The 127,489-nt window shown below is 46.0% G+C and overlaps 2 protein-coding genes and 1 long non-coding RNA gene across 5 annotated transcripts; 1 reads left to right on the plus strand and 2 right to left on the minus strand.

Moving 5' to 3' along the window:
• Window positions 1–11,911: 11,911 nt before the first annotated feature.
• LOC135388435 (xaa-Arg dipeptidase-like) lies at window positions 11,912–101,404 on the minus strand. 2 transcript variants are annotated; one of them, XM_064617998.1, is made up of 7 exons: window positions 101,247–101,404; window positions 67,626–67,871; window positions 62,185–62,342; window positions 39,762–39,911; window positions 21,603–21,744; window positions 21,027–21,269; window positions 11,912–12,495 (listed from the first exon to the last, which is right to left on the minus strand). In XM_064617998.1, the coding sequence occupies exons 2-7, from the start codon at window positions 67,849–67,851 to the stop codon at window positions 12,203–12,205; spliced, it is 1,212 nt and encodes a 403-aa protein (XP_064474068.1). In that variant the 5' UTR covers window positions 67,852–67,871; window positions 101,247–101,404; the 3' UTR covers window positions 11,912–12,202. The 2 variants fall into 2 exon arrangements, with proteins under 2 accessions (XP_064474068.1, XP_064474069.1); XM_064617999.1 differs by having other exon boundaries at window positions 67,626–67,887.
• LOC135388436 (uncharacterized) lies at window positions 45,575–47,121 on the minus strand. The gene is made up of 3 exons (XR_010421375.1): window positions 46,899–47,121; window positions 46,224–46,339; window positions 45,575–45,638 (listed from the first exon to the last, which is right to left on the minus strand). It is a non-coding gene; the product is annotated as an uncharacterized LOC135388436 (long non-coding RNA).
• LOC135388434 (uncharacterized) lies at window positions 79,288–89,573 on the plus strand. Of its 2 annotated transcripts, none has more exons than XM_064617997.1 (3): window positions 79,288–79,433; window positions 82,838–83,262; window positions 83,631–89,573. In XM_064617997.1, the coding sequence occupies exon 3, from the start codon at window positions 83,738–83,740 to the stop codon at window positions 86,735–86,737; it is 3,000 nt and encodes a 999-aa protein (XP_064474067.1). In that variant the 5' UTR covers window positions 79,288–79,433; window positions 82,838–83,262; window positions 83,631–83,737; the 3' UTR covers window positions 86,738–89,573. The 2 variants fall into 2 exon arrangements, with proteins under 2 accessions (XP_064474067.1, XP_064474066.1); XM_064617996.1 differs by having other exon boundaries at window positions 82,838–82,902; window positions 82,970–89,573.
• Window positions 101,405–127,489: the final 26,085 nt, after the last annotated feature.

The following is a 127,489-nucleotide window of genomic DNA, read 5'->3' on the forward strand; positions in this document are numbered from 1 at the left end:
TACAGCTGTCGCGCGTGGAAAAACACGTATCGTCTGCATCGAATAGGAATCACCCTGTTTATGTACTGTTTGCGTATACCATTTAATTCTGCAAGCAAATATGCGAGCACTAAAAAATGACACGCAGAATAAATTGCCTCCCTTCTTCTTTTTCCTCACGAAAAAAAAAAAAGGGGGGAGAAAGAAAGATCAGTTGGCAAATAGCAGTAAAACCGCCGTTCATCGAATGTGAGAACCTGGGTGTACAGCGACTAATTCGCTCATAGAGGTGAGCGCATGTACCCGCAGATAGTCCCGCAGTTTTTCGATTCATCCTGCGCACAATCCTAAACGCGCTTTGGAAATCGAAATCCCTTGCGCAAGTATCGTCAAAGCGAAAACAATTTTTTTACATCACTATATCTCCACTGAACCAATTTACTACGTCCTTGCTTACTCATGGACTGGATCATACAGTACAGGACAAATCAGGGAAGAAGCAAAAACGAAACTGAAAGCCATCGCGAAAACGTAATACTCTAAACCGAATAAGAAACTTGGCTGAAACGCGTCATCATTTTCCATAAAACGTTGTTCTGAACGTGACTGTCTAAAAAGAAGCCTCTAAAACGAGGCTTGTTAAACCGGCGGGCTCCGGACAGACCTTGCATCGCTTGTTTCTTTTTGAACAATTGTCCCAATATAATTACGGGTACCTATATAGTGCCTAATGCTTCAGTAATAACTGTGAGAATACGTATTTCGAAAAGGCATAAGGAAGCATATGGGAGTATTCGACCCCATTTCTTCCGATACCTATTTAGTGCAGGCTCACTTGATTTTTCATGTTTACTGGACAACTACTAGTGAAGCTTATTTGTGATTGTGCAGCTGAGTTGTACGGCTGTAAGCTTAACCTCGACTGTCTCTAGCCAGTACCTTATCCTACGGTTTGGTTCGGGAGGGGATGGGCAGAGGGCGGGACCCTCATCCCTATGCGAAGTCTCCATCGACCCTCTCAGAAAATAACTTATGGGTCATACTAAAATCTCTTTCCTGAAACAAGGGAAAGGGTGCAGGCTGATCCATGAAGAAGACAGAGAGACACGGATACAGAAGACGACACACGTGGGTACTCAGACACAGAAATAATTTCTTGAACTAGAGAGAACTGATGTTCTGAGGCTGGAACAACATAGAAAGGACAAACACATACAAAGCAATCCAGAAGATGTGGGTCCGAGTCCTACAGCTGGCTAAACTTTTCAGTGACTTTCATCTTTCTCTCGGTCTTCTTCATGGCTCTCACTTGAACCTCGACCCCTATCTCGACCATTGGATAACTCAATTTCTTTCCAAGCTTTCGTTCTCAGTCTCATGTAACCATCACATATCTTCAACTGTGCCCATCCTTTCGGGAGTGCAACAGGACTCAGTTCTTGGTTCCCTCCTATTTCTTATATATTTTATAACGACCTTTCTTAGGGTATATCATCCACTGTCAGACTATTCGCTGATGACTGCGTTGTCTACAGGGAAAATTACCATGGTGCTGATTGAGTACAGCAACAACAACAGCTTTATTTTGAGGGGACGGGAGCATCATCGCCAGGGGCAATGCTCTGCCTCATTGCTCGTTGGGCAGTAGAAGAAAGAAAACAACACGAATCCAGAATCGCAAAGGGAGGTGGTGAAAAATCGAGGGTCAATGGTTGCAGCAGCTTTACATATCAATTGCGGACGCAACCTAGGTGGAAATTTTTTTGCAAGTGGAACAACGTGCAAGTGCTGTATAAAAAGATTCACAGATTCCCACTTTGGAGAACCATGCAGAAAGCCTGAGCTTGCACACTCTCAAGAAGGAACGTACGGGCTGAAGAGCTGACAAATTTGGTTGTCAGCACTTGGGCCATCGCACGTTCGTCCTTCTTGAGTGTGCTGCAAAGCTCAGAGTTATTCCTTCAGGACCTTTCCACCAGTGGCCTGCGCGCATCTGGCATTGCCGACATGCACCTGAAGCAGAAAATACGTAGAGGCTCAGGAAAATTCAGCAAACCAGTAACGATATTAGGAAGGGAGCCGCCGATGTGTCAAGCAAAGACTTCCTGACCAACCCATCACGTTCAGCACCGAACACCTCTTTGCGCTTTTAGTTGGGCTCGATGAAAAGTTTGGCTAAGGCTGCTCGGCGTCATGAATACATTCAGGGACAGACGCTACAAAGCATCAAACGCCTGAGAACGTTCAAGGATCTATGAATGGTGGCTATTTTCAGGAAAACCGGGCAGCGAGATCAGTTTCGCTACGGTGAACTACTGCTCTCCGCTGCGTTGCATCAAAGGGACTCATAACTAGCGCCCTCTAAACCAGGCCCAAAAATATTGCTCAAACGAACCGGCCTTTCCTCTGAGTGTAGAGCATATGGTTATGGAGACATCGACATCAGCTGTTTCTTGTGTTATTTGTTATTTGAAGCATATGCGTGGGGATGTGTGATTTACAGTAACTGTAAACCGTCAGAAGCAAAATTGCTGGTGGTGCATTTATAGCTGAACCTGACAGCCAAGATCGCAGTGAATATACACAGTTTCATCGTGGCCGTATGGGTATTTAATGCTTGGATGTGTCTCTGTGTGTATACGTGTGGTAGCTTTGCAACACCGGTATGTGGAGAGAGTTTGATATAGCAACCTAAACGTATAGATAAAAAGTAAACTGCATACAGTTAACACCGCGAGGGAGAACGTAAGACAGCCAATGACCCAATGCTGATGACATCTGCGGGGTAGGTGGTTTGGGGACCGTATCTAAAACCTGTTTCTTTTTTTCTTTCTCTCGGAACCTGTAACAGAGTCGGTGGCACACCCACCAGTTATCCACGGGAGATCTTTGAAGGCTAAATGCATACTGATGAGGTCATGTATGCGGATTCATGTACCCATCAATGGGCTAAGGGGTTACGTGCATAGAAGCGCGCGTGCGCGAATGTGCATAAGGATACTCCCTTTGTATGTGAACCAAAAAAGAACAGGTGACTGTCTTTGTGTTATTCACTTCCAGGAAGCTGTGGGGATATACAGGTGGAAATTTTTGTACCAAACATAGGGTATTTGAAGCATCAGCAACTGCTACTATGATGCCCATAATGCCTCTTCCATATGTATTCCTTTCCTCTCCATGCATTTCTTTCTTTGTTGTATTCCTTCCGTCTGATGGCTCATACTAAAATCTCTCTCCTGAACCTCGACCCGTATGTCAACCATTGGATAACTCAACTTCTTTTCAAGCTTTCGTTCTCAGTCTCAAGTAACCATCACATGTCTTCAACTGTTCCTGTCCTTTCGGGAGTGCCACAGGGCTCAGTTCTTCGTTCCCTCCTATTTCTTACATATATTAACGACCTTCCTTCAGGCATATCATCCATGTCAGACTATTCGCTGATGATTGCGTTGTCTACAGGGAAATCAATTATCCTGCTGACCAACTATCCTTACAAAGCGACCTTGCCCCAATTCATTGTTGGTGTGACGAGTGGCAAATGCCCCTGAATACATCTAAGTGCTGCATCATGTCACTTTCTCGCCGACGTGCCTCCTGTCTTTCTCCTCTCTGCTACGCAATTAACAATAAAGCATTCATCCGAGCAGATTCCTACAAATACTTGGCGTTCATCTCTCTTCTAACTTAACTTGAAACGAACACATTAATCACATCATGTCCAATGCTTCTCGCTCCGTGGGCTTTGTCAGACGCACTCTAAGATTGGCCCCTGCTCATCTCAAACTTCTAACTTTCACCACCCTGGTACGAAGCAAGTCGAGTACGCATCCGCAATATGGGACCCTCCCTAAAACTATCTCTGTGAAACCATTGAAGCCATTGAAAATTGCCTTGCCCGCTTCATTGTCAATGACTACTCTTCCACTACCTCCGTTTCCACATTAAAAATAATTCTCAACCTTGAGCCACTCGAACATCGTCGTGGTTTTGTCAGATTAACCCTCTTCCATAGATTTTTTTACACCTTGCCTTCTCAACAATCACCCATCACTTGCCCGAGTGTCATTTTCCCTCGCTTCAATCACACTAACAACGTCACTCGGTTGCACTGTATTATTAACGCATTCTCTAAACCATTTTTTTTGCACCACTACCATTGAGTGGAACAACCTCCGATCATCATTCACAACTATTGACGACCATGCAGTTTTCCGTAGCTCCCTTTCTTCACCCGCAATACCAGCGTTAGTTTTTTTTTTCCCTCTTGCTTACCCGTTGGTGTTTGCTTTGATTTCTTATTTCTCCGTGTCTTTACCTTGTCAGTGTACCAGGCCACGCAGTCCCAATGTACTGATGTTCCCACCCACATGTAACGTTCCCAGCCCCATGGTTTTATGGTTTTTAAATAAATAAATAGTTAGTGAAGATAGCAGCAGCATTTTTCACAGGCTCTACATTTTAGGGTGTTTTTAGATGGCTGTTAATAAACTGGAGCTTCCTCAACGTCAAGGTATGGTTAGGACTCTTTGGTGTTTCTTTTTTCATGAACAGTGGCTGTGGGATTCATTTCTTGTTAAGTGCCATGTCAGTGCCATGAACGAGAAGAGTTGTGCAGAATGTCAGAAAATATCATATTCTGGATGGAACTCCCCATTCATCATCTGAAAATAAAGTTGTTCCTTTTTGATGTGCAGTTGCGTTAATGTGATCTACTCGGGTGCAAGTGAATATGAACATTCACTGGTAGCTTTGCCATATATATATATATAATATCCGGGAGATTACGTTCCCTATATTAGGGCACACACTCAACATCTTTTAGAGAAATATGGAGCTACTAGATTGCATAAATATCAAATCTGCCCATGGTATAACACAACATGAAAAAATTAGAAAGAGTTGCAGGTTAATGTGAAAAACTTTCCTCCCAGTGCACTTAACTAAATGAACATGATCCCCAACAACAAGATAACTATGGTCTTGAAACACAGCTGTACACACATTAAACACCCTCTTTGATGATCACCTGCACCTACTATATTGAAACATGCCATCTACAACATGGTCACATCAATTTTAAAAAGTTGTTTTCATTACGTGATGTTGTGAATACTTGAAGCCATTATGTCTTCAATTTAATGCATGTTCCTTTGTCTTTAGCAGTGTCAAACTCGCCATCCGCAGCCAGTGAAGCTGTTCTGGTGTACGTGGGACTACACCAAGGCTTCTGTTACAGACTTTTTCCCTTTTAATCAGTGTATGCTTTTATAGCAGGAAGGTATTTCCATAACTGTCAAATAACAAAGATAACAAAATAAAATTTGTAATTAATTCCGTTCTGTAGCCATAAGTCTTCTTTGCAACAGAACACACAAATATGTGAGCATATAGAGACTTCAAGGCATACGTAAAATGGGAAGTATGTCTTGTTTGAATAGTATGTAGTATTTTTTGAATAGTTCGGCTGCTGCTGCATGCAAATCTGCATCTCTCAGTCAGCTGGACTCATGCAGTTTCACTTTGTCAGAACTGCTTGGTCCATGGCCAAATCAAGCCCACAACGCTCTGTGCTAAAAGCACTTCTAAACTCCTTGGACACCGTAGTACGTCAGCCCTTACTCTGAGGTAATTCATTATTGAATTTCATCACATTACCACAAAGGGGTAGGACATCAACCCTGGCATTGAAACTCTCCAATCATTAAAAATGGCAAAAATTCCGTTGCAGGGAAACACTCAAAAGACAGCATAAGACGCAGACGCTTTATTTTCCAACTTTAGTCACTCATATCTCCAACTAGCAAGTCATCATTAAAATAAAGTTGTTGCTCATGGGGATGTTCGGTTTGTATCGGGGGTGCTGTGAAGGCACACCCTAACATTTCACTCTTGCTGGTCACAGAAAATAATGCTACCTGATCAATACTTCACAATGAAGAAAGCAATGTCATAGTTTCCACTAGTCCTTGAAACCCTTGACTACACTGAAAATAACTTTTTGAAGGCTATGAAAACTGTAATTTTCCCACAGTCCCTGAAAACCTTTGAATTTGCATATTTTTCTTATTCCCACGGATTTGCAGTGCAAACTCTACATCTCCGACATGTGAACGATGACTCGAAAACACAAGAATTAGCGCTCATTGTAATAACAACAACTTCATTGCGAAATGATGAATGGGGAGTTTCATCGCCAAGGGCGATACTCTACCCCATTGCTGGTGGTGATGCAGGGAATGAAATAATGAGCCCCTTCACAATAAGGATCGAAGTCCCATAGTATCCAGAAAGGTGAAGAGAACTTTGAGGGCACAGCGTTGCTAGGCTGGATGTGGCCGGGGACCAAACAATTTTGAGAGAGAGAGGGGAGGGGGGGCAAGTGTCCAGCTAGTGACTAGACCTGGAGAGTGTGGTTCAGGAAGCTTGGTAGTGTGGGCAATGAAGAAGAATGTGCTCGAGATCTTCAACACCATCGCAGTGACAGCATTGGGGAGAGTCAACTTGTCTCAGGCGGTAACACCACTGCGCTGTAAAAGCAACATCGAGGCACATTCGATGAACTACTGCGGCATCTTGACGAGAGGTATGTTGAGGCATGCGGAAAGCGAGCGCTGGATCAACTCTGCTCAGCATGACTGGGGGAAGAATGTCAGCTGTCCATCGGCGGGAAGCCAGGGAGGTCACGAGGCATCAAAGTACGGAACGACAATCTCCTCTCAGCAGCGCAATACGCGTCCGTCTCGGAGACGAGAGAGCTGCTTCTGCCACACTGTCAGCCAGTTCATTCCCTTCGACACCGCAGTGGGCTGGAACCCATTGGAAAACCAGCCTCTATATTTATAAAATCAACGATGTGCAGCATAAAGAAAGGTATGGCATAGAGTTCCGCAGCTGTGGATGAGCTCATTCTAATAAGAATGAGTAGTGGAAACAAGAAGTATGACGAATAAATGACACCCTTCATTGTATTAATTTGCTTCCTTTCTTTCCTATGATCTTTAACATTAAGAGATCCTCAATCATCGATGAAAGATGAAAGACTCTGAAAAGGTTAGCCAGCTGTAGGACTCGAACCCACATCTTCCGGATTACCGGTCCAGGGCTCTACCAATTGAGCTAAGTTAACACGCCTCCCCAGCGACTTCCAGGGTGCGTCATCTGAAGGGACAAACCAGTCACTCTGTCTCACTCATCCTCCTTTCACTCTTACATTTTTGCTCACTCATACACACATTCATACAGCGGGGTCGACGCAAGCGGCAACTGTTGAACTTGAGACAACTGATGTTCTGAGGCTGGAACAACATAGAAGTATGTATGTATTTGTCCCTTCTATGTTGTTCCAGCCTCAGAACATCAGTTGTCTCATCCTCAATCATGTTTGTGATCACTATTTATGCTAGGGACCCCTGGCAAGGGGTATTAGATAATGAAGAGGACTGGAAAGGTGCGGTACCAGCTACTTCATTGAATGCAGCACCAGTGGCGTAGCCACGGGGGGGCCAGGGGGGGCTCGAGCCCCCCCTACCTGCCACGGACCGACCCACACAAATCGTGCAAATCCGAGAACATAATATATGTGTGTGTGTGTGGGGGGGGGGCACCAGTGTGACTATCGCGAAAGTTCTTGCAGTTCATGGCGTCTATCTAAGAAGCACTCTTGAATGGTTTTCAAAGTATGAGCTTTTCAAAATACTTCCAATCTCGTGACGCCACCTCATTGGTCACGACAGCCTATACATTTAATCGTACTGTGAACGTCTAAATGAACTATTTTCGTTAATTTTTTCAATCTACAGTTTGCAGTGTGCACAAGTATGTGTGTGTTGTCGACACAGGGTCAGCGGGGGGGGGGGAGTATCCGTATCGAGCCCCCCCTACCTTGGACGTCTGGCTACGCCACTGTGCAGCACTCCCCATGCACCTATTCTGTCGTGTGATGACTCTAGCTTATAAATATTTTTGTGAAATACGGATGGCCATAATACTTAGACCCCTGGCAGAACGACGGTTGAGCCTTGAAAGGTCCTTGAAACACACTTGAATTGTTTATCCAAAATTGTTTGGGAACTGCATTTTCTTCTGAGTAATATTTATCTGACTTGCGGAAGAACATGTGGAAACTAGGTCTGTACTTTTATGCACTGTGCACAGCCTTCTTCTGATGCCCTTGTATGTTACAAAAACTCAGTCTGCAAAATAGAAAGCCTCATTATTCAGCTCATAACTCCTCAGCTAAATGGTTTCTTCAGCGGCGTAGAAAGTACAACGTGACAAGCAGATGGGTGATTCCAAATCACTGACTCAGGTGAAATCCTCCACCCTCTACATTGTACATGCATAGGTTTTTTAAAACAAACTGTGCCATGGTATATGGAATTTGAGACGTTTTATGACGTGTTTGGAGATGAATGATGAAAGGCTGATGAGGCTTTATATGTATTTGTCCTTTCTATGTGTTCCAGTCTCAGAACGCCAATTGACATCATGTTTTGAGAGTCCCGTTGTAATTTTTCTCAACTCTATTTTGTAATCAAACTTTTCTACACTAGTTATTATGCCATAACCTTCACACTGTATTGGTCTGTAGTTACTGTCAACAACAGGTCTGTATCACCTTGTGCCATATAGAACTAATGCATAAGTAACATAGATGATCCGTATGAGCTTGTAGGAGTGTGCATGAGTTTGTGGGATGCCATCTTCACTACATTCCACATACCTATAATTCAGACATAGTTCACATAACTTTAATAAATAAATTACCCGCAGCGACAACATCTCGGCGACAGACATGGCTCTTACACGGATGATGAAGTCAACGTAATTTCTTGGAGATGCGAGGATATGCAGTGACGGTAAAAATGGATGCAACGCGACGTAAACCAAACTGTACACCACTCCTAGAATGAACACATGGCACTGCTTTGACAGCGACAAAGCAATACCCCAATACATATATTTTAACTCAAGAGCAGCAAAATAAAATACGCGCAGTACTAATCAACACAAGCAGTCAACCGTAGCACGTCGAAATATGAGAGCCGTCGAAAAGGCTAGGCAACACAGGTTTCCTCTTGTCTGGTTAATCCTTAACTTAAAAACCCGAGACTAGGCGACAAACCAAACGACAAACGACAATACATGAAACGTATTCGATTAACACGTGGCTCAGGTGCCATACACGCCCACAGAAAACAGTTCGCACTAAGTAGGCGCGCTCAAGGCACGAGAGATCGAAGGGTTCCGCGACTTGACACTAGGACTGGAACTCCTGCAAAGTCTGCAGCCAGTTGTCGTGCATGGGGCCGGCCGTTCCGTTCGAATAAAACGCCAATGAGCTTGAGAAAGGAGGCACTACGTAGAGGCAGGATTACATTAGAAGCGCTGCCGCCGAGCAGCATTAATTTTGTTGTGTCCTGATTCAATCTGCCACTTCTGCACCCCTGATCTATACAAATAAGTCTTACTCAGTATTCTTGTAATTAAACAGGTATGACCTCGTATATAGCTCCCCCTACACTCCGCATGGTGAAGGTATTACATTTACATGTGGCCAAGAATGCATTACATATGGTTGTAGAGGTCTTGAGCTTGATGGTCCCTTTTGCACTCCATAACATAACACAAGTGAGAAACACAGAGCCGAACACGAGTAAAGAAGGCCGGCATTGGGGATGATAAACAAGTGTCAAAGAAAAAGGCTGAAATAAGGCACGTGCCGTCGGGAAAGGGATTGGTTGTCCCTGATCAGTTCACCGACCGTCACACAATTTATTCGAAATATTGACGTAGAGTTTGCCATCATTTATATGGGTGATATGTGACATTTAGGGGCTGCCGTTTTGGAACACTTTATTTTTCACAAAGGGGTATACATATTTCATGTCAAGGAAATTTATTTTGAGGTAACTTCACCTCAGAGCTACAAAGCAAAACACAAAGCAGCAAAAGCATACTTTTCGTCACAAAGTACTGAGGGGAGTGCAGCTTTCAACCACGAATTTAGTAAACGTATTAGTTATAAGTAGTTCTTGGGTTCAGAACTCTTTCTTTGTCTCATCCTCCATCATTTGGGAGACTCTTAGATGTTCCTCTATTTTTTTAAGAAACATAGACATACATTAGAAAAGCAAAATTATATAAAGCTTTGAACGTTCAGCGCATACAGCATATATCATGCGCTATGCAGGAAATCAGCAGTAATTAATGCATGATGTACCTGTACATAAATATAGATCTGGTACAGTATATCTCAACCGGATTTACGCGAGCGTTTCCTGAGGTTCAGCGGACAGGATACTATTCAACACAGCGAGTGCAGCTACCGCCTACATGGCGGGATCGCTGTCGGACAGCCTCATTATCTGACTATGATCGACGTTTTTTCCTTGGCATTAGGCTCGAGATCGTAGGATGAGGTTTCCGTGGTAGAGCCAGCAGCTGTGGTCTTCATCGGTTGGCTCCACTCGCAACGGCTCCCGACAATTTCGCCTCACCACTTTTTTACTCTTGTGTTTCGAAAGGGGTACATGCACAGTCGGAGATACTTCGGAGTTACACTCCTGCGCACATGAACTTGGGACTTACAAGCATCAGTGGCAAACTACAATGCGCTATCTGCGGGGAAGTATCGTGAAATAATAGACCTCTTTCTGTTTGTAGAGAAATGACGTCATAGTGTTCGACAGCTCCGCCAATTTGGTAGATTTCAACTACGCTGGAAGCTAGGGGCGAACAAGGTCGTGCCCGAAAGCCACGGTCTTGAGGGGATTACGATGGTCCCTGAAAGGAACGCGACCTTCGGTCCTACTTTTCTTTCAATAGGAGGCAGCGAACAAGTGCCCATCCGTGGAACCCAGCCCTCCCCTTCCGATTTGTTTCCGTTTCTGTCTGTCTACCAACATCATGATGACGTTTCTCGGGAGATCTATTGAATGAATCCGGTGAACTGTAAAGCGGCGTCTTGCAACAAAGCAATAAAGAATTAAATAAGTTATAACTAACTCCGTAGTTAAGTAATCAGTCGCACAGAAAAACAATTTGCTACTTGTACGACAGGAAGTTAGCCTCACCTGTTTCTATACGCTGTAACCCCAGTGTAATAGGTTCCTTGAGGTCGTGCTGGCACGATCATGGGTTCCCCCGAACAACATAAGTTGAGAGCCACAGGTATAGAAAATTCGTTTTACTGTTTCGTGTGGCAGAGATTTCCATAAAGATTACCGTGGTCAACTGCAATCGATGCGATGAAGAAAAGCAAGCACCTCTCTCTCTCACACACTATTTCAAGAACATCCTGAGGCGTCGACATGTGTTTCCGCTGACGCCGCCGCGACTAATGGTGATGAGAGCGCTGCAGTTGCAGTGTCGATAACGACGTCGGCGAGATTTTAGCGGTGGTACTGCCCCTTGCATGCCTAATAATGTTGATGAGTAATTGAACTATTTTTATAATCAAACTATTTAAAGCGTATTCGTGTACTGCTTCGTGGAAAAAGTTAGAAGGCTTACAATCGCAAACTCTAATGAATATCCTCTAGACCAAGGGAGTGTTTTAAGATGCAGAAAAAATGAAAACTTTCTGTGAGTCTTTTCTTTTTAATTGTAAGGAGCCGAGGTGATTTAGTACTGTATTAAAGATGAAGCCATGTACCCCTTTCCTGCTGCAAATCGGGTAGCAGTCAGCGTAAGTGAGTGCTTGCGAGTCTGACCATGTTCGACTAAGCGTCCCCTGACTACTCTGTGCGTTCTCATGCTACACTCCTAAAAATGAACTTCACCGCATAGCACGCTCCTAGCCAAACATAATCGCAAATGATATCGTTATCTGCCCTGGTTCGTTAAAAACGGGAGGCGTACGCCTTTTTTGTGACAATTATGAACCGCATAAGTGTCACAAAAAAGGCGTACGCCTCCCGTTTTTAACAAATCAGGGCAGATAACGATATCATTCGAGATAATGGTTGGCTAGGAACGTGTTATGAGGTGAAGATCATTTTTAAGAGTGTACGCATAACAACATCGTGCGATTTTCCGTACTGTGATTGAAAACAATTTGAACATCTGATTATCTTCGTGAAAAAAGAAAACAGCGTACAAAGCCCAGCCGCGAACACAAACTCTTCCACATCGTCATGCGACGCTACTTCCCATTAGTCTGACGCGATATGATACCTCGCTACACTAGCCACACAAACAGACGCAGTTCAGTGATCAATGTTCACACATCCCTATCTACGGAGTTCTGAAATTCTGTTCTAGCCTCCTCCAGCAGCTTCGTGTCTCGCATCACCCGAATAGCCGTGAGTGCGAGCGCCTTGGCCACCGTTCTTGTCAAGGGCTGAGACTCATCCGCTCCAGCGGCCTGCTGGAAGTCCCTGGTGTGGTTACCACCGACCGAGTTGAGCCTGAAAGTCGGATGGATGCAGGGAACGGTGTGCGATACGTTACCCGCATCGGTAGATGCTCCCGTGGTTAGAAGAAGGCCAGGATCAGGGTCTTCGAAGCTTACACCTGCGGGGACATTGAACGCTGTTTCAGAGTACAAAATGTAGTTATTAAAAACAATGACGTCTTATGTCTATTGAATAAATTCTTCCAAAGGTATTTAAATCACCTACAGCTTGTATACGCAGTAATGTCCAGCATGCAGTAATATATTGCAGTGTACTGCGATACTGAACGTCAGCGGGCTGCCTCTTACGCTCACTGTGGAAATGCCAGGCGCACTTCCGTGCGCCTTTTGTCTGCAGTTTCTGCAATAGTATTTCTGCAATGAGCGTATTCTTCCAGCTATTATCGGAGCTAATTCTAAGCATTCTAATTGTAGCTGTTTTCTTCTTTCAGATCCGATTAACACCGCGAGGCGACTGTGGCTATGAGTGCGGTGTGCAGATGCTGGCAGAGGACAGGGGTGGGAGAGGGAGGTCTCGTATACCTTCTAGTCTGACCTCGTTTGGAGCAGTTGAATTCGCGTTCTAACTGCTACCACGATCGGACAGACAGCAATAGGGAGGCAAACATGCCTGTGGGAAGTCGCATATACAGGGTGTTTTTTTTATTTTTATTCGTCACATATTCTTTTAAAACGTTGTGAGAGCAGTATTGATACTGTTCCTGCAGGTGTGTTACAATGCCAAGTGGGCATTCTCTTGAAGAGAATATGTAAGTAATAGATGTCTAATTACCTAAATTTCATTCACGAAGATTTTTGAAAGACAGGAAAGCTTTCAACGACGATTGTCTCGCATTCTGCTGCCTCGCTTACGCCCAAAACTCAGAAATCCTTTTGCCCAAAAGCGTTGCCGTCACCCACACTGTTAAGTGCAGCTCCGCTGCTGTTCCGAAAGTATGAAGACGTTGTGATATTCAGAACCGTGGTCCCAAGTTCAATCATAAACGCACATTGCTTTCCAAATTTCCATACTCCTTCGTGAGAAATTTGAGAAAAACTACCGGGCGGCGGTTCCACTTGTGACGTCATACTTGGAACTGCGCGGATTGGATAGCCACACCTAGCCAGCTCTGCCTGGCAACCAGTTTGTGTTTACACTCCGTCATGGCCGCTGTATCGTGCTGAAATAGCTGTCACGAGCTATCAGGGACCACCGCACCGTTTTATCACGTTTCTTATAAGAAATACTTCGTCTTCGAGCACGTACTCGTTCTCGTTCTCAATAGCTTTGGTGGTGCTTTCTGCACGCGCAGCAAGTCCGCGCATAGTGCGCTGCCAAAGCTATTGAGAATGCGTACGAGTACGTCACACGTTAGGTGTTAGTCTTGTTTTGGTAGCATGAAGCACAGTGCGGGCACAGAATGTCCGCTCACGACGGCCGTCGTTGCACAACGAGGCCATCCTATAAGGCTTGTTAAAGAAGACCGGCAAAACTATCTTTGAGGCTATTAACGACAGCAATATCACGGAACACACCCAAAACATTCACCTTCGCCCATAGATCTCCGCCATCGCATCGACGATTTGGCTTTAGCCAAGCCACGAGTGTGGCTAAGCCAGGACGAAGCCGGGATTGGTCAGGGTTTGCCGACCACAGGACCGCCGTGCCAGGGAAATTTAAAAAATTGTTTTCTTAAAAACTACAAACAAATGGGTGAAAATTTTTCACATGTATGCTCCCCGTGCGGAAACGAACGCACAGCCCAAGCATAGCTCCATTCTGTCGCAGTCGAAAATCGGCGGAGCTGAGCTTTAAAACAGAACTTCAGCACACAGCACGCTCCTAGCCAATAATCATTCCTGATGATATCAGTCCCTGTCCCGATTTGTTGAAAATGGAAGAAGGCTCCATATCTTGGACACATTATGCATGTTCCAGATAGGCGCCTCCCCATATTTTGGTCAAATGTGGTCTGACCGACCTTACGTGTCTTTGGCGTTGACGCTTCGACGAACTGTGGTGTTGGCAGCTTGGGAAGGTCTAGAATCCTTATATGCTGCTGCGAAGTATTTCTTGATGTGTTGACATCACGGCTAGGGTTCGATATAAGGCCACAGAATTCGTTGAGAGGTACTCGGGGATGAGCTCCAGGCAGTAATCGCACGTCGCTGTCTCAGTCTCAATTTAGTCATCATGTATGATAGCTGCGATTTGATGACCCACATCAGTGAGCAGGGATGACTTAGTGAGGTGAGTTTGAAACTGATTTCTGTCCTGGATGGAGCTGTTCGTCGAAGTGATGTCATTATGATATTCATCATCTTCTGGGAGGTATCCGGGTTCGAATCCCGGTGCCAGCTGTGCTGCCTGGGGGTTTTCTTGAGTTTTCCTCAGACGCTTTCAGACATATGTCGGCACAGTTTCCTTAGAAGTCGGTCCAGGACGCCCATTGCCCCAGGGCGTCAGTCGTGACGTTGCCCACCACTGTGAGGCCGACAACGGCGAGTCCTTTCACCATCACCACCATCATCGTCTGAACGCATGAACGAATAGGAGAACGTAGCGTCTGGAGTTGTTCCATGTTAATGAAAGTTCCAGTTAATAAATTAGTCGTGTTCCTGCAGTTGTTTCGTCGTAGATAGGGAACGCGAGGCCTCCGTCCCGCAGCTATATTGCAAGCTCGTACTCGGCCAGCTCTGCCAGGAAAACGTGGTACAAGCGGAGCCAGGTGGCCCTTGATTTAGAGGATGACGCAAAGAGCACCAGATCACCTATAGCTACAATGCGGGATGAAGTGCACTGTAGACGATGAGCTGAAGCCAGGTGCACAATGTACTCGCACTGCCATTTAGACCATAAATCGTCCAAGATGGAGCATCTAGCAAATGAGATCGACTACCGGGGGCTTTTCGATTCTGTGCCTATTTCTGTGTCTGTGTCTCTCGATTTTTCGCGAAAGCCCTCATTAACGAATTTTAGTTCATGTAGGTAGTCATGAATGAGGTGAACGGACCCATTCACCACAATAGTGCCACAGGCTACTCATTGCGTGCAGTGTTGCAGAAGGACACTCACTTACTTAGTGTCATTGTAGACATTGAACATTCGACATTTTTATAGTGTGCAATGCCTTGTGGTTGGGGGCTGTATGTGGTAGCGCTGGTGTATGATAGTGCTGGAAGAAGGAGGAAGAGAAGCTGCCGGGACAGTTCCTTGCAGGTGCTACTTGAGGAAATGTGCAGCTCAAGCTCCAGCTAAAGCATCGCTACCGCATCTTCCGGTCGTCCTCCGTCGGTGGAGCCATCCATCGGACACGGATCCAGCCTCTGCGGTACCCGGTCTGGTTGGGGGACGTCCCTGGCATCCCATAACATCCAGGCAGTAAAATCACGCTCTAAACACTCGTTTGTGCTTACGCCCCAATGTTTCCCACCCTGCTCCCCACACCAGGGGTGGGCCAGCTGATTTCAGGAAGAAAAAAAAAGATCCATAGGGAAAGAAAATCCACTAGCGGATCTTGAGGAGGGAAATATATGCTGGAGAAACTGTCTTCAGCCAATGTTGATGGCAGTCTTGACATTTGCAACGGAGTGTGGTTCGACAATAACTTCTCACCTGGAACGGGATCAGTCGCTACCAACCAAACGTTTGATGGCGGTCGAGGTCCCATGCATTGGCGCCACACCAATTTTCTTGGCGGTGTCAGTGCAGCAAATACGTTTGCCGAATAAGTCATACCAGTTGATACATGATTCAGATACCCTTTGCCAACATTCTGTTGAAGCCTAACCAGTCTATGTCTGGTGGATGCTGTCCATCCCGTTTGAAACCATTAAAAATAACCTTTCAAAAGTAAACGCGTAAGTACCCACTGTTAGAATATACGCCTAGAAAATCTCCCAGAATATACGCCTAGAAATCAACGCACAAAAAGAATCGCCGAAATATCCCCGTTTAAATAAAAACGCTAAGGAATCCACCGTTAAGAATATATCGTTAAAAATAAACCGTTTCAGAATCCCCCCAAATCCACCCTATTGTTGCTATAATGGGGGGTCCCCGAAATCCACCATTAAGAATAAACGTTTAAGAATAAAACATTCAAGAATAATCTGCTTGAATAATCTGCTTAAATAATACACGGTTAAAAATATATCTCCTAAAATAAACCGCTTACTATCCCCGCTTAGAGATCACCGTTTAATAATCCACCATTAAAAATAAACTGTTTCAAAATCCCCTCACCATCTAGCACGGAGGCGGACTGATTGCAATTTACGCCGGGTTATATCATATGTTATGTTAGGTTAGTTTAGTTTGGTTTCGGTTAGTTTGGGATAGTTTAGGCTAGTTTGGTCCTGTGAGGTTAGGTTAAGCCCCTTGCTTGTAGTTCACCTTGATTTGGGCCATACCACATGACTCTAACAACTGTAGGGTGGATTTGGGGGGATTCTGAAACGATTTATTTTTAACGTATATTCTTAACCGTGGATTCCTTAGCGTTTATTTTTAAACGTATATTCTGGGAGATATATTTTTAACAGTGGGTACTTACGCGTTTATTTTTGAAAGATTATTTTTAATGGTTTCCAACGGGGCCTAACCGAGTCCAAAATAAACTAACCTAACATAACCTGATCTAACCCGGCGCAAATTGCAATCGGTCCGCCTCCGTGCTACTAGACTAAACTATCCCAAACTAACCGAGTCCAAAATAAACTAACCTAACATAACCTGATCTAACCTCGCGCAAACTGCAATCAGTCCGCCTCCGTGCTAGATGGTGAGGGGATTTTGAAACAGTTTATTTTTAATGGTGAATTCTTAAACGGTGATCTCTAAGCGGGGACAGTAAGCGGTTTATTTTAGGAGAGGTATTTTTAATCGCGTATTTTTTAAGCGGATTATTCTTGAATGTTTTATTCTTAAGCGTTTATTCTTAATGGTGGATTTCGGGGACCCCCGTCCAGCGTGCAGTAGATCAGAATACTGGACGTTTTGTTGCCACGTCATGAGGGTTTTCTTCGCCCCTGTCATTCGAGGTTAGAATATCGGTGTCGTTGTTCCACGGTACGCTGGGACCTGCAGAAGCTATTGGGTGGTCATGGTTATCGGTGTTCGGTATCGAGATTCTGCAATAGTTTGACGTCATCCGGTGGGGGGTACTGTTCGCGGTCTGCTTTCTTTTCACTACAGATGTCAGTGTTGTTGAAATTCACATCATAATGCATCGAGTCGTTTTGCATTATCTTGTAGTGTTTGACTTACATGCAGTGCTTCGTTGCGGTCGCAGTAGGCTTTGTGCATGCTGTTTCCGGAAGAGTAGGGACGTTGTAGTGCGTTAGCGTCGATTGATGTGTCCGCCGGATCATTCAGTGGTTTCGGCCGCTGAGTAACTTGTGTCTCTGGATGTTCGATCACGGTAGTGTGTGTGGAAATATTCTGACGCCACACGGTCATAGCTGCGGAGTAAGCACTATTCGTTCTTGTAGCCGCCGCATCTGACCTCCCGAATATCTTTTCTTGGAACGTTCTAGTTTCAACTCGATGTTGGTATTCCCCTTGCTGCATGTATTCGCCTTCAAATTCATCTTCGGTAGGTAGGAGCTCCATCTGCTTGTCAATTTCTGTTAACATGGCATGAAGACTTGTGAGACGCTCCAGACGCTCTTCAAATTTCCACAGCTCCTGTTTATCGCCGTTTATGCATCGTTTGATGTCATTTAGCACGGATGATACCTGTGAGCGCAGAACCTTTCTCTTGATTAGAAGTCGAGGTTTCTCCATGTTAGTGAAAAGCTTCGGTCGTCTGTCGCTCAATGTGCTGCAGACTTCCTTTCCGATCCAGTCAGTTCGATGTATCCTGGTTTGTTGAAGACAAGACAGGACAGTGAGAGGGGTGAGCTGTTTACTGGTAAGAAGGGAACCATAAGGGAATGACCTGAGAATATGGGATCGCGGGAGAGGGGGTCTGGAACGTCGTCGTATTCGTTAACGCGGAGCGTGGAAATAGTCAACAGCCTCCAGCCAACCCAGCGCATCCGCAACGAGCTCTTCAAGGCCTCATCACATTCTTAGCAGCAAAAGGGATCCTGCGTGAACTCTGAACATTCAACAGCATTCACCATCTTCTCCCCGTCAACCAATGGATAGGGTGTCGCCTCAGCACAAAACATCCCACTACATCATCATCACTTAAGTATTCGTTGTTGTTGTCGTTCCTTATTTCATGAATTCTTCACAATCGATAGCTTTAGAATAAGCAAATAATAATAATAAGTAATAATACCCTTAATATGTAAACTGCAAGGAAGATTTTATAAAAAAATATGTCGCTAATACTGCCAACCAGCCATCTGCTGGTTCCCTGTCCGAATGACAATCCGTGAGGTCAGTCGAAGCAATCCCGATCACCCGGTACTTCGCGAGCTTCTGGATCAAAACTGCAGCCATCAAAGACATATGGGGCGAATTCAAGAATACCGGGCCTCGAACCACGAACATGGTAGAAGGCCGGCACAACGGCCTACTGAGTAGAATAGACAGGCGGCACCCTAGTTTGGCAGAGCAGTTGCAGTGGCTCCAAACCTCGCAGCATGCCACTCCGAATCAGAGGCTTGATCCCCTCGCCATAGGAAGACCACAATGCCCAAGCGTGCTTCGGAGGAATAGACTGTTGCCTTCCGATCCGAGATGAACAGATTAGCAACGTATGTAGCGGGGGGGGGGGGGGGGATCGGGTTGTATATTTTCTCAATAACTCGAGTGTAATCGGGTTGAGCTGAATCTGATTCAACCCAGGTCTCGTGGAATCTGATTGAATCAGGTGTAATTCCTCGATTTCCTCGGCATAATACACGTGACACATCAGTAGACACACACAGAGAATATTTAGTTCATGGATCTAAGACACTGCAGTGTCTTTGTTTGGCGTGGCAGTTTGGGGTGTTGGACAGGTTGCGCCTTTCAACCCGTGTGGGATTCCACGGACGGATTCCCGCAAGTTCTGTGATATAGTTGTGACTAATTTCGATCGGCCTGGTCCAGCGGTCTTCGTGGAAATATCGGGTTAAACTTCATACAAACTCACAGTATGATTCCAAGCGGCACAATGTACTGAAAGTCGAGTGCAATGGGTGGATAGGTAGGTGGAAGGCCTTGAACAGACCCGTCAAGCTGAAGAACACTGACAAGACACATACCGTCCACCCCCATTGCACTCGACTTTCAGTACATTGTTCTGCTTGGGGATACGATGATTCGCTCATTAAGCATTCTTTCTGATCAGATGCGCACGTTAGCGCTTCCTCGCTTGGATTCCCTTTCCCTATTGATCTTTTTGCAGGATCTTCTTTCCCTATGGATGTTCCTTCCGTATCGATCTTCTTTCTCATTTGGATCTCTTTTCCCTTAGGATATTTTCTCTTTGTCACGTGACCCCGTTGGATGTTCTTTCCCGATGGGTGTTTTTCCCGTTCGATCCTTCTTTCACAAGCGGGCCAGCTCACCGTGATGTGAACGGGTCCATTCACCACAATGCAGTTGTTACATACGAGTACTAGAGAGGAGGTGTGCATGGTGGTACAACTCAACTGCGCAAGCGATATCGAAGCTCCTCTCATAGCTTGTTTGTAAAAATCTGTAACAAATAAAAAATACCGTACATATCCCTGCCCTCCTGTCATTAAAGGTATCCTAAGGTAACTGCTGTCAGCACCGCTGTCGCCGTGCAACCTCCCGCGCTGCAAAACATGAAAACACGTTCAAAAGCACTGCGAGCAATTACACCCACTCTGCTAACCGCGCATTCACACGCACAAGCTCCAATGTCATATACTGCATAGAATGTGGCGACTGTTCTACGTATACAACGCCGAACACTTTCGGTAAGTTCTAGAAACCGTGTTCAGATGCACTCGTGACAGACATGACAGACGTGACAGGGAATCTTATCTCATATACAAGTTCAACGCCATTCACCCGTTCGGTATTAACTAATCAGAGGGCACGTAGAAACACTTCTCAAATAAAATATGCCTAGAACTTTTTCGTCCTACTATTCTATCCCTTAATCATCTGTCGTTGGTTTCAGGTAAGGGCATAAATACAATTTTAATTATTTAAATATAAACACAAAATACTTTGTGAAAAAGGTATTTAAATACTCTTTATAAATATACCCTTCATAAAGATAGGTTCGCAATCGTTGCATTCACGCAAGTGCGCGACAAGTTCGCTTGAAATGTGGTTCATTGTCGCGCACTTGTGTGAATGGAACGAATATGAACCTATCTTTTCTCAAACTGAAGTACTGTGTAAAGAAAATTACTTATGGCGTAGATTAATTAGGGAATCTTTGGAGATAGCTACACGTGGCAATTGCGTCAGCAACCCATCTTTTCTGCCCATTCCTCTTCTCCGGAGATTTTTGTGTATTTAAGCCTTGGGTGCCATTAACATTTTGTGCTGTGTCTGAGCAATTGTTGTCTGTTATTTTTTCCCTGTTTCGGGTCTTCACGTCGTCAGTATCAACCAGATCTAGTCTGCGCCCTTTCACTATTATCGGGTCATGAGACCACCTTCTGTGCCAACCCAGAATCGAATCTGTGTCTGTTCGGACCAGGAAAAGTCTAATAGAAATATACTTACCCATCTGTTCTGCGTATCCCTGAAACACTTGAACCAGACTGATATTGTTTATCATGTGCTTGTACGTGGTTCCTCTCTCTATTTGCACGCTGCATCCTGTGGCACCGCCGGCTGAGTGAAAGCATGATTCTACTTTGGTCCGTAGAATATCCAGCTCATCCATGTTGGGAGCGCGCAGGTGGTACTTGAGCTCGCTTTCTTCGGGTATGATGTTGGGATACTTGCCAGCTCGGATAAACACGCCTGTATGAAGAAAGAGTTTCTAACATTAGACCAAGAGCGGCGCAGATGTTGCCCTAGTCCAGACGTGAGCACAACAAAAACTCGTGACAGACTCCTTCGTTTGTTCCAGACCAGTTGTAGCTAGCCTAACGCCTTCAGTCACCAGTCTTAACAATTCAAGCTACACATGAGCTAGTTAACGGTCTGTGAACGGCAACACTCACAACAAGGCGACACCGTCCAATGTTCACCACACGCCATTCCACCAGACACGTGTGTATGCATCACTTCTTAAAGGCTTCATTAGTCACGATGCAAATCAAACGAATGATCTTCTTGCAGAAACAGACTTACCACTCACTCTCCACGTGGGCTTCAGTTGCTGCCTGAGCAGAGAGATGTTCATATAAGCGATGACAGCAGCGTCCAGAGCGTTCACTCCGTCCCAGGGAGACGCACTCGCGTGTGCTGTCCTCCCGACGAATCTCACCGTCAACTGAAATAGTGAGCATGTTGGTCATAAACTACTATGATAGAGGGGTTAGAGAGTTCATCGTGGGCACATTTATCACGGTCTTCTAGAACAGCAAAAGACACTAAGCTGAGCGCTTTAAAGTGCATGACGGAAAGTAACTGTTCTGAGGCTGGAACATACAAGGCACAACCCAACACGAGCCGCAACACGCTTCGGAACATGAACAGTTGAAATATGGCAGACATCCCGCCGCTGTCTTGCTTTTTCAACGACTACCGTGTTTCAGTTGGTTAATGTGCAGTTCCGTCGATAATTCATTGCTACAGATTCCATTCCAAATAATATGGTGTGCTTATAATTACAGAATTGCTCCTTTTGGGTTTTGAACAGAGGATAATATATTATCCTCTGTTCAAAACCCAAAATGCGAGCAATCTGGACTGGTCCCGCAATGGGTCCAGTTGAATCTGGACTGGTTCCAGTTGGATGTTTGATGGCCCCGCTATGGTTCCAGTTGAATGTGGATGGTCCCAGCTGGATTCCCAAGTGGGGTGGCTGGTTCCGCTTTGGTGACATCAGTGGTATCACTCTGGTCTCAGATGGTTTCAGAAGTTCTAGCTGGAGCCTGACAGGTACCGTTTCGTTCCCAGAGTGGCCAATTATTTCTCACTTGAGATTCCAAGCTCGGTGGCTTCCCGGCTTCCCCCTTTGAGATTTCATCTTGTCCACACTTGCCATGGGCTCTCTGGCTTACACTTCGCAAAATAAACTTCGAGAATAAACTCCTCAAAATAAATCACGAAAGAATCCACGGTATAAAGTTAAAGCCGCAAAAGTCAACGTCTGCGATATAAACGCTTCAGATTCAAACTTTCAAAATAAATCGTCTCTGATTGGTCGACAGGCACGACAGCCCCAGAGAAGCGAAGGCTTTTGGCTCCCGCGTCTCAAAATAGTTCCCCCGCAGGGGCTCTTTGCGGTGGGCTGGGAACGAGAGTGCCGAGTCTGGCCGAATCGCTTGCTGCATTTTTCGTCGGCTATCAGGATTCTGTCGACATTGCAGTTAGTGCTAGTGCTTTGTTCTGCTGCTCGCCTGTCACATTCGAGTATGTCCAACTCTGAATTAGTGTCGTAAGCCACCAAATCAGTTCCGGTGTTGGTTCCAGCTATGGTGGACACCTGCCATATTGTGAACATTGTCGCGGACATCACCATTCCCCTACAGGGCTGCCTTTGTTGTGCAATCGGAGAGTTGGAAAATGACGATCGACGAAAAAGCCAGATACTGGTACATTGTGGATGTGTTGTATTTGTCCGTCTGTGTGTGTTACAGACTCAGAACCGTGGAATCCTGAAATCGGAACCTGCCTGTGTACTTTCCTGCGTGTTGTTTTTCTTGGGAGCCTGCGTTCTGATAAATGCAGGAAACTGGTACTAGAGAGACTCTCGAAATGCCTTTTTGCAAATAAGCTGCGTACGAATACGAAGAAACTGTTTGTTTGTTTCCAAGAAATAAACTATTTTCGTTCTGATGAATAACTGAAGTCAGCAAAGGTGCCTTCATTTTTTGTAACAAGCAGACTGTAATATCGATGTGTAATGGCATAAGACTCTAATTTCAGGAACATCCACATTGATTCACGCACCTTCCTAGACAACAATATGCCATGCGATAGCTGCAAGGGGTATATCTATACATAATACTTCAAGCACTTTGTTCTCACTGGTCGTTGAATACTCTGGAATCTAAGAATGTCATTTTCAAGGTGTAAAAACCATGAAATTTTCTCACAGACGTTCAAAAAATATTTGCATATTTTTATTCGCGCGGATCTGCAGTGTAAATTCTGCTTATCTGATGTCGGAACCGTGTCTCGAAACCAAGAGCAATACGTAACTGAAATCAGAAGTGTGAGAAATGAACGGCACCCTCTATTGTATTTGCCTTTCTTTCTCTCCTATGACCTTCACATTCAGAAATCCCCAAGTACGTTTATTAACAGATCACTCTTTATCCTAAGCGCCCACGCCAAAAAGAGGTATAAAATTAACGGTACCAGCTACGTCATTGTATGCAACGGTACCCTTGCACCTATGTTTACAGCTTATAACTATTTATTTATTTATTTATTGGTATTTTTATGGTGCCCATGAACAGCAGTTGCCTAGGTGATGGTGCACCCCAAATACGAACACAGTCAACAACATAATAGAAACTAGTAAAGGTAATAGTGGTACGTCTAAAAATGGGAAAATACTCAAGTACTGAAATACAGGTTCTGAGACAGAGGTAAATGTGCACTCACAACGTATCAAAGTCAACAGAAAATCACACTAGAGTTGCAATTGTAAAGATGAAAGATTTAAAGTTCGCAAAAATGTCCAAATCGCACTCACGAGAGATATTATTAAAATTAGCCATAACAAGTGAAGTGATAAAGGACAGCTACCACAATGCCTATCGACATGAAATGCGTGTGAATATTTAAGCATCTTAGCTGGGGCGTTAAAATGGACGAGGGAGAGAAGTGCTGGGCAATCAAATCTAGAATGGATTACATTATATAGAAAAACAAAATCGTGACACCTACGACGAAGTGACAATGTTCTAAGTTTAAGGTTATTAAGCAAATGGTAATAATCGTAGTACGTGCTGATTCCGACGTACCTATCGTAAAATATTCGAATGAAACGCCGCTGAACATTTTCGATCATTTGCTGTCGTGAGGCATTAACTGGGTTCCATGAAACAGAGGCAAATTCGAAGTGAGGTATTACGAGAGTGTGGTATAGGCGGAGAAAACAAGATGGATTCGAAAATGGCTTCGTAATACGCGCAATGGGGCCGAGCTTTCTCATGGCATCAGATGTTATCTTTTCCACGTGTGAATTAAAAGACAAAGATGAATACAAAAAGACACCGAGGTCGTGAGCAACACTTTCCGCCTTACTGCCGAAGATTGAAGGGTGTACGTGTAATCACACCTTTTAGCTTTTTTTGTAAAATATATCGTAATTGTTTTAGCTGCATTCAGCGTAAGCAAGTTGTCTGCAGATCACTGGTGTACAGCAGTAATGTCATCTTGGAGGAGAGAACAATCATTTATACAGGAGATCTCACGGTAAACTTTCAGATCATCTGCGTATTGAAGAAGGTAAGAGTGCTTAACACAGGCGGATAGGTCATTCACAAAAATGTTAAACGACAAAGGACCGAGATTTGAGCCCTGCGGCACGCCTGACAAAGATCGGTATGGATTAGAATAGTGACCGCCTGTACGCACATAGTTTAGCCTCATACAAAGGTAAGATGCAAACCATGAGCAAACTGTATCAGATATGCCGTAATGTGACATTTTACTCAGGAGCAGCATGTGAGCGATTGAGTCAAATGCCTTCGAAAAGTCAAAATAGACTGAATCAACCTGCGAAGACCGTGACAACATTCGTCCTATGTGGCTGAGGTAGGTGACAAGATTAGTCTCCACTGACCTGCCAGAAGTAAAACCATGTTGGGATTCTACCAGTAATGGTTTAAAAAACGAGGAAAGGTTATTATGTACTATTTTTTCAAAGACCTTCGAAAGACAAGGGAGTAATGCGATGGGTCTGTAATTAGAGGCAGATGTAGTTGAACCAGATTTGTGTACGGGTACAATAACAGAGTTCATCCACAAAGACGGAAATACACCTAACTTCAGGGATTTGTTAAACACAGTAGTCAGAATTGGCGCTAACACTGGCGCACAGCCTTTAACAATAAAATTCGCGATGTTATCGAAGCCACAAGTTTTAGATGACTTTAGTCCGTTTATAGCATGGAGAACTTCATCTTCAGAAATTGTGATGTTTAAAAGCGTGAGTGACGTCACAGACAAGTTTGATGTAGGAGGGATAGATGTGCCGGAGCTAACATTGCCACTATGGCAAGGCATGGGATTACCGAAATAATCAGCAAATATATTGGCAATCTCAGTTAAGTTAGCTATAGAGGTGTCAATGTCATTCACGTCTGTGACAGATGACCAGTTTGTTTCAGAAAAATGTTGGTACAACTGCAGATATTGGCCGCGACTGTAAGCATAGCCTTCTTTGATTTCAACCTTACTTCGCTTCATTAGCAGAGGAGAAACAACTATGAAAGGTGCATGATATTTGTCAATACACACAAGGGGGTTATCAGCACTTTGTAAGGTATCCACATAAAAGTTACTAATTACTAAATCAAGTGTGTTCAAAGCCGAGTTCCTGAGTCTATTAGACTGTACTAGACCAAAGAAGTCCAGGAAGTCGAAAAGAATTGATGCTTTTAATCTTAACTCACCGTAGGTATTACTGTAGTCCTGGACAGACCAATCTATGTTTGGAAGATTAAAATCACCGTACAATAGAAAGTGGGAGTTAAATATTGAGTTGCAGGAAGCAACCATGTCTAAAAATGAGCGGAAATATTGGGGATCACAGCGTGGCTGGAAATAACAATTACCAACAATGAGGTGCTCATTGTTCCGAAGGGGTATGTCAACCCAAACAGACTCATGACCGTTTTCAAGGTCGCATCTGCGGAACGCGGGAAGAGATATGTGAACTGCGATAAGGACTCCGCCACCAAGTTGTAAACCTGAAGCGACGTAATCCCTATCGTGGCGGAAAACACGATATTCATTTTGGAAATAATCAGAGTCAAGGAAATATCTGTGTAACCAGGTTTCCGCGATACATATAATATCATAATGAGATGATAACAAGTTTACAGAGAATTCCCGTTGTTTCGTTCGCAGTCCCCTGGCATTTTGATAATAAATTGAGATATGTCTGGCTCATCCGGAGACCGCATTGTCGGCAGCTACGCTTGGTGGCACACCCGTAGCAGGAATTTTACCACGGAATGCACGAAATAAACTTCCTTCCGGCCAAACTTCTTGGTTGTTAATCAACTGGCAGGGTTCGTCACAATGCAGAATGAGGAGTAAGAATCGTGACGTGTTTGGAGCTTTATACAATGAAATGACTTATTTTGCAGTACCTCACGTACTACGATGGATATTTCATCAGTTGTAGTGTTAGTGTCCAATCTGGAGACGAACAAAGCCCTTTCTTGTGTACGTGCAGTGGCAAGCTTCAAGGTAGATGATTTAGAGGTGCCCATAGATGCTGGTGGCCGCTTTTTGCGGTACTCCACAACAGTGAAACCGTCGTCGTCCGTGTTATGGTCAGAGGTAGATACTGGATCACCTGAACCAGCCGTATGTTTCTTGGAGGGATTGGTGATCATACCTGTACTCCCTGCAGGTGTCGTCACAAGCGTGGCCTGCTTGTCTTTGGCATGTCCAGTGCTAGTGGCCGTACTTAGAAGCGTAGGACCTGTTGATGTGGTACCGGAATTGTTCTTGCGAAGTACTGCAGTAGAGGTATCCTGTTGACGAGGTTGAAATGTCGGTCGAAGCCGAAGGCTGTCTAGACGGTCAATAATTTCGGCCTTCGTCTTAGCAAGTTCGCTGCGTAGAAAGTGATTGTCCTTCTCGAGTGAGCAGACCGTTTTTAACCATTAGGCATTCTCAGCTTTAAGTTCGGTGACCTCACGCACAAAGAAATCAATTTTCCCAACAAGGAGAGCGAATCGTTCTTCAGATATGGTAACAGAATCTTTAACATCAGGCATAGAATCTGTAGATTCATCGAGTTTACCTTCTTCATCCATAGCAGTTGAAGTTCCAAGGTAAGGAGAAGTGTTGGAAGGTGTGGGGGCGTTGCAACAGATTGATCGCTGAAAGGTCGTTTGGTGCAACTACTGCATTTATACAGGCAAGCCCCATCTTTCCAAAGCAGGTCATAATCCGAGGGAGCGATATTGATGCATGGAAACGCCGACCACAAGGCCCAGAACACGCGAGCCTTTGCTGACGGCCGAAGATCGAGACGGAGCACACACCACACACGTCAGTATGCGGCACCATCTTGAAAAATGATGTGTGGCGAAATATTGTGCTGAAATATGAAATGGCTATCAAACTTGCATCCTGCGCAACATTCCATTAAACGTGCTCGTTGCAGTTCTGCAGCGTTGTTTCTCCCTCACGTTCAAGTGAAAATGCAAACAAGAATGCTCTGAGACTTACTGTCACACAACCATATTTTGGGGCCATGTCCTCGCGCTAAACGAGCGTGCTATCGAAACCTGCAGCGGCAGTGTTTGTTGCGGCAGCGGCCGATGTTGCATTTAGCACCGAGCCTCTATCTCCAATAATTAAACGAGTCCTAATTGGTACATCGACTTCGGATGTAGAACGTTATAACTGCGAAGAAAAAAAAAAGATTCCTCCAAAAATAAAAAATCTGTCTATGGACACGCTATATGTACTTGCGCCTATTGTAAATTAACCAGTGGTTGTTGAAAATATACTGTTATTTGTTTTTAATATGAAGTACGGCCCACATTTTCTTTTTGTTTAGCTATGGCAGTGTGAGCTCCGACTAGGCAATTCTTCCTGTTTGTCCTCGATGTGGTCACCTACATGTTACATTACAAGGAAGCTAGCTGGCACTACAATATCCAAACAGGTGACTTAATAAGAACAAAATGAGATAGCAGAGTGAATAACCACCACCTTTATTGGCTTATCTTGCTTGGTTGATGGCGATCGAAGGTGGCATATTTCGCGCCTCACCATTTTTTTATGGTTTCGTTCCAGCCAAAAGCAGAAGCCATACAGTGAGCAACAGGGCGTAATAAAAGTACAGCATGAAAAGAAGAAAATTGCTAACATTTGCCTTGATAAGCATGACTTTGGCACAAATGCTTTAAGCCGTGATAAAGGGCGTTACGACTATATTGGCAGTACAATTTAAAAGGTTGGCTTCTATAGGGCTACATTGCTGCCCCCTATTGAGTGCAGATATCCTGATGCCTGCACAGCTGTGAGCTGTTCTTCGGGTGAAAGAAAGCTTGAAGACTGTGCGCACGTTGTGGCTCACTGCCAAATACATACGGTTGAAGAAGAAATTACTGGACATAAAGCACAGTGAGGCATGCTCCACCCAGGCCACAAGGAGGTACTATTACTTTGAGCCACCTTCTGTTCATGTAGCAGAAACACCTATTTCCACTGAAAGGAAGACTGTGGGCCTTCATTTTTTCTATTGTGGGAGAAGGGCACACGGTATCATAATAAATGGTTTCCAAAAGCTGTTACGTCGCATTCTGACATGATCCGAGCCAATATGGTCAGCTGATGCACTACGATCTACAGAAAACACTTGCACAGAGCAGAATGCAAATGCGGTGATAGTTTTTCCCGTTCAGGAAAACACATGCCAGCAGATTTTGAACATGGTATGGGAGAGGGTCTGTCCTTGAAATGATGAGATTTGTTCAGATGATGAGATTTGTTTGAGAGGCGACTTCAAGTATGCGAAAACAATCATAAATGTTGACAAAGCTGTTATGAAGCAGCGACTGCAACTAATCTGTAGAACTGGGCAGAACAGTAGAATGCAAAATTTGTTCAAACTGTGATATAGCATCATACAGATGGGATATGAATGAGCTGACGAGACATTTTTCTTGCATAAGAACAAATACACCTGTAGGTTCTCGAAATGGAAAAGCAAAGTGATGATTTTCGCAGCAGACAGCCACAAAGCATCATTTTTTGCTTTTTGCTTCCTAGACGACCTCAACTGACGAACAAGCTGCAGCACAGTATGGTGACGACTTGTTTTTTTTTTGTTTTTTTTGCCTTGAAAGAAAAATACACCTGTAGATTTTCAGTGTGTTACAGGAGAGGGCCGGTTCTACAAATAGGGCAAGATTTCTTTTAGATGGCCTATATGTGAATATACTATCATCAAAAATTCATTCTTTTTTTTTTTTGGAAGTGATTGAATGAAAAAAAAATAAAAAAAGTAATTTTTTGCAAGTGGCTGATATTCTAGAACGCTTGGTAAAACAATGATTATAGATCAGTTTGATATTTTTATGTGGAGCTGATCTCCATACAGCAGTTTACAAGAATAACTAATATGGGGCTCCTTCAACAATGCTAATTTGCTGGAAATGTGTCGTCAACTTGACCCCAAATGTGCTCTGTTCTTGAGTTCTCACCACGTCACCAGATTTATTCTTGTTCTATATGCCCTTCGGGATGGTAAACCCACGTTTCCCCTCTAACACCAGACAAGGAAAGCGCAGAAATGATGTATATGTAAATGCCAGAAGGAAGCTCGTAACGGACAACTTTTTGACATTTCGGCAGTTTAATGCGCCCCCATTGTTCAAAAAAACGAAATGATGAGAAAAAACGTTCACATTATATATATGCATTCTCAAAAAAATGCACGCAATTTTTTTCAGTCCTATTTAAGAGAGTCAAGCTACACCTCTGGCTGGTTTTGTCTGGATTGGCCCAGATTGACAGTTAACAAGCAGATGTATGTCGACTTTGAAAAGAAGAAGGAAAAAATATTTTAAAGTGCCTCACTCTGAGTATTCTATGGCCAGCTACATTAATTTACTACATTTTATAGCTTCCTTCTTGACAGGAGTTCTTTATTATGCTAAAATGATTTCATTGCCAAAATCTACGGGAATGACCGTCGTCACATTAAAAAAGTTTCAACTGTATACCAAGTAATAACAAACATGTGATTACCTTTTCTGCAACCCAGATGTGAATTACATTGTTGAATTGCAGGCTTCAGTGAAAAATCGTTACTGCTCGTGACGTAACATGTGATGCCACTGTCTTGCACCCCATGTTATTCAATGAGCAGTTAAAGGGACTATGAAATTATTTTTTTTCTCGCTTTCATCAGAAAGAAAACCTTTTTTCGAGTCTAGAACCAAAATTTTACCTTCATCATGCGAGGAGTATTCTCGGGAGCGAATTTAAACGGAGCGGCGAAGGGAGGACAGCTGGCGCCGCGCCGTGGCGTATGCGTTCATGGCGTATCATCGCGTTCAAGGATCCCGCGTATGCGTTCATCGGGAGTGGAAATCTCCATGACGCCAGCTTCCGCAGGCGCCCACAGCTCCCCATAGAGCCCATAGTTTGAGATAATTCAGGCAACACTGGACATACGACCAATGAAAATGCGTCGTGATGCCTAGCAGCCAGGCAATCAGCAACCTCTCCCTTTGGCTCGCCTTTCGGCCGGCCCTGGCTACCATTTACCTCTACTGGTTTTCATACCTGGCGCCCGTTATTCCAAAATAACTAAGACATTTTTGATAGGCCAAATACATATTTATTGATACAACGTATAGACTCAAATGTTTGACTCATATATTCACCGTGCGTACAGGACGTTTCGTTCGTTGAATAGACTGCAACCAAACCAAGTTCGAACTTGCAAAGCACACACGCAGACTACTTCTGGAGGCGAGCGAAGGCCACGAGTGCGTGCGTTTCACAGATGAGCATCATCTTCTCATACTGGCGATGCACCGAAGGTCACACAGTCACGGGAAATACTTGTGTGGTTACGAACGTGTGTGACGTTCGTCTCTTCTTAGTCACTGTATCTGAAAATGCGACAGCGCTCGAAAATGTTCCTCAGTCGTCAGCTCACCAAGCATTCGAGCTCCGACCCGGCTAGAATGTCCGTAGGCTGATACTTTATCGGAGATCAGTACATGGCCAGATTCACTATAACTCACGAACAAACCCGCGAATACACTTCCTCTTTGGTCGTTGTGGTCAACCGACACTGGCGAGCTGCGAAGGCGCAGCGACCTTGCTTGGAGCTGCCCGCCTGACCGACTACCCAGACTGCCCGCGAAAAGTGAGCTGTCAGATATTTCGAAACTTGTTAACCAATCCCGGAGCGCGCAACTTCCTTCGGCCAATGGGCATCCGTCATGATGCCTGACGATGTAATACCACGTGATTATGACGTGATTTTATTTTTCTACTGCCGCGAATGTGGGGAGCTATGGAGGCCTGGCTTCCGCGCGATGGTCGCAGTCTATCGCAGTCGCATAGTCGCATCCTGTGGTTTTCGTCGACATCCCGAGACGATGTTGGATAGTTGGTTGCCCTAATTTACGTCAATATTCGCCTGGTATCCAATGTCTCATGCTTCCCAGTGACGAGACGGACAGCTTTTGATGCCACGAAGCAATCGGACTGCCGGAGTGGAAAGACGATCTGGTGCCATCGACTGATCGTGTTTGTAGCGGACATTTGCATAATCGAATTTATGAAGGGTACGCTGAATCTCTTCAACGTACTGGATAACAAGCTCAGTGTCGTCTGAATCAAGGTGTAGCACCATCACAATACCTGTCCACACCGGGGAAAGAACATCCACCTAAACGGCGCAAAGGTGTGAGTATTTTTCGTTATTGGGGCTAACAAAGGTCTCTCAGTACGTATGGTTCAAATACTATCATAGATTTCAGGATCGCGTGAATGGATTAATTCTCATCTGCGTGACTCTGAACCTTGCCGCCGCTTACCGCAGAGAGAGAGAGTAAAAAAAAGAAAAAGAAAATAGAAGTTACCGAATCTAGTCCCTAAACTCAGATGGTGCACTGTTGATAAAAGTACACTTCGTTTAGCATGATCTTAGAAACCATACTTCAACAGAATATTTATGTAATATGTTGAACATACGTATCCGTTCTTTTCTCTTCACTCATCTGCTTTCATGTTTACAGGTGACTTCCTCAGCGGACAATGAAGAAATGGCTAGGAAGCAAGCCAGCTGGTGAAGATGATGCATAATGTGCACTTGAGACTTCGTGTTTGTGTCTGTCCTTTCGTGTTCCCTAGTCTCGGGGTTTTACATTATGCATCCTCAGCGGAGCCTGAAACCCCTTAGGTGAGACAGCATGATCATTGTAACACACTATTCAGAGCAGACAAATGCTGTGCGCCCTCTTTCCAGATTCCTCTTTAATGCAGTGTTTTGCCTACCATTCAGGCTCTGTATATTGTTCACAAGTTTTTTTTTACCTTTTTTGTTATTTGATTTACAGTTTGCTTTATCATGTGCACAATATGATATTGAGCGGGACATTTTCTTGTTTACACTTCTTATCTTATAATCATTGCTCAGTTACATTACATCACTTGCATTCACCAGAACTGGAGTTGTATACTGTGTTATTTTCTTCTCTCAATTCAGGGCAGCTGAAGTTTTTCACCAGGGTAACATGCCAGGACAACTCCAGCAAGTGCTCTGCAGGTCACCTCTAAATTAAAGGAACCTACCTTTGATGCACTATGTCCTCATGAGATTTTGTTCCTGCTACAACTCTGCGCTTTGTTTCACATTACCAAAAAATAACGCTACCAACCATTATCATACCAGTGGTGTACTGCTGTGTTCAACCAGTTCAACTTGCTCTGGGCATCCTGCAAGGCCGTGCAGCTACTTCAGCCCTTATTCGCTGGTCGAGACAAGTCGACAAATCGAACAACAAAGGGGGCATCTTCCAAATAACTGCAAAGCCAAGCAACCACCAGACACTTTCCATTGGTGACGCCGATACAACCAATACACGTTGCGGTGAATCGCTAGAGGCCCACGTAACTCGTCAGCAAAACTCTCAGAGCCACGGAGGTACTTGAGTTCCTTGTTGTGAACGGCCGCAGAGCAGTGGACGAATACATTCGATGAAAAAGTACAGCTCACATGTCATACTTGCCAGCTCAACTGTAGCAAACGATTCACACGCAAAAAGCTGTTCATTATAGCGTGTTATCCGAACGCCTCCAACCAAGAAAACGTTGACGGAGGTTGGTCACATAGAAGCCATGGTCACAGATACTCAGCTTCTTCGGGTGTCGCTGTCATCATCGGAGCAAGAACCAAGAAGATCTTGCACTTAGGGGTGCGCAACAAGTTCTGCAGCTATTGCGAATACATCAAGCTAAAGGAAGCTGGCATCCCATCACACAAGTGCTACAAGAACTGGGACAAAGCCTCGACTGCCATGGAAGCAAACATCACACATCTCACATCATTGTTCAAGGTTTCAAGATGGGTGAGCAAGTTCACGGGCTCCAGTACAGAACACTAGTCGGGGATGGAGATTCTTCAGTTTACCATCAAGTGATGACACAGGTACCGTATGGATACGTAGTGCAGAAGAACGAGTGTGAAAATCATGTTGTGAGAAACTATACAAGCAGGCTATACAAGCTCCGTGGAAAAAAATCGGAGAACCAGAAGCTGCTGACTGTTCCGCGTTTGAAACGTATTTCTAACGGTGCTTGAAAAGCAGTATCTCACTATGCGCAACAGCTTTCGAAGTTCCATGGCACGAACACTGACAGTGAAGTATTTCAACGACAGCTGACTAGACAACTTCAGGCAGACATCATAAATGGCCCCTAACATGTGTACGGCTTCCACGAAAAGTGCAAAGATTACTTCTGTGATGGAACGAAAGGCACCGAGATGTACAGCACGTTGCCATATGTCTTTCAGATGAAACTCCTCTCTGCCGCAAATATAATTGCTGACAAGGCAGGCCGCCTCATTACCAATGACACAAGCAACCTTGCTGAAAATGTGATGTCGCTGGTTGCAAAATTCTCTGGTGGAAAGCAAGTGAACAGGAGTCAGAGGGGTTCATACCAACACAGATGCTACGGTGCAGCGCTGAACTTCCAGTATGAGCAGCAACCTTGTAAAGCAAATTTTGTATCCAAGGCCATTCTCTACAGCTGCCACAGAGTACGGGAAGCTGAATGAAGATATTGCCATCAGATTGCATGAAGGTGAGCAAAACTGCACTGTGCGGAAACGTGGCGTATTTGTCGATCTGGAGCATGTTTTTTTTTTTTTTTTTTTTTTTTTGCTACATCCCCGGATGGTAAAGTTGGAAGTGATGGGATCGTGGAAGTCAAGTGTCCTATATCAAAAAAGGACCTATCACCCGAAGAAGCAGCAAAAGCAATAAACCCTGTGAAGTTCCAAAGCCAGGCAGCATTGTATCAAGGACACGACTACTACTACCAGGTACCCTGACAGCTGGACATCACAAAGCGTGACTTTTGTGACTTCATCGTGTACACAAAGCAAGGTATTCACGTTGAGAGAATATTGAGGGACGACAACCTCTGGGCAAAGAAGATGAGGCCTGCCCTTGTGCTCTTCTACAAGGAGTGTATGCTACCAGAAATTGTAGACCCACGGGAAACAAGGAGCATGACACTGAGGGAGCCTGAGTGCATCATGACTGCCATCCAGAATCATAAGGAGAACCACAACAGAAAGCTGCAGAAGAAGTGCACAAGGTAACCAACACATCCACTAGGCGTGATAAATTGAACCTCCCACTCTGACGCACCCGCATAAAGTGTAGCCATCCACCTTCTTCCCCTGCGGCTTCATAAGTCTAATGCAGGATGTCAACAGCTACCTCATAGGCAGTCACGGTTTTTTGATGCCCCCAACCCCTACGACTTCATAAGTTTAATGCAGGATGCCAGCAGCTGCCTCATAGGCATTCACGGTTGTTGATGCCCCCAGCCCCTGCGCCTTCATAAGTGTAATGCAGGATGCCATAAGTTGCGTCGATGGATTTACGGACGCTGACGCCCCTTTTCTGCAATGCATGACGTAAACTGCTGCAGCACCGAGAGCCTTTACAGGGTTTTCTCCCCTCAGTATCGCATTGAGCATGAGAGCATTACGCAAGTATGGTGCCAATGCCGAACCTGAGAGGAGATAAGCCCGAAAACATCTGGCACCGCGCTGGGTCTTGGATTATCAGGTCCAGGTATAACGTGCCCTTGGCGATGTGAAGAAGTTCATCCACCTAGCAGTTTTGAAGCGATAGCAGAAATGGAAGGTGGCTAAACACAGATAGAAATGTGGCAATGATAGCTGTGTTGGGGTATCTGGTGATAGCATAGCATACACAGTTGTGGTTACTGCTTCTTTGTTTGTCATGCTTTTCCTTATTTTTCAGGTCAGCATGCCAGCACTTCATTGTAAGTGGTACAATTTTTTGTAAGCAATTTGGCAACCAATCAGATTCAATAAAATTGTGTTATTCAGCATATCGAATTGCGACGGCCCGCTCTCTACGTGATACCCTTGCATGCAAATATTTTGAAGTCAGCTGGTTCGTTGTTTATGCACCATGGAGCCAATTTAGTTTCGTACCAATTACCACTTCCATCTCCAGCGAGCATAGTGATACACTGCACAGCGCAGGGCACCAGTGAAACAATCGCCCAACGTCCAACCCGGCACGCCTTGTTTCCTGTATTTCCATTCTCTGTAACTGCCCTGTATGTTAACACGGAACGCCTCTGACGTGAAACGTAAAGTCTGAACGCGCTTGCGTCTGACAATCATAAACACATGATAACTGGCCCAACGCACAAGGTTCTGCTGCCAAGTTTATGTGTACGATGTACGGCACATAGTGCGCGAGTTTCACAGTTTTACATGCCACCTACGCTTTAGAGCACAGCCTATTTCTGAGTATTTAGTTTCAGAACTCTTAGCTCTACATGAACAGAGAACCTGCGACAATACACAAACATGTACGCACGAAGAATTAACCACAAGGACCACTCATATTGCACACAGCTGAGCTACAACAGGCGCTCTTCTGGGTCCCGCAAGTGGCGCCCCTGGCGGGCGTTCCGCGCGTAAATACGGCACTTCCGCTCCTCGAGGCGCGGACGGAGGTCTCATAGGCGAACGGGCGAGTGTTATGGTCGTGTATTATAGAGATGGTCGTGGTTACACGAGACCTGGAAATAGACCACCACACGGGAGATTGGCATCCACTGTTCTGCTGCAACCGGGTCAACGTGCTACATGGCCACAGGACTAACGACCGAGGAAAACAACGAGAATGCGCACGCGTTGACATTTCTTCGGTTGTTGTACCACATGTCTCATTGTAAGAGAGAATCAGAGGGGAACGCAACAAAGCTGTTGTTCAGAGCTTGGCTCTTGAGTGTCTCTTTGCTTGTATTTCTGACATTCTTGCAAGGTTTCCACTGTGAGAGCCTATCTGTTCAATTCGGCCTCACCGTGATTGTCACGAGCCAGCAGTGGCGCCGCTACATGCTTATAAGCGCGCGCCACGTGCTGTTGTCAGTTCTTTCATCGTACGACGTTCGTCATCATACGTCGTTAGTCTGTTGGATCCTCGCTTTAGCTCATTCGGCCCTTGATCACACAAATTGCTTGGTATTGCCTGGTATTTCAGTCATCTATTCATTGTATGTATCCTCAGTTGTCTCGCGACGTAAACACCCAATTATTATTATATTATTGTATGTATCATACAAAAGTGCTAGTAAACTGTCTGTGTGTTATCCAAATGCCGTATTCCTGAATCTTCTATTGAGTTTGGCAGATAATCAGGGACATCGGGTCCATCACCGACGTTCACCCCCCCCTTCCCCCCTCTTCACCCCTTTCCCTTGGTCTATCTTGCCTCACATGGCGCTGTCGACAGGATACGGCAAGTGATACTTCAGATTTTTCACTTCTGGTTGATATGATATTAATTTTTTGCAAGTACTTCGACTTTTAAGTCTTACGCTTTTGACGTAGTCGAAAGGCTTGTTCGATTTAGGCTTAGACTCGTTATTCGAACACATTGCATAGCATCTTTCGAACAGTTCTATCCCTTCCTAACTTCTAGTGCATTTTTGGTCACGCATTAATTGCGTCTTCAGTTTTTTCGTTGCATTTGTGCATTTTTCAGTTGTTCGCAATTTCGGACGTGACGTTCAATGTTCGAGTTAGGTTCAGCTGCTAACACCTATCTCGAGCTTGCTGCAGTACTTTTTTCCGTCTCTCGGTTTTTCGTTGTTTCTTAACGACAAATATCGTCTTTTGAGTTTGTTCTTTCATGGAAAGACCTAAGGTGTTGAGACTTCTTCTGCGTCCAGCACAACAGTTGTTTGAAGAGTGAGTCTTACGTAATCTCACACTCCCAGAAGACGCTGATCCTCGTCGGGCAGCAATTCTCATCATGGAAGACGACGAAAGGAGAAACATGCATCTACGAGTGCGATTCCCACCAAAGACGGCAACGAGGAATACCAAATACATCGGAAGAATGCGAATCGTCAGAAGATGAACATTAGGATGAACATACTGGCTCTCACACCACAGAGTAACACATTGACTTTGGATCGAAACAACTGTTGTGGACAGAACTAAAAATCGTAGCATCCTATTTTTGCCCCTAGTAAGCAATGCGTGCGTGTACAATGAACGCTTGCGGCATTTCGTACAACAGCTATTTCGTTGCAATCTTTTCGCTACGCGACGGACAAGCAGCCCTGCTGTCAAATGGCACATAGAACTGTATTCGTTATTATTATCATACTTATCACAATGAAATTGCAATTATCACAATAGGCTCGAATCATAACAACTACGCACTTCGCTGCGCATGACGAATCAACTTCGGTCTCCCAGTGCCACTGACAACTTCTGTGACAGCGAAGGCTGCCAGTGGCGGAAAGCAGGCTGTTACAAAACAATTGTCAGTGCTAGGCGCGAATACTATTGCCTAGAGAGAAAAGAATATAAGCAAATCCCCTTCCCCCGAGCACGCGCGTCTTTGTCTCGTTCCTTTTCCTTTCCAACTAGTTTCTACGTGTGGGGGAACTGAAGGAAGAACCGGAGCATGGAAGGAGGGGGCACCACGGTAAATTTTCCAGTTCCCGCCACATGTTATGCTATGTGGAAATTAATAAATTATTATTATTATTATTATTATTATTATGTTTATTATGTTTATTATGCACGCAAGGGGAAGGAGTGCTGTCGCATCAATTTTGCTACGAGGAATTTTTGTCGCACGATAACTATCTTGCTTCAACTTCTTACTTCATGCAAATTGAATTGAACTCTGAAGTCTTTAGACGGATCCTTCGTTTATTCGCAAGTACAATGATCGCCTCTTAACAAACTGTGGGCAATCAGCGTCACGTAATGCGATGGAGACGACTGAAATTAACTAGTGAAATTGACGACATTTCGTGGCGAAAGATCACACCTCTCGTCATCTCACAAAGCGATAACACGAATCGCAGCCAAATAGAAACAAAAAAGTTATCTTGACCTTTGATGGCACTTGGTCACGGCCGCTACTGTGCGGAATACGGACAGGTTACATAGCGTGTAATCGCCAATTTCCCTATTTTACTTCGCTTATGCCATTGCTTTGATTCTGATCATTTTGTGTGCGCACTGTGATTTGAACTTCTAGTTTCAACAGAAGTGGTAATTTCATAATCCATTTCAAGAAATCCTGTTTCTGTAAGCTGTATTGAGATAAAACTACTACCGGTCGACACGTGAACAGACTCTTCACATCTGACTGCAATTATTTAGTATTTGCGTCCAATTTTTATGACGGTTGTTTGACCATTTTGCATTTGAGATATAGCTTTTTATATATCTCAAATATATTATATTTTGCACAGTCTTCGTCACACGGTACGCGCGCGGCAGCTACCCCCGCGCTACTCAAAACACGAAAGCACGAAAATCAACTCGCCGTCTTGCACGACAGTTGCAAAATACTTTTACGAGACAATCGTCCCTTCTACACACGCATAAACACCGGGTACAATGCCGCAAACGCCACGAAAGCTCTGATCTTCCTTTGGTTCATGCTTTGTGATGATGATGGTGACCTGATTTTTGCGGCGCAACAGCAACAAGGGCCATAGAGCGCCAAGACCATGCTTTGTATACCAGGTTTAGTCGAGGCGCTGTCAAATTGTTACTCCGCGTCAGTAACATCACCTGGCAATTGGGGGTAGAGTATCGCTCCTGGCGATGACTCGCCCGGATCATAATTAGAAAATAAAGTCGTTCCTGTTGTTCTCCTTTCACCTTGCACTTGTGGAGGTGTCCGATGTTGCTATTTTTTCTAATAACACGGCTTTTTACACTTACTCTACTGCCAATGGCTTCAGTTTCACCAATGCCGTCTCACGCTGATGTCGTGCATGTTAAAATATGTTACGCGGAAGTCCTTTACTCTCCAAACAAGAAGTGAGACACGAAGGACATGATGCAAATAACTGTACCTGATGCTTGGCCAGAAAAGCATGCTTCAGGCCATTAGTCTTTCCCGGATGTGCCATCATAGCCACATGGATATCTTCGAACGCCCCTTTTCGGATAAGCAGCTCTTTGCCTCCACAATTCTCTTCTGCTGGAGTACCCAAGACAACCACCTGGAAACACAGTGAGCATAACGTGTATCGTTTCATGTCGGTCCTTTTCGTATAGTTGTTCTACGTTCGATAAAAAAAAACACGAAACCATATCTGTTTTATATCATCAAAGTAGAGCTTCGGAAACGTCAGGACAACACGAGATAAAAAAGAAAAATGTAAAATCGTGGGAAATCGTGTAAGTACTTCGATAAGTGATTTGTCCACAAAGGAATGCCTATGTTTGACCTCGCGTGAAGAGTATAAATCTACGTTGAACCAGGTCGGAAAGGGCATGCTGTCTTTGCGGATTGGGTCTTTTCTTCAAACTTGACCAGTTATCTCAACGCGAAGTGCGGCTGCAGGTAGCAAGACTGCAAACTTAACGAGTTGAAGTCGAGCACTCGTTCTGTATTGTGGATTATTGACTGTTCTTTCTCGCGTTCCTTAACGCATAATAATAAACACGCTCTATATGTGATCTCTCTCCTACCCTCAGCGCCTTCTCTGCGTCGAGCGGCCGAAGGTCCGGCCTTTTCCGCGCACTCTTCAGGGATTTGCAGTTAAAACTGAAGCGCATTCTGGGTACCAATATGTGCGTCCACTGTTTCTGCAATCCCTGCAAACACGCGCATCGGCGACTCGTATTATGTAGAGGAGTTCCTAGAAAAATCCAACGAGATAGAGAAAGGTAAACCGGCAGCCATATTTAAAGCCACCCTGGATGACGCCATGTTGACCTCACCTTGCCTTGTTTGCAAATGTCTGACATCAGGAACTCATGCAGTGAGCCGGAAAAGATACTATGATGATCACGTAACCAAGCAGTGTGATAGCGAGATGTATGAAGAAGACCACCAGAAAAATCATTGAGGCCCAAAGATAGCGGAATTTGGGAAGTTGTGCGTCAGCACCCAGTCTTTGGTGCTGTCTGATAAGGAATTCCCTTGATAGCGAATTCAGCTGATTGTTTTTGTGCAGAGTAAGTTGCACTGGCTCCAGCGTGCATGTCCCACGGCTGCTTCAACCCAGCTTGCGTTGTGCCATACCTCCTATATACTACATGCCTGCCCAATCATTCCGAAAGACCTTCCAGACGAATGTCGGCACAGTTCCCCCTGAAGTCGGCCCAGGACGCATACTAATCCCCCTGTCCCCCACTCCTTCCTGCTATCCTCTCTCCGTCCGTCCACATCTGTACGCCGCTCATAGCCACAGTTGCTTCGAGGCGCTAACACCCAATAAAAAAAAAGAAAAAGTTTCCTAGGTTGGTGGTAGCGACTTCGACGTGATATCAGCAATATTGGTCATGATGCCGTCCTCCTACACACAGGTTGCAGGTTACAACCAGTAGCGTCTGACACGCAGAGAAATGATATGACACCCTAAAGAGACTGTACCAACACTAACTGTCACGGCGTCTCTCGATAACCACTGGCTTATCGAGCGATGACAGAGCCTGCGCAGCGTGCGCCCACCCAGACGCTTATTTCCGCAATGCACTATAGAGTAACGTATGCACGGAGCATACGGCAGCGTACACCCAGGGCGTAGGCAAACGTTGTCTGCTCTGACTCTCCGTGTTTCCGAACCTAGGAAACTCGCGCCCCCATGCGGTCGAGTGAACTGCCGCTTTTGCCTCATTGTGCAGGCATGTAGTGTATAGGCGGCTATGGTTGCGCACTCGCATTTCATTGGTCCTTCGGTTCGCTCTTCGTGCGTTTTTTGCCCACCTGAGTGCGGTCAACAACGGCAAGCTACCTCGACACCCCCACCCCCCTTTGCCTCCACAGAAGGAGTGCGAAAGAGAAAGGAGAGGGTCGCCTACCGGCATCAAAGCTTGGAGCCTCGCCGAGGCGGTTGCGCACTCTATCCCCTCTCTATTCGTTGGAAATCATCCACGAATGAAGAGGTGGCGCTCCCAGAGGCCCGGATATTTCGCCAGTCGTACTTGGAGAGAAGACTGGGAAGACAACATCCAGTAACTTTAAACAGAGAGGGAATTCACACGAAGAACCCCTGCATCCTGGAATGGGGCACCTAATTTTGTGCTCAGTGTGATGGAGTGTGCAAGGGAGGCCAAGGAACGCCAGACCATGTGGGCTAGAAAATCACTCCCATACCGTGGTCACTCCTATCCCCGGTAGCCTACTCCTATACCCTCGGCCACGTTTACTCCCTGTCCAGCTCCATCAAAAACGTCCACTTGTGGTTGTGATGCGGCAGGTTGTGAGTCAACCTACGCGACAGCGGGTCAGTTCGCAGTGCCCACACTGGACGCAGACGCCAGAGCTCTCAGGGTTGCTCATATAGAAGCTAGCATGAGACAAACAAGGGTTGTAAGCAGAAACTTTACTCTGAGCATAGGTTGAGAGTACGCCCACTAGCAACAGCGGCGCGCTGCACTCTCTACTCTCGCTCTTCAGATGGCACGCGCACTTCGTGTCGCCACTCATTGTGAGGAGCAATAACAACGAGCGAACACTAGAGTTGCCAGATGGTAAAAGGCGCACTTAAGCCAATTTCCTACCCCACGTAGCCAAAATGTAGTCAACTAAGCAGCACCTTCTGCAACCGCAAAGATAGTCAACAATACGTAATCTGCTCATCTCTCCTTCAACAGGATCCGAACTTACCAAATTGTAAAAATTTAGTCGAATCATTCGCAAGGACAAAAGTTATCTATACAATATGCTGGTCAATCTCCGGTGTCAGTATTGCATTTGGGCATGTATTTACCTAAGTAAACCCAGAACTGAGGGACACCTCTTCGTAAAGTTGACTTGACCTGCGTACCCATCGTCCATTTCGTTCAGTTTCCCTTAAATATCAGATGATCGAGAGAGTTACAAGGAAGTGTCTATATAAGAAGTGAGGACTGTACCTTGCCTAACGGTTTGAAAGAAACATCACAAGGGTAGAAAGTCACAATATTTTTTTCCCCCAGAGGGCTTATTTCCGCCGGGTTGACTCTATATATCGAAACCTGTAGGCACCTTGTTTCGCTTAAATACAGCCTAAACTATAAGCTCCCAAAAAAGGTCCATCTTGGATCCGAAAGATGAACCTTGTAGTGGCGCCATACGACTTAATGCATTTCTGTGGACGCCCACATTTCTTTCGTCTGCCAAAAAAGAAAAAAAAAGTTCATGATCGATTAAGGCATGAAATCAAGTATTTATAAAAGTGCCTCAAACATGCGTTCCGATCCCGGATGGCTCTGTGGTAGTGACGCAAATCTATCGACAGTACAGTGCTGGACAAAAGTTTACGGAACACGCTCCACGCATTCCTTCCACAGCGTGACATACGGTCGATCTGTCGACCGGTGCATGGTCCAGTCGCTTGGAACCGACCGGAGAATCGCCATAAAGAGTTTGCGGGAGGGGAACATCCGCTGGGATACGTGTGGCACCATCCCTCGTTACGAATAGAAGAAAACGATTTTTCCAATGACCTGTAAATATTCTTTCACAGAACAATAATAAGCGATCTCCCAAACGTATATTCGACCGATAAGATATTGTACAATCTATGGAACTGAAGGCTTCAACAGTTCTAATAAGTCACCACAGCATCCCCACTTGGGACGGCATTCAGAATGGCGGTACTGGTCTTTTCCTTTTTTAACTGGTCTTTTCCTTTTTCCTTGGCGTGTGCGATGGCTAGGCTGCGGTCGGCAAGATAGTGGGCGATTGTGTCCAAGGAGCTTTTGTAGACGACGTTGGATCGCATCATGACGAAGAGCAGCATACAAATGTCACCTGCATAGATTGTGATGTGTGTGTGGCTAGGTAGCTGTGCAGGGAGGGAGGCCATAATGATGTTGAACAAGAGGGGGCTGAGTACGCTTCCCTGCGGGACGCATCGGTGAACGGGATACAAGGCGGTATCTCCGTCAGCAATGTCGACAGGGGTTAGAGAAGGACCCCACTAACTGCGTGCTTTCAACCCTTGGTGCTGCAGCAATGGCGCCGGGGCACCACAGCTCTATCTCTCATGTACTCGGTAGACCCAAATTTGTTGTTTTCTTTCCCTGCCCATATATTAGGCCATTTTACCTCCCTCCTGCGTAGACTCCATCCCAATGTGGCTTTCATTCCGCAATTCAAGTGCATGATCAGATGTTGCGGCACAAGCCTCTGTTCCACCAGCGGTATCGTGGCGACCGCCCAGCACATTCTTGTGGAATGTGCACTCTACTGCCTGCAAAGGCGGATACTGTATGATGAGCTTGCGCGTATCAGCAAGAGGCCGCTCACCCATCCTGCATCCATTGCCCCCTATGAAGATCCTGTGCTCCATCGTCGGGTTCTTCACCTGTTCATGGTCCTGGGTAGTTTCATTTTAAATCGAACAACGTGTGAAAGTCGTATTTTTTAATTCGCCCAGAAAAAAATATATGTTAGAGGACAGCTCAAACGACGCAAATCGCGCCCCGTGCGACGCTCGTGCGTGTAGTAGTTTCCGCGTAGGAGAGGGGGAAAGTCTGAGGCTGCTTGAGCACGCTTTCTTCTGGACCGACTTTGACGGGATCTAGCACCGCTAATTTTATGTCTAGGAACTGGAGGTTTTTTGTGATTATAGGCTGCACCATAGACACTGTCGACAGTCACCCACAGAACTCTGAGAGCCACAGATTTTCTGTTAAAAAATGCCAAACTTGGCGTAAACGTTGACAAAGGCCAAACTTTGTTACCAATTTGCTTCATGACGGAACCTGTGAGAACATCGAGCTTAGTGCCATTCGATAGGAAATTGAAAGAGCTTTCGTGCTGTATAAAGCTCATTTTTGCCAGCCCAGCTTTTTCTGTGTTATTAGCTTAAGAATCACACATAGTAGGCGAAAATTGCCAATGTTGCATCTCAGTTTTCTCAAAAATGCCATCTTCGATTTCCTTGATTATTTTTCAGAAGGTGGCGTCATGTCTCTACTTTAGACGCCAAGTGAGACAATATTTTATTTTTGCCTGAGAGACGCGCAGCGATTTTTTTGTCAGGCAGGGTGCACGAGGCTGCGGCCTTGCGCGCCCCACCAACGAGCACGCGACTTTCAACCTCTTCATTGCTACAGGTGTCCCGCTGACGGAGAAATCAATGACCACACTGTGTGAGCTTGTTGTAGTGTCCCCAGAGCATCACTTTACGTTTACCCCATGGCCTCCCAGTTCCGTCAGGCTCATTCAAACCGTGGGAGAGTACATGAGTTGCCTGTGCGGTAACATCTCATTACGGCCGAAGTCTCATTACGACCCAAGTCTCATTACGGCCGAAAGTCTCATTACGGCTGAAAATCCTTTAATCCCCAAGTGTCTCGTTACGGCCAAAGTCTCAATACGGCCAAAGGTAGTCTCATTACGGCCGAAGATGTCTCATAACGGCCAAAAAGAAAAATGAAGCATCCACCATATTAGCTGTGTATATACTGTGTTTTATGCTCCCCAAAATGTGTCGGAGGCGGTGTGCCCCCACGGCTTGTGTCACACACAATGGTTCATGCACACAATATTGCGACAGTGTTTCATGCATCCCTCGTGAAAAATGTTTTTATTGTCATATGTGTCACACGATATTTACGCCATTTTCTCTCCGTATTCAAGCAACATCCTACTCGTTGGTTCTGTGAGCGAACTGTGTGCGTGTTCTGAAAAGTACTACACAAGGGAGACCACTGGGAGCTCCAGGAGCCACATGACCTATGACCATGATCTTCTCCCCCACTAGCTGCCTTCTACAATTTACGTCAGCCTGAAATTTAAAAAAAGTACATAAGGCACAGAACAAAATGACATATGCTTTCGTTTGATGATAACCATGAGACATATGCTGTCAAGCAGACTTTTTTTCCATATATTCAAAACATATTCAAGAATTATGGACAACAATGACAATTACGTCATAATGATGCAGCTGCATAGCCAGGAAAATATTTCAGGAGGTGCTTTATGAGGCTTGACATGGGGTGGAGGAGTCCCCCTCGTCAGTGCTTTACCCAGACCCCCCTACACCCCCTAACTTTTTTGCCTGTGCACCCCGAACAAGGGGTGCCCCTTGTGATTCCAGCTTCAGATACGTCTGCAATGATATGTTAAGCTGTAATAACGTAACTATAATGATGACCTCCCCCCACAATTTTTTCCAACACCCCTCTCGTGCTTGGGATTCTGGATAAACCACTGCCCCTCGTTCATTTTCGTGGGGCACTACATTAGGGCTTATGCCACTGCACCGATGTCACAATGTTATAAGTGTGTGTCACTCTGGGCATTTGGAATTCCTCTAAGCTACAATATGTAAATTCAGAATACCCGAAGAGTAAGCATCAGATGTTACCTGCAGGCTTCATGCTGAAACGCGTGTACGCAAAACACTTCCGCCGTGGTGGGCGACGTCGTTAGTGTAATCATACACGCAAGACAATTGCGGGCACATGGAGTAGTGGCAGCAACCTGAAAACGATACATTTTCTTGTTATATATGAGTAATCAAAAATATACATTCCCACATGTTTCGTTTTGTCGTTTGCAGGAAGCGCTAATAAGGGAACAGCACTTGGTTGGTCACATGCAAGCCACAATGCGAAAGGTGCCGATATTTCGATTACGCGATCAAAAATTAAAAGTCTACAACCATGCACACTTCCCCATGCAACTGCTTCCCCAGCATCGTGAGACATGACACCATGTATTCACGTATAGTGTAATGTGAAATGCAGTGGCGTAGCCACGGGGGGGCTAGGGGGGCTCGAGCCCCCCCTACCTGCCACGGACAGGCCCACACAAATCGTGCAAATCCGAGAACATAATATATGTGTGTGTGGGGGGGGGGGGGGGGCGACCAGTGTGACGATCGCGAAAGTTCTTGCAGTTCATGGCGTCTATCTAAGAAGCACTCCTGAATGGTTTTCAAAGTATGAGCGAGCCCCCCCCCCCCCCCCCCCCCTACCTTGGAGGTCTTGCTACGCCACTGGTGAAATGATATGCAGGAATGAAAAAGATGCCAACATACCTGTAATCCAGTGTCCCATAAGTTTGATTCGATTTTCTGGCAGCTACCATGAAGAGCAAATGCACGATTCACAAGTTTCGTTTCGCCATTTTCATTGCTGTTAATTTCGCAACCGTCAAGCAATCCCACGTGACCTCCTTTGGATCAGTGAAAAGTGAAAATTACTCGCGTCATGAACATATATGTTCATCTCAGCGCAAATCACGTTTTGCATGCTATAGAAGGGAGGGGGTATCAATACTCTTCCTTTCGTGTTTTGATATCTTGTTGTTTTGCTACTCTCACTTTGGAGTTCGGATGGTGTCTAGCAACGTTGGGTACCTTGTTTCTTGTGTGAGCGAGTGGTTGCTGTTTACGACGTGTTCATATATCGATTTGTAGTGCTGTAATGTGCAAATTAGCGGACTTTATAGCGGCTCTCTATTTTCCGTCGTTGTCTTTCGAGCAGCGCCTGTTGTTCCGGTAAAAATCGAGTTGAATGAATCGCCACAGCCCCAACGTATATCGCGCAGTGTTGACCAAGTCCAGCAGGAATTCTGGCGAGTAATGCTTTCGTAGATTGTCTGGATTAGTAGTGTGCTGTCCACATATAGTTGGATTCTCATACGAGTAATTTAAATGAATCAAAACAGCCGAAGTGCCTGCAATAGATGTAACTCGGTATCTGTTCGTAGGTTTGCGTTGTTTCTAGTTGGTTGCGCGTTTACGAACAACAAATTTATTCGAAGACGATAAGATACCGACAGTGCATCACCGTACAGCAGCATTTACTCGTATCATTGTGAGCCATATTTAATTTGTTAAAATTTGTCGTCGTATTTCTTCAAAAATAAAAGCGCAAGTCGGCGTACTTGAATTGATCTCCTTGAACTGCTTACGTCGAACGTCTGCAAATGTTGTACTTATGTGCCTTCGCGCACCATACTAGGCACAAAAGCATATCTGATTAGAATAAATACTTCAAGAGGAAGTCATTCAAATACATTGTTATTTATAGCTGGTTTTCCATTCCAGGCATGGTATGTGGCTGCACGGAGGATTCCGAAAAAGAAAAACAACATGGCTAATAGGATGTTGCTGCCCAGGGAGTCCTGGCCAAAGAGGTGAGCTGTTAAGATCATCATAATGTTCTGTTGTGAAGTGAGAAATTTTGTAGTAGTGCACGAATGTTAATTCGTGCACTACCTTTATAAAAAAGAAACCAGAAATGGAAAGTTATGCATGCATCATTTCAAGAATTGTAATGTATCACTATTTGATATTCACATGTTTCCATTAAGGGAATGAACTACTGAACCTATATTCATATCATGGTCATGCTCTGTGTTTACCTGGAAGTCACATTTTTAAGGCTTGTCATTCTTTTGTCTAGATGAAGATTTATGTTAACCTTGTATGAAATAACAGACACGTATCAACACATGTGCAGCTTGTGCACATTAAAACCAGCCATGTAGAGACAAATGCTTGTGTTAGAACATTTTTTGCGTGTAACATTTTTGGGCTGAAGTTGTAAACGTGTTACAAAGGGAAGAAGACAACGATCGTGCGGGGAGCACGTGAACTGTTTTTTTTTGGTGTTTACTTTTGTCATTCTTGGTTCGGATACCGTGAGACATGGTCGCAAATAAATGATGCTGCGATGGAATGCTTGAGTCCCTGTCTTTGAGCGAAGCTCCCCAACGAACGATTTCACATAACTTTTTGGTGCCGAAACCCGGGATCTTCGAGGACTCAAGGTATTGAAGGACTCTGATCGACGAACACTGCTGAAACGGTAACGACGCAGCGAATCAACGGAATCGAACACGGCGGACGCCATGTCTCATCTACCGAAGAAACGTCAGGTGCTCCGGTCCCAAGTGACCCGAATCATCACCGAAGCCAACAGTCTACTGAGCGGGACTGGAGAAGCCACATTGGACGCTCTCGATGTGTTGATCGAACGGCTTCAAGCGTGTCACCAGCAACTTAACGACGTAGACGCTGAAATCGAACACAGCGAGATCGAACAGAGCGAAGAGGATTTTACGCGCACATATGAATACAACGACCGTGTGATTACCTGCATCGCCAGACTGAAATGCAAGAAGAATGGATCTGTACAAACTGGAATACAGACCACTTCTACGACGAGATCGACGGCAGTCAAGGTGAAACTCCCTAAATTGGAGTTATTGAAGTTCGATGGCAAGCAGCGAAATTGGCAGGCCTTTTGGGAACAATTTCAACGGCTGATCCATCAGAACGAAGATCTGACCCAGAGTGACAAGTTCAGTTACCTAAAGTCGGTATTAGTCGGCGAGGCAGCAGCTGCTATAGCAGGTCTGCACTTGTCAGCAGAATGCTACAAGGACGCAGTAGAGTTGTTGCAGCAACGTTATGGGACGGAAACTGCCATCATTCAGGATCACATGGAAGCACTTTTGAATATTCGCCCCGTACGATTGTCCGAAGACGTACGCGAGCTTCGTAAGCTCTATGACAGACTCCAAGCCCACATTCGCGGACTGAATGTCCTAGGTGTGAGTGAAGACTCTTACTGTTCACTGCTGTACCCTGTACTGCTACGCTCGTTACCGAGAGACATTGTGCTGCAATATCACAGAAAATCGGCAATGGCATCCATCCCGGTGGGAGTTCCATCTGATATTCAAGCTGGAGACAGCGCCGGAACGGCAAGAATTTCTGACCCTGCTGTGAGGCAATACCGGAAGAAGGTGTCAGACCTACTTCAACTGGTTAGAATTGAAGTAGAAAGCCGGGAGCAGGCAACATCTACCCAAAAAACCGACGACAAGGGACAGTACAAGACTTCTCACGACCGCAAACGCCAGCCAACAGCTTCAGTAGCCGCACTGCAGCACTTGGCTGGGAAGACACGCTGCACATTCTGTTCGTCACAACAGCATGAGACGGAGAATTGTGATTCTGACATTCCGTTAACGAAGAAAAAGGAGATTCTCAGAGCTGAGCGGAGGTGCTACCGATGCACTAAACTTAATCATCAATCCAGGGAGTGCAAGAGCAGGTTGCGTTGCAGGAAATGCACAGGCCGACATGCAGCTTCAATGTGCGATCCAAGCTACGCGTCGAAAAAAGGATCGAAAGAAATTGACGGGGATCAGGACTCTGTCGCAACGCCAACGACGTCCGTTAGCCTACATTCAGCTGCTGACAATTCAAGGAGGGCTACAGTTCTCCTTCAGACTGCGACGGCTATGCTGGCTGGAGAAATATCCACGACACTTGCCAGAATCATGTTTGATGGCGGGAGCCAGCGGTCCTTCATATCAAGGAGGATGGCGAAGAAACTGGGGTGCAAGTATTTGGAGACCGAGGAGCTTACGGTTGAAGTGTTTGGAGGCCACCTCACAGAACGGAGCTTCAGGAGAGTACGATTGTCAATGAGCAGTCGTAATGGAGAAAAGAGCTTCGAGATTGAAGCATTGGAAACCGACAGCATTTGCGAGCAGATTCTTCCGATGATTGACAAAGATATACAAAGCAAGCTGAACGACAACAATCTGGAGCCAGCTGATGTTATTCAGACCGATTCCAAAGAGATCGCAGTGCTCATAGGATCCGACTATTATTGGGAAGTCGTCAGCGGGAAGGTGGAAGACCTCGGCAAGGGACTGAGGGCCATCGAAACGTCCTTCGGCTGGTGTGTTCAGGGTCCCATCCCGACAGGCGGAAATGTTGTACACTGTAACAAGACGGTAGTGCTGCGGACGGTGACGCAAGAGCGGCCACTGGAAGAGCTCGTGACAAAGTTGTGGGATTTGGACAGCCTGGGAATACGTGAGACAGAAAACGATGATACGAGGGATAACGACGTTGTAACGTCGTTCATGGAGACTGTGGTGAAGGTCGAAGATGGCTATCAAGTATGCCTACCGTGGAAAACGGAAGTGGATCTGGAGAGCAACGAGGCCGTCGCCCGAAAGCGACTTCATCAACTCCTGAGGAAGCTTACACGTGACCCACAGCTCATGAGCGAGTATGACAACGTCATACGGCAGCAGCTACGCAACGGTATTGCGGAGGTGGCAAGCCCACATCAATCATCGCAGGGCAGGACGTACTACATGCCCCATCAGGCGGTAATCAGAGAAGGCGCCAGCACGACAAAGCTGCGGGTCGTATTTGATGCCTCGTCACACGATGCCAAGGCGAAGTCACTGAACGACAATTTGGAAAGTGGCCCCAACTTGAACTGTGACCTAGTGGCATTACTGCTGAACTTCAGGAAATATCGGGTGGCTATGGTCGCTGACATCGAGAAGGCCTTCTTACAGATTGGCGTCACCGACGCTGACAGAGATGCACTACGTTTTCTGTGGCTGAAGGAAGCTCCGACACACGATCAACCTTTGCCAGACATCGAAACGTACAGAATGACCAGGGTCCCTTTTGGAACCACGTCGAGCCCCTTTCTACTGGCAGCTACATTACAACACCACCTGCGGAGCCTGAAAGACGAATACCCCGTCACGTGTACGTTGCTCAGCGAGTCACTGTACGTTGACGACCTTCTGGTTGGAGCAGCAGATGAAGGAAGTGCCGAGAAACTTTACCGTGAGGCGAAGAGCATATTCCAAACTGCTTCTATGAAGTTGCACAAATGGGCGTCCAATAGTCCGACCATGAGGAACTTGTTTGAGGAGGAAGCAACAGCAGCGATGCCACAGGGTCAAGTGGCGGGTGTACTGAAAGTTCTTGGATTATCTTGGAATCCCGCGACGGACAACCTGACATTCGCAGTGGACAGTGTCAGGCAGATCTCCGAGCAACGTAAAGATACGAAACGTTTCGTACTACAGACAGCAGCAAGGCTGTATGATCCAATGGGATTGATTTCGCCATTTCTCGTAACCGCTAAACTCTGTTTTCAACGCACTTGGCGACTTAAACTTGGATGGGATGAAATTCTACCAGATGACGTCAGACACCAATGGGCTGACTGGTGCGACGACCTAAGACATTTATCGCGGATACAAGTACCGCGATTTTACGAGTATGGCTTAAGTGACGTCGCCGACAGCAGAGTGCTGCACGTCTTTGCGGATGCAAGCACCGCAGCCTACGGCGCGGTAGTGTACCTGTGCGTAAGGGACTTAACAGGAAGGACGACGACGACACTGGTTCTGGCGAAGTCAAGAATCGCTCCACTAAAACAACTGACGCTGCCCCGTCTAGAGTTGATGGCGAGCCTCGTGGCATCACGCCTATTTCAGTACATCGGCGGAAACCTCAAGCTTGACGTTAGCGGCGTGCATTTCTGGACCGACAGTATGATCACACTCCATTGAATCCAGGGCGATGCAGCAAGATGGAAACCATTCGTAAGGAACCGAGTGACCGAAATTCAAAAGAACAGCGATTCGCATCCTTGGCACTACTGTCCGAGCAAAGAGAATCCCGCTGACTTAATGACAAGAGGAATATCAGCTCAACGACTGATCGAGAGTCAGTTGTGGTGGAAGGGACCACCGTGGATCGTCAGCGACGAGAGCTCGTGGCCAGGAAGGCCCCCAACGACACGGTTTGCGTCCGAAGAACTTGAAGAAATGAAATCCCAGGTGTTAACCACAGCTACTTCAACATCCACAGTACCGGTTTTACTTGACATCAACAAGTACAGTTCCGTACTCAAGCTTCATAGGACAACAGCATGGGTCCTGCGCTATATTCATAACCTGAAATCGCATGTCAGGAGGAGTGGAGTACTGTCAACAGAAGAGATCGAAAAGGCCGAAGTCCATTGGATAACGACAGTTCAACGGATGACCTTTCAGCACGAACTGAGCTGTATCGAAAAGGGCTCCAAACTTCCGAGCAACTCGCCATTAAGGGACCTAACACCATTCATCGACAACGACGGGATTATCAGGGCTGGCGGACGTCTACAGTTCAGCCGTGGAACGTACGACGAGCGACATCCCAGGATCTTGCCTGGAGATCATCATTACACGAAGCTACTGGTTCGTCAGACTCATCATCAACTTCTTCATGCGGGCATCAGAGATACACTCGTGCAACTACGACAGAACTTTTGGGTTACCAGAGCTCGTCGACTTGTAAAAAGGGTCATTCACGACTGCGTGACCTGCAAGCGTTTGAACGCCAAGGCAGCAAGCGAAACGGTTGCTCCTTTGCCAGCGGACCGAGTAACGGAATGCCTACCGTTTGAAGTGGTGGGAATTGATTTTGCCGGACCTCTGATGGTGAAGGAAGCTAGCAGTACCAAGAAACGTTACATCGTCCTTTTTGTATGTGCAGTCACGAGGGCAATACATCTCGAGTTGTCCAAGGACATGTCCAGCAAGAGTTTTCTACAGGCTCTACGACGGTTCGTCTCACGGAGAGGGCTATGCCGCATTGTGTATTCTGACAATTTCTTATCGTTCAAGAGAAGTAGGAGCGAACTGAAAGAGTTGTGGTTGGCCTTAAGGGATCCGGTGGTGAAAGATCATTTCTCGACGAGCAAAATAGAATGGCGGTTCATTATGGAGCGGGCGCCCTGGTGGGGCGGGTTTTACGAACGACTTGTGCGATCCGTCAAGACATCGCTGAAGAAGGTACTAGGAAGGAAGCTCCTTGATACGGAAGAGATAGTCACCATCCTGACTGAAGTGGAAGCGGTGATTAACTCACGGCCTATAACGTTCCTCTACAGCAACAGCTCTGAAGAAATGCCAATTTCCCCAGCGCACTTCCTCGTCGGTAAACGTCTGACGTCTCTACCTACCCCACAATGCAGAGAACTTACCTCAACGAAACTATCATTAGACGAAATTTGGACAAGTCGACAAAGGGGTCTTGCCCACTTTTGGAAAAGATGGCACAAGGAATACTTGGCCGAACTGCAGTCATCTCGTTCGTCGAGAGTTTTCAAGTCATCAGCGCTCAAACCTGGCGACATAGTCATCTTGCACGATGAGAAACAACCACGGCCGCTCTGGAAGTTGTGCAGGATTGTGGACGTATTCTGCGGCAGGGATGAGAAAGTCAGGGCTTGCACCGTACGCCTACCTGATGGGACTTTGCGAAGAAGACCGGTGCAACTGCTGTATCCGCTAGAACTGGCCAACGGTTAAAAATGCGCGCTAGCCCATTTTGGGGGGGAGTGTGTTAGAACATTTTTTGCGTGTAACATTTTTGGGCTGAAGTTGTAAACGTGTTACAAAGGGAAGAAGACAACGATCGTGCGGGGAGCACGTGAACTGTTTTTTTTGGTGTTTACTTTTGTCATTCTTGGTTCGGATACCGTGAGACATGGTCGCAAATAAATGATGCTGCGATGGAATGCTTGAGTCCCTGTCTTTGAGCGAAGCTCCCCAACGAACGATTTCACAGCTTGTTTTCTTTTTGTTTTTTTTTAAATATTCTAGCCTATTCATGGTTGCTCTTCGCTTCTTGCAGGTTTATTCATTCCAGAAGCAAGAATTGTACAATTGTAAGGCGAATGGAAATAAACTGACATCGACTGAGATAGGTGTTCCGTCTTGGCCAGTGACTGTAGGATGGCTCCAAAAGCGTCACAACAAAGCCAATATTCATCTAGCTCTCTACAAGTAGCTAACTCCACATAGTAGCCTGCTTCACAGCAACATCAATACTACCTTGTGGGAGTACACATTACACAATATGTTGCATTGTGCTGTGGTATGATAACATACCGTTTGTCTCGCAATATGTGTATATAAATCAGGGTTCGGAAAAACCCGGTTTTTTTTAAAAAAGCCCGCCCCAGTGGGTTTTTTCGGGTTTTTCGGGTGGGTTTTTCGGGTGCTGGGATTTTTTTTCGAACTGCTGCATATGACACGCAACAGCCGTCCTCCGCCTATTTTTCATGTTTCTGGAAGAAATAATTGTTTGCCGCTGTAGAATTTACGGTAAAGTAACCTCCGAAGCAGTCGTCCCTTTTCCTTCTTTTCTTTTTTTTTCCTTCGTTTCTGTATTTCACCCGCGTGTGGGCTTTATTGGGTTTTTCAGCCCGGGTGGACCCAAAAAAACCCGGGTGGGTTTTTTTAAACTGGGTCCATTCGGCGAACCCTGATATAAATATAATAGGGGCCCTAAGGGCACAGTGCATGCCTTATACCCTGCTGAATATATATCCATACCTGGCTGCGACATTGCATATCAATGCAGGTTACAATACACATATTCACATTTGGCCGTTATGAGACATCTTCGGCCGTAATGAGACTGCCTTCGGCCGTGTTGAGACTTTGGCCGTAATGAGACACTTGGGGATTAAAGAATTATCGGCCGTATTGAGACTTTCGGCCGTATTGAGACATCGGCCGTAATGAGACTTCGGCCGTAATGAGATACAATCGCCTGTGCGCCCTTGACGAGAAGCTCCAGTTCGACGAACATACCGACAAAGCAGTGAGAAGAAACGAAGCGCTTCGTAGATATCTTTATCCACTGTTAACATCTTAGCTTTTGTTTCAGGTTGCCACCAGTCCCACAGGAAGCGTGAAAGTCACATCCTTTTCATTGGTAAAAGAACGAAGAACGGAAGTTTCGAACAACGTAAAATGTGCCCACTGCGAGATCCCTGCAGGTGGTGGCTGCCACCATTGGATTAGCATCATGCGATAGCTTTACACGTGTCCTTTCACATGATATAAAGTGAATGGGTTCAAGCGCATGGATGCCAGAAGGACTACTGAAGACCACACCGAGGGTTTAAGGTACCTACAGCTACGGGAAACGCGGGATTTTAGTTGTGCGTTGTTCTGTCGGAAATTTTGATTCCCACGGTGACACTGACACATCTCGGTCAGGGCGAACTTGTTATACTTGAGAGCAGCAACTGTCATCACAGCGGTCTTACGGGTTTTGTACCACTCGTCGTGGTTCCGAAATAACGCTACGGAGCATAAAACTAATTAAAGAGAGCATGCACACCTTCGGAACTATCACTTATTGCGCCCAGGTTAAGAGGAGACTGCAACCACGCGACCACAAATTTGTATTCTCAGGTTTTGTAACTTTCTGTCCCCTGTGGCCGTAGTTCTGCTTTCTTAATATTAACTCGCACGACAGTCTCATAGCGTGCGTATGTGCATTGCCTCAAGCACATGTGCGGGAGAATAGTGAATATGCGCACGTGCGTATACGCACACGTCGTGCGTGCGACTCCCATGAAAGTGCGTAATAGCAAGTTCAAGTCGCCCACGAAAGTATTGTCCTGCGTCTCCAAAGGAAAAAATGAACATACGTACCATAAGTGCAAAATAAGTACATAATGCAACATCTGGGCATTAAATTACAAAGCAAAGACTACGAAGCAAAACGCGCCCGTAAACATACGAAGAGCGCCTTTGTGTGGAAAAATCGCTCCACGGAAAGGTAGCCCTACGTCTCAATCAAAAAGAGAAAAGGTACTTTACCAGCAGTGCAAAGTACCGGCATAATTCTGCCCCTGTGGAATAAATCGTGAAAAATATTCCGGCTTTTTAGAAATAATTAAGATCGAACATGCAAAATTTTCGCGTACCACTCGTGGTGGTTTTACGATACTAGGCGGACAAAGAATGCGCTTGAACCCAGTCACTTTATATCATGTGAAAGGTCATGTCTAAAGCTATCGGATGGTGCTGATCTAATGGTGGCAGCCACCACTTGCAGGGGTCTCGCAATGGCACATTTTACGTTTTTCGAAACTTTCGGTTTTCGTTCTTTTACCAATGAAAAGGATGTGCCTTTCACACTGCCTGAGGGACTGGCGGCAACCTGAAACAAAAGCTAAGATATTACCAGTGGATAAAGATCTCTACGAAGCGCATCGTTTCTTCTCACTGCTTTGTCGGTATGTTCGTCGAACTGGGGCTTCTCGTCAAGGGCGCACAGGCAACTCATGTACTCTCCCACGGTTTGAATGAGCCTGACGGAACTGAAAGACCATTGGGTAAACGTAAAGTGATGCTCCGGGGACACTACAACAAGCTCACGCAGTGCGGTCATTGATTTCTCCGTCAACGGGACACATGTAGCAAAGAAGAGGTTGAAGGTCGCGCGCTCGTGGGTGGGGCGCGCAAGGCCACAGCCTCGTGCACCCTGCCTGACAAAAGAAAATCGCTGCGCGTCTCTCAGGCAAAAATAAAAGATTGTCTCGCTTGACGTCTAAAGTAGAGACATGACGCCACCTTTTAAAAAATAATCAAGGAAATCGAAGATGGCATTTTTGAGAAAATTGAGATGCAACGTTGACAATTTTCGCCTACCACGTGTGATTCTCAAGTTAATAACACAGAAACAACTGGGCTGAGAAAAATGAATTCTATACAGCACGAAAGCTCTTTCAACGTCCTATCGAATGGCACTAAGCTCGATGTTCTCAGACGTTCCGTCGTGAAGAAAATTGGGAACAAATTTTGGCCTTTTTGAACGTTTACGCCAAGTTTGGCATTTTTTTACAGAAAATCTGTGGCTCTCAGAGTTCTGTGGGTGGCTGTCAACAGTGTCTATGGTGCAGCCTATAATCACAAAAATCCTCCAGTTCCTAGACATAAAGTCAGCGGTGCTAGATCCCGTCAAAGTCGGTGCAGAAGAAAGCGCGCCCAAGCAGCCTCCGACTTTCCCCCACTCCTACGCGGAAACTACTTCACGCACGAGCGTCGTTTGAACTGTGGCGCGATTTGCGAAACGTGGCGCGATTTGCGTCGTTTGAACTGTCCTCTAACATATATTTTTTCTGGGCGAATTAAAAAATACGACTTTCACACGTTGTTCGATGTAAAATGAAACTACCCTCCTGTCGTCCACTGGATTGCTCCAGACGCTTTAGTTCTTTCTTGTATTTTCATCCTTCCTTCATCATCTTCATATAATGTTTCGCGTGCAATGGGGTAGGGAACCGCACCACCGCGTTGAATCATTCCATCCCATCGTCGTCATTTATTTATATTGTTGTCCACAGAATACTTGACTGCAGCCATGGAATCCATCGCAGCGGTCATGTTACAGTTTCGTTGGGGTACAATGCCCTAGAAGATGCCCTAAACCTTCTAGGGCACTGTAGTTCAGGAGTCCCCGAAAGTGAACAATCGGAAGCGAACCGCTCGTGACCTCAAGCCGGCGAGGAAGATCTCCGCGCGGGAAGTATAATCCCCATGAGATAAATCGTAGAAGTGCCGTAACCTTTTAGGGCACTGTGGTTCGGGAGTCCCCCAAAAGTCAACAATCTGAATCGAACCGATCGTGACCTCGAGCCGGCCAGGAAGATCTCCTCGCGGGAAGGATGATCCCCATGAGGTAAAGCGTAGAAGTGTCCTAACCTTCTCGGGCACTGTAGTTCGAGAGTAACCGAAAGTGAACAATCGGGAGTGAACGCCTCGTGACCTCGAAGCGGACAGGAAGATCTCCGCGCGGGAAGGATAGTCCCCATGAGGTAAAGCGTAGAAGTGTCCTAACCTTCTCGGGCACTGTAGTTCGAGAGTAACCGAAAGTGAACAATCGGGAGTGAACGCCTCGTGACCTCGAAGCGGACAGGAAGATCTCCGCGCGGGAAGGATAGTCCCCATGAGGTAAAGCGTAGAAGTGTCCTAACCTTCTCGGGCACTGTAGTTCGAGAGTAACCGAAAGTGAACAATCGGGAGTGAACGCCTCGTGACCTCGAAGCGGACAGGAAGATCTCCGCGCGGGAAGGATAGTCCCCATGAGGTAAAGCGTAGAAGTGCCCTAACCTTCTCGGGTACTGTAGTTCGAGAGTCACCGAAAGTGAACAATCGGGAGTGAACGCCTCGTGACCTCGAAGCGGACAGGAAGATCTCCGCGCGGGAAGGATAGTCCCCATGAGGTAAAGCGTAGAAGTGCCCTAACCTTCTCGGGTACTGTAGTTCGAGAGTCACCGAAAGTGAACAATCGGGAGTGAACGCCTCGTGACCTCGAAGCGGACAGGAAGATCTCCGCGCGGGAAGGATAGTCCCCATGAGGTAACGCGTAGAAGTGTCCTAACCTTCTCGGGCACTGTAGTTCGAGAGTAACCGAAAGTGAACAATCGGGAGTGAACGCCTCGTGACCTCGAAGCGGACAGGAAGATCTCCGCGCGGGAAGGATAGTCCCCATGAGGTAAAGCGTAGAAGTGTCCTAACCTTCTCGGGCACTGTAGTTCGAGAGTAACCGAAAGTGAACAATCGGGAGTGAACGCCTCGTGACCTCGAAGCGGACAGGAAGATCTCCGCGCGGGAAGGATAGTCCCCATGAGGTAAAGCGTAGAAGTGCCCTAACCTTCTCGGGTACTGTAGTTCGAGAGTCACCGAAAGTGAACAATCGGGAGTGAACGCCTCGTGACCTCGAAGCGGACAGGAAGATCTCCGCGCGGGAAGGATAATCCCCATGAGGTAAAGCGTAGAAGTGCCCTAACCTTCTCGGGTGCTGTAGTGCGGGAGTCCCGAAAGAGAATAATCCGAAGCGAACCTATCGTGACCTCGAAGCGGCCAGGAAGATCTCCGAGCGGTAAGGATAATCCCCATGAGCTAAAGCGTACATGTGTCCTAACCTTCTCGTGCACTGTAGCTCGGGAGTCTCCGAAAGTGAACAATCGGAAGCGAACCGATTGTGACCTCGAAGGACCAGGAAGGTCTCTGCGCGGGAAGGATAATCCCCGTGAGGTAAAGCACATGCGCGTCGCTCCCGTCTCGCTCCCGCTCCCGTAGGAAAACTATCTATCGTACTAATCGGCAATCTCTATCGACATCTATCTTTATCGGCAATTTCGACAGTCGGCTTTCAGAAAATTACGGCTGAGGAGATTAAAATAGAAAAAGAAAATGCTTCACACCTACACATTGTACAATACACCTCACTGCAGCTTTCCCTCCAACACTGAAGAGGGGGGGGGGAGGTTGTCGAAGCAGCTTGCCGTTGTTGGCCGCACTCAAGGTGGGCGTTGCCACTACTATAGCAAAAAAAAAAAAAAAAAAAATCTGACCTAAGCTGACCCCGGGCCTCTCATGCCTTTCAAACCAATTGCATGGTCGTATGATAGTCTCTGCACTGGATTGACTGGCACTATAGTCTCACGAGTGCGTGCGATTTGATGATGAACATCAGCTTTTCCTGCTTACAGTGAATCATTCATACATTAGATGTAAACGAGGAGAAGTTGTGTAGCTACGATACGTAGCTACGAAACTAGCGTGGCTAATAGTAGCTATGCAGCTAGTGAGGACCAATCTAGTTACCCATAGTTCATAAAAAACAGATCAGCACTATAGATAGTAAGATTGTCAATTGTCGTAAAACTATAGATTGTTTTTATACGCTATCGATAGTCGACAACCGATAGTACTATCGATAGTCGACTATCTATAGTTTTCGACACTACCGATAGTTTTGCATCACTACTCTGTGGTAACGAGCATGGTTTTCGCATTATTATATTCAGAATAGACTTGTCGTTGTTGTTCGTGATAGGGGGTGGGGGTCGAAGCAGCTTGCCGTTCTTGGCCGCACTCAAGTGGGCATCGTCACGACGTTAGCCAAAAAAGAAAAAAAAAGTGGAGAAGAGAGTTGACGATTTCAAAGTGAGGAATACACAGGATGAACGATACTGATGGGACGGAGGTGCACTGTGGATGAGAGGTGTACTAGAATGGTCTTTCCATGAGGCCCGTTTCATGAAGAAAACGCACGAGGTTGCGAGTTTTTGTACGTCGTGCATAAGAACCTTCGTGGAAGAGGATGTCCGTCAGTATGCCAGGCCTGGAGCGGGGAAGGTGAGTTTCCCGCATAATATGGTATGCTGTGCATTCTGTCAGGATATGTTCTATAGTCTCCCGATGATGACAGTAACCGCAACTGGAACACTACCTGGAGCCGATCTTGAACAGTTGCGAGTTCGTGAACACAGGTCTCATGCGTAACCGATGGAGCATTGTGTGCATGACTCGGAGAAGGTCTTTTGTGGGAAGAGAGGGTCGATGATTCTGCATGATGTCCTGTATGCAGGGATGACGCACTTCAGCTAGCTGTTTGACGGCCATGTGCCTGTCAGTATCGGCCGGAACTGGTAAGAATAGGCTGCAGCTAAAGTATGCTGAGGATGCTACCTGGTCCGCTCGTTCGTTGCCTCTGATGCCGACATGGGACCGGATCCATTGAAGAGTAAGATCACCTCCGATTAGCTTATGCTGGGCACACGACCTCCTTATACAGCGGGCTAGGATGCTACCACACATGGGGTTCATCACGTTACAGAGGGCACTTCTGGAGTTCCTGACAGGAAATGCGTGTGCGGGGTACCACTGGTTGAATGAAAGTTATATTATTCAATGAACGAAGACATTTTTCTTCACCATGGTATGCACACCATGACCGATGCGGGAAAAGATCTCGCACACTCCAAGGCTGAAACAGAATGCCCTGATACTTCATGGGTCTTTCTCCGGGCGGAATATCATTGTTGAACATATTTGAGAGTAAGATAAGGCCATGCACGAAAAGCGTGCATCTATTTTTTGGTTGTGCTTCGTGGCATTCCCTAGTAGGACACGGGGGCGCAGCCAAAAATAGTCAACTGACGCAGGATTTTAGGCGCAGTATGCAACCGAAAGTAGCTAAACTTGGCTACCTATGAAAGATGAAAGTCACTGAAAAGGTTAGCCAGCTGTAGGAGTCGAACCCACATCTTCTGGATTGCCGGTCCAGGGATATACCAATTGAGCTAAGCTAACACGCCTTCTCAGCGACCTCCAGGGTGCGTCATCTGAAGGGACAAACCTGCCACTCTCTCTCACTCATCCTCCTTTCACTCTTACATTTTTTGCTTACTCATACACACATTCATAGGCTGAGGCTTCTGAGGCTGGAACAACATAGAAGTGACAAATACATTATACACAAAATCTTTCATCGTTAATTTCTTAGGCAAATTGAGGCTTGTATGTATTTGTGCCTTCTATGTTGTTCCAGCCTCAGAACAACAGTTCTTTCATGTTGGCGTCATTGGCGTCATCATTGGCGTCAGTTCTTTCATGTTGGTACATATATTTGGAGTCCTTAGTGCACAGGTCAGGTTTATTTCCCTCTCCTTGTGCTGAGATTGACTATCGCGTCAGCCAATGGCGGTGCTGCAAGTAGTGTGACGTCATGTGTGTGTGTGTGTGTGTGTGTGTGATGTGATTGGTTACGTGCATTTTACCTGCACTTGATGTGGTGACGACATCGCGCGGTGATGTCATGTGGTTTCTGTTACGCTCGCCAGAATCACCGTCAACTTCGCAAAACCTCCCCGATACAGACATCACCGTCAAAGACATACCCTTCCAGGCAGCGTGTTGTCCTTGCGTAGCACTTCCATGATAGCGACCCCTGCAGCTACGGCGCACTCGGCGATCAGATTATGCCCGCAGGCGTGGCCGATATCTGGAAGGGCATCGTACTCACACAGAATGGCTACTATGGGACCGCCCTTAGTACCTGAAGAACAATTAGAAGAGAAACCACTGTGAGGATCACTGAGACGAAATAATCCGCTACGACGATAATTATAATCTGCCCAAGCAGCACAATATACTGAAAGTCCAGTGCAATAGGGGTGGACGGTATGGGTCCTATCAATGTTCTTTAGTTTCGCGAGTCTGTTCAAGACCTTCCGCCTGCCCGCCCACGCCTGTTGCACTCGGCTTTCTGTACATTGTGCTGTCTGTGCACAATATTTACAGCGTTAGGCGCATGCGCTTGCCGCTGTAAATATCGTGCGAGCCGTCTGGCTCGCCTGGAAACAGAGAAAACATGTCAACACGACATCGATGAAGTAGTACGACGTCGTCTCTATTGGCAGCGGCGAGCCTATGTGAAAAAGAAATTACATAGCCGAAGCTTTTCTAATTCGATTACGGGAAGTGTCATTCACCGCACGCGTTGCGAAACGTACGAAATAAAACGAAGTATACGAAACTGCAAACGACACTGCGAAAAGTACGAAACGAAGTATATAGTACGCTATCGCCTTTGTGCATGCAAGGGATAGCGTCTGTGATTCTTCTCACGCGCTAGACGTAAACAGAGCTTTGCGCATTGTCCAGAACCGCCACGCTATTCCTTATGTACGCAAAAGTACGATATACTAAAACTATCTATTATCCTAAAGCCATTCAGTGTAGAGTCCGTAGATGAATAACGCAATATGTATGTTACAACAATGTTACCTCAATATTCCAGCTGCCGTCGCGCGAAAAATGAAAAAGAAAAGCTACATTGCACGTGTACAGGTAATGCTACAGGGACGTAAAGCAGCAGACAGACAGGTTATGTTAACGGCATAGTTTAACAACTTGTAAACCCAGCACAACTATATAGTTATACATTTGACAAGGAATGCCTGAAATTTTTAATTTGCGAGTAAAATTTCGTCAAAACAGAGCCGTATATTAAAAGGGAGTCTGGCCGTTGAGTGTCGAAAAGAGGCTCGACCTGTCAGTCACAGTTCCGGGCCTCTGATTACAATATTCTAATAATACAAATATTGTGTTTGATGTGTGATACCTCATGAATGCTATTGCATCATACAGTCTGTAATAAGTAACTATATCCTTTATTATGTGTATTGTGTTTCTTCCGTTTCATGTTTTTTGGTTATGATTTCCTCCCTCTCGGAGAGTGACAACATAATTCCTGCCACTATTTATTTGGCTTCAATAAATATACTTCATCTTGTACTTTTGTGTATGGCTATCCTTTGCATATCTATACTTGCATGTGAACCGCCCACCGCACGGCTGTTGTAAGAAAAACAAAATGCCTGTGAAGTTGGCCCAGGTGTGATGGTACCAGCTCCGGTGGCGCAGCGGTAACGCGTGCGCTTGGAGACTGGGAGGTCCGCGGTTCGAATCCGCGGGCCGGCTGTGCCGTCTGGGGTTTTTCCTGGGTTTCCCTCAGATGTGTAATAGGCGTATGCCGGCACAGTTCCCCTGAAGTCGGCCCATGGACGCAGCTATCCTCCCCCCGAGCGGATTCCGCTCGGTCTTCCACTTCACCCTTTCCTCCTCTCCACCATCTTTCCCTTCCCGAGAAACATGCCGCCTAATCAGGCAGGCAGACCTCTCGGGTTCCTCCCAACGACACTCCTCCTCCTCCCCCTCCTCGGTGTGATGGTAGCATCGCTTGGGTGTGTTGGCAGCGTGCATGTCTATACTTGCATGTAAACCACCCACCGCGCAGCTGTTGTAGTTTGGGAAAAAAATACGAATGAAGTTGGCCCAGTCGGAAAAAAAATGTGAATGGAAGCGGCCCAGGTGTGACGGTCCGGTCGCTTTGTTGGGTTGCCAGCGTGCATACTGCCAGTTGCATTATATATGCCAGTTGCATATAAACCGCCTACCACACGGCTGTCGTAGCGCAAAAAAAAAATTATGAAAGAAGTCGGCCCAGGCGGAAAAATTGCCAAAGAAGTCGGCCCAGGTGTGACGGCACATCGCTTGATGGGGTTGCCGGTGCGCATGTCCGTACTTGCATGGAAACCGCCTACCACACGGCTGTTGTAGCGAAAAATTGTGAATGAAGTCGACCCGAGCGGAAAAATTGCCCAAGAAGTCGGCCCAGGGTGAAAAATACAGAATGATAAGTGCACGCACAGCCCTCCGGCTCGCTCGTAGGCACTCGGGCAGCCCCTCACCCGCGCGCCATCCCACCGCGCGCTGGGAAAAAAAATTCGCGAGAGAAGTCGGCCCAGTTGAAAAAAATGCGCGATGGTAAACGAACGCACAGCCCCTCCGTCAACGTGCCGGTCACAATTCACTTCATAAGAATCTGATTAATTAAATTTGTGTCATGTTGGAATATTCAACTTAGCTATTGTGCTTGAAATTACATCTAATAGACATTGTAATTAAAGCTCCACTATTCCAATGATGGTGCTCACGTATAGGAATGTTAGATTTTTTTATAATACAACTTGTAATTTTGATTGTAATCGTATTGATTAAGAATATCTTATTTTATTAAACGTGCTACTCCATGTTAATTCTGATTCTGAAAACTTGTGTGCATGATTACCATTAATAAAAAATGTGATGTGTGATACCTCTTCAATGCTATTGCATCATACCTGTAATAAGTATATTGTTTATTACGTGTATTGTATTGTGTTTCTTCTGCTTCAGGTTTTGCGGTTATATTTCCCCTATTCACAGATTGGCATTACAGCATTGGCTTTAATAAATATATTTTGACTTGTACTTTTGTGTATGGCTATCCTTTGCACGTCTATGCTTGCATGCAAACCGCCTACTGCACACCTGTTGTAGCGGAAAAAAATTTGCGAGTGAAGACGGCCCAGGGTGGAAAATGACGAAAGAAGTCGCCACAGGCTAAAAAATGTGCGACGGTAAACACACACGCAGCCCTCCGGCCACGCTGCGCCCACCGGTAAGCCCACGGACAGCCCTCCAGCCTCGCGCCGCCCGCCGGGCGCGGGAAAAAATTCGCGAGTGAAGTCGGCCCAGGGGTCAGGGGTCCATGTCTCTGATTCTTATTGTCCATGAATCGGCCAGACCTCATAGGCTCATTGACAGTGCCCCATATTTCTAGACGTCCCTAGTCAGAATGCTGAAAAAGTGGGTGGAGCTCAAGGTATAGGCATGAACGATTAATGGCCAGACTCCTTAATATACCACTCTGCGTCAGAACACGTTCCAGCCTCAGAACAGTTATACCCCTGTCACACGGCAAACTGAACGGCATTCCCAGCCAATGATATTCGCACTGAATGGCATTCATTTCGTGTCACACGGTGAAATCAATTGGCAATACATGCGAATGATATTCGCCCAGCGAATGAGTTCGGGGAACTCATTCGCCTTTCCCTCTCGCACCGACAGCGTACCTTCGCAGTAGAGAGGTAGCAAAAACAACAACGATAAACCGTTCGAAAAAATGAAAGACGGAGGAGAAGTTGTATTCCAATATTTTATCACGAATTTGATAACTTTTGACACGAAGGAAGGAAGGCTAAACACCGTTTTTCGGAGAACGAGCCTCGTTTCCAGTCGTCACGCTGCCAAGTGCGGTGCAGATAGGCTTCTTAGTTGTCTTTGCTTGTGGTACTTAGCCAATTAAGTGTCCTTGAAAAGACAACGATTCTGTGAAATAATCTAACGTTTCGCTAGTTTCGAGCACAAGAAACAAAAATAGAACAAATGTATCTGCATAATGCTTCAGATGCTCGGCCCTGGTGTCTTAATTAACGACACTGACATCATTTGCGAATGGCATTCTGTTTCTTCGTGTAGCTCGATGTAAGACAAACGAATGTCATTCGCTGGGAATGTCATTCGGTTTGCCGTGTGATACGGGTATTACTTTCAAGCGTGTTAGGAAGTTTCGAAGTTCATTCATGTCCACATCGCTCCAGTCTTTTATCTGTGATTGTTGTCTTCGCAACCTGTGTTTGCTGTAGTGAATTTTCCGAGTAGTGCAGCGTAGTACCAAAGAAGTGGACATGTGTGCAGTGTTTGTCCGTATGGACTGGTTTGATAGAGTGAGGTTATTTCGTCGGCATGGAATGAAGAGGTGTGGTAAGTTCCGTTAACGTTAGCATTTCGCAATGAAGTAGTTGTTGTTATTGTTAGATCTCGCGGGCCGATGAGTAGCGCCCCTAGCGGATTGTGCGGATGGGCTCCTCGTAGGGGTTGACATAGTCGTTATGATATGACATATGACACAGTGACGATTATGACATAGTCGTTATAATCGAGTAGGTCATTGTCCCCGACTCGCTTGCTTCTTCTGACCACGACCTACTACTATATAGTAGGTCGCGTTCCTGACAGCTACGTAGCCGTCACGCAGTCGACTTCTTTTGGTATAGACAGTGTTATGCGCATACAATGTACTTTTATCACCGTGCTTGACGAGCAGTGCACAGTTGGTGGGGAATTCGACATAGTGTTGCCCATAATCTTCAATTTTTAAGTTTCTAAAAACTATGAGCCCAATTTGGGGGAAATTGTGACGTAAGAGTACTGAAGCCTCGGGGTATCGAATAGATAAAGTTTCTGAGATCGCAGCTCTACTGCTTTACAGTACCATTAATCGCGACACTCCCTGCGGTAAACCCGATTAAGTACGTAATTACCTTCGCGATAAAGTCGCCTCACTGTGAGTGTTGTTCATGTTTGAAACATGGACAGTGCGGCCACGCGTCCGCTTTCCGTTCGTGTCTCGTGGTTCTCTCCCTCCCGGGCCTCGGCCGGTGCGCCTCCGTTGTCATTTGATACCTGTATTTAGAGAAGCAGCGATGCCTGGCGATGTATTCTTCGCTAACAGTATGCCGCATCAATCTGGGACCTTCACCAGGCATTCCTTAGAAACTTCATCGAAAGTGTTCAAAACAGCTCAGCTCTATTTATACTAAACTTTTGTTCGCACCCCAGGGTGAGAAATTGAGAAATGAGTACAAATGAGAAATTCGAGACATCTTCGATAAAATTGCCCCGCAACATAAGTTCATTGTGGAAGTCACAGACGGAGATTAAATTCAATTTCCAGAGCTTCTCCCATCCCCAGATAATAATAGGTATTGTTAGGAGTGTGAACAAAAACAAAAAGTCAGTTTTCTTATTTATATAAAACCATTCAAAAAGTCAGCAACCCTATTAGGCGCTTTGCTTGATTGCTTTTGTTACTTCCCCTACTCATTTGTCCATGGCCAATGTAGTTGTACAATATAAGTAACGGCAAATAATACAAATGTATTATTACCTGGCTCTGCTTTCCCACAGTATTCGGCTCGGAACGCTGTTGGCAGCAGATAGTTTCTTTGCACCGAGAATCCTTCAGATTGCAGAAAGTCTGTCAGGTAGTTGTGTGCCTTTACTTCTTCTAGCGCCAATTCCGGATTTTCCCAGAGGAACCGGCTCAATTGGTGCAGCTTCTCTCGGCGACCCTCAATGGCTTCCTCCACCGTTGCACCAAAAGCAGCATCCATCTCAGCTGACTGGCGAGCGACTGGATAGAATCGAACCTGATAACGCTGTTGCGTTCTTTCTCTCAGCTAGTGACATCATACTTCAGATAAACGCGGCGTTTGCTTACACTTCACGAGATAGATAGATATGCCTCTAGCCCAGAAAACCAGAAACGTCTTAAGAACATCCATAAGGCGAATTGTCCTGGATATTGCGCACGTCTCGAAGATATCCATTTTGATCCACTGCATGTCGCTTGGACGTATTATCAACATGTAAAACCGATCCGCACCTCTTACTAAGCACGTCTAATGAACGTAACTACTGGACGTTTGTCACATCCCTTAGATGTCAGTTCTAAGCACATGGATGCCTATAGGGCATATATAAGAATTAATACTGTCTTAAATTAATTTTTATGGGTTTCCGAAAAATCCAGCTACCGAAGTACTAATATGCAGTGTTAGATCAGATGCGTACTATGGCAATTTCAGGGCAATATCATACACAGTAAACCTTTTTACACTTTTTTGGTGTAAATCCCAGTAAACCAGAGACGTCCCCTGAACATCCATGTCATATCCTGACTCGGAGGTTGGAACGTCCCAGGGAACACGCCACAAATCCCATAGACATCATCTGTACGTCCAGGGGACAAAAAAATCTTCCCCTGTTGCACATTCCACGAACATCCCACAAACGTACAGTAGACGTCCGTGGGATATTGACAGCTTTGAGATCGAGACGACGCATGGATGTTTATTAGGAGCTTGAAGTTGCTTTTATCATCTTCAAATCATATTTTGAAACATTTTGCGAGAGTTGTGTGTGTGTGTGTAGGGGGCTGGTGTCGGCACCATTAATGGACCCGTAACTATAGAGAGTGGCCACCACATAACTATTTCATTCCCTGCTGCCCCACTGTACCCGTTTCTGGTAATTCCCATAACGGACACAGAGCGCGGTGGTTTAAGTAAAGCAAACAGAAATGGAAAAGCTCACAGTCCAAAAAGCTTCAAAAGACACTAGCATTCCCTTTCCAAGAGAAAACCAATACTATATTGCTTGTCGCGAGAACTTCCGCGAATTCGAGGGTACTCCTCGCCTCTGAAACAAAATGGATGGTGAGCTGTCTAAGTATAATCCGATTATGCACGAAAACAACAGTCAAGCGACGAGTTGCGTGGTGTATTAACTCTGCAACAAGGTAACGCCTGTGTTTCTTACTGCTCTTGGTCTGAGACACTCAGTATAGGTTCATCGAAAGTCAAATTTGAGAGTGCCACAGAATTGCGCATGCAGAGATGCAGAATTCTGTGGCACTCTCAAATTTGACTTTCTCGCGCCTTCGCGACTTTGCGATCTGTGTCCGTTATGGGAATTACCAGAAACGGGTACAGTGGGGCAACAGGGAATGAAATAGTTATGTGGTGGCCACTCTCTATAGTTACGGGCCCGTTAATGGTGCCGACACCAGCCCCTACACACACACACACAACTCTCGCAAAATGTTTCAAAATATCATTTGAAGATGATAAAAGCAACTTCAAGCTCCCAATAAACATCCGTGCGCCGTCTCGATCTCAAAGCTGTCAATATCCCACGGACGTCTACTGTACGTTTGTGGGATGTTCGTGGAATGTGCAACAGGGGAAGATTTTTTTGTCCCCTGGACGTACAGATGATGTCTATGGGATTTGTGGCGTGTTCCCTGGGACGTTCCAACCTCCGAGTTAGGATATGACATGGATGTTCAGGGGACGTCTCTGGTTTGCTGGGATGGCTTGTCCCATGGCGCACACCTTTTTGGTATTGCCTTTACACTCAAATGATGAGTGTTTTCCAATACACCCTTTAGTTAAGTGTATTCCTACTAAAACACTGTTATAATGGGCGTTCAAAAACAAAAACACCATTAAAAGGGGAGTATTCTATTGAAAACACCTTTTATGATGGAATTATTTGCTTGCAAACATTCCCTCACAAATAGTGTAATGGAAGCTTCCGCGGCAGCATGCCGAGTCCAGTGGCCGAGACATACAGTTCGATGTTCTTGCTTCTATGGCAAGCAGCACTGTGAACACAGCAGACTTCAAGCCGTGGTTCCATCGTAGAACCTAAACCGGAGCGCAATGCGTCGCAGGCACGCCTTGTTAGCTTGGTAACACTGTGGGACCAACGTGAGTGCCGAGGCTTGAAGAGACCTCGGGCACCTTCAGTATGTATTGGCATCATGGTGGAACACCAACCACTCAGTAGCCTATATTGGCGTGTCGGATGGATCATATACTGAAATACAATTTGTTGGGGCACGTTCGTTACATGTGGTGGGGCGGGAAACGTTTGTGACGGTGACAGGAATGCGTTTTTGCAAGTAACACCCACGATTGTAACGAGTCAAAGATGTAAGCTAAATTTCTAACACCGCTTCCTGTCAAATACTGTGTTTTTAACTCAGGTTATCGTCTACAATGTAATTACTTGCTGAGCGGAGCTGTGAAACCGGCATAATTTTTCTCTCACGAAATAAAACACCATTTTTAACACCATAGTCCCAATTCAAGTAGGGTGTAAAAAAGGTGTATTTGACGGTAAACACCAGTTTCAACACCCCACTTTACGCCCTTAATGATCGACATTGGATAAAACGTGGTGTATGTCGATATTACACCTTTAGTAATGCTCTTCTTGAACCTATTGCGGAATAGAAAAGGGTGTTCTTATAAGAATACACCTTTTTTGAGCAAATAAAGGTGTAAAATGATTTACTGTGTAGCACGGCCGGTGTTACGAGATGCCAAATCCCGCAGAATTCGGCAGCGTCCACCTGCACCTCGTTGCTCTCGTACGAGTAACATTTGAGCTTCGATCGTCCGCCTTCAACGCCTAGACTGCAGAGCAATGCATAACTACCACCTCCCATTGTTAGACCGGGAAACCGCACGGGCATTTCTCAGCGGTTTTTAAGAGAGGTGTGGCAACTCTCTTGCTCTCGGATTTGGATAGTCATACACAACCATCCACCATAGTCAATACGCGAGCATCCCTCAGTAGTCTTACTAAATGCTTCCATATGTATTGGTAACCACAGATACAGCATGTACATATACATATATATATATATATATAAAGAGGGGGGAAAAGCCATTTAAAAAAAATAAGTAAATTATGCTAGACGTGTTTGAAACTCAAACTTACAGATTAAAATGGCTTCTATGGCTGCACGAGAAGAAACAGATACTCATTGAACGATGCGACAGCACCAGAGGACACGTGTTTCGCCGTGTTTGCGGCTCGTCGGCCCTGGGTAGCTGCGCATCGTTCGGGATTGGCAAACCAGGGGTCACTCAGCGAGCGATATCGCTCGCTGAGTGACCCCTGGTTTGCCAATCCCGAACGATGCGCAGCTACCCAGGGCCGACGAGCCGCAAACACGGCGAAACACGTGTCCTCTGGTGCTGTCGCATCGTTCAATGAGTATCTATATATATATATATATATATATATATAGATATAGATATATACAAATCGTTGGAGCACGTTCGTTACGTGTTGTGAGAGCTTAACACACTTGTAACGATGACGAAGATGCGTTTACATGATTAATACATACGTCTGCACTGAGTCAAGCTACCAAATTACATTTCTGACACCTCTTCCCACCATATATCGTGTTTGTAATTCAGGATATCGTCTATGATGTCATTACTCTGCTTTGTGGATGTGTAAATCCGATAGGCTTCCTGTGTTGGTTGAAGTGCACCGAAAACTCCTTCCACAGAGCAGGACGCTAACGACGAAAAAACAAGAAAACAACGCGTAATGGTTTTACTTGTTTCCCCGTTGTCACAAGTTATTGAATCGCTTCTAGCACTAAGCGGAAATTCTCAGGATTTCGCAGGAAATTGGCAGTTGGAACAATGTCTCATAAGTTTGTACCATCCATTATACGTACATTGCACCTGCTATATGGATGCAGAGTGTACGTCTAGAATATGGGTACAATGCACGTTCCATACACCTCCACCGATTTCAACGTACTAACAGTACGTATAATAGATGCCCATTAGACGTCCCTCTCGGTCTCAGTGACAGTAACGAGTTATCCCCCAACGCTACGAATTAACAACAGCAAAATGAAATGTATGTTTGTTTAGGTTATATGTAAACATGTGAACTCGAGCACTTCGACCCGAATACAAAACAAAAGCACGGCGCCAATCCGCCGCGTGATTCAGGAGAGGGCAGAACCCCCTCCCCCTCCCCAAACACCTAACTGATGATTATGTAAGCCAATACCATGTACACCACCGAAAAAGGAGAGTCACTCGGCAAATAAAGTTGCCACGAGCAGTCGTGCGTTTGCGATCTAGACAATCGCGAGAAATTGTCTACACTCATAAGTGGGAAATGACGGATGAGTTTTATTGTGAGTTTGTGGCGGGACATGACAACGCTGTATAATGCTTCGAAAGCGGGTCGCACCGTAGACGTCAGTACCGTCAAGCACATCCGTCGAGAACAGGAAGAGTGCCGTGCCAGCGCTCAGCACCGATTCTGACATATCACCCCATCCATCACTGCGGATGACTGTGTGGACGAGAGTGAGGACATGGGTGGTCACGAGGACCAGTCACCGGAGTAGTTGAGGCAAATGCTGGACCAACGGCGACAACTGCAACAAGGCATTTGACCAACTGAGTGGACAATCAGGCGTCACTGAGGATGCTGCTGCAGTGCCTCCTGCATCACGTTCATCTGAGACTCAAGAAGGATTTGCCAGCACAGGTGGAACCCCTTCTTCAAATGCCACTGAAGTTACTCTTCTGCGTATGGTGGACACCTTTGCGCAATTGCTACTACGTGGCCGTACCCCACCGGACACCACTTGGGCGTTTCTCAGTTTCTATTGGCATACTGGATGGAACATATACTAAAATACCAATAGTTGCGGGATGTTTGTTAAGTGTAGTGGGTGCCGAAAACGTTTGTAACGGTGACGAGGATGTGTTTCTGCAGTTAATATGTACGTCTGCAATGAGTCAAACTGCCCGCTAACATTTCTGATATTCCTTCCTGACAAATATTGTGTTTGTAATTCAGGCTATTGCCTATGATTAGGTTACCTACTGAGTGGAGCTGTCAAACTGACAGGTTTCCTGTGTTGGTGGAAGAGTGCTACGTAGATACTTCGCAGAGAGCAGGACGCGAACAAATGGAGAACCTTGCTTTTACTTATTCTCCAATTTCTCACGCAAGATAGATTCGCTTTCTTTTAGCGCTATACGTAAAAATTACTATTGAATTGATAGTCGAAACAACGTTTCGTAAACGTACGTCTATATTGTCGTATGTTAATCCGGTAGGAACATCGCATGGACATATAATAGACTTTGCAACGCCTCACAAGCACGTCCACTGGACGTGAAAAGTGTCCAGCAGGTACATCCAGAGGACATGCATTTATACAGTTATGGACGACCCAGTAAACCACAAGCGTTTATTAGACATACCAGACAGATCCAAACATATAAGACATTTGGGATGTCTAGTAGACACCCGGATTTGTCCAGCTAACGTGGAATGGATGTACAATGGATCGTCGGAAGCTCATCCATAACTGTATAAATGGATGTCCTCTGGATGTAACAACAGGACATTTGTCACATCCAGTGGACGTGCCTGTGAGGCATTGCGACGTCTAATATATGTCCAATCGATGTTCCTACCGGATTAACATACGATAATATAGACGTACGTTTACGAAACGTTGTTTCGACTACCAATTCAATAATAATTTTACGTATAGCGCTAGAAGAAAGCGAATCTATCTTGCGAGAACGTGAGAAATTGGAGAACAAGTAAAAGTTCGTGTTCGCGTCCTGCCCTCTGCAAAGTATCTACGTAGCACTCTTCCACAACACAGGAAACCTGTCAGTTTGACAGCTTCACTCAGTAAGTAACCTCATCATAGACAATAGCCTGAATTACAAACACAATATTTGTCAGGAAGGAATATCAGACATGCTAGCGGGCAGTTTGACTCATTGCAGACGTACATACAGGGTGTTTCAAAAAACGTGTCATTCGGACTTTATACAAAAACGGGGCGACGGAAAAATACGGGGTAAACGGCATTTGTGTGGCAACTGAATTTGCCACCTTGAAAAAATATTTTCATTTGATTTTAATTGAAATAAATTGAATTTCTTTAATTGAACTTCAAAATTTCCCAAGTCAACCTAACGTTTTTTTTACAGAATTAGAGGGTCCGTAGCGAACTTAGTCAGATCCCCTAAGAAATCCGCTCGATATTGCAAATGGAACTGCCCAAAAAAAGTCCCGAAACTGAGGCTTCCAAGTTTCGGGTATTCAACGGCGCACCAAATCAGACGCAAATATTCGTGGAGAGGAGGACTGCTCCTGCCCCCATGAAAGATAGAAGGTCGAAAAAACACAGGGCGGGAAAAAAGGGGCGGAATCATTTTTGTTTGCCGCTTATCAACGTATGGTGGAATGTCACCTGCCTTGTTATCTGCGCATCTTGTGCTGCACGCCGGTCCGGCGATAAACTGTTCTAGCTTCATGGGGGCAGGAGCATGTCCTGCCCTCCGCGCATTTTTCCGACTGATTTGGTGCGCTGTTGAATACCCGAAACTCTGAAGCCTCAATTTCGGAACTTTTTTGGGGCAGTTCCATTTGCAATATCGAGCGAATTTCTTGGTGGATCTGATTAAGTTAGCTGCAGGCTCTCTAATTCTGTAAAAAAAACGTTAGATTGACTTGGGAAATTTTGGAGTTCAATTAAAGAAATTCAATTTATGTTAATTGCAATCAAATTAAAATATTTTTGCAAGATGGCAAATTCAGTTGCCACACAAGTGCCCTTTACCCCGTATTTTTCAGTCGCCCCGTTTTTTTTATAAAGTCCGAATGACACGTTTTTTGAAACACCCTGTATTAATTGCAGAAACACATGTAGTGCGACGACAACGACACTACAGTAGTCAGAAAAACTAGCCCACCTAGCAGTGCCTATCTAGCAAAACAATTGCTAGATACGCTAGCTAGCGTATTTAGCATCAACAAACAAGACCGCCCCCGTCCCCGCCCCATCCCGCTCTTGCGAATGTTAATTAGGGCTAAACCACGTGAGCGCCAGCCCACAGATACCGACCTCACTGTATCATCTGAGGAATTAACCACGTGGGCACCAGCCCACTTTCACGACTCCATCTGGTAAGCCATCCCTGCAACATGCCTTTCTTAATATTATAATTAGGTGCACGCCCTACTGTGTTGGAGTAAACCACGTCAGAGTGATACCGACCTCACTGTGTCATCTGAGGAATTAACCACGTGGGCACCAGCCCCCATATCGTAAGCCAGCCTCCAGCAAGTCCCTCGCACGCGCAACACGCGCTCTTATTATAATTAGGTTGCATGCCTACTGTAGATTAGACGGAACTACATAAAAAGCACAGTTGCAAGATCGTATTTTAATTATGACTGAACTACCCCCCAGTCCCACTACAGCAGCACCCCATCATCTCACGAAAATTGAACCAGCCCACGAAGCTGTCGTTATACCCTTCTTAATAAGTTTACCTCCACCCTCTCGCAGATTTTAAACCTGACCAGTTGTGGCTGACCACGTGGGGACACCAACCCCTTTGCTTGCTTGTAGGATGCACTCACTGAATGTCATCTTAAGTGTGTAGTTCCATCAGAATGATATACCTCTTTGTTTTAAACAAACTACGTTAACAATGAATAACTAGCTTAGTTATGAAATCAGAAATGTGCCATAACCGTTCATCCATCTAAAGATATTAGTAAAAAGAAATAATAATAAGATTACGAAGATTAATTCTTTATGGATAGTTGCACAATTCTTACTCGATCCTGCAAAAGCGTATACGAAGAGGGGAGTCAAGTCCTGTAGATCTCATAAACAAAATACAGAGGAAGCGTGGACCTCCACGCGAAAGCTTGTACAAATTAAACTTAAACAAAAATCTTCAGTGTCGGCTTCTGTATTTTGTTTATTGGATCCCTGCAAGGATAAAACGATAGCTCGATTCATACATGGCACAACATTGTTCAAATATTTTTTTTTCTTATTACGTTTTAAAGTCGACAAGTAGGACACCTCGCTATCGTCTGCCTAATGGAAATGGTTGATGAGCCAATCGACTCCTTCCGAAGTGCGAGGAGACAGTATATACTTAAACTTCAGAGCGCTAAGAGCGTAACCGAAAAAAAGACAGCTAGAGCCTACAGCTCTGACCTTCGACAACCGATCGAAAAAAAGAAAAATGCACCGGCCGCCGCCACAACATCGTTGCGAATTGCAAGGATATGGCATAGCTAGTATTGAGAAGTGATTATGGACAGGGTGCTAAGGGCGTGTAACCGACAAAAGGCTTACCGCTTCGAAATTCGACATCCGACGCATCATGGGGGAACATCATGATATTCATTGTAGAGATTTCATTAAACATGCTTGGACTTGCAGTCGACCAGGCTACCTCTCCTCATTAATCCGTTTTTGTGTACGACACGGATTAACTCTCGAGAAATGATAAGATCACTTTTTCCGTATTCCATTAAGATGTTGTTGTGTTAGCGACGCTTTGCATATTAGACGACGGGATGGCTGAAGGTCACGCTGTTTCCACTCAGACTGTGATATCTCATCTGCTGATTTGCATGAGCACGCGAGCAAGTCGAATAAACGCTCGAAGATACACGATGTTATTGCAATAGCAAGCATTTGCATATAAGACAACTCGTTGGATAAAGGTCGTACCTTTTTACTCTAGCCGGTGTCGCCTTTGCAACTCGAAGATAGGAAAAATAATTACTATGCGATACATGTTGCGCCGCAGGAAAAAGAAGAAGAAAAAAAGACGCAGTATACTAATGACAGCTACCTCCATGCTGACTGCTTTGATTTCTGAACAGAGCGAGCCAGCCCGGGTAAAGCCGTAATTACCTCTCAAGGATAAACGATAATATCACTTTCCTCATCACGTCTTTGGAGCGAGACGGTCGACGCTGCACTCTCATCTAGGCAAACGAAGCGACTTCTATATAAGACGTTTCGTCCGCAACGCTTTCCGGACTGAGCTGGAATGTCAAGTGAATGACACTTGAAAACAATCAGGTGGATTCACTTGACATTCCAGCTCAGGTTTTTCCGTGCGGGTGTTTGACTGGAAAAGCAGACTAAGGTGAGTACATGCTTTTTCTTTTCTCTTGTTATAAGTTCTTCCCCTGTGAGCGTGCAAGGTCACAGCCATTTATGGAATGCATGTATGTGAAAGAAAAAAAGAAAAGAGGTTCATTCCTTCCCACTGCCGACATGCAAATCTTTGTGATTTTTAAAGTGCACCTTCTTAGATCGTCGCAGTAGATGAAATGAAAAATAAACGATTGCAAACAGTACAACATTATTTTTTTTATTTAGGACATTGCATTGCGTTGTATGTTTGGGAGGACATTGCTAATTTACAAGTCGGCTTCACCTAACTTTACGTGCGTTGCGGGAAGTCAACGTTAGGAAATGCTCAGTCTTGCTGGATTGCTTGTTTCTTTGCATTTCAATTCAGCGGAACGGTGTTTTTTTTAATTGTTTGACTTTGGTTCTTCATAAAACATATTTTCCAGTTCATCGTCTTTGTTGTAACTACTCCGACGAGGTTGAAGGGCCATCTTACATTTTGGGCTTGTAAGATCGACTTCTTCTAAGCATTTTTTAGCTTCTCTCTTTCATTTCATGTTCGGGTAACAACAGAACACTTCACCTGCACGTCAATGGCAAACAGGTCAGAAAGAAAGGAATGTGTCTACCTTCACTTGTGAGATGTAGCTAGTCTTCACCCAAGTCCTACGTGCATTGGGGGAAAGCCTACTTTAGGAAATGTTCAGTCTTGCTGACTGCATGTTTCTTTGCATTTAAACTTAGCGAAACGGTGTTTTTTTTAATCGTTTGATTTTGGTTTGACATAAAACATATTTTCCAGTTCATCTTCCTTCTTTTGTTGTAACTACTCCGAGGAGGTTGAAGGGAAGAGTTTGAGATCTTCCTTGACAACAAGACAAAAATGTGTGCTACACAATGGAGAAGACGTAGAAAACTTTTTTTTTTCAAGTTAATCCACTCGGGGTTCCAGATGAAGATCTTTTTCTCTGTGAGAGTGTTTGACTGGAAAGAGAGACTGTGGTAAGTACATGGATTTGCCCTCCTCTTTTGCAATACATATATATATATATAATGCTTTTCTATGAACATGCAAGTCATTTATGGAAATGCAAATATGAGGAAAGACAAAGTTTCATGCCTCCCGCTTTCAGTGGCGACATGCAGGTCTTTGTGATTTAAGGAATGCTTTCCTAGTCCATCACAGGAAGTGAAAACGTTTGCAAGCAGTTACATTTTTTTTTATTTAGATACAAGGACAGAGAGATCACAGCCCTTTATGATAGTGAGATTCCATAGCCAGAGTGATGTCGACCAATTGTTCTGCCAAGAGAGTAAATGTTGCCTGGGCAGCGGCGAAGTTTTAACTCACGTTCTAAGCACAAACAGCATACATCTGAGCATTCGTTATCGTAATAGGTCCTTGTAAGATTGGCTGTCTCTAAGCATTTTTGCAGCTGGCGTGTTTCATTTCGTGTTAGGGTAACACCAGAACGCTTCGGTTTACCGTTTTCACTCCAAATGCGTACCACAAGCAAGTCAGAAGGGCACGAATGTACATAAACATATTTTTCCAGTTCAGCTTCTTTGCTGCAATTGCCCTGATGAAGCTGAAGGGAAGAGGATGTGAGCTTCGTAGCTCGATGATCACCACAACAAGCAAAAATGTGTGCCACACAACGGAGAAGAGAACACACAAACATCTATCCATGTCTGTTCACTCACAATGAAATGAGAGGGCTTAGTACAAATGTACATTTTTATTTCCCTGATACACGAGCGGTGATTATTTTTTTATGCTCCATTGTGCACCAGTCGATGTTTGAAGAGGTCAAGTGTTAGCTTGCTGATGTAGCCTGTTAAGTAGTGCCAACCTTCAGACTCGGCTTGTTCCATGAAACATAGACTCTCGGCAGCAAGATGCATAGCGTCAACCTCGTCAGCATATGTCAAAATTTCGTCCACGTGACGTGACCATTCAGCAAGTAAGGCGAAAGGCTGATTCCGAGGCAAACGTACAGGCGGTGTGAACTCTGGCATACATTGTTTTTGCAGTTTTCCAAGTAACCCTGTCAGGAGGTTGATCTGGCAACGCCTGAAACAACACCATATCCGTCACAATTTTAAAAGCTTCCACGAGCGAAGTTTTGCCTACTTGTGTTAACCCACATTCCAATATCTCCTTGTAGGAGACGTGTTTGAGACGACACACAGGCTGCATCCGAAACTCGTGTGTGTAACCTCTTCTCCATCTGCCACACACATCTCTACCTAGCACAGGCTGCTCTTCATCTGCGTCTGATGATGACAACCACGCGCCATCAAGCCGAGGATCAACCTCAGGCCATGTTGTGTCATCGGCGGCTGACTTGTCTTGACTGGTCATTACAAACCAAGGTAATTTTCTGCGATGCACTTCTTGTCCAGACTGCCAGTGAACTGAACCAAGTACTGAAGCTTCCCATTTCTAACTCGTCGTTTTATGATCTTCTCTACTTTTGGAACCTCTCTCACTCGTACAATTTCACTCTCATAAAACCCACCAATGATGTCTTCATTTTTAAGATCACGTAATAGGTACGTGTTAGGATACCCTAACTTGATCGCTCTCACCACGAAGAGTTCTGACGTAAATGACCCTAAATAACGTTTTATTAGCTGATGTCTGTATTTTGCAATTCTCACTACGTCTCCAACACTGTAGCGCGGCTTTTTTGGTGGTCCAACCGGGCTGGGGTACAGTCTCTCTCGGAAAATGTGCTCGTTTTCTTTCTTTACGTCCACTGGTCTGGCAGAAAGCGATCTGTGTACGCGATTGTTGTAAGCTTTCACTACTTGAGGTAAAATGTTCACATATCGCTTGTGACCCTGGAATGTGAAGATACGGTACAGTGTGGTCACAATTGTTCGCTGAGATCGCTCGCGATACTGGCCTTCATAGGTGAATTTGTATGGATGAGCCGGATCCCCCTTGCTTTCAGAAACTGTTGTACCACCTTGTTTGTAAATTCTGTTCCACGATCTGTGTGCAAAAGCTTGGGTGTCCCAATTCTTTTAAAGGCAAGTTTAAAAGCTCGAATAACCTCGGGAGATCGTTTATTACGAATAGGTACAATGGCAAGAAGCCGAGAGAAAGCATCTATACAAAAGAGCAAATAGCGAAAACCATCGTTCTGGTTCTTTAGACTTTGCAAATCCTTTAGGTCAGCCTGGAATAGTTCACGAAGTCCAAGTGCAATGGTTTTTCGAAACTTCGTGGGTCGCTTGTATTCCTTATGCAAACTGTACACATCACTTGTCTCCAGAAATTTAGTGACTTTGTCCTTCTTTTCGCCAATGGCTCGAGCAAGTCTCTGCACTCCACCAAAGCTGCCGACATGTTGCGGGTCATAGTAGGCTGCCATTAGTACTTCTTCCTACTGCAAACTCTAAGAGCATCGAGTGATAGATAAGCGTTGATTGTAGCTGAAACGTCTCCTCTCATCCAGGGAGGTTGCCTGTTGTGAAGTTCGTACTTCAAAAGCTCAACAATAGATGAGTGTGGCACCACCTTTCCGTGACAGATAACTCTTCCGTACTCGTCGTAAGCCAGAACCGTTGTCATCAGCTGAAGCATAGCTAATACCTTTTTATGATGTCTTGGAGGGAAGTGTGACAGTATTTTTTCTTCTTCGAAGTAGCCTCTCTCCTCGGAGTTCAGTACGGTGTCCATGTGAGCTGTCGTGCGCGCTTCGCGGCTCGTGTGAGCGGTGGTGACGCACGTCGAGGTGTGGAAGCTTCACTTACGGAATGAGGTGAAGGAGTGGCCAGAGTTTTCTCTGCTGTATGTTTTTGAAGACGAGATGGGTGCACAATAAGTGCTGGTAAGTTTAGCTTGACCAATAGCGGCAAAATCCGATCAAAATAGGGTGGTCTTTGAACATTTCTTGCTTTCGTCACGAGATAGTATACGAGGTCAATTATATTAGTATTGTCTACTCGCTCACCGTCGACAATTATCTGAAATGTTTTCCTATCCCATGAGATCGTTGGTTCCAGAAGACGTAATAGGTTTTCTGATCTGATTTTATAGCCACTGCTCATGAAATCAACGACAGTATTACTTTTTTCCTCGGTCTGTGTTTCCTCTTCTCTCGCTGTTGTTGAACCCAGTGTAGGTGTGCTCTCACTCACAGTGGGATGTAGCAAGGAGTGAAGATATTGGATTATCTCTTTTGCTTTGATATCGTCTGGTTCATCTTTCTTCAATATCTGTGGGATGGGGGTTTCCCGGTAAGGCACAAGCTCGTATTTCTGCATCGACTACACTCCGATTGCTTTTGCTATCGCCCTTCCACCTAAAGTCGAGAGGAGACCCAGCAAAGGTGGCAAAAGGAACTGTAGAAAACCACCAGATTGTTGCAATACCTTTCGAACTTTCTTCACTCCTGTAGTGTCTCGTTTTGCCAAAAAGCGGATAGGTGTTGCATAAGGTTGCAACTGATTTCTCACTCTTGGAGCTACCTTAATGTTTCCTTTACAAAGATTCATACAAATCTCTCGAATAGCAGTTAGTTGCTCTCTCGTAGCATGTTCCAGGAGAAAATAACGTTGCTCCGGCAACTTTGCATCAGCAAGCAACTGAAGAAATGAATATTCTTCTTGACACGTTTCATGTTTTATATACTATTTGTCGCTGGTCGTCTGGAAATATATTAGTCCACACCCTAAATTGGTCTGAACAGTTTTGGGATAGGTCAATTACAAGGTATGAATATGGTTTCTTGCAAGCATCTTTATATATACTTGGCAGTAGTTCACTTTTCTTTCGACCAAACAGTTGTCGTGAAAGTATTTGCATTTGGTCCGCAGTGCGGGCGGAACGACATAAAATTAAGGCACTGCTGTTAAACTGAATGCATCTATACAGAGGATCATTAATAAATAAATATTGTGTTATGAAAATAGCTGAACAGTTGAGGTGGTGACAGCCAGCTACATAAAAATTGCAGATTTCTTTGAGCCTTTGTTTGTCGGCTAAGCAATCATCAAATATAATTAAAGAATTTCTTACAGTATCAAGATTAGTAGGAATATCCTGACTGAAGGTTACCTCTGGAAAATTATCGAAGATTGGTTGTTTGTACAAGTATATGTACAATATATGATCAAATGGTTTGTCGAAGACAGCAGCTCTATGTTTAATTAGACGTGTAACAAGTGTCGTCTTTCCACTCTGGCTTTGACCTGATATGGTCATTGAGACCGGAGTGGTAAACCTATAAGGTCCAACCTCAGCCATCTTTTGCAAACGAATGAAGCATGCTATGAAATCACAACATTACATAAAGGAAGGTTACAGCAAAGACGAGCCTGTACATCACTCTCAGATTGGCTAAACTGAAATACAGACATTCAAGGTTGTAGACATTCAAGGTTGCGCACAGCCGTGTTAGTTATCAGACCAGGAGCATTCCATAATGGAAGGTTACAACAAAAAGCAAAGACAAGTCTGTGCTCTAAGCTTGCCCAAAGTCGAAGTACACACGTTCAAGGTTGTAGACATTCAAGGTTGTGCACGCAGGTATGTTAGTTACCAGACCAATGAAGTTAGATAGGACACGCTGAAACATGTCTTCACGTATAACGTTGCAAGGATGTAGACGTTCAAGGCTGTGCACACATGTTAGAGAGCTGCATGCAATCGCTATATAAGAGCGGACATAGAGAGTGGTTCTTCATTCAGAACGTCAGACTGAGGAGGTGTGTTACATATTCCTGTGGAAGATGTAAGAGTTTACAAATCTATTCTTCTCTTTCAGTTCATTCTATACAGCAAGAGGAGAAAGCAAATTGTCATCATAACAGCGAAGCCTCCATAACACAAGTAAGCTATGTCATCCGTCATGGAAAAGTTGGATAAACTGAAAAAATGTGGTGACGGTGAAATTCAGAAAATGAGCAACATACCCAAAAACGAAAAGTTCGAAGTGCTGGACATTCAGAAAATTGACACTATGTATGGCGAGGCAGTATACGTGGAGCTCCGCATGGAAAACGACAAGCCAGTGAAAGTGTATCTACCTGGACGCTTCAAAAAATTGTCGGAGGAAGAGCTAGAGGAAATGCGACTGCTTCCAAATCTCAAAATGGAGAAGAAAGAACGGTTTACCAAAGATGGTAAAAAAGTCATTTCGCCAGATATTATCTTCACCAATTCGAAGAGAAAGTGATGAGATATGGTGACGTGTCACTTATGCTCCCAGCACGAACGGCAGTATTATGCAACAGCATTAGGTCTTCAGATTCACTTGGCAAATGTTCACAATCTTCAAGCCCCCTGCATTCCTTTTTGTGAGACTTTGTGCACACTGCGAAACTATACTAATCGGTTCGAGCTACATTTACACGACAGGGACGTTAGCGGACATGATGTTACAACCTTTTTTCACGAGTACAGACAGTACATTGCTGATGTCTTACGACACTTTGGTTTCCCACTGCGCTATTTTGTATTGCTTAAAGTGGAACTTGGTCGTCACACGCCAGACGATGAGTTACAGCTCGAAATTAGTTTCGTGCCTTCCAAAGTAGTGACAGTATGGTCAGAGGCAGATGTAGAACCTTCTATCACTCAAGTGACTGCTGAAATAGCACAAAATTTGGAAAACCTCGAAGTAGAAGGTTCAGGTTTTTTTCTCTTTCGCATTCATGCCTGTATCATGAACATTGGACGTTTGATGCCTCAACTGATTGGATGTGCCCAGTTTGAGTTACCGCAAGAATTGAAGCATAAGTTTCGTTCTCTGTTGTGTGTGGACTTTGGTTTGCATGAAGATGAGCAGAACATGTGTTTTGCCTTCTCTGTAATAGCTGCACTGCATCCTGCTACTGGTTATCGCAGGCGTAGGGCATCTTCGTACAGACCATATATTTCTGAGTATGTTTTTCCGAAAACATTCCCGGTAGCTTTCCCAAAAGAGGTTGAAGCATTCGAAAAAAATAATGGTATCAGTATCAATGTGTACGCCTACGAAAGGGAAGACAAATCTCTGTACCCCATCAAGGTTGTCGATGACGAGCGTGAGAAACATGTGGATCTGTTGCTAATCGACTCTCATTTTCTGCTTATCACAAATTTTAATGGATTATTTCAACCTAGCGGACGGTTTCATTGCAAGAGGTGTATGATGGGCTTCTCATCAGACAGAATCCTCAGTGATCATTTAAAGATGTGTTTGCATCAGAAGGTTGCTAAGACAATTTACCCTAAGAAGGGAGAGACGGTAGCATTTGCCGGGGAACATCTCATGTCGGAAGTCCCTTTCTACTGTGTATATGATTTTGAAAGTGTTTTGTCACCTTGTTTGGAGGAAACAAACGTGTATGAGGATCACTGTCCTTCCTCATTTTGCCTTTTGGTTATACGTGCATCCGACTCACACGTGTTGCAAAAGCATCTTTTCCGTGGTCCTAATTGTGTCACAGTATTTATGGAGCTGCTGCGGAAATTGCATGACGAAATTTTAGGATGGATACATGCTTTTGCACCTCTAGAAATGACTGAAGAGAATGAGCGTCAACATACAGCAGCCACTCATTGTAATATCTGCAAAGAATCCTTTGCTAAAAGACAAAAAGTTCGAGACCATGACCATGTAAGCGGAGAATTTCGACAAACACTATGTCAGACGTGTAACCTGAAACTGAGAGTGCCACCCAAGATTCCAATCATTGCACATAATGCTAACTATGACATGAGTTTTCTCCTGTCTCATTTACATCTGCTTAAGAAGTCAGACATCAACGTGATTGCCACCAGCTGTCAAAAATTTAAAGCAATTGACATCGGCTCTTATCGATTCTTGGACAGTTTGAGTTTTCTGAACGCAAGCCTTGAAACACTGGTGAAAAATCTACGTGATAAAGGTGAATCCAACTTTCAATGCCTTCGCCAGTTTTTTCCAAATGAGGAACACTTTCAGCTGGTTGTTCGTAAGGGGGTCTTCTGTTATAACTTTGTCACCAGTTTTGAAGCCTATGATGAGCCTTCGCTACCACCTCGAGATAAGTTCTTTAACATTTTGAATGGAACCGAAGTAAGTGAACAAGACTACAACCACGCGCAGAATGTGTATGAAAAATTTCGGCTCAAGAGTCTTGGAGAGTATTCGGACTTATACCTTCTGACAGACACACTGCTTTTAGCAGATGTGTTTCAGAACTTTCGAAAGTGGACACTCGATGTGCACAAGATTGAACCGTTTCATTTTGTATCCCTTCCAGGATTAAGCATGTCTTGTGCACTAAAAATGAGTCAGGTAGAACTAGAACTAATTAACGACCCCAACGCGTACCTGCTCATCGAGAATGGCTTACGAGGAGGTGTCACACAGTGCTCCCTGAGAAAAGCAACTGCGAATGTGCCAGGAACAGAACAGTTTGATCCCGAAAAAGAAAAAAAAATAATTAACTACATTGATGTAAATGGCCTGTATGGAGCAGTCATGAGAGAACCATTGCCTTACGGAGGATTTGAGTGGCTCACTGAGGAGGAAATTGTTAACTTGGATATAGCTCAGATACGAGATGATAGCCCTGTGGGTTACTTTCTTGAGGTAGACCTAGTGTATGACCGAGCAACTCATGAACACCACAGAGATCTTCCCGTTGCCCCTGAAAAAATGTCCGTTCGTTATGAGCTATTGTCAGACTATCAGAAGGCGCTCATGAAGAAGTTCAATCTTCCACAGAAAGCTACCGAAGCAAAACTGTTGCTAACATTATTTGATAAAGAGAGGTACTTTCTCCACTATCGCAATTTGCAACTGTATCTGCAATTGGGGTTGCGTCTCACTAAAGTTCACAGGGTTCTCAAGTTCAATCAAAAGCCCTTTCTGCGATCCTATGTCGACTTCAATCACGAACTTCGGAAGCGAGCTACAAACGCATTTGAGAAACAGCAATCAAAGCTAATGATTAATAGTGTATATGGCAGGACATGTATGCAAGTCAGGAAATTCGTAAATTGTCGCCTCACAGTAACAGATGAGCAAGTGTTGAAGCTTCTACGTAAACCAAACTTGAAACAGTTCCGCCCTCTGAGCTCTCACGTCATCTTGTTCCAATTTAGTCAGTCTGTTCTTCGCATGAAGCAACCGCTGTACCTGGGCTTCACAATATTGGAATTGTCTAAGCTGAAGATGTTTGATTTTTATCATAACCATCTTCTCCGTGTAGCCCCTGATACACGACTGCTATACATGGACACTGATTCTTACATTGTGATGCTGAGTGACGATAAAGTACTCCACGAACTAGCTGACGAGCATCTAGACAACTCTGGATATGACCCTGATCACCCACTCTATTCGACAAAAAACAGGATGGTACTAGGAAAGTTTAAAAATGAGCTTCCTCGTGATCACATTCTTGGCTTCTGTTGTCTGAAGCCAAAGCTGTACGCCCTCGATCTGTGCAGCAAAAAGCAGTACAATCGCGCTAAGGGTGTTAAACAATGTGAAGCACAAAAACTCCACTTCTCTATGTATACGAATGCTCTCGAGCAGGGCACAATGCATAAAGTTAAACAGAACCTCATTGTGCACAAGGACAATGTCAACAAAAGTGTGTCAGTGACAAAAATAGCCCTCAATCCACTGGATACGAAACGCTTCATTTGTGATGATGGAATTGACACGCTACCTTTTGGCTATGGTTGAATTTTTTTAATGTGTACGGATTGGTCTCTCTAATGAAGCGATGGTGTTGGGGTGTGCACCGTCACGAGGTTTCATTACAGAGTTGGCATACGGGAGTAGGAGGGAACTCATCTGTTATCACCCCCGCAACAGATGTTGCCCTTCTATTCCTGGTCCCACAGAAAAAAATTGTAATAAAGATGTTACATCCATATAGCTATGGTTTGTCATATATTAGAACAATGTCATGTTAGAACCATGAACTAAAGCTATTGCATTATTCCACATCTATGGTTGTCAGTGTGGGATTACTTACAACTGTGAGTTAGGAGCTAGAGGATATTTGTTAGCCACGAGTGATGACTAAGCTGAGACCTGGTCTGATGAATTTCATGTCTTCCTGAAGTAATGTGTAGCTCTTGATGTGAGTGAAAGAGAGACAGTTTGCTTTCCCATATTGCTGCATGCATTTGCGATGGAAATAACAACTGACTTTGTCTGCAAGTCACTGTTTGTAAATGGACCGTCTCAGACGAATTTGATTATATGTGCGTGAAATAACCTGTTTTCTAAGAATTTGATTATAAGAGTATGTGATAACCAGTTTCTAATAGCATGTATGTAATCTATAACAACGTCTTTGTTTGCAAGTCAGTGTTTGCAAATAGCCTGTCTCAGATGAGAGTCACTGTTTGTAAATGATCCGTGTCAGAAAATTTTTGATTATACAGTCAAACTTCTTTACAACGAAACTCAGGGGACAGCAAAAAAAATTCGCAGTAAAGGTATTTTCGTTAAAAAGGATGTCCATTATTGGACCTATAGGGCTCCAGCAGGACCGCAAAAAAATTGCTGTAGTGGTATTTTCGTTAAAAAGGTGTTCGCTATAAAGGAGTTTGACTGTATGTGTATGAAATAACCAGTTTCTAATAGCATGTATGTAATCATCAACAATGTCTTTGTTTGCAAGTCACTGTTTGTAAATAGCCTATCTCAGATGAGATTTTTTTTATTACCAATGATTCATTATATAGTGTGCAAATTAAGTTGACAAATAAAGCTCTTTTCAGGCAAACTGAAATTTTATTGAATGCTCATAGTACACTACAGCATGACATATCCTCTGTTTTTCTTGGGAAATTTTTTCGAACAAGTGTTTCTATCAATCTGTCATTGTGTCTGAAGTTGGTTGGTGAAAACTTCTGAGTGCACTCTTGAAGAGAGAAACCACAGGCTAGAAGACTACCTACATACAAGCAGTACAGTCCACATGTAGCAGATCCATATCCCTGAAGTCGTTTTGCATTGTAGTGAAAGGAAGATGTTGGGTGAATAAACTGGTAAATTTCTTTGCAAACTGGTCGTATGCCGTAGCTGTCGAAATAAGAAATGCTGTTGTTCTTAGAGATGTAACATAAGGTCCAGTGTTCTCCAGGAGAGGATCTAGGAGCTGTGTTTACAACATACAGCCCTGGTTCAGCTTTTTGACTTGCAATTTCATTGCATGCAAATGTTCCACGAAACAGTGGCCTTGTGCAGTGATTTCGAGCAAAGGCTGCATAAAATTCCCATTCCTCCATTTTTTTCTATACGAATTTGACTCGTCTGTCTTTGTTGATTTCTAGCACACGAGGTGTTTCTGAAACAAAGAGAACTGTAACAGCCTCTGTAAGATTTCCACCAAATGTTAGGGTGAGACGAACATTGGCTTGTACCACTGGACTCAGCGACTGCACTTCCACATCTGGAGTGAGATGGTAGTAGAGCATAAACGTTTCTTTCTCATATGCAGCCGGAGCTAGAGGTATGTCTTTCCGCTTCAGCTTGTGAAGCAAATTCATATATCCTTTAGAGTAGATCGATCGTTGAAAGTCAAAGTCATCTGTGTACTGTTGTCCACCAACATCAAGCACAGCTCTCTTAAGCTTGAAATTTTCAAGTTTAAATGGATTCCTTTGTCTGTTACCCTGGTAGGCTTCACTTCTAACCATCAATACTGTCAGCTTTGAGGGAACTCGTTCACTGTAAAGGTCATCGAAAATCACTTGAGATTGATTTGGAGCAATTGTCCTGTACTTAATCTCTAATCCTCGAAGGAGGTATGATGCTGGAGTTGTCTGAAGTCTTCGTTCGATGCCGACGAGTACACTTGGAGAAACCTGCACACGTCGCAGGTACAACACAATTCGTGAAAACTCTATAGTGTGTTTTTCAGTCTCGCTGGCAGGTGCAAGAAGTCGAAAATCATCTGTGTTCTGACGAAGGACAACTCTTATGTCGACTCCATTGAGAAGAAACTTTTCCTGTTGACATATATCACTGAAGATAGGGGAATAAAGATCGCAGAGTGTCGAACCTTTGGTCCGTTTGTAGCGTGCAAAAATTCCTTTTGCCTCAACAGGAGCGGCAAAATTTTCAGATTCTCCCACTGGATCTGGTTCGTAGAGCATTGCAGAGAGGGTGTGAGTTTGAGTAACATTATTAGCATTTGTTATTATGTCCAAGTATGAACGATATGCATAATTTTCGAAGTTAGAAACCAGTGTCGAATTAAGGTAGACGTGGACATGATGAAAGAGCGAGGATGCAAATGCTTGCACAGGTATCACACTATCTGGTGTCACTGTACTGCCAACTGTACTTGATGCTGTATCTCCATTTTTCCGTACAATTTTGCATTGAATGTGTAGAAAACTAGACTGCAAGTCAAAGAATCCACCTCCGAGACCTGGAACATTATATTCGATTACACCACTTGCTGTAGGGGCAGAAACTGGAAAAAACTCCACATATTCTGACTTCTCCAAGGAAAAGTTTGTTGGAGGAAGAGAAAACAGTTCCAATTGGTTCGTGGTGCAGAGGCAGGAATTCTTATGTACTATTGCGATGCTAGACATTTTCTGTAGTAAAAAAATCGACCTTTCTTCGCTTCTTCAGGGATTTTACTGACCGACCCACCCTCTTACGTTTGCTTTTATTGTTGACAGATTGTTTTCTTTTCCTTCCTTTCCTCTGAGCCTCTGAAGCAACTCGTCACGTGTTGAATGGATTGTACGACCAACTCCTTTCCTTAGAGCTTCTCTAAACGTTGATCCCTGCTTAACTTCTTCTGCTATGTGTCGTCCAGTGTCGAGGAGCTTTCGACTCACGTAGGGAGCTACCTTCTTCGTTAGTATAGGTATAAACTGCTGCACTAAATCAGAGAAATAACCAGATCCGACTTGATAAAGAGGAGCTGAATAATGTGGCAGTGGTTGATCACGTTTGCCCGTACCATAATGTGCTATGCAACAGGGTGCCTGTGTTATATACATTTTCGAAAATGCAGTGTCACTCCAACACGTCCTGAGCCGGCAATGAATGGAATGAAATCACCTATCTCGTTTGCCAGTTCGATTTGAATGGTGGTCAGTTCTTTTGCTATCACATATTTATAGTAAAGATTAGTGAAAGAATATGAAATCACTTCATTCCGACTCTGCACTCTGAAAGGGAGTAAACGGAGAAGAGGTGCCGTGATATCACCGACAGCTTCATTCTCGATGATGTCACTGTAAATAAAGATATAATTTTGTGCTGGAAAAAGACAGACATCCCGCTGGGCTACAGCAAAACTTGAGAAGGTTGTCCTTTTTCCGAATCCAAGCATCAGAGCCAAATATGGATGAAATGTGACATAACCTTCGCTACGACCTTCCAGCTGACAAACTCCATTGTATGGATTATAAAACAAAACACGTGCACTTTCTGGTAGCCCTAGCTTTGTTCGGTATGCATGATTTATTGCATCAACTAGGTCCTTTCCCGACTCGTAATACCCTTCTGGAATTTCATATTTTGTTGTACGTGAGCGGTACATGATTAAAGTAATTTTTTCTTCTGTGTCCTCTTTATACTTCAATACTTTTACTGGTTGACCTTCATCCACTTCCGAAGATCCAATAATCTTTTCAGGAAAACCAAGCTTGGCAGAGAGAGCTAGGCTCAACTCAAGTCCGGTATTGAGTGGCAGTTGTAGCTCATAATGTCCAGTGACACGTAGAATCCTTGCTTGGCTTTTTAAATGTTTCGTTAGGAATTGTCGAATTGGTAAGATAATGTTTTCTCCTGCGCGAAACTTAATTTGCTCTGTTATGAGTGTAGGAGCAAAGAGACTAGTTTCAGATATAGCGTTAACAGTGTCCGTGACGTTCTTAATTGCAAACGGGACATTCACCTCTGTCAGGGCAACTTCCCACTTCCCATCTAAGTGCATGGGATGAGCAAGTTTAACTCTGAACTTACTCATCGTGTTATTAGGAAATACATCGGTGGAAGCGTTTGAGAGTAAATTGACGTAGAACTGGTCTGCCATTTTTTATTGTTCTGACTAATCTCCGTTTGCCATGCACCGTTTTTATAAGACTGAGGCGCGTGCCCAGTCTTAGTTAATTACATAGTAGGTGTGCATGCAACCTAATTATAATAAGAAGCGCGTGTTGCGCGTGCGAGGGACTTGCTGGAGGCTGGCTTACAATATGGGGGCTGGTGCCCACGTGGTTAATTCCTCAGATGACACAGTGAGGTCGGTATCACTCTGACGTGGTTTACTCCAACACAGTAGGGCGTGCACCTAATTATAATATTAAGAAAGGCATGTTGCAGGGATGGCTTACCGATGGAGTCGTGAAAGTGGGCTGGTGCCCACGTGGTTAATTCCTCAGATGATACAGTGAGGTCGGTATCTGTGGGCTGGCGCTCACGTGGTTTAGCCCTAATTAACATTCGCAAGAGTGGGATGGGGCGGGGACGGTCTTGTTTGTTGATGCTAAATACGCTAGCTAGCGTATCTAGCAATTGTTTTGCTAGATAGGCACTGCTAGGTGGGCTAGTTTTTCTGACTACTCACTACAATCCGCCCACGCCACGCGCTCTTGCCTCACGCAGGAGTTAAACATTCTTCTTTCGCCCACCGACAACGGCTGTTGTAGTCTGTCCTCATTCTTCTGCGAGAACCCCACACTGGTGACCCGGACGTGATTCAGCTGCCGCGACGATGGATCCGACTGCCGGTCCTAGCAGCGAGCCTGCAACCCAGCCCCACATCGGCCATGTCGCCGTGAAGATTCCGCCGTTCTGGCACGCGAATCCCGCCGTGTGGTTTTCGCAGGTAGAATGTCAGTTTCGTCTTGCTAATATTACGTCTCAAGCCACCCGCTATTTCCACGTCGCTTCGGCTTTACCTTCGGACGTGGCCGGCGACGTGGCTGACATTCTCTGCGCCCCTTTATCAACAACGCCGTACGAAGACCTCAAGGCCGCGATCAGCGCGAGGACAACACTTTCCGAGCGAAAGCGACTCCAGCAGCTGTTGTCCGCCGAGGACCTTGGCGATCGGACTCCGTCTCAACCTTTGCGACACATGCGGACTCTTCTCGGATCCCGCGCTACCACGATGGACGAGCCTTTGCTGAAGGAGCTTTTTCTTCAGCGTCTCCCTCCTACCGTGCAAATGCTCCTGGCAACATCAACAACCCTACCGATCGCAGACTTGGCCGAGCATGCTGACAGAATACTTGAGGTCGCGCCAGCGACGATTGCCACCGTTCAGACTCCAGAATCACCTATCCCTGGCACTCCGTCCCGTTCTGTCCAGGACGGTCTGGCAGAACTTACAGACGATGTACGCCACATGTCTTCGCTTCTCGCAGCTGTGCTGCCGCGACGGCAGAATTCAAGAGATGATGATCCCGGGAGAGCACGTTCTCGCCGACCACGCTCAACCTCTTCCCGCCCCGCTCTACGACCCCGTTCCCCATCCCCGGAGAACCCAACTGACTTCTGTTGGTATCACTGGTCTTTCGGCGCAGGAGCCAAAAAGTGCAGACCTCCTTGCGCGTGGCCGGGAAACCGCCCAGGGGGCCGCTAACGGCGGCGTGCGGCACCCCTTCTCCTGTCAACGGCAGCCGCCTCCTGTATATCACGGACCCCGTTTCTCGTCGCCGCTATCTTGTCGGCACCGGGGCGGAAGTTAGTCTAATCCCTGCAACTCGCGCCGACCGGTTGAAAGAAGCCACTTATCACCTCGCTGCCGCCAACGCTACTGGGATTCCCGTTTACGGCGAACGTTCCTTGACACTCTCCTTGGGACTTCGCCGTACATTTCACTGGATTTTCCGCACCGCCGCCATTACTCACAACATTTGGGGCGCGGATTTCCTACACCACTTCGGCTTGCTCGTCGATCTGAAACGCAGAACCCTGGTCGACTCTACCACACAATTGCGCACGCCTGCCCTGCGTTTAACGGCACCCGAGACCGTTCCCGCTCCCATCATCTCATCACTTCAATCCCCTTTCGCTGAGGTGGTGCATGAATTCCCATCGCTCACGAAGCCACCAGACTTGACGAAGCCGGTGGGACATGATGTCGTTCATCATATTGAGACGAAGGGTGCCCCAGTTCACTTTCGACCACGCCGTCTCGCCCATGAAAAGCTGCGGATCGCTCAAGGCGAATGTCAACATATGCTTGACATCGGCATCGCGCGTCCGTCAAACAGTGATTGGGCGACTCCGCTTCACATGGTTCCCAAAAAAACTGGTGATTGGCGGCCTTGTGGGGATTTTCGAGCACTTAACTCCATCACGAAGCCAGACAGATACCCTCTGCCCAACATTCAGGACTTCACCATCAATTTGGCCGGCACCAGATACTTCAGCAAAATAGACCTGGTGAAAGCGTATCATCAGATTCCGATGGCACCAGACGACATTCACAAAACAGCGATTACGACGCCATTCGGATTATTTGAATTCTTACGCATGCCGTTCGGCCTAAAGAACGCAGCCCAAACCTTTCAGCGCTTTATCGACACCATCCTACGAGGGCTCCCTTTCGCTTTTGCGTATATCGACGACATACTTATCGCCAGCGCTACAGAACAGCAACACTTAGACCACCTTCGGCAAGTTCTCTCTCGTCTGCAGGAACACGGAATCGTGATAAACGTCCAGAAATCCGAATTCGGCAAATCGTCTCTTGAGTTCCTTGGTCACAGAATCACATCGGACGGCATTGTTCCTCTTCCCAGCAAGGTCCGGGCCATCCGGGAGTTCCCTCGCCCCACCTCCAGCAATCAACTGCGACGTTCCCTCGGGCTTCTGAATTTCTATCGTCGTTTTGTTCCAGGCTGCGCGGCGCTTATGCGGCCACTCGAGAATTTACTGAGCTCGTCCCGCTCGCCAGCAGCGCTCTTGTCCTGGTCAGAAGACGCGGCAGAAGCCTTCGACTCTGTCAAGGAAGCACTCGCGAGCGCCACCATGCTCAGCCACCCAATTCACGATGCACCAACTTCCCTTCTTGTCGACGCTTCCGAGAATGCACTCGGAGCGGCTCTTCAACAGGAAATCGGCGGCATGCGTTTTCCCCTCGCTTTTTTCTCACGGAAACTTTCCGAGACCGAGTCAAAGTACAGCGCTTTCGGGAAAGAACTCCTCGCCGCTTACTCCGCCGTCCGACACTTCAGGCATTTCTTGGAAGGTCGGAGTTTTACTATTTGGACTGACCATAAGCCTCTTGTCGGCGCCTTCACCTCCGCAAGTCGGAACTACACTCCGCGTGAAATCCGGCATTTGGCTTACATCGCGGAATTCTCCACGGACGTTCGGCACATCAGAGGCGCCAAGAACGCAGCTGCTGACGCCCTAAGTCGCGTTCACTCTATCGGCAGCCCTCCTGTTCTCTCCGGAGATATCATTGCCCTTGAACAGTCACGCGGCCCTGAAATCGCTCACCTCCGAACACAGCGTTCCACCAGCCTCAAGCTTCAGGACGTGCTGTTCCCGGGCCATAGCGCACCCATTCTTTGCGACAACACCTGCGCTGAACCCCGTCCTGTCATACCAGCGACTTTACGGAAATCTGTCTTTGACAGTATTCACGGGCTTGCCCACCCAGGAACGCGTGCTTCCATCAAACTTGTCCTCCAACGCTTCGTGTGGCCCGGACCACGTCAGGATATTCGCCGCTGGGTACGCTCTTGCGTTCCGTGTCAGCTCCCCAAATGCCATCGGCACACGGTTTCCCCTTTGGCAGCGTTCCTGCCTCCTACCGACCGCTTCACCAAGGTGCACATTGATCTGGTCGGTCCATTACCACCATCCAAAGGAAACCGCTACATACTAACCTGCGTCGACCGGTTCACGCGGTGGCCAGAGGCAACCCCTATTCCCGACGCTACTGCTGCCACCGTCGCTACGGCATTTTTGGCAACTTGGGTCGCCCGTTTTGGCGTTCCGGAGGAAGTCGTAACGGATCGGGGCCCGCAGTTTGAGAGCGCCCTGTTCCACGCTTCTACCCGCGCCATCGGAACTGAAAGGCTTCGAACTTTCGCGTACCACCCCGCCTGCAATGGACTAGTCGAGCGTTTTCACCGCCACATGAAACAAGCTATCATGGCGCAAAACTGCCGAGATCACTGGACCGAAACCCTTCCGTTGGTCCTTTTGGGTATCCGATCTGCACTCAAGTCCGACTTGGGTTGCTCTTCCGCGGAACTCGTCTACGGAGCCCCGCTGCGGTTGCCTGCGGACGTTTTTAACCCGCCTCCCCAGCCTGTTCACCCTTCAACTTTCGTCGCACAACTCCGGAACGCCTTCGTAACCCTCCAGTTTACTCCAACTCGTGCCTCATCCGTGGCGCCACCATTCATTCCCACCGAACTGCAGTCCACGACCCACGTATTTTTGCGCACCGACCGCCTTCGTCGCGCCCTCGAACCTCCTTACTCCGGCCCTTACAAGGTACTACAACGCGCTTCTAAGACCTTCCTCCTCGACGTCCGCGGCCGGCCCGAAAGTGTGTCGATTGATCGGCTGAAGCCCGCATTCCTCGACAACATTGCCCCGGCCCACAATCCTGACTCATCTCTACCACCGGACATAGTCACGCCACCCACGCCTCCAAGACGTGTCACTTGGGCTCCGACTACTCTCGCTCCAACTTTCCTCCGGAACGCTGGAAGGGGGGCATATGTAGTGCGACGACAACGACACTACAATCCGCCCACGCCACGCGCTCTTGCCTCACGCAGGAATTAAACATTCTTCTTTCGCCCACCGACAACGGCTGTTGTAGTCTGTCCTCATTCTTCTGCGAGAACCCCACACACATCCCCGTCACCGTTATAAACGTTTTCGGCCCCCACTACACTAAACAAACATCCCGCAACTACTGGTATTTTAATATATGTTCCATCCTGTACGCCAATAGAAACTGAGAAATGCCCAAGCAGTGTCGGGTGGGGTACTGCCACGGCTACGGCATTTGCGCTGTTCATGCACACAAAATAGCTGAAAATGTAGATTTGCAATACGGTCTATATATTGTCGTATGTTAATCCTGTAGGAACATCAATAGGACGTATATTAGACGCCGCAATGCCTCACAAGCATATCAATTGGATGTGAAAAATGTCCAGCTGTTACATCCTGAGGACATGCATTTGTACAGTTATGTATGAGCTTCCGACGATCCATAGTACACCCATTGCACGTTTGATGGACATATCCGGATGTCTAATGGACATCCAAAATATCCACAATGTACCATCCTTTAGATGTCCATTAGACGTTTGTGGTTTACTGGGGAGCTTCCGACGATCCATGGAACATCCATGGAATGGAATGTGGACATATGTGGATATCTACTAGACATCTCAAAAGTCTTAGATGTTTGGTTGTTTCTGGTATGTCCAATAGACGTTTGTTGTTTACTGGGATAAGGTAAAATTATTTGACAAATTTGTCGCAAGGATGAAACTCCAGTGCTGTGATATATCTGGTCACCAAAAGCTTTACTTTCGAATATCTACGCTGCACAATTCAAGTGCTGAAATTAACATGATCTTATAAAAAGTGCTGTGATTTTAAAAGTATGTACATGGCTGTGTGGGTATAGGAGGGAATCAAGCTGCAGACGAACTAGCGGACATAGCCACACCTATCTTCAACACTACATCCAGTGATATACTCAAACTCCGATGTTAAATCTTCACTAAAGTCATTGTCGCAGGAACTGTGCAGACGGCGATGGGTACAATTGCAGAGTGGTTCGTCGCTGCTACATCGCATAGATCCGGAGCTGAAGTTATGTGTTCCGTCTACATTATAGCGCTCTGTTCAGACGTTTTTACATTGGTGTCGGTTGAATGTGCCTTATGGCCGTCATTTTCTTCATAAAGTTGGATAAGCCGACTCATCGAAATGTTCAGTTTGTGCAACGGTGGAGGATAGTGAGCTTATTATAATGCACTGCACTAGGTATGCGTCTCAAAGAGCTACATTAAAAGCTACACTTGCTCGACTAGACAGCAGTGCCTTCAATATAACGAAGGTGTTGAGACTTTGGGCACCGAACACGAGGGATGCTGCCTTGGCGGCACTTGTGAAATTTGTTCAGAGCTGTGGGATGGACTCCACGTTTTAGGATCCACTGTGCATGATCTTGTGATAATTGTGAATAGTGGACTTCTAGTGAACCTGTGAATACTCGATAATTGTGAATAGCGAACTTCTAACGAACATGTGCATAGTGAATAGCGAACTTGCGAGTAGAGCACATAAGAAGTATTTTTGGGGAGTGAGGGGGTTGGGTGAGGGGGGCTGAGGATTTATGTTAGGAGCAGCAGGACAAGTCGGGAGACGAGTTCATTTCCTCCTCTTTTTTCCGTTACAGACAAACAAATAAAGAGGTGTGTATTTTCAAAAAATGCCATTGTGCAACAGGCAAGAGCAGTCATGATACAGACATATGGCTCAAATTGGGCCACATTTGTTGAGGTTGCAGAACATTTGTATAAATGCCATCTGTCAACGTGTGAACAGGTATGCCAAACAAATACGTATTACGTGAAGTATAGGTCGCAATATATATGGGGATTCGTTTTGAGCAGTACTGGAGCAGCTATATTGAGCCTAAGGGAATGCACACTTTTTCTTTACTTTTTCCAGCGAAATCTAAGAGGGCTGAGCTACACCCCGTGCCAGTCTCGTGTAGAATGTTAGTGTGGAATATGACCAGCTGCTGAATGCTGTCTAAAACTGACTTGTTCTGCTGCTTCACCGGAGTAAGTGTCCATGTGCTGCAAAACCGGTTGCTATGGTAGAAGTGGGGACTCTTATTCTACAAAGAAGTTACCAGGCTTGATTGAGGATCCGCTGTACGCCGTCTATGCTGCAGCAGCGATGCTTCCTGTCGACGCATTCTAACATCGGATGCTATGTTCACACAACATCATTGAAAGCCGCGAACGCGGGGAACTCATTCACCGCTTTTACGGCATTACGGCTTATTTACCGTGACTTTTGTGCATTCATGAACTCCTGTCGGTGGCTCAACGCGCTTGACACGCGGCGCCACCGCTCCCTGCGTGCAGCGCCACCTGTGGCGAATCCCTGAACAGATTGACTGTAGCTTTCTGCCACTTACTACGCAGCGTACGGTAGTTTACGGTATTAGATTAACTCTGGATGTTCTTGTGACGGGGTACAATGTGTGCTTACGTTATTTTTTGTGGGTTTGGAAGGATAAAAGGCATTCCACAGCTTTTCCGTGCTAGCAATATTAGGAAAGGAAGAAAACTGTTGGAGTTCGAACATGTGTACTGCGTAAAGGAAGAAGCCCTTGGACGAGACGTCACGATTTCTGGCAAATGCGTTGCGCAGACAAGCGCGCATTCGTACAGTGTCTTGATTGAGGGAAGCCTCGGTATGAAGAAGATATACTGCATTGGTTGCCTCTTGCACCGTTGCCGCTATATAGGAATTTTGCTATTTTACCTTGCCAGATTGGATCTGGAAGAGCTACCGTTTCTGCATCGTGCAGCTCTAAAGGCGGAATTGCTGAGCAATGCAAACATACCGCTGCAGTTACCCTGTACATCAACAATGGCGTTATGCAGTCGTGCACGCACCGTCCGTGAGTTTCGAGACGCCCTTCCACACGGCCAGCGGTCGATATGCTATCTTTCCGCAGGTGAGCCTTGATTGAAGCATGTTGCTGGTTTCGTTCTTTTTTTTTTAGTTTGCACGGTTTTAATTTCATGGAATTTACAACAAGCAGACCGACCCATTTTAGTATACTCGTTTTAGTTTGTTTAATATGTCCCTTCCAGAATCAAAGGGGGCAGCTCGAATTAAAGATGCTGAGCGTTTTTGCACGAACTGTATCCTGGAACATTTTCCAGGCATTTTCGAGGCTCATTTTTTCAGATATTGAACCTCAAGCAGCGTTCCCGACTGAAAAAGAAACTGTAAAAGAATGTGAAACCTTGCTTTGTGGTATCATTAACAGTGTTAATGAGCAGTTGGACATGGATTTGCTCCTACAATTATACAGTACACCACCTGGTAACGCGTTCCACTGTATGGAGTCAAGTATTACCGGAACACAGAGCCTTACGTTGACGTAACGAAATTTCATTGTGTGCCTCCCTGAAACGACGTGGTCATTCTACAGTGAGTTGGTTGTCGTGACACAAGAAGAAGCTCTTGAATTGGAAATTGAACAAGAAAGAAAGCCATATGCGCGAAAGGTGGTCCCCACAATGTTTTTTTTTCTTTTTGAATGACGTTGCCTAATATTTATCATACGGTATATCTTGCTATCATTGTTCATTCCCTCATGTGTCTTGCCTCAGGTGGCATCAAGAGCCTAGGTGCAGCATCACCAGCTCTAATTCACATCTCATATGGACGAGGACAGCGAACGAAGAAGGTTTGGCATAAGCCATGCTGAACACAGGCGCTTCAGTAACGCAGCAGGAAAATATGGTGAGGGCATTTGCTGGCACTGTCAATTTCACCTGCAGCAAGAAATTGTTTTATTGTTGCAAAGGGAGTTCGCTGAGGCACAAGCGAGGCTGAGTTATGCTCAAGCATCATGTTCCTGTGTCCGAGGTGTGACCTCATGAATACAATGCATACTTTACACGCTCACTCATGCATTGATTTTTGCAGACTGGTGTTATGATCAGCATCTGCCAGCCTTGGCTCTGTGGCAGCCCTGACGGCATCATTTGGAAAGGGGGTGGGGCACGGCTGCTTGAAATAAGGTGCCCGTTCCCAAGAGCAGGACACGGGCTTTACTGGGAAGAGACGCAGTCAACATCTGCCCATATTTAGAGTTCCGGGATGCCAAATTGTGTTTAAACTAGCATGATAACTACTATACTCATGTGCAGCTGACGATGTATATCGCAGGCATGCAGAAGGCCCACTTCTATGTGTACACTACAAAGCAGCGGGCTGAACATTCTAGTGAAAAGGAATGAACAGTTCCTGTGTGAGATTGTGCCGAAGCCTGAGAAGTTATTTTGAAATTACCAAAGGCTGATGTAATTTGTGGTTTGCGTAAATGCAAAATAAAGCGAGTCTGCTTTTGAGTGGCAGCATCTAACCAATAAGTACTTTCCTATGCTGCTTTATTTTTATTATTCACACACAATTCACAACCAATTTTCAAAGAATAATGCTTGCTGCAATAGTGAGCTGTTACCCAGGGATAAACAGGGTAACTACACTACAGAAAGCTAAAAAATGTATTTGGCTCTTCATATGCAGAGCACAATTTCACTTTAACAAGGCAAATAATCATACATCATTTGTCTTGTCAGCCAGTGTGCACAGTTTCATGACTGAACCTGGACGGTAGGACTTCGCAAGTTTGCTAACACACAACACATGTGAAATATGTTGTCGATGTGTGGCAAGAGCGTTACTGGAACCTGAGTGTTTAAGATGTTGAATTGTTTGGTCCTCTGTATGACTCGCTCCACTTGAATACGAACTTGTGCAATATTATACGTGGTCCTCATCTCTTCATCACTAAATTGACCTCCACTTGAGAACGGAGGCATCACTAATACAGCATCCAGGTTTTTCATGTCTGTCCTTATCCCAGGAAAGCCCTTGTCACTCAGAATAGCATCTCCTCTCTGTGCATGATTTAAAAATCCAGTGTTGACAGCAATGAATGAGCCTGTTGCTCGTCCGCCATATGTGTTTGAAATGAATGCAACCATCCCATTTGGGGGAACACCAACAAGGGATTTAACTGTGCAATCATTTTTATAGGCTGAAAACAGGGCACGTTGTTGTTGCACTGTTTTAGATGTTTCCGTTTGGATCTCAGTGCTATCTAAGACAAATGAACAAGTGGGATAGTGAAGCTTGAAAGAAGGTGGACTTGTTGACAGTATAGATGTACGGCTGGGAACAAATATTCAATCTCTTGTCGCACTTGCTAATTTGTAAAGTACAAACTGGAACATTCGAGATGCTGTGGATGGATGGATGCCAAAAAGAAAAGTAAGTGATACAAACGATATGCCTAGTTTCAATGTCATAAGGAACAGCAGCAACTTATTTGAAGGGCTTATATCACCCTCACGCACTGTAGCTGTAGTTTGCAATACACTGAGGAGCAAACACTGCAGGAAATTTTGACAGTTTGACTCTATCTTGCAATAAAAACAGGAACAAATAATACCTTTCGTGCCTTCCCCGTGCACACAGCAGGTCCCTCGTTCTTTGCCGATACGCGTCTGGAAATATCGTGGGGATGTATGAGGGGCTGTTTGTGCTGTCACTTTTATGACCGCCAACGAAATGTGCGCTTTGTTCCTTCGGCTTCCACCAGCTGCCGTCTGGGCTGAATGAATGAATACAGTAGGAAAGGTAGGTAAGGAAAAGGTCTGGAATCCCAAGTGATTTATGAAACCTTTTCCACTTGAAACCACTTTGAACCAGTTTGTACGTAAGTGGTTTAAAGTCGAAAAGCTTTCATCAACCACTTGGGATTGCAGACCATTTCTACCAGGATCAGAAAATGATATTTGACCACAAAGAAGTTTAGTGGAGAACGCTACATAAATGGATGCACTTATTTGGCTCTGCGCACGGCAGTTATCCAACGTCCTTTCTTCCCAAGTTACCCCCCGTTACCCAAGGTTCTTTCAAGACCTTGCTCGAAAACACGAAGCTCATCCAATAGTAGCCCATCAGCTCTCCTTGGCATATCCACTCCACCTACCCTTGCTGTCGTCAAATCTTCACAGAAGCATCTGTGATGCGTGACACATCATGGGCAACGTTTTACGTCACAGATACGGACCACGAACAAGCCTACGCGTTGCCCTATCCTGTCTCCATCTTCGCAGCCCTAGAGTACATTGCTGGCCTGCCATGCAATCTGAGACGTACTGGGTTGTCCTCATAGACAGCAGCTAAACATCGACCGCCCACTGCTGCAACTGTTCAAAATGGGTCAAGCTAGCACTCCCCTCTGCACTAGCTCTGGCGTAGTGGGTGATATTCCCCACTTCATCCTACACTGCCGGCAGCACCTTCTGCACCGTGACGCCCTGTGTCGTCGTCTATCCCAACTTGGCTACGGCACTATGACACTGGCTACCGTACTGGGTCCCGTTCGTCAGTCGACCCAGTGGGCAATCACCACTGCGCTCCTCCCCATTCTCCACGCTTCGAACCTTGTCAACGCCTTGTGATTGTGTGACCCTGTATGACTTTTCAGTTTTAGTTTTGTGTTCATCCCTTTTCTTCTTTCCCTTTCCTTTTCTTTTCTTCTCCATTTTCCTTTTTTTGGAATAGCAAGCCGACCTCCGTCTGGCTGACCATTCCTTTCTTTTTCTTAATAAACATATTCCCCTCTTTTCTTTCTTTCTCGTACGGCTTGCCAGGAAAAGAGTAGAAGATGATAGGCGTTTCCGCATTTCTGGAGTCCCCCTGATTATTATGGCATTCACATACGCAGCAAAACTTCCTGCTTGACAACCGGGAAGCGCCGGAAAGCTACAGTTAGTATATCCCATTTTCTGCCGCGTCGCGGCGTTGGCTGTCCAACGCAGTTGGAGTGCATCGGGCCGATGTCACAGCGATGTCGACGATTTGCAATGACTTGCCGCCGTGGCATAGCTATGTTTAGAGCGGAGCAGAATGTCAGAAGAAAGAAAAATCTTATTCAAATGCCTCCTGTGCTTCCCTCAAGCAAAATTTCTGCCAGCGTTGACCTTTAACTGATGCAGTTTCTCGGTGCCTTGCAGCTTCCTGTGTCGCGGTTATGCACGACGGCGTTCAGACACTTCTGTTTGTACTATACCTCAGATATTGAAAGTAATTGGCAAAGTAACGCGTTACTTTTCTAGACGTTACTGCATTACTTTTTACGGCAAGTAATTTGTAAGGGTAAAAAATCACTTTTTCGTACAAGGTAACGGTAACGGTAATCATACATTGTTTTAGTAACGTGTACAAGTCTGGCATTCTTGCTTCCATGCGGGTACACGACGCAGTTCTGCACGGCCTCCCCTCGGAGGCGACAATGGTACAACTCCTTGGCGGGTGTAGGAAAAATCGTCCCAGGAAAAAGTGTCCCCCCGAAGAACCGTCCGCAGAAAAAAAAAAATGTATCAAGAAAAGTAGTTTTCGTCAAACGGCGCGTTTTTTTTTTTCGTAGCGCGCGTGTCCAGCTGTAGGTAGCCCCCCCTCAACCGCATGGTGAACTGTCAACAACAACAACTTTATTTTCGGCCTTGGAGAGTGGGGAGGTTCATCGCAACGGGCGATACTCTACCCCAGTGCTTGGTGGAATGGGGGGAATAAAATAACGAGCCCCTTTACAATAACGATCGAAGTCCGATGGTGTCCAGAAATGTCAGAAGAGCTTTGAGCGCAGAGCGTTGCTGGGCTGGATTGGGCCAGGGACCAAGCAATTTCGGTAGGGAGAAAGGGCGAGAGTCCAGCTGACGAAGAGACTCGGAGAGTGTGATTCGGGAAGGTTCGTAGTGAGGGCAATGAAGAAGAATGTGCTCCAGATCCTCAAGAGCACCACAGTGGCAACAGGTGGGAGAATCAATTTGTCTCAAGCGGTAACGGCACTGAGCTGTAAAGGCCACATCGAGGCGCATGCGGTGGATTAATGCAGCATCCTGACGAACAACAACAACAACTTTATTTTCGGCCTTGGAGAGTGGGGAGTTTCATCGCAACAGGCGATACTCTACCCCAGTGCTTGGTGGAATGGGGGGAATAAAATAGCGAGCCCCTTTACAATAACGATCGAAGTCCGATGGTGTCCAGAAATGTCAGAAGAGCTTTGAGCGCAGAGCGTTGCGGGGCTGGATTGGGCCAGGGACCAAGCAATTTCGGTAGGGAGAAAGGGCGAGAGTCCAGCTGACGAAGAGACTCGGAGAGTGTGATTCGGGAAGGTTCGTAGTGAGGGCAATGAAGAAGAATGTGCTCCAGATCCTCAAGAGCACCACAGTGGCAACAGGTGGGAGAATCAATTTGTCTCAAGCGGTAACGCCACTGAGCTGTAAAGGCCACATCGAGGCGCATGCGGTGGATTAATGCAGCATCCTGACGAGATGTGTTTCGTGGCATGCGGAAAGCGAGCATGGGATCAACTCTGTTCAACATAGAGGGGGAAAGAATGTCGGTTGTCCGTTGGCGGGAAGCCAGGGGTGTCACTAGACGTCGCAGAATTGAACGGCGGTCTCCTCTGAGCAGAACAATACGGGTCCGGTTCCGGGTCCGCTTCTGCGGCGCTGTCGGCCTGCTCGTTCCCCACGACACCACAATGGGCTGGAACCCACTGGAGAACGAGCCTGTGGCCTGCGGCGTAGATAGTGTGGTAAGCCATTAACACGTCGGTGACTAGGGGTGCGGATGGGCCTCGTATGCCGGAAGTTTCAATTGCTTGAAGTGCAGATTTGGAGTCTGTAAAGACTGCCCATTCCCGGGGTGGAAAATCAGCGATGTGTTGTAGAAAGAAAAGGATGGCATAGAGTTCCGCAGCTGTGGAGGAGGTTGGATGTGAAAGGCCTAACCTAACCTAACCTAACCTAACCTCTGACAACTAACCTAAGACTCGGTTGTAACCTAGGTTCCCACCAGCGACAATTTCTCCGGGGACGTTCTTTCCGGGGGACCTTTTCTCCGGGAGTCGTTTTTTCCAGGGACGATTTTTCCGCATCCCCTCCTTGGCGCGCGGCACCGGGTCTTTTCTGAGGCTCTCTAGGTACAGGAGGACAGGCCAGAGGATCGCGTGGTTCGCTGACGTCGTCCTGTCTTCGAAAGACTGTCACGTGACTTTGGCGCGCGAGTTTTGAACGCTTTCCACCCGATCCGGAGCAGCTCGCATGCAGGTAATTCCTCGAGAATAACACTAGCAGTAGAACGCAAAACCATTTTAATAGTGGAAAACGTTACATGTTTTGCGGCGCAGGCTACTTGGGGTACCCATTCGGGGAAACTTAAAAACAACAGCCTTCAGACTGTGCACATGGAGACACAGACAGGAGCTATATGTGGAGCTCAGCCCAACATTACGAATGTCCCATCCTACAAAAGCCCGTGTTTGCGATGCAAGACGGGTCGACAGTGAGTCAAACTCAAGTTTTTATATGGAGCTTGTCCTCGAACCATAGCTTGCTTTCGCACGATTTCGTCACTTATTACTAATGCCCGCACTGGACGCCTAGTAGCCGTCCCGTGTGGTGTAGGCATCGCTTGTAGAGGATCAGAAGATACGGCAGCTGGTGGCATCAACGCATACAAAGAGGAGACGCCTGTAAGGTGAGCCATCGAATTCGGGCGCACTTAATTGTTAGCAACAGGTCGAGACATTTTCCAGAGAACTGTTTAATTTGGAGCCCCTTTGAGTTTCTGACTTCCACACCTGCAAGTTGTTGTTACGAAAGTGTTAGAATCACAGTGTGATGATGATGATGATGGGGAGTTTATGGCGCATTGAAAACAAAGATCATAATGCGCCATAAACTGAGGTATGATTGAGACAGTGGTGATGTTATGGTTATTTAAGAGCAACACGATAACTAATAAAAGATGAGTGTATACATGTAAGACATTACTCTGAGACAACAAAAAGCCAATAACGCCAACGCCTCTCAGGATATCAAAGACGCTTGTAAAAGGGACGAGAGCCTCGTCACTAAGCAATAGGGCTCGGTGAAGAGGTAAGAAGTATTTATAAAATTCCTTGAAGTTTGGATTTCATGTGTGTGCATGTGATGAGCATGTGTACAACAGACAGGAGCTGACCACAGTGTACACACTGAGGTGGCTCCTCTCCCCGAAGTAAGAACCCGTGTGTAAGGTACGTATGGCCTATACGTAACCTCACTCGTAAAGTGCACAAGAGGCGGTTTTCCAGCCGGTCTCCTGTTTCTTGAATGTGAGGTTTAATTAAGTGGAGCTTGTTACTTGTTTATGTGTTCCAAAAGGCTTGCCACATTCTGTGCAGCGATTTCTTGAGTGCCGATCTCATGTCTTGCACGGACATATCAGAAGGTGTGATGTCATTTTGGAGAGCAGCTGCAGTTGCTTGATCTGCTAACTCATTGCCTTTGATGTCTACGTGGCTGGGCACCCAGCATAGGATGAGGGAGTACCCTTTGTTGTTATCAAACTGGCTAAAGATCTCGCTCGCTGCACAAGAAAGTTATTTGTTGTGTGCTGATTACAGATTGCGTTAATGGAGCTCAAGGAGTTTGTATCTATAACAGAAGACTTTATGGAATCTTGAAGGATGAAGTTAAGCGCCAAGCCCATGGCGTGGATGCAAAAGATTTTTATACGGTGAGACCTTGTGTGCGTGCCGCAAATCATGGCACAAGTCACTCCTGCACTAGACTTGGACCCATCTGTGTAAATCTCAATGTGGTTATCAAAGCTGTCTTCCAAGTGTGCAAACTCTTCCTGATGTACTGATGAAGCACAATCTTGTTTCTTGTGTTTTGCCAAAGATGTGTCATACCTTGCAGGTGGTTCGCAGGGTGGGACTTTTCTACTACACTCTACAACTTGTAGATCACAGGAAGAGAAACCGCGACAATCAAACTCTGATGCAATTCGCAAGGAGAATGGAGGGATGACAGAGGGCTTGTTAATAAACAGCTGTTTAAAGCGTGTGTGCTCGACGCAAGTCGAGGCTGGATTTTGGGGGTAGACTACTTATTCGTAGTGCGTATGGCGTACCGAGGTAAGAACGCCGTCTTTTCAAGGAGCATTCATTCGATTCAACATACAGACTCTGTACTGGAGACGTTAGGAAGGCGCCAAGCACCAGCCTGAGCCCCTGATGATGGACAGGGTCCAAGGCTTTCAACGCTAACTCGCGAGCAGAGCCGTAGACAAAGGACCCATAATCAATTTTGGAACGAATACATGCAGTCCACTTGGTGCAGTGTTTCCTGGTCTGCCCCCAAGATCTGTGAGAGATGAGTTTTAGAAGATTTAGTGACCTGACACACTTTATCTTTAGGTTTAGGACATGTGCCTTGAAGGTCAGCTTCGAGTCGAAAGTGACGCCCAGAAATTGGGCTTCTGGTTGAACAAGGATATCGTGTCGGTTAAGCTGCAGCGTAGGTGGTGGAAACAGTCCTCTAATCCTAGAGAAATGGACACACAGTTTTCTCAGCTGAGAAATTAAATTCGTTTGATGAAGACCATTTGGCCATACCGTTGATGGTCACTTGCATCTGTCGTTCGCATATTGACAAGTTCGTGGAGCAACAAAATATTTGAATGTCATCTACGTACAAGAAGTAAGTTATGGAGGGTGGGATGACATTGTTCACATAGTTGATTTTCACAATAAATAAAACAACACTGAGAACGGATCCCTGCGGGACACCGTTCTCTTGTACGAAGGGGCGGGATAGAGTGGTTCCCAGTCGCACTCTAAAGGATCTGTGCTGGAGGAAGTTTGTAATGCATCTAAGGAGTCTGCACTCCACGTCAAATGAGTGAGATCCTGAGAATACCGTGTCGCCACGCGGTGTCATACGCTTTCTCGAAATCAAAGAAAACTGACAAGGAATGTTGTCTTCTGACGAAGGCTTTACGGATAATGGTCTCTAGCCGAACGATGTGATCCACAGTGGAGCACCCCGTTCGAAACCCACATTGAAATTCAGAAAGGCAATTATTTTCTTCCAGATGATGAACCAGCCGGTTATTGACCATTCGCCCAAACTTCCCAACACAACTTGTAAGAGCGATAGGTCTGTAACTGGCCGGATTCGATGCTTCCTTTCTTGACTTGAGAAGTGGAATGACAGTCGCAGTTTTCCATAATAACCGTTATGTTCCCTCTGCCCAAACGCAGTTAAAGAAAATGAGCAACAATATTTCTGATTCATCAGATAAGTGGCACAGCATAGAGTATGTTACTCTGTCTGGGCCCGGGGCAGTGGCTTTAGCAGCGAATAGGGATCGCCGAAGCTCCACCATCGTGAACGGCTGATTGTATACGTACTCTTCGCCACCACTCATTGGAATTTTCCGTTTCTTAGCGTTTCTTTTTACTCTAAGAAATTCGGGACTGTAATGGGATGAATCAGATATGCGTTCAAAATGTTGTCTGAGCGCATTCGCCTGTTCTTGTAGGCTTCCGCACACCTGCCCGTTGACTTCTAAAAGAGGGATTGTATAACTGCGGTGTTCTCATCTGATTTGGCGAAGTCTGTCCCACACCACTTTGGATGGGGTACTGCGAGATAGGGAGGACACGAAGTTGCGCCAAGATGACCGCTTTGCTTGTTTCCGCGTCCATCTGGCATTGGCTCTCGCCTTTTTAAAGAAAAGAAGATTTTGTGGTGTGGGGTCCCTCCGAAAAGTACCCCACGCACGATTTTGAAGTTTACGAGTTTCCTTGCACTGGCTGTTCCACCATGGCTTGGGTCGTTTCGGTAGACGACCGGAAGTCTGGGGAATGGATTGTGTTGCTGCATCGAGAATGACGTTGGTAATTACATTGTTCGCCTCTTCAATCGTCATCCTCTCCACAAGGGATTAGAGACAGGTCACATTTTTCAGAGAAAGCATTCCAGTCAGCATGTCGGAGCTTCCATCTAGGGGGGGGGGGGGGCATGCTGTCAGACTATTGACTGCACAGATATATTTCAGGACCACTCACTGGAAAGTTATCGCTCCCAAGTGGGTTTTCTTCTACGCTCCATTCTATATCTTGATATAGAGATGGACTGCAAAGCGATAAATCTAAGACCGAGAAGGACTGACTTGAACAATGGATGTACGTCGGTGCTCCTGTATTTAAAAGACAGATGGGGGTGATAACAAGGCCTTTTCCAACATATTCCCTCGGCTGTCGGTTCTCGTACTGCCCCAAAGTAGATTGTGGGCATTAAAGTCGCCTAGGAGTATAAATGGAGTTGGAAGTTGGCTGATCAAGTGTTCTATATCTCTCTGTGAAAAACTTCCTGGTGGTTGCAAATAGACCAAGCGGACTTGTTTGGATGGAACAGTTCCTTGTGTGACGATAGCTACACCGCCAGATGTGCGAGTGGCGTCTGTTCGATCTCTTCGAAATACATTGTGTCTACGGATTGAATTTGGTGTGTGTGTGTTTAACTATGTTTCTTGAAGGCAAAAACATGCTGCATTGTACTTGTCGAAAAGATCGTTAATGTCGTCTAAGTTACAAAGTAAACCACGGTAGTTCCATTGGAGGAAGTGGTTCATAGCAGTCACACTTAAAAAGAGAAAAAGTAAGAGCAGCACTTGGTAACACCGACTAGAAAATACTTGTACCATTTAGGGGGCTTGGACCCATCGCGGGGGTCGTTTCTGTTGTTCTTTTTCTCGTTTTTCTTTCCCTTGTGAAGGGATACTGGGGAGGCTCGAGTAGTAATGACTGGACTCTCATAGTGCACAACGCTCAACTGGCCTGAACACGATTTAATTAGCAATTAGAGCTAATTGGGCCCCCACCTTAATCAGCACCCTCCAGGGAGTCACCACACTAATTGGGGAGCATCTAACTCGTGTCCAGACCAGCTGAGCGTTGTGCACTACGAGAGTCCATAAAAAATACAAAAATAGGTAGAAAATAAAATAGATATATAGACAGAGTGGAGAGAAGGAATTTATTCGAAAATCGACGATGCCGCGGCGAAGAAGCCGCTCCGCAACACCCGAGTGACAGGCGCCTGCCATGTTGGTAGTTGGCACCCAGCAGTTGCAGAGATCGATGACAGGTGGCCACTTAGTTGCAAGGCATCACACCAGATGGCGCCACCATCATAGCTCTATGCGAGAAAGACAGAACAAGACACTAGCGGCAGGTAAAAAATGGCAACACTGCTGAACAAGTCTAGGCATGCGAGAGAAAAGGTCTAACCGCTACTGCTAAACAGCACGGAGAAAACAGTACATATCGGGGAAAAGGCTTAGGGGGAGCGATCGCTTAGGCCTAACCACAGCGTCACAACACTATGCAGCTAACACAAGGCGGGAACCGCTAAACGTGCGTCAACACGGAGAAAAGGCTTGGTCACTGCTGAACAAGTCTAACCATGCGCGAAAAGGCTTAACACGAGCGCAGTCAAACATCGTAAATCACTCGTTGGTCACCGCTAAACAAGGGGCAACGGCAAACATGCGAGAAAAGGAGCGCGGCAAATCACTCACCTTTTTCCCCGCGGCGACTGCTCATCAGACAGGCAGAAACTAAGCGGGCGCGGGGACTGCGGAGCAACCGAGCACACGTCTGCTCTCCGCAACAGCCAGCCAGAAACTGAGCGGGCGCGGGGACTGCGGAGCAACCGAGCACACGTCTGCTCTCCGCGACAACCAGCCAGCGACTAACTGGGACGCGCGCGTGCGCTTCTAGCGCCCTCTGCGCCGCCCGCCCGCGGGCTGTTTCAGTTTCGGCTCTCCACTCCTCCCGCTGCGCGCGCGCGCTCCTAGCGGCGATGGGTGGCTTCTCAGTTTCGGTTTCGCTCTCCTTTCTTTGCGCGCGCGTTTATCTGTATAAAGGCAGCACGCACCGCGCTCGCGTCATCATTCTGACCGATACGTGGAAAACGCCATGTGCGGTTTATTCTCCTGCATTCCTCGTCGGCGAGGAAAGACAAAAAACGAATAACTTCGCGATGTTATTCGCGGCATCGTAGAGGAAACCTTTCAAGTCCACCGCCTGGAATGGTTGCAAGCACGTCAAGAAATGTGTCAGGACAAGATGAAGACACTCGACCGCATCTTAGCGGCGGACAGAGTGACGAAAAGAGAAGTACAACTTTAGCCTGGATAATCTGTATTGGGAACGCAGTTCCAATCTAGAGGACGACGACGACAACGTGTAAATAAAAGTGATGCATCCCTCTTCGAGTCTCAATCTCTTCTTTTTCTTCGTGCAACGTGTACACACGCAACATGTCTTCTCCCGAACCTTTTCGTTTCCCTCATCCTTTTTGCTGTATCTTAAAAGGCCCCTCCATGTGCGGCAAATGTACTTTCGTTGCGAACGTGCTGAGTAACCTGAACGACGTGGTGGACAAGCCTCCGTCACAAGTATTCTACGTACAGAAATATGCTTCGACGAGCATGCAGGACGAATTTGGGGACTCCGTAAAATTTACCAAGGAGCTACCGCGACAGTGGGGCACGTCGCGCGCTACGCTGATCGTCATCGACAATCACATGACCGACGCCGGTTCCTTGAAGGAGGTGACCGATCTTTTCATTTGGGGTTCTCACCACGCCAATGCGTTGATCTTCTTACTCGTTCAAAACATCTTTTTCGACAGTAGCCATTTTAGAACTATATCCTACAACGCCAGTTACGTCGTCCTGTGGCGCACCGTGCACAGCGTGCACGAGATGGAACATTTTGGCCAACAGCTATTTGGCAGAAAAAGATTGGAGTATTTTCTGGACGCATATAAACAAGCGATGTCGTCGCCCCACGCATATTTACTCGTGGATCTTCACAACTATACACACGAGGATCACAGGTTGCGTAGCAATATCTTTCCCGGAGAATGTCAATATATCTACGCTCCGAAATGAATCTCCGTCCTCACCTCACTTTACTCAAAGTACTCTCCACTCTACCCCCTCCACGCCGTCGCGACGTCTTGAGACTTTCTTCCTCGTCCGACATGAAACACCTCTCCGAAATTTGCCTCAATGTATTGAACGGAAAGGTGGCTCTAGCTTCAGAGACGTTCGCGCGTTTGAAGAAGCACAAACGCTTTTTACGACGGCACGCCTACAAAAAGATTCACAAGAATCCGCAACGTTTGAAGCGCTATCTGTCTCAGCAACGAGGACAGGGTGTTCTTTCGTCGGTGGTTCCTCTCCTGCTTGCCGCCGTGTTGAACCTTTTCGCCAATGGCCAAGAGAATTGAAGTGACCACCTCCTCCTCCTCCATCGGAGACATTCTTTCCTCGAAGGAGAGTGACAACCTCAAAGTGAAACTCATACTACAAGCACTGTATCGCATACTCAAGCAGTACGGATTCGACCCCTACGACAATAAAAACGAGGTGTCCGACGCTACAAATGACTTTGACTACTCACTCATCTCTCCAGAGGTGGACGAAGAGGAAGCGGAAAGGGTCGTCTCGGAATTAAAGAAGGTTCTTTCCTGGGATCACGAGGGTTGTGTCTCCGTGTCGGGCAAGCCGATTAGGCACTCCTCCGTTTACGAACTCGTCAATTATTTGTTGCAACGTAAGACGGGAAAGAAACCTTCCTGGTTCCCCAAAGTCTCGAAACTATTGCGTCTGATTTCTCTACCCATATCTCGCGAGCCTCAACAGCAGCAGCAGCAAGCCTCCATTGTGTGGATGACTTATGGAGGAATATGAGAAACCAGCGGGTGGTTTGGGGGGTGTGGACCGCTATAGAAAAGCGCATCACTTGAGCAAAAAGAAGGCTCTCGCCATTCTCAGAAAGCTGGATGCCTACACGCTTCACCATCCGGTCAGAAGAAAGGTTAATAGGAGACGCATCATCGCGCTCAAGATCAACGACGTGTGGCAAATGGACATCGCAGACTATTCAAAATACAAGAGATTCAACGGCGGCTATCGCTGCATTCTCGTGGCGATCGATTCCCTCTCCCGCTTTCTGCGCACCCTCCCGCTAAAGACGAGGCACCCCACCGAAATGAAAAGGGCTATGATACGACTTTTTTGGGGAGGTAACGCACCTACACGCATCTTTTGCGACAGAGGAGGGGAATTCTACAAGACCGTCAAAGAGTATCTGTCACGAAAGAAGGTCCACATGTATTTTACCTTCTCTCCAGTAATCAAAGCATCGCAGGCAGAACGCGTGATACGCACTTTATGCGACAGAATATTCCGCTATTTTAGAGTAACCGGAAAATACCACTTCGTTTCTGCGCTTCCCAAGATCGTGCGCGACTACAACAACACCAAACACAGGACTTTGGGCATCAGCCCGTCCGAAGTCACACCCGAAAACGAATTGGAGCTGTTCAATAAGATAAATGGGACGTCTATGTCCACCTGCTCTCGAACGCCAGCATGGATAAGGTTCCCTCGAATAAACTCAACGCCTTCACGGTAGCTTTCGATAGTCCGCTTCAGCTCTCGAGTCGCTATAAAGTCGGTCTGATGGATCTCAGCATAAGCAACGATTTTTTAAATCTTGGATACGAAAGGCAAGATGCGAAAATCGAGGTTTCTTTCGAGGACACGGTCGAAGCCGGGAGAACTTTTCGTGTCACCGCGGACCTCGAGTGGGATTTGGGAAAAGCCCTTTCGGAATTTACCATTTCTTTCGCGTACAATAAATCGCGATACGACTTCGTCTTACCCGTGGACGTGAAGGCCGTGGAATTGGACCCTCGGCTCGCACAGGCGCTCGACGCCTCGCTAGCGTCCCACGAAGCAGGTCATGCGGTGAAGCCTCCCAAATTGAACGAACGCAAACACACCTCCATCATATTGGAGCACGCCGCACCAGTCGCTTTCGGCGACGTCACTTTGAATTCGGAAACCACGTCCCTACGTAACACACTCAACAAGTATTTCCAAACCCACAAGCTGGACGCCTAGCTAGAATTCGCGGATAACGTCTACTCTCTGAAAACGCCGAAAGGGTTGCACATACCGGAACCCTTTGCCAAGCTGCTACATCTCACAGCCGTCGAGGGACACGGAGAAACGCTACGCGTCTCTCTCCCCGTAGCGCGCCAATTTTCTTTCACGATCAAGACGAAAATTCCTCGATCTTTGCAAGTACATCTGCCTCCGGGCTATTATGCGACGCCGCAAGCGCTTCTGGATGCGATTAACCAGCGTGTAAGCGAACGCGCGCACTTCAGCCTCGACGAAAACGAACAGAAATGTAAAATTAGGCTTTCCGAGTGCACCTCCACCCTAAGATTTTCCGAGTACCTGGCCGTGCTTTTGGGCTTCGAATCGCGTACCGTGTTCACGGGGGAGGAGGATGCCACGAGCTCCGTCGAGGTACTCCTTGAACCCCCGTTTCATAACATAATCGTCTACACGGATATCGTGTAACCCACGTACGTGGGGAGCGGGAAAAAAACGATATTAAAAATACTAATCTTTTATTACGAGAAAGACAAGCACGTCGTCACCTACACGTTAGATTACATCCAGTATTTTAACCTGTCTCAATTCGAAATTCCCTCAGTGACTATCGTTCTCGCGGACGAAACGGGAAGACGTTTGCCGTTGCGGTCCAAAGGCAGAACCAATCTAACGTTGCATTTCAAATATGTACCGTAATTCCCGCAAAATAATTCCCGTGTACACGGGACCCCTTTTCCAATGAGGGGGCGGTGTGTTGAGCAACATATCCAAGTTTATCATTCCCATCTGGCAGCAAATAAAACCGATCGCCAAGAGAACATTGAAGCGCTTGGCGCGGAATTTTGCCGATGGCGAAGGAATATCGCGCGCACTAAAAAAGACGGCCATAGCAACGGGGAGAGACGTGCTGGATTCCATGGAGGGCTCTGGAAACAACAATGGGAAGAAACGCCGCAAAAGACAACAAAAGCTGCCGACACAAGAGGCAGCTGCAGATATCTTTGGTACGCCGTGAAGGTCACACATCCGCTGCGCGCTCCGTCCATCATGACGTCAACGAAAGGAAAAATACAGACGCCGATCTGTCTAACGAGTGATGTGATGATATTCGAACCCCCTTCCATTCATTACGGCGTGGAAGGTACTTCAGAAGGTCCTACAGGAGTATTCTGGACGTCGTCATTCATTCCACGCCCCTGGCTCAAGAAACAGTGCACGCGGCTGGACTCTATGTCGAGGACGACGAACATTTAAAGAACGATTACGACGTGACGTCTCGTTTCGCGGTCCGAAACAGCGTTACGAAGCGACGAAAGGTGTGAAACACTTTAACCTGGTCGGTCAGATCAATACCGACCTGTTTCAACAGCCTTGCCTGATGGTACCTGCAGTCGAAATTCGCGTCGTTTTCCTGTTAAACAACGACGAATTTAAACTCATATCGGTCCCCAACGACAAGAAAACGTACAGTTACGAGGTGGACATTAAAGAAATGACGTTACACTTGAAAAAGGTGACGCTGGCACCTTCCCTGTTTTTAGAATACGAGCGGCGGCTTCAGACCACGCCGGCCATCTACCTGTTATGCGGATTGGAAACCAAGGTGCGGAGCTTGAGTGCCGGGAGCTTGGACGGTCACTTTGAAAACGTTTACCCCGAAAGGGTACCTTCCAAATTATGCGTCGCCCTGCTCGCCACGTCCGACTTTCTCGGCGACATCCAGTCGAACCCCTACAAATTCCGCCATTACGACCTGTCTCATTCGATGTGCTCCGTGGACGGCCAGCAAGTGCGAGCTGAGTACGACTTTAAAAACGACCTCGTCAAAATTCCCTACTTTAACTTCTTGCAAGAACTGGGTGAAAAACATTTCAAGTATAGCTACGAGCGATTTAAAACGAACGGGTTCCTTCTCTACTTCAACTTGGACGTGGACAAGTGTTCTTCTCCTTCGCATTTGAACGAGTGGCGAAAAGGAAACGTTTGCCTGCACTTACGCTTCGCTAACGTCCTTCCACACGCGGTCACCGTCCTCTTGATTTCCGAGTGTCCCAAGCTCATGTGCGTCGACAAGGACCGTACGGTCACCTTCCCATAGAAAAGATGTACGAGAGCGACATCTTCGAACTCGTGTCCCTGAACCCCCTCGCTTCCTCCATGCTGAGAGGCATTTGCGCTTCCGACGAAGCCTTCGTTTTACGCAAGCCCGGCTATTTAATCATCAATACCGAAGAGCAAAGAAAGCGCGGACAGCACTGGTTGCTCTACCTGAAAAACTACGACGAGTCTGCTTGTTTTTCGACAGCTACGGACTTCCCCCCATCGAAGCAAACCTTCGAAGGACTTTACCTGCAGTGAACGAGTATAACGACAAGTGTATTCAATCACCTGTTTCGCCTTACTGCAGGCTTTTTTGTATCTACGTAGCCACGCGCATGTCGAAACGCTACAGCTTGAAAAATTGTGTATCCATGTTTTCCTGTAACCTCGAAGAGAATGATGAAACAATAAAACGTCTTCTCATGGGCGAACTCGTTTCGTAAAATAGTCTATTTATTTTTTCACGACATACACAAGATGCTTGCGAGACGACCTTCCAACGTGCTGACGCGACGCTCGTCGTCGCCGGTCACCGTGACGTCGAGGGATGTGTGGAGAAGCCAGTAGCGACGGACGATAGGACGGTTGAAACCCGCGTTGATGAAACACGGGTCGACTGTCTCTCCTCGTCTATACTTCTTCTTCTTCTTCGTCTTTCTCCGCAGTGGCGCATAGCACGGGGCAATTGGCCACGGATCGTGACATGAGGGCCCAGTTAATGACGGTTACGTGAAGCGATGAGAGGATGAGATGAATGAAATGACTGAATAAAAGATGAGCGGGGGAATGGAATGACGACCTGACAATCTACCAAAAGACAGAATGGAAGATGCCGACAGTGGAACATCGTGGGCACGGAGCGGGACGGCTAGGAACATGGCGCGTTGGGATGAGTAGCGCGAACAATGGAGAAAAAAGTGTTCAATAGTTTCGTCTTGCTGGCAGTAGGGGCAAAGAGGAGAGACAGAGCTGCGAATTCTATGGAGGTAGTAGTTCAGCTGGATGACGCGACAGCGAAAACGCGTGAGCAGAACCTCCATTCGCCGCGAACCATAAAGGAGAGGGTTCCAGCTAAATTCCAGGTGCGCTAGTTCAGGCCGCGCGCGGAGCTGCTGTTGGAGGGCAGCAGCTCTGCGGAGGCTGTCGAACCTTTTGTACATTGCGTATAGAACCGTAGGAATGAGGGGTAGAACAGCGAGGTGAGTATACTTTTCCAACAGCTCGAGCTTGTAATCTACGAAACGCTTCATTTTCTTTGCAGTCTTCCCACTGACGGTGAACAGACGTAAGGGTATCGTCTTGAGAATCGAGCGAAAGTCTCCCTCGCAGCTGTCGCCATGAATATTATCGCGTAATCGCAGCAAGTCCCAATACATTCGCGTTTGCACAAAGGTTGCAAACCTCTGCTCGGGCGTCATGACTGAGACGGAATGAGAGTATATATACACAACTTTTTTTATTTCTCGTGAGAGGTTATACATGAATCAGGCTCCAGCTTTGGTTTCGTAGCCAGGAAGACAGCCCAAATACGGACGAAGGCTCGAGTCTAACCAATGGTTGGGGTTTCTCGACCAGAGTCCACCGCAACGACAGGTGGTCAGCTGATCGCCGATCCGCAAAAAGTAGGTCTTCGGAGGAGGCTTGAAGGTTAGGACCACGGGTAGATCTCCCGTCAGTAGCCATTCGTAATCTGCACGAAAGGAACGTGAGAAACACGTGTTTTTTGTCTCAAACACACGTACAATCTTCTTCAGTCACAGAGTGACACTGATGGTCCATCTTCTCCATCTTCCTTCAATAGTCGAAGTCCTTCGCAACTCGAACGTCGAACGTCCTACGTCGTCCTACGTCGAACGGTACCGTCCGACAGCCGAGAAACGGACGTATCAGTCGGTCCGTCCAATGCTTTTGCTCTGAAAAAAATGTGAACGATTATAGAACGTATTAAAAATAACGAGGAAGCGTACCTTTGGACCACAATCCACCGCAATTGGTGCAGAAGAAGCGGGCGCTGCCAATCTCCCGAAATATGTGAGGCGCGAAAAAACTGACTTCACGTGCAGCAAAAGTGTTGTAAACTGGAAACGAAACTCTTCAAACATTTCGACGATGATGACGTCATGGGTATTACTTACGAGGATCTACCAAGCTGATCATGATGGCACGAAAATGACGATCGAACGTTCGCTTCGTCATTTATAGTAAAGCTTTTCCTCTCACTCTCTATGACGTCATTGAACGTGTTTGGGCATGTTAAGACGTGTTGGAACATGTTCGGACGTGTTCAGACACGGGCGGCGAACCGTCGAAGTCGCCCCTGGATGCACTAGTTCCTCTCTCTCTCCCTCTCTATGACGTCATTGAACATGTTTGAACATGTTTGGACGTGTTTGAACATGATGTCACGTGTGTGGACACGAACCCCGCAATACGAAAAACGTCACGCAGTAGGAATTAGACTGGTGATTAGTGTGTCGCGTCCAGTGTAGGAGGTTCCTGGGTTCGAATCCCACACTGGGTCTTCTCGTCGTCATATACACGTCGTCCAAGAGTGTTAGTTAGACATTAGTGTAATGTTTTATTCAACATCGATGGTATCATTGTCATATGCGACATCGCAAAAAGGCGCGAAAGACGGAAGGCGGGGTGGTCAAAGTACAGACGACACCGTCGCAATGCGAGGAGGAGCAGAGCGGTGTAGCGACTATAAAAGGTACGCTGGTTCTACAACGATTGATCGAAAGCCCATGAGGGGCACCCATCCACGACGTGAGTCGTTTTGTGGACCAAAATGTAAGTTGACCGTCTCTGCTGTGAGAGTGTATTCTATGTATGACATTGTTTTTTTCAGGAACCAATAGCCGCTGTTTCTGCATGACACTGAACACACACACAGGGACTCATCCCATCCTCTCTCATCATCATCAACCTCACGCGTTCCTCAACTGAAGGGAAAAGTGAGTATTGTTTCGTGAGGGGGAATCTCGTACTGATTTTGTTTGACCGCAGTTCCACGCTGTCTCGTATGTCAGTACGACCCCATCGATGCCATGCTCGTGGCCGTAGAAAGAGAGCACGAAGCTAGAATAGAGAATCTCAGTAACAGCCCAGTCGTCCTTTCAGATGACGACGACGACAGAGTCAGTAGTCCGGGTTCGTAATACCTGAAACGGACGACGACGGACCCCTAGATGGGCACGACAATGCAGACGAATTGCTCATGTGGGAAGGGGATCAGTCGTATGCAGATTTCATTCCTCTGTCTGGTAGGGTTAGAGATGAATCACCAGATGCAAGCCCAGAATTTCGAAACGAAGCTGAGCCTGTCCAGGGTCGCAGAATCGTTGAATTACGAGAACACGTCGTAGAGAATCATCCCTCCGTCATGGAGAGACGATTCCTTTTTTTTTTGTCACAGATGAGGCATTCGACGGAACGGCTACTAGGTACACGCTTCTCTGTTCCCCGCACGACGACAACGTCGACGATTTGCGACACTATCTACCGAGCATAGCTCCAGTAATCACGCGCGTCCTCGAAGCTTATCCCATGCCTTTCAAATTTTGTCTGTGCTCGAAAGCGCTCATGATTAAGGACGGAACCGATGGGTTGACTTCTCATCTCCTCCACGTGAACCTTCACTTGAGAGTGGTTCATAACCGTCAAGAAATCGAAAGTGCGATAAATGCTGCCATCGCATCATGTAGAAAACTATGCGAGAGAAGGGTCTGGTTTCACCTCGAACGACGTCCAATGTGTCGACTTAAAACTAACGCGCTTAAAACCGAAGCGGATTGGGTGCACGATCGAGCTTCCCGAGCTGCTAAAAAGAAAACGAAAGACTCTCACAAACGTCAAACTTCCACCGAATCACGAAAACGAGTGTTTCAAGTATAGCGTGCTGGCACTCTTGCATCCGTTGAGGAACAATCCAAACGATTATGTTAGATACCGCAAGTACATCCTTCGAATTCGGAGACGCGCGTAACGCACTGGCCGCCCTGCTTCCCAGTCACTTACGAAGACATTTCCCTATGGGAGAGAAAAACAAAATCTCCGTGTACATCTACGTGTTCGACGAGCAGACGAGTTCGATAACAACAGGACGGGTTCCCTGCACGCTCCATAAAGATAAAGTCCACTTGCTTGAGGTTAGGGAGCATTTCTATGGAATCAGAAAATTAAGCACTTTCATGGGACGAAGTGACTACTTTTATTGCGAGAAATGCACGAGCGGTTACGGGACCAGAGAGGCATTGCAGCAACACGAACGTCTGTGTCGCTACGTAAACGAAGTGATTCTACAAATGCCAAAAAGCGGGGGAGTGTGTCTCCTTCAACAAGATACAGTACATGCTTCCCTATCCCTATTTCGCAGTGTTGGACACGGAGAGTGTCTTGAAAAAGGATGCACTCGTTAAGGATGAGCTCGTACTGCATCGTTGTAGTGAAAAGTTGAGACGGAAAAATACTAGGCCTAGATGGCTATTTGGGACCCAACGCGGCAGAGAAATGCCTGCTCTCGCTCAAGCGATTTAGCGATCAAATCGATAGGTTGAACCGTTGTCCCGCGCCATTGGTCATGAGTATGGAAGACCACTTTCGGCACGCGAGCGCGACACACTGCGAATTTTGTGGAATCGAATTTAACCGACATACGCGAAAGGTATCGCATCACGACCACACCCGCTTTGTAGAGCCCGGTTCTTCGAATTTTGTCGCCACGCTGTGTGATATGTGTAACCTTACGTGTCGTAACACCAAAGAACTCGTCGCTTGCGTGCACAACCTGCAGTACGATTTGAGCTCCCTTCTCCGCCACATGTACGTTCTAAATCTGGGCGAACCGTGGATCTTAGCTACGAGCTCCCGAAGAACTGCACGCGCTCACCAGGGATTTTCCGCTGGCACCCGAACACAGTTGCATGGACGAGAACGAACTGTGCCCCTACCAGCGACACCTGAAAGATGCGTTGGCACTGAACGCCCCTCCCACAAAGAAACTCTTGCTGACGTGCTACGACAAAGAAGGCTACGTCGTTCATTATGCATTGCTCGCTCTGTACGTGAGGTTGGGCATGAAAATACTGTTCACAGCATCCTCTCGTTCCGGCAAGACAACTTTTTGCGAACGTTCGCGCAGAGAAACGTCGCGTTGAGGAATGCCGCGACCACGAAATTCGAGCGACTTCTGTACAAAACCATGTCGAACAGTACGTTCGGTAAGTCGATACAAAATGTGAGACGCATGAAAAGGTACGCAATAGCCTACGACAAAGAAAGTGCACTACAAAAGGCTAGCTCCGTCGACTGTCAGCATTTTCTCATTCTGAGTGATAAGTGCATCTTGTAAGAGATGAAACAGCGCCGCATCAAATGCACGCACCCCTTTACGTGGGCTTTGCCATTCTTGAGATATCCAATGTCCGAATGTACAGCTTCATCTACGAGTCGCTCTTTTCTCGCTTGACGTGTCCAGTGCAATTGATCTATAGCGATACGGACAGCATAATTTTCTCTCTCACATGTGCAAGTCTGGAAGAACAGCTGATGAAGATTGAGAATGAGTTAGATCTGTCTTCCTATCAACCGAACCACCCACTTTTCAACGACGAGCACGCGAATCAGATGGGGTACTTCAAAGACGAGACGGGAGGCGGTGTTATTCAGGAAGTCGTAGCCATCCGAGCCAAAATGTACAGCATTCTCTTGGCTGGGTCACACAAACAGATCGCGAGAGCGAAATGAGTTCAGAAGGACGTGGTGAGGAAACACTTATTGCACGAAGTGTACCGAGATTCTCTGTTCAATGAAAAGGCAGTCTCTCAGAAGCAGTGCACTATCCAGGGTATAAAGCAAACAATGTACACCATTTCGAGACTCAAGAAGAGCTTCGTCCCCTACGACGACAAAGGCTATCTCGTGGATGCCGTACACTCCTTCCCTTACGGAAGCTGCGAATATGGTGAGGTTTGTTATGTTTTGACGCGTATACAATTACGTCTGGGGCCCCGTCAAGGCATGTGAAGTTACCTGAAGTCACCGGCATGCGGGTGGGGTCACCTGAAGCCACGTGTAGACGCGTGGACTCCCCTGATCTGACATGAAGGCGTCTACAGTCACTCGAGGTCACCTGATGAGGCCTGTTGTAACCAGGAATCACAGTCATCTGTAGTCACCAAGCTTCACCAGTTATGTCAAAGAAGCTCATCGGCAGAGACAGCTGAGTATCGCACAAACAATCTATACTGGTACCACGCCGTCCACACAGAAAAAAATAACATTCTTAAATTTGTTGACAGGGAAATGAATTATATGTTCCAAGCGCACTTAGATCAGTGCTTCTCAACGTAGGTCATTTGGGGGATCCATGATCATGGCACCTGAATTCAAGGAACCCACTGCTATAGCATAGAGGGAAGTCTTACTTCAATAGTCCAAGGACAATGATGCACATACAAAGTGCCAGAGCTCAGATACTTCAGGGAAGACTACTGTAGCTCCCTGAACTGTAAGTTGCGACTCCCAAATTACTTGTGGCAGGTTCAGAGTGGGTTCGTGATATGGCTAGGAAATTTGAAGAGGGGGAAAATCATGTGATGCCATCAGACCATGTTAGGCTCACTATTTTCTACTACAAAATAAAACAGAATGAACTCCTAGTAGTGAACTTTGAGATTTAACAAACAAGGTTAGTATTGTAGATTTACACGAAGTTCTTTAACAAGTCACCTGAGGTAACCGTAAGACGTCGGAGTCACCTGAAGTCTCATGAAGTCACTTGAAGTCTTCTGGAGTCACCTCAAGTCACTCGAAGTCATCTGAACACCTCTAGAGCCACATGAAGTCAGCTGAAGCCACCAGAAGTCGCGTGAAGACATCTGGAGTCTCCTGGAGCAACTTGAAGTCACCTGAGGACGTCTGGAGTCACTTGAAGAGATCTGGAGTCACTTGAAGATATCTGGAGTCATCTGAAGTCACTTGAAGTTACTCGCAGTCACCTTATAACGTCTGGGGCCCCGTCAAGACATCTGAGGTCACCTGAAGTCGCCTGCATGAGGCTGGGGTCACCTGAAGCTATCTGTAGATGCGCTGAGTCCTCTGATCTCACATGAAGGCGTCTACAGTCTCTCGTGGGCACCTGATGAGGCCTGTTTTATCCAGAAATCACTTAAAGTCATCTGTAGTCACCGAGTTTCGCTAGTCATGTCAAAGAAGCTCATCGGCACAGACAGCTGAGTATCGCACAAACAATCTATACTGGTACCACCCTGCCCACACAGAAAAAATAACAGTGTTAAATTTGTTGACAGGAAAATGAACTATATGTTCCAAGCACTTAGAACAGTGCTTCTCAACGCAGGTTATTTCAGGGATCTGTGATCATGGCACCTGAATTCAAGGAACCCACTGCTATAGCATAGAGGCAAGTCTTACTTCAATAGTCCAAGGATAATGATGCACATACAAAGTTCCAGAGCTCAGATATTTCAGGGAAGACTACTGTAGCTCCCTGAACAGTAAGTTGCGACTCCCAAATTACTTGTGGCTGATTCAGAGTGGGTTTGTGATAGGCTAAGAAATTTGAAGAGGAGGAAAAGCACGTGATGACATCAGACCATGTTAGGCTCACCATTTTCTACCACAAAGACAAAACAGAAGGAACTCCTGGTAGTGCACTTCGAGATTTAAGAAACAAGGTTAGTACTGTAGAATTACACAAAGTTCTGTAACAAGCCATCTGAAGAAACCACAGGACGTCTGGAGTCACCTGAAGTCACTCGAAGTCATCTGAAGACATCTAGAGCCACATGAAGTCATCTGAAGTCACCAGAAGTTACATGAATCCACTTGAAGTCACATGATGCCGCTTGAAGTCACCTGAAGCCACCTGAGGACGTCTGGAATCATTCGAAGTCACTTGAAGTCATCTGGAGTCATTTGAAGTCATTTGAAGACGTCTGGAGTCATCTGAAGTCACTCGATATCACCTGTAGACGTCTAGAGCCACATGAAGTCATCTGAAGGCAGCTGAAGTCACCGGAAGTCACTTGAAGTCACCTGAGGACGTCGGGAGTAAATTGAAGTCACTTGAAGACACTTGGAGTCATCTGAAGTCACTTGAAGTTACTCGAAGTCACCTGAAGACGTCTGGGGCCCCGTCAAGACATCTGGAGTCACTTGAAGTGACTCGAAGTCATCTGAAGTCACCAGAAGTCACATGAAGATATCTGAAGTGACCTGAAGCCACTTGAAGTCATTTAGAGTCATCTGAAGTCATTTGAAGGCATCTGGAGTCATCAGAAGTCACTCGAAATCACCTGTAGACGTCTGGAGTCACTTGAAGTCACCTGCGGACGTCTGGAGTCACTTGAAGTCACTTGAAGACATCTGAAGTCATCTGAAGTCACTTGAAGTTACTCGAAGTCATCTGAAGACGTCTGGGGCCCCATCAAGACTTCTGAAGTCACCTGAAGACACCAGCATGCGGCAGGGGTCATCTGAAGCCACCTGTAGACGCGTGGAGTCCCTTGATCTCAAATGAAGGCATCTACAGTCTCTCGAGGTCACCTGATGAGGCCAGTTGTAACGAGAAATCACTTCAACACAACTGCAGTCACCGAGCTGCACCAGTTATGTCAAAGAAGCTCATCGGCAGAGACTGCTCAGTATTGCACAAACAATCTATTCTGGTACCACGCTGCCCACACAGAAAAAATAACATTCTTAAATTTGTGGACAGGGCAATGAATTATATGTTCCAAGCGCTTAGAGCAGTCCTTCTCAACGAAGGTTATTTGGGGGATCTATGATCATGGCACCTGAATTCAAGCAACCCACTGCTATAGCATTCAGGCAAGTCTTACTTCAATAGTCCAAGGACAATGATGCACATACAAAGTGCCAGAGCTCAGATACTTCAGAGAAGACTCCTGTAGCTCCCTGAACTGTAACTTGCGACTCCCAAATTACTTGTAGCAGGTTCAGAGTGGGTTCGTGATATGGCTAGGAAATTTGAAGAGGGGGAAAATCATGTGATTCCATCAGACCATGTTAAGCTCACTATTTTCTACCACAAAATAAAACAGAAGGAACTCCTGGTAGTGAACTTTGAGATTTAACAAACAAGGTTAGTATTGTAGAATTACACGAAGTTCTTTAACAAGTCACCTGAGGTAACCGTAAGACGTCGGAGTCACCTGAAGTCTCCTGGAGCAACTTGAAGTCACCCGAGGACGTCTGGAGTCACTTGAAGAGATCTGGAGTCACTTGAAGACATCTGGAGTCATCTGAAGTCACTTGAAGTTACTCGCAGTCACCTTATAACGTCTGGGGCCCCGTCAAGACATCTGAGGTCACCTGAAGTCGCCTGCATGAGGCTGGGGTCACCTGAAGTCATCTGTAGATGCGCGGAGTCCTCTGATCTCACATGAAGGCGTCTACACTCTCTCGTGGGCACCTGATGACGCCTGTTTTAACCAGAAATCACATAAAGTCATCTGTAGTCACCGAGTTTCGCCAGTCGTGTCAAAGAAGCTCATCGGCACAGACAGCTGAGTATCGCACAAACAATCTATACTGGTACCACCCTGCCCACACAGAAAAAATAACAGTGTTAAATTTGTTGACAGGAAAATGAACTATATGTTCCAAGCACTTAGAACAGTGCTTCTCAACGCAGGTTATTTCGGGGATCTGTGATCATGGCACCTGAATTCAAGGAACCCACTGCTATAGCATAGAGGCAAGTCTTACTTCAATAGTCCAAGGATAATGATGCACATACAAAGTTCCAGAGCTCAGATATTTCAGGGAAGACTACTGTAGCTCCCTGAACAGTAAGTTGCGACTCCCAAATTACTTGTGGCTGATTCAGAGTGGGTTTGTGATAGGCTAAGAAATTTGAAGAGGAGGAAAAGCACGTGATGACATCAGACCATGTTAGGCTCACCATTTTCTACCACAAAGACAAAACAGAAGGAACTCCTGGTAGTGCACTTCGAGATTTAAGAAACAAGGTTAGTACTGTAGAATTACACAAAGTTCTGTAACAAGCCATCTGAAGAAACCACAGGACGTCTGGAGTCACCTGAAGTCACTCGAAGTCATCTGAAGACATCTAGAGCCACATGAAGTCATCTGAAGTCACCAGAAGTTACATGAATCCACTTGAAGTCACATGATGCCGCTTGAAGTCACCTGAAGCCACCTGAGGACGTCTGGAATCATTTGAAGTCACTTGAAGTCATCTGAAGTCACTGGATATCACCTGTAGACGTCTAGAGCCACATGAAGTCATCTGAAGGCAGCTGAAGTCACCGGAAGTCACTTCAAGTCGCCTGAGCACGTCGGGAGTAAATTGAAGTCACTTGAAGACATTTGGAGTCATCTGAAGTCACTTGAAGTTACTCGAAGTCGCCTGAAGACGTCTGGGGCCCCGTCAAGACATCTGGAGTCACTTGAAGTCACTCGAAGTCACCAGAAGTCACATGAAGATATCTGAAGTGACCTGAAGCCACTTGAAGTCATTTAGAGTCATCTGAAGTCATTTGAAGTCACTTGAAGGCATCTGGAGTCATCAGAAGTCACTCGAAATCACCTGTAGACGTCTGGAGTCACTTGAAGTCACCTGCGGACGTCTGGAGTCACTTGAAGACATCTGGAGTCATCTGAAGTTACTTGAAGTTACTCGAAGTCATCTGAAGACGTCTGGGGCCCCATCAAGACTTCTGAAGTCACCTGACGACACCAGCATGCGGCAGGGGTCATCTGAAGCCACCTGTAGACGCGTGGAGTCCCTTGATCTCAAATGAAGGCATCTACAGTCTCTCGAGGTCACCTGATGAGGCCAGTTGTAACGAGATATCACTTCAACTCAACTGCAGTCACCGAGCTTCACCAGTTATGTCAAAGAAGCTCATCAGCAGAGACTGCTCAGTATTGCACAAACAATCTATTCTGGTACCACGCTGCCCACACAGAAAAAATAACATTCTTAAATTTGTGGACAGGGCAATGAATTATATGTTCTAAGCGCTTAGAGCAGTGCTTCTCAACGAAGGTTATTTGGGGGATCTATAATCATGGCACCTGAATTCAAGCAACCCACTGCTATAGCATTCAGGCAAGTCTTACTTCAATAGTCCAAGGACAATGATGCACATACAAAGTGCCAGAGCTCAGATACTTCAGAGAAGACTCCTGTAGCTCCCTGAACTGTAAGTTGCGACTCCCAAATTACTTGTAGCAGGTTCAGAGTGGGTTCGTGATATTGCTAGGAAATTTGAAGAGGGGGAAAATCATGTGATGCCATCAGACGATGTTAGGCTCACTATTTTCTACCACAAAATAACACAGAACGAACTCCTGGTAGTGAACTTTGAGATTTAACAAACAAGGTTAGTATTGTAGAATTACACGAAGTTCTTTAACAAGTCACCTGAGGTAACCGTAAGACGTCGGAGTCACCTGAAGTCTCATGAAGACATCTGAAGTCTCCTGGAGCAACTTGAAGTCACCTGAGGACGTCTGGAGTCACTTGAAGAGATCTGGAGTCACTTGAAGACATCTGGAGTCATCTGAAGTCACTTGAAGTTACTCGCAGTCACCTTATAACGTCTGGGGCCCCGTCAAGACATCTGAGGTCACCTGAAGTCGCCTGCATGAGGCTGGGGTCACTTGTGAAATGGGACGTGCAGAACAATTCATGAGGTGAGCGAATAAAGCATCGAGAAAATGAGGCGAAATTGATTT

This window comes from Ornithodoros turicata, chromosome 3 (genome assembly GCF_037126465.1).
Source record: "Ornithodoros turicata isolate Travis chromosome 3, ASM3712646v1, whole genome shotgun sequence".
NCBI classification, from domain to species: Eukaryota; Metazoa; Arthropoda; class Arachnida; order Ixodida; family Argasidae; genus Ornithodoros; species Ornithodoros turicata.

What these genes read in the sequence shown, in the direction of transcription:
- LOC135388435 (XM_064617998.1), bottom strand. Translation starts at nt 67,851, where the DNA reads ATGGATGCTGCTTTTGGTGCAACGGTGGAGGAAGCCATTGAGGGTCGC. An exon ending in CTGTGGGAAAGCAGAGCCAG is followed by an intron (nt 62,343 to 67,625) that starts GTAATAATACAT and finishes ATTGTTCTTCAG; the next exon opens with GTACTAAGGGCGGTCCCATA. An exon ending in CTTTTCTGGCCAAGCATCAG is followed by an intron (nt 21,745 to 39,761) that starts GTACAGTTATTT and finishes TCACTATTTCAG; the next exon opens with TTGACGGTGAGATTCGTCGG.
- LOC135388434 (XM_064617996.1), top strand. Translation starts at nt 83,255, where the DNA reads ATGGTGACGTGTCACTTATGCTCCCAGCACGAACGGCAGTATTATGCA.